This window comes from Mesoplodon densirostris, chromosome 4 (genome assembly GCF_025265405.1).
Source record: "Mesoplodon densirostris isolate mMesDen1 chromosome 4, mMesDen1 primary haplotype, whole genome shotgun sequence".
In the NCBI taxonomy this organism is placed as follows: domain Eukaryota; kingdom Metazoa; phylum Chordata; class Mammalia; order Artiodactyla; family Ziphiidae; genus Mesoplodon; species Mesoplodon densirostris.
In genome coordinates this window covers 154,618,644-154,762,822 of record NC_082664.1, presented here as the reverse complement: position 1 = coordinate 154,762,822, position 144,179 = coordinate 154,618,644, and the positions used below count along the sequence as shown (strand labels likewise).

The 144,179-nt window shown below is 42.4% G+C and overlaps 1 protein-coding gene and 1 long non-coding RNA gene across 2 annotated transcripts; one reads left to right on the top strand and one right to left on the bottom strand.

Annotated features, from left to right (window-relative positions):
* Positions 1–44,252: 44,252 nt before the first annotated feature.
* On the top strand, positions 44,253–46,078 carry LOC132487650 (ornithine decarboxylase-like). The gene is given in 3 exon segments (XM_060095396.1): positions 44,253–44,724; positions 45,096–45,567; positions 45,569–46,078. Coding segments are annotated over 3 exon segments (1,386 nt in total). The 5' UTR covers positions 44,253–44,320.
* Positions 46,079–87,308: 41,230 nt separating this feature from the next.
* On the bottom strand, positions 87,309–142,602 carry LOC132488835 (uncharacterized). Its single transcript, XR_009531815.1, has 8 exons — positions 142,371–142,602; positions 136,479–136,605; positions 135,557–135,666; positions 95,897–96,152; positions 95,080–95,184; positions 93,616–93,661; positions 90,789–90,938; positions 87,309–90,009 (listed from the first exon to the last, which is right to left on the bottom strand). It is a non-coding gene; the product is annotated as an uncharacterized LOC132488835 (long non-coding RNA).
* Positions 142,603–144,179: the final 1,577 nt, after the last annotated feature.

The window sequence follows — 144,179 nt, the reverse complement described above, 5'->3', positions numbered from 1 at the left end:
GCGTGTAGACAGCCATCTTCTCTCCGTGTCCTCACATGGTCTCCCCCTGGGTCGGTCTGTGTCCTAATCTCTTCCTGTAGGACATCAGTCCTATTGAATTAGGATCCACCCTAGTGACTGCATTTTACCTTGATCACCTCTTTAAAAACTCCATCTCCAAATATAGCCACATTCTGGGGTCCTGGGAGTTAGGGATTCAGCATGTAAATTTTGGGGGACACGACTGAGTCCACACCATCCTGCTTAGGAACTAATATGTGCCTTGGTCCCTCCTTCCCTCAAGTCACACGGGGATCATCTGATGGTTCAGGGAAAGGCCACTTGTGCAGAGTTTGTGTCCAGCTGGGGAACCCTCCTCTGCTCTCTTTGATTAGGCAGCAGCAGTGCCAGCCTCATCCTGAGGTGAGCAGTTCTGGGGTTTTGTGCTATGTCGCCTGGCCTGCTGAGGTGCTCAGTGCCAGGGGACCCAGGAGCCAGCAGCCTAGTGGGGATGTCAGGACTCTCAGAGCCTTGGCACATGTCTCTCCCACCAGACACCCCAGCAAAGTGGGGAAACATTTGGGGGATTACAGGTGGGAGAGAATCACGGTCTTGTTTATGCTTCAGAAAGACCAATTCGGGGTGGCATGTGAGGTGCACGGTGAGGGTAGGGAACTTTGTCAGGGGCTGATGGAGGAACCAGGCACAAGATCGGGCTTGGGCCGGGGCTGTCAGTGTAGAGGGGAATTAGCGGGGGAACTGGCCATAGACTCTGGAGGAGGAGCTGACAGTCACTGGGGCACAAGGAAGTGGGAGCCGGGGAGGCTCCAGTGTTACCGAACCAAACTTGGGTCCATGTGTCAGAGTGCAGTCAAGCCAGTCTACTGACACCAAGTTGTGGTGAAGAAAAGTGAAACTTTAATTGTAAAAGTGTCAATACAAGGAGGACAGGTGGCTTGTGCTCTACAACGCCAAACTCCCTGAAGGGTTTCAGCAAAGCTACTGTAAAGGTCAGGTGAGAGAGGGTGGTCACAGGGTATGTGATCAGCTGGTGCCCAATTCTCTGGTTGATGGTGAGGTAACAGAGCAGTTAACATTACAAATTATTTGCACCAGTAGCTCTGTGTTGATGATCATCAAGTAGTTAATTTCTTCCATTTGGTGGTGGTTTTAGCATCTGTAAAACAACTCAGGAAGTGTGCATCAGATACTATTATCTATGTACTTCAGAGAGGAGATACAGCAGAGGATATGGGGGGAGGGGTCTGTCCTGGGAAGGCCCCATAGGGTCCTACTCTGTTACACCAGGTGTCTGGGCTCAGCAGCCACGGAAGGTGGGGCTGCCTCCTGGGGTTTGGGGAGCAGCGGGATCACAGTCCTCTGAGGGGCCTGTTAGCCCCCAGGGTGAGATGGGGGTGCAGTGGCTGGACAGATACATCTGGCCTGGGAGAGGGGTCCAGGCTGGAAATGTCACTGGAATCATGGCAGGGAGGAAGAGGAAATGGCAGATGGGCCACAGCAGACTACAAGCAGGTGACTGCGGTCCTGTTGGAAGCAACTCAGAGCCAGAAACTCCTTTCTGTCAGGGGATCAGCTTCATTCTCTTATTGCTTTGCTTATCTGTAAATTCCCACTCCCACAGTGAGGAGTCTGGCTCCCACCATCTGCCAGTTATCAATTCATTTTGATCTCAGTGAGGCAGCGGTGAGTGGTGGCGTGAAGCGAGATCTTAATTCTCTGCCCAGGAATTGAACCTGGGTAGCCTGGATGAAGACCAGGAACCCTAGCCACCACACCCCCTCGCTCTTGCCCCCAGTGAAAATGCATTTCTCATGGAGGCAAAAACTGTAAAAACAGGTACAAATTTTATTATGAGACATAGCACAACAACACATGGGAGAGCACACAGAGAAACAGTTCGGTTAGTTAAGATAGAAGCAAGGCAGAGATGCACAGCCAGAGAGAAAGGGTGCGGGCAGCCTCCCTGATGAGGTGGAGCACAGTAAAGAGGCGATTAAGTCATTTATATGGGGCAATTCTTCCAGGTCTTTGTTTACCTTTGGCCAATTATCTGGTTTCTTTTTCCACACCTGACCTGCCCTAGGACTGTCCCTAACATGCATGCCCAACTTTTTTCCAAGATGGATTACAGCCCAGAGGCCTATGGGACGGCCTTAGCATCACATATTACGGGGTGTTGCCCCCTCCTTTTTGACCCCCAAGGAGCCTTTCTGCACATGTGCAGTGTTTCCCTTGCCCCAAGGATGGGAAATGTAGGACCTCGATCTTTTAACAGGGTTTATTTTAGCCCCTCTCTGTCCCTGCCATAAAAGTGTCCAATGTCCGGTTATCTACCCTATTCCTGTTGTTGTTTCTTTTTTTAAAAATTAATTAATTAATTATTTTTGGCTGCGTTGGGTCTTCGATGCTGTGCACGGGCTGTGTGCTGTGCACTTTTCCTAGTTGCAGCAAGTGGGGGCTACTCTTCGTTGTGGTGCGCCGGCTTCTCATTGTGGTGGCTTCTCTTGTTGTGAAGCATGGGCTCTAGGTGCATGGACTTCAGTAGTTGTGGCACACGGGCTCAATAGTTGTGGCTTGCAGGATCTAGAGCATAGGCTCAGTAGTTGTGGTGCACAGGCTTAGTTGCTCCGCAGCATATGAGATCTTCCCGGACCAGGGCTCAAACCCGTGTCCCCCCGCATTGGCAGGCAGATTCTTAACCACCGCACCACCAGGGAAGTCCTCTGTTGTTGTTTCTTATATCGAAGGGCAGATCTCGAAATATAGACAGGAGTCCGGTCATAAATACGTAGTCCAGAGCCTGTTTGTTTCTTGTCTCAGGAGATGTAAACCAGGGGCTGGTAATTAATGTCCGGGCTGGAGCCCATCTTCTTCTCGCTCCAGGAAGTGTGAACAGGAGGCCAGCTGTAAATGTCTAGCCTGGAGCCCATCTATCTCCTGCCTCAATTTCTCCTTTTCAAATTACATGTACAGTGGTTTCAGAATTGTTAGCTACTACAGCCTGGAAAGAAATTCATAAAATAAAGTCCTCTGTTTAGGTATGGTCCATTTTGCCCTTAGTCTACAGATTCCATTCATTTCCAAAGTTAACTTAGGTCAGCACCTTTTACCCCATCCCCTACAGTGAGTTTTTGCAATACATTTCCAACAGTTAGATTCTGTTGCATTATGTATTCCATCCTGTGACACTCCTACATTCTAAATAACTAAATTTGAATAGACTATGATTTACCCCTTGGGCTATACAAATCTATGGGCTTAGACAAATGCATAGTGATAAATATCCATCCTAAAGTATCACATGGAATACTTCAAACCCCCCACCCCATGATCTGCTTATCATTTATGTAGCATAGCTTTGCCTTTCTTAGAATGTCATAAATGGGGTCATACTGTGTGCAGCCTCCTGAGACTGGGTTCTTTCACTTAGCAATATATACTGAAGATTTATCTGTGTCTTTCCACAGGTTGTTGGTTCATTCCTTTCTACTGTTGAGTAGTATTCCATTGCATGTGCGTGGGAGGAAAAACAATTTTCCCTCTACCCTTCTAGGTTCTTGGTTGAGACACCCCACCCCCGTAATAAAAGATAGATTACCAGGAGAAAAACAGAAGTTTAATAACATGTATACCTGCTGTATACAGGGGAGATACCAAGGAAAACTGAGTCACTCCCTGAAATGACCAAAGCCATCACCTTAAATACCTACTTCAGCTAAAAACAGAAGAATGATGTTGGAGAAGGGGGGAAGCCAGTTATGACAGGTTATCATGCAAAGCACAGTAAACAAGGGTATGATTGTTTGCAGATTTAAGTCAGGACTCCTCCACTGATAAGAGTTACTTGAGATTTAATTATCCTTCTACTTCTGGTGCAAAGAGGGACATGACCTTATAAATGGAGATTTCTCTATTGTAAATGTCCTTCTCTACTCAGTTTTCTGAGAATTTTTTATTTTTGTTTTTAGCAGACTGAAATAATCCTTATGCCAGATAGGCATATTTTGGGGTGGCATATTCTACTCGCCTTGACATGGATGTACCCCAATTTGCTTATGCATTCATCTATTGAAGGACATTCTGATTTCTTCAAGATTTTAGCCGTTATGAGTAGAGCTGCTGTGCATAATTGCATCTTTGCCTTTGGACATAGATTTTCAAAGCAGTTGCCTAAATACTGGGAGCGTGATTGTTGGATCCCAAGGTGAGACTTGTTTACCTTTGGAAAAAACTGCCAAACTGTCTTAGAAAGTGGCTGTACATGCATCCCACCAGCAAGGAGGGAGAGTTCCTGTTGTTCCTCACCCTCTAGCTGTGGGTATTGTCATATTTTGAATTTAGCAGTCCTAATAGGTGTGCTATCTCATGATTTTAATTTGTAATTCCCTAAAGGTATATAATGTTGAGCATGTTTTTGTATGATTTTTACTATATATCTTTTTCGGCTGGGTGTCTGTTCAGATCCTTACCCTTCTTTTTTTTTTTATGGGGTTGTTTTAGAGGTCTTTGTCTATTTTGAGGCCAAATCGTTTATCAGATACAAGTTTTGCAAATATTTTTCTACCAGTTTGTGGTGTGATTTTCTGAATAAGGTCTTTCAGAGTAGAAATCTTTAATTTTATAAAGTCCACAATATTACTTTCTGCTTTTGTGGATTGGCTTTTTGTGTGTTAAAACTCAAAGCTACTATCTACAGACCAAACCCAAGGTCCTGTAGATTTTCTATGTTTATCTCTGTAATTTCGATAGTTTCGCGTTTTAACTGTCTGTTAATAAATTTCAGTGACTTTGCTGTCAGCTTTAAAGTTTGTGTCTACATTCACTTCATTCCATACTGTTTTAACTTAATTGTTCCTTAACTATTTTGGAGAAGTTACGGGATACTGGCTCTATTTCAGTTTGAATTTCCAGTTTAATGGATCTAGCAGAACCGCCCTCAAGAGGTGGGGTCTCCACTAAACTGTGAGGGCGGCTTGGTCTGCACTTTCCCATTGGCTGGCAGGGAACGCAGAGCCCGCCTCTCTGATCCCACTTGGGAACGCGTGTTCCGCCCGCGGACCTGGCTCCGCCCCGGCAGCTGACGCGAACCTGGTCTCAGAACCCACTGGGGCTTTGCCTTCTGGAACACATGGGGTTGAGTCAGTTATGACAGCGCGGGGGCTTCGGGACAGCACAGGGTCGAGTCCACGCTAATGGGAGCCGCGTCTTCTCAGGAGTTGCTGAGGCTTCGGCTTTGGGACGTCGTGGAGTCCTGTTCACGCTGACGGGAGCCGCGTCTCCTCAGGACCGGCCGGGAGTGATGCGGCTGACGGAAAAAGTGAGAAGTGAGAAGAGTGGAGAAGGTTCCTGTGTGCGGCCGACTCCTGAGGGGTGTCTGTCTTCATAGGACCCAGGACTGGAATGGCTTGTTGTGGAAAGTTGTGGGGTTTTAGTCAGGTTTTAGCCGGTGTTGTTCCTTGGCGTGTGTCGTCCATTTTCCCCAGCACCGTTTACTGAGGGAACTATCTTTTCCCAGGTGTATGTTCTCGGCTCCTTTTTTTGTGAATTAACTGACCACGTACCTGTAGGTTGCTTTCTGGGATCTCTGGTCTGTGTGCCTGTTTCTGTGCCAATTCCACACTTTTTTGGTGCCTTTAGCTTCATAATGTAGATTGAAGTCAGAGAAGGAGATGCCTCCAGCCTGTTTTCCTTTCTCAGTGTCGCTTTGGCTCTTCTGTGTCCTTTGTGGCTCCACACAAATTGTTTTTTGTTTCTGTGAAAAATGTCATTGAAATTTTGGTAGTGACTGCGTGAATGTGTATGTTGCTTTGGGTAGAATGGACATTTTAACAATATTTTCACCCATGAGCATGGGATATCTTTCCATTTTTTTCTGTCTGTTCAGTTTCTTTCATCAATGTCTTACAGTTTTCAGTGTTCAGGTCTTTCAAGTCCTTGGTTAAAGTTACTGCTAGTTTTTTGGAGGGTGCGATTGTAAATGGAATTGTTTTCTTAATTTCTCTTTCTGATAGTTCATTATTAGTGTATAGAATCACAAATGATCCTGCAGTTTTATTGAACTCATTTTTTAGTTCTGACAGTCTTTTGGTGGTTTTACGTAGAAAACTAGAATTCAGAAATCCTACTGTTCCAACTCTATCCAGGTCATCCACAGCACCCAAGACATAGTGGCTACTAATATAATATTACCACGGTGCCTCTTAATACCATGGGGACTCCTACAAGGGCAATTAGCATCACCACTTTGGTTGAATTTGGTCTGGGTAAGTCTTGGCCTCTATAGCAATGTTTGATGTCATCTCTGATTTTCTGGCATGTTACTAACATGGTTGTATTGAAGAGTAATTTATTTTCTAGTAAATTTCAAATGTTTAAACTTTAAATAGCAGTACAAAATTTTCTACATTCACACCAAACACCCTGGGTTCTCCCAGGGAACCAGCACATAGCCCCAGAATGAGGAATAATTATGGTTTCCACATTATAATCCTATCCACAGGACCACTTCAACTTTCAGCAGCTGCCCCACCTTTGTGGAAATGTCTTTTTCCATTCTAATCCAGTTTTCTTTTTCTGGAACCATCACTGGGGCTTTCCCTCATTTTGAAAACCTTCATGAATTTAAAGTGTTCAAGATGAGTATGATCTGTGTGACTTTTTCTGTATGGCTTCTTTCACTTAGGATGTTTTCAGTGTTTTTCTATGCTGTAACATATATCATTTTTTTTCATTGTGATTAAAAAATATAACATTTATCATTTAAATAATGTTAAGTATACACTTCTATAGCGTTACGTTCATTCACATTGTTGTAAAAATATCCTTACCATCCATCTCCAGAACTTTTTCATTTTCCCCAAGTGAAATTGTAACCATTAAACACTTATTCCCCTCAACTCCTGGCAACCTTATTCTGCTTTGTCTTTGAATTTGACTTATCTGGATATCTCATACTAGTGGACTCATAGAATGTCTGTCCTTTTGTGTCTGTCTTGTTTCACTTAGCATAATGACTTCAAGGTTTATCCACATTGTAGCCTGTGTGAGAATTACCTTAGTTTTAAAGGTTGAATTGCATTCTATTGTGTATATACTACATTATGTTTATCCATTCATCTGCTGAAGGACACTCCAGTTGCTTCCACCTCTTGGCTACTGTGAATAATGCTGCTATGAATATGGGGTACAAATATCTGTTCCTGTCCTTGCTTTTAAATATTTTGGGTGTATACCCTGGGGTGGAATTGAGGGATTCTACCTTAATTCTATGTTTAAGTTTTTGAGGAGCCCCCCTACTGTTTTCCACAGCTGCTTGCACCATTTTACTATATTCCTTTATATGGCAGAATAATGCATTCTATGGATCTACCCTATTTTGCTTGTCCATTCACCCATTGGTGGACATTTTAATTGTTTTTACCTTGGGCTATTGTGAATAGTGCTGCTATGAATATTGGTGTACAAGTTTTTATTTGGACACCTGTTTAAAATTCTTTGGGTATATATCTAGGAGTGGAGTTGTTGAAACATATGACAATTACATTTTTATATTTTTGAGAAAATGCCAAAATTTAGCACACATAGATTGCACCATTTTACATTTCCACAAGTAAAGAGTTCCAATTTCTCTACATTGTTGCCAACATTTGTTATTTTTATTTATTTTTAATATAACCATTCTAGTGTGTGTGAAAAGTTGTGGTTTTAATTTGCATTTCCATCATGACTACTGATGTTTGACATCTCTTCATGTGCTTACTGACCACTTGTATGCCTTGTCTGGAGAACAGTCCATTCAAGTCCTTTGTCCATTTAAAAAATTGGGTTGCTCTTTTCTTGAGTGGTAAAAGTTCTTGATAGATTCTGGATAAAGGCTCTCATCAGATATAATGTGCCAATATTTTCTTCCATTCTTTGGGCTGTCTTTTAACTTTCTGGATAGCCTCTTTTGATGTACAAAGGTTTGTAATTTTGAGGAGCTCCAGTTGATCTATTTTTTTTCTTTCATTGCTTGAGCTTTAGTTTGAGATATAAGAAACTATTGCTAAATGCAAGGTCATGAATCCCTTGGTTTATTCCAGGGTATATACCCTCGGTATCCACTAGGCTAGGGTTTAGGTCTGAGGTTTAAGTCAGTGTCAGGGTTTAGGGGTCAGGGGTCAGGGTTGGAGAGTCAGGTTAGAGGGTCTAGGGGTCTGGGCTTAGGGTGTTAGGGTTAGAGGTTAGATTTCTTTAGAGTTAGGGTTAGGTTTAAGCATAACTGGCCCCCTTTGCTCTTCCCTTCTCCTCTCTGAGGTCTCCAGGATGGACACGATTTGCCCAGGGTCACACATGAGTCAGGGAGTTGAGCTGGACCATTGTTTTTCTACCCCCCAGTCCTGGACTCTGAGAGAAGAATGAAATGTCTGTACTGTTTCTGAGTGTTTCAAATCAAACTCGATGTTAGTCAAGGGTTGTGGAAGGTGTCAAGTCACGCAGGTTTCTTCCTGCCCTCCCATCTGAGAAAGGTGGTGCTGGCTCCACTCTGCCTGGGCAGCCCCAGGTTCCAGCAGAGCCCAGACAGGAGGGCACTCAATGGACATGTGTGGATTTATGCAGGACTGGGTGTAACAACCTGCCAGCCCCCAGCCTACTTGAGGGCCGGTGGGACCCTCCTGGGACTGCAGGCATGCTTTGTCCCATCTGAGTGGGCATGAATAGACAATCAAGTCTCAGGCAGGACAGTCCTTGACCTCTGAGCATCCAGGCAGGCATCTGTGGTCCTCTAGCTCAGTCCAGCCCGGGCCCTGTCAAGACCCCATGGACAATTACTGAGCTGACCATGCTGCTGGGCAATGGAACAGCTACCTGGGCAGTATAGACATTCCTTTGAGATGTTTCAACTATCAGTGTCCATGTGGTTGAGAAAAGGTCCTCCTCTTCACAGCCTTCACAGCCTCGTAGCTTGCCAAGAGAGGTAATAACACTAAACATTTGAGTGTGTCCCTGACACAACAACCATACAGCAGACCATGGCCCTGCCATCCTTTGTCCCTTCAGTTGTTAGAATTTTTGACATTCATAGTCATTAAGAATCAAAGATATGGGAGTAACTGGACCTCCCAATGGGAGGTTCATACTGAGGCTGCATGGTCTTGGAGAGCCATATGCATCCATGTGGCCTCTGGAAAGCCTGCCAATTATGGGTTCCATGGCCTGGAATAATTCTTGAACCTCCCATTACTTCATTGCACAAGAGTTTCCTTACCACCCTAGCATTTGGTTTCTTCCCTTGGTAAAGGAGAGAGAAGAAACTGGAAAATGAGCAGCTTTGTTCTTCAGGGGTGGGTAATTAATATGGCCAGGGAGATGGCATGACTCAAGGGTTCCCACCTCTCGGGGGCAGGAATGAGGTCTCTGTGTCTTCTGAGGGCACATAGGCTATCCTGGGCCAAACCCTGAGATGTGAGGACCTGATGCCCAAGGCAGGAGGCTTGAGTTTACCACCAACAATGATCCTGCCTTTTCAGCAAGTGAAAGAACTTCTTGCAGTCTTGAGAGGGCAGTAAGAGCACACTGGATGAGTAGCTGCAGCCCCTGACCCTAAGTGAACCCCTTTTTTCCTTTTGGAAAAAGGGTGCTGTGCAGTGAGCTGTCATTGACATAGAATCTGCTGCTTTCTCTCAACCAGCATCTGTTCTCATGCCCAAGTCTAGTGCCTCAGTTTTCCTTTGGGAATTACATCTCACCTGCTTCCAGTCCAAACAGTTCCAGAAGAATGACCCCACGTTCCACCCAGCTCGAAGATGGGTTTACAACCCACATCTAGCCAGTCCCATTTTCCATCTTCTGGTTCCTGTGATGGGTCAAGGGTGAGAATGTAACCCAAGCCAGGCCAAAGGAATTTAAAACCATGACTTTTCTTGGTATCCAAGAAAAGGAGAAGCTCTTTCTAGGAAAAAGGATGGTGAGTGGTTGTCAGCCTAGAATTGCTGTTGGCCCAAGGGCAGTGAGAGAGACTGTGCCTGTGAATGGCATCACCCAAAGGCACTGAGCAGGACAGAGTTTTGGAAAGGAGCAAGACCACACCGAGATAGTATGAGTCACTGGACCTGCCAGGTCCAAACCCATTCTTAAACTTGCCACTTGCCGGTATTAATTTATTTCTACCCTTACAATAAATACTAATTTATTTTACTTCAGTAAGTGTGTCCAGTCACTGGGAATAAAAAAAAGTCCTAGTTGACACATCTGAATCAATAAATCCCTGATCCACCTCAGGTGTCCTCACTGGGTGGGGCATGGCTGGGGGAGATGAAGATACTGGGTGGGGTCAGATATTTGGGGAGCTGCCAAACAGCTCTGTGCCTGTTCCCTCCCTGTCCTGGGAGAGGGGGACCCTGAAACAGTGATAGAGGATAACCAGTAGGGGGAAGAGGTTCCTCAGTGTTTAATTAGTCTTTTTGTATTTTCCTTAATTTAGGGTCCATTTTGGTAATGTGTTTTTACAAAGAAATCACCTGTTTCCTCTAGATTTCCAGTTTGTTACAATAGGTTTCTCTTATTTGACTTTTAATTTTTCCTGTCTAATCTTCTACAGAATCATCACAAATAATGAACAAATATTGATACTTTATTATTAACTGAAGTCTATATTCATGTTCCCTTTGTTATACCTTTCCTTGTTCCAGGATCACAAAGGACATGTGGTCATAATGTCTGTTTAGTCTCTCCTGGGCCTTGACAGTTGCTCAGACTCTACTTGTTTCTATGACCTTGACAGTGTGGTGGAGGACTGGTCAGGTATTTTGTAGACTGCCCTGCACTGGGATTTTCTTGGTGTTTTTGTTGTGATTAGACTTGGCTTTTGAAAATGCAGATTACAGAGGTAAAGTGCTTCCTCTTCACTATATATCAAGAGAACAGGCTCTCAAGGGAATTCATCACTTATATTCTTAAATTTGGCCACCTAGCTGAGGTAGTGTTTGTCAAGTTTTCCCACAGTGAGGTTAATTTTTTCCCATGTCCATCCTGTGTGTCTTATTTAGGAGGAAGTCATAATGCAGAACCCACACTTGAGGAGAGGGGAGTTAGCTTCACATCCTTGATGGATAGCTGAGTGTCTATGTGAATTGTTTAGAATCTTTCTGCATAGGAGATTTCTATTTAACACCATTCATAGAAAACTGTGTAATTTTTTTTGGACATGTAAACAATTATTGTAAACTTCTGGTTATAATCCAGTATTGCATTATTAGACTGTTTAGTTCATTCTTGCCTTGGTTTTTGAGAGCCTTTTCCATTTGCTCCTGTTCTCATTTTACATAATTTTTCTTAAGTGTGTGTTTTTTTTTTGGTACTTTTTTACTTTCTGATATTTTAAGATTATCCTGCTTCACAGATTTACTGTCTCAGTCCTAGTATCAGCCCGTTCTTCAAAGAGCCCTTGTTCCTTTTATTAGAGAATAGTATTAAAAACTTACATGTGGGAGCTAAATAGGCTCAGCTGACAATGCATGGAAATATATGCACGTATCCCAGCCTATACATATACACATAATTATAAAGATTTCCATGTGGAACTATGTGTATCTCTATTAGGCTAAAGATAGTTTATACTGATGTCTCCAACCTGATCTGTTATGACATGGATATTGTAACCTTTGTCTGTAACTCCGCCACCAACAGTGAGTTTTTTTCATACATTTCTAAATCAGTTAGATTCTTTGTTATATTCTGTACTCCAGTCTTTGACACTCCCATATCCTAAGTAAATAAATTTGAATAGATTATAATTTACTTGTTGGGTTGTAAAAATCTGTGGATGTAGACAAATGCATAATGACAGGTATTCACCACTAAAGTATCATATGGACTATTTCAACCACATATTCCATGAACTGTTTACCATGTCTGTTTTGCCTTTTCTAGAACGTCATATAAATGAGGTCACACAGTGTGTAGCACTTCAGACTGGATTCTTTGACTTAGCAATGTGTTAGATTTATCCTTTTTTTTTTTTTTTTTTTGCATGGGTTGATGGTTCATTCCTTTATATCTCCGAATGCTATTGCATTGCATTTTATGAGAGGGAAAATAATTTTCCCTCTACTCTTCTATGTTCTTCATTGGGACCCCCCTTGTAATGAAAGGGAGATGAACTGGAGAAAAACAATAAGAAGTTTAATATATACCATGCATACCTCCTGTATACTTGAAAGATACCCAGGAAAACTGAGTCACTCCCTGAAATGGCCCAAGCCATTACCTTAAATGCTACCTTCAGCTGAGAACAAAAGAAAGATGTTAGGGAATGGAGGAAGCCATTTAAGGGAGATTATTAGGCAAAGCACAGTAAACAAGGGTATGGTTGTTATGCAGATTTACATCCAGGCCTATTCCATTGACAAATTTTTCTTGATATTTAGTCATCATTCAATTCCTGATCCAGAGAAGGACACACCCTTACAAATGGAGATATCCTTAGTAAATGTAAATTTACTTCATAAAAGGGCATTTTCTACTTGGTTTTCAAGGATTCTCCTGGGTCTGCTATTTTTTTAATTAATCAGTCCAAAATAATCCTTTTGTCAAATGGGCGTATTTTAGGGTGGTGTATTCTGCTCCCCTTGAGATGTATGTCCTTTAATTTGCTTATGAATTCATTTACAGAAGGACATCCTGATATCTTTAAGTTTTTAGCCATTATGAATAGAGCTGCTGTGCATTACTTAATGCTAGTTTTTGTTTGAACAGTTTTTCAAAACAGTTGTCTAAATACAAGAGGTATTCTTCTTGGATCGTAAGGTGAGACTGTTTAGATTTGGAAAAAACTGCCAAACTGTCTTCTAAAGTAGGTTGTACATTCATTCCACCAGCATCTTGAGTATATTGTTGTATGCTTATTTACTGTTTATCTTCTTTAGCCAGGTGTGTGTTTCAATCTTTACCAAGTTTTAATTGCGTACAAATCCTTAATCAGATATGTGTTTTGGAAATAGTTTCTTCCAGTTTGTGGTTTTCTGAATAAGGTCTTTCATAGAGTAGAAATTTTTAATTTTATAAAGTCTACATTATTAATTATTTTTCTTTTGTTGATAGACTTTTGGTGTTGTGTGTTTTAAAATGGATCACCAGACCCAAGGTCATGTAGATTTTCTTCTGTTCTCAGATTCTAGAATTTTTATAGTTTGGTAATTTAAATTTGTCTATGGGCAATTTTGAGTGAATTTTGGTTTAAATTGTAAAGTTTGTGTCTACATTCATTTCATTACATATGGTTTCTAATTAATTGTTCTTTAACTATCTTTTGAGAAGATACAGTGAGATACTTGGCTCCATTTCAGTTTGGATTTTCAAACTTAGTACATACAGCAGAACTGCATTTGGGATGAGGCCTCTGGGTTTGAGTGTGGTGCTCCCGGCACTTCTCTGATGTCCCACAGGGGGCGCTGAACCCACCTCTCTGACCCTGCGGGCACAGGTGCATCCTGCCCACAGACTTTGCTCCATGACAAGTGGACAAGGAGCTTTGTCTCCCGTCAGGGCTTAGGTTTCTGGACCATGGGGCAGTGTCCACACTGACAGGAGCTGGGTTTTCTCAGGACCCAATGGTGAGGAGATGCCACAAGAGGAAGAAATGAGCAAGTGGGGAGAAACTTCCAGTGCAGCTGACTGCTGGGTGGGTGGGGTGCATCTTCAGGGGACTCAGGAGAGAAAGGGTTTAATATGGAACCTTGTGGGCTTTTAGTTAGTTTTTGTGCAGTGTAGATGGTGACCAGTGTCGTTCTTTGGAGTCTGGTGTCTAGTTTTCCTGGCACTGTTTGTTGATGGCTTTGGGTAGAATAAACATTTTAATGATGGTAATTTTTCTGATGCATGAGCATGGAATATTGTTTTCTATTGTGTCTTCAATTTCTTTATCAGTGTCCTATAGTTTTCTGAGTATAGGTCTTTCATGTCCTTGGTTAAATTTATTCCTAAACTGTTCTTTCTGATGGAATTGTAAATGGGATTCTTTTCTTAATTTTTCTGATCGTTTGTTATTAGTGTATAGAAACAAAACTGATTTGTGCATATTGATTCCATACTTTGCAACTTTACTGATTTTTTTTAACATGTTTTTTGAAGTAATGTGAAAAATTGTAATGCTAAAAGGTCACTGTTTCTACTGCATCCCAGGTAATCCACAGGACCCAAAACATGGTAGCTACTAATATACCCTTCCCATGGTGCCTCTTAACATCATGTGTACAAGGGAAATAAGTATCACAACTTTGGTTGAACTTGGTCTGGGTAAGTCTTGGCCTCTATAATAAAGTTTGATGGCTGTCTTATCTGATTTTCTGGTATGGTATTGACATGGTTGTTTGGAAAAGTAATTCACTTTCCAGTAATTTAAAGTGTACGGAAAACTTTTCAGTAATGGCAAAAAGTACTCACATCTGCCACTTCACACAAAATGCTCAGTGTGTTTTACCCAGAACAGGGACATTCTCCTGAGGAACTAGCACATAACCCCTAAATGAGGAAATCATGATTTCCACATTATAATTTAATACACAGGCCCACATCAACTTTCACCTGCTGTCCCAACTGTATGAAAATGTCTTTTTCCATCCTGATCTAGTTTTCTTTTTCTAGAACCATTACTGAGTTTTTCCCTCATTTGGACAACCTTGATGGATTTAAAGCAGACAAGATAAATATGGGATCTGGGTGGCCTTTTCTGTATGGCTTTTTTCCACTAAGGATGTTTTTAATGTTCATTTATGTTGTAAAAAATATCAGCATCACGCTTTTTTTTTCATTGTTATTAAAAATACAAAACATGACATTAACATTTAATTCATTTTAAGTATACAGTTTTGTGGTATTAACTATCTTCACATAGTTGCACAAACAAGTTAAATGACATGTGTACCTCCTGTGTGCACGGGAGAGACCCAGGAAATTGAGTAACTCCCTGAAATGGCCCAAGACATCACCTTAAATACCATCCTCATCTAAAAAGAAAAAAAAGGAAGGATATAGTTGTTTCTGTCTACATTCATTTGATTGTATATGGTTTCCAGTTGATTGTCGTATAACTAGTTTTGGAGAAGTCATGGGATATTTGGCTTCATTTCAGTTTGAATTTCCATATTTAGTGGATTCTGCAGGCTTGATACAACCTTGATACAACCTTTACAACCTTGATACTGCGTCAGGACATCCCAATGGTGTAACTGGTGTTCATGGTTTTTTCAACAATTAAAGTTCTCTGTGATATGAGTTCAGACTGGAGAAATCCTGGTTTAGTTTCTGTCTATTTATACATTTGTCCCAGTATGAAAGGACAAGAGGAATAAGGCCTACTTTATACCAATTAGTTTGAAGCCACTTTTATAATCTCAACTTAATTTTTTTAAATTTATTTATTATTTATTTTTGGTTCCATTGGGTCTTTGTTGTGGTGCATGGGCTTCTCATTGAGGTGGCTTCTCTTGTTGTGGAGCACGGGCTCTAGGTGTGCAGGCTTCAGTAGTTGTGACACGCGGCTCAGTAGTTGTGGCTCACAGACTCTAGAGCACAGGCTCAGTAGTTGCGGCGCACAGGCTTAGCTGCTCCATGGCATGTGGGATCTTCCCGGACCAGGGCTCGAACCCGTGTCCCCTGCATTGGCAGGTGGGTTCTTAACCACTGCGCCACCAGGGAAGCCCTCAACTTAATTTTTTAAAAATTTATTTTATTCAAGTATAGTTGCTTTACAATGTTGTGTTAATTTCTGTTGTACAGCAAAGTGATTCAGATATATAGATATATAAATATATATACTCTTTTTCATATACTTTTCCATTATGGTTTATTACAGGATATTGAATAGAGTTCCCTATGCTATTCAGTACGAGCTTGTTGTTTATCCATCCTATATATAATAGTTTGCATCTGCTAATCCCAAACTCCCAATTGATCCCTCCCTGCTTCTTCCCCTTGGCAACCACAAGTCTGTTTTCTATATTTATGAATCTGTTTCTGTTTGGTAGATATGTTCATTTGTGTCTCATTTTAGATTCCACATATAAATGATATCATGTGGTATTTGTCTTTCTCTGTCTGACTTATTTCACTTAGTATGATAACCTCTAGGTCCATCCATGTTGCTGTAAATGGCATTATTTCACTCTTTTTTTTTATAGCTGAGTAGCATTCCATTGTGTGTGTGTATATATATATACCACATCTTCTTTATCCATTCTTCTGTTGATGGACATTCAGGTTGTTTTCATGTCTTGGCTATTGTGAATAGTGCTGCTATGAACATAGTGGTGTATATCTTTTTGAATTATAGTTTCGTCTGGATATATGCCCAGGAGTAGGATTGCTGGTTCATATGGCAACTCTATTTTTAGTTTTTTGAGGAACCTCCATATTGTTTTTCATAGTGACTGCACCATTCACATTCCCACCAACAGTGTAGGAGGGTTTTCTTTTCTCCACACCCCCTCCAGCATTTGTTATTTGTAGACGTTTTAATGATGGCCATTCTGACCAGTGTGAGGTGGTACCTCATCGTAGTTTTGATTTGCATTGCTCTGATAATTAGCGATGTGGAGCATCTTTTCATGTGCCTATTGTCCATCTGTATGTTTTCTTTGGAGAAATGTCTAATTAGAGCTTCTACCCATTTTTTGATTTTTTTTTTGAGTTGTATGAGCTGTTTGTATATTTTGGAAATTAGGCCCTTGTCCGTTGCATCATTTGCAAATATTTTCTCCCAAACCATTAGCACAGGTGCTGGGACAATGGGATACCCACATGCAAAAGAATAAAGTTGGACCCTTACCTCCTCCTGTATACAAAATCAACTCAAAATGGATCAAAGGCCTAGATGTAAGAACCAAAATTATAAAACTCGGAGAATAAAACATGAGAGTAAATCTTCATGACCTTGGATTTGGCCATGATTTCCTAGATCTGCTACCAAAAGCACAAGCAACAAAAGACAAAATAGATGAATTGGACTTCCTCAAAACGAAAAACTGCTGTGAATAAAGGGAGCAAGGAAAAAGATAATCCACCATCCAAAATTGCACAAGATGTTTGCAAATCATGTATCTGATAAAGGTCTGTAGCCCACAAGCCCAGCCCCGTGCTGGTCCAGGGGAGTGTGTGTGTGGCCCCTCCCGTCCTAGGTGATAAGGGGATTTCAGGCCCCACAGCACCCAAGGGGTGAACACTGGTCATCCTCAGCACCCTCAAGGAGTGAGTGCTGGATTGTTTTGAGCCCAGATTCCTTCCATTACTGCCCTCAAACGCTGAAGGCTTCAGCATGCCTCTGGAAGAACACAGAGTATTTGCAAGTCTTTGAGAACGAAGAGAACATCCTTTGCTTTTCTGAAAAGGGCATCTTATTTCATAGCAGTGACCACTTTCAATCTGGCTGCCAGGGGTGCCCTCTCACCTTCTTTACTTCTCTGAGAGTGGCCATGGTGGTTTGGCTGTCCCCAATCCCCACACCAGGTGACAAAGCCAGTGGGGCTTAGCTCCTGGTGGTCCTTACCTTCGTTGGAGATTAACCCAGACTCTCAGCCTGAGACTGGATGTGGACTTCCCTGCTTCTCCCCATCACCAATTCTCATCTCCTCCCCTGTCTCTTGCTTTTCAGTCTCAGATTTACCTGATGGTCACCACTCATAGTTCCTGCAGAGCCCAGAGATTTCTCCTTGAAGGAAAGGTTCTGGAAAAATGGGAGGGATAAATAAAGAATGCAGCTGATTCCTGCCTTGTGCTGATGCCCAAGAGGGTGATGAGAGTGGGTGTTTTCTCATTAGAATTTGTGTTAGTTAGGGACAGCATTATGTCATTACTTACAGACAGCCTCAGGTCGTTAGTTAGGGAAAGGTTCAGGGAGATAGTTAGGGGCAGCATCAGGACCTTATGTTCAGCATCATGCATTAATTATGGACAGCTTCAGGTCATTAGTTAGGGACAGCATCAGGGTCTGAGTTAGGGACAGCGTCAGGGTCTTAGGGACAGCAACAGGGCCTTTGGTAGGGTCAGAGTAAGGTGCTAGTTAGGACCAGCATCAGAACATTAATTAGGGACAGCATCAGGGACTTAGTTAGGAACAGTTCAGGGCATTAGTTAGGGACAGTGACAGGGTGATTGCTAGGGAAGAGCATCAGGTCGTTACCTAGGGACAGGTTCAGGGTGACAGTTAGGGACAGCGTCAGAGCCTTAAGTTAGGTTTCAGTTCTTTACTTACAGAAAACATCTGGTTTTTATTTAGGGACAGGTTCAGGGCAATAGAGACAGTGTCAGAGACTTCTTTAGGGTCAGCATCTGGCTTTAGTTCAGACCAGCATCGGGGCAATAGTTAGGGTCAGCATCAGGCTTTAGTTATGGACAGCATCAGGATGATAGTTAGGGACATTGTCGGGTGGTTAGTTAAGGGCAACATCAGGGCTAAAGCTAGGGAACAGCATCAGGACTTAGGGACAGCATCAGGTCATTACTTAGAGACAGGTTTAAAGTGCTTATTAGGGACAGAATCAGGGACATAGTCATGTCTCAGGGTTAGGGTTAGGGACAGCGTTAGGCCCTTAGGGATGTGTTCAAGGTGATAGCTAGGGGACAGCATGTGGTCTTTAGTTAGGGATACCATCAGTTCCTTACTGAGGGACATGTTCAGAGGGATAGGTAGGGAACAGCATCAGGAATTTAGTTAGGAACAGGGAAAGGTCGTTATTTAGGAACAGGTTCAGGGCAATAGTTATAGAGTGCATCAGGGACTTATGGTCAGATCAGGATGATCATTAGGGATAGCGTCAGGGCATTAGTTAGGGACATGGTAAGGCTTTAATTAGGGACAGCATCAGGGCAATAGTTAGGGACAGCTACAGGCATTATTTAGAGACAGGGTCAGGGCGAGAGCTTAGGGAACAACATCAGGAATTTAGTTAGGTACTGCCTCAAGTGTTAGGGACTTTGTCAGGTCATTATTTAGTGACAGGTTCAGGGGGACATTTAGAGACAGCATCAGGGACTTAGGGTCAGCATTGGGCTTTAGTTAGGGACAGAATCAGTGCAATAGTTAGCGACAGCATCAGGCATCGGTTAGGGACAGCATTAGGCCATTACTTAGAGACAGCCTCAGGTCATTAGTTAGAGAGAGGTTCAGGGAGATAGTTAGGAACAGCATCAGGGCTTTAGTTAATAACAGCATCAGGCCCTTACTTAGGGACAGCGTGAGGGCCTTAGGTTCACCATCAGGCATTAGTGAAGGACAGCTTCAGGTTATTAGTTAGGGAGTGTCAGGGCATTAGTAAGTGACAGTGTTAGGGTCTTAGTAAGGCACAGTCTCAGATTCTTTGTTAGGGACAGCATCAGGTCATTGCCTACAGACAGTATCAGGTTGTTAGTTAGGGACAGGTTCAGAGTGATAGTTAGGGCCAGTATCAACACTTTAGTTAGGGACAGCATCAGGGTGTTAGTTAGGGACAGTGTCAGGGCAATAGCTAGGGAAGAGCCTCAGGTCGTTACCTAGGGACAGTTTCAGGGTGATAGTTACAGACTGCATCAGGGCCTTATTTAGGGACAACATCAGTTTGTTACTTAGAGGAAGCATCAACTTGTTACTTAGGGACAGGTTCAGGGCAATAGAGACAGTGTCAGGGACTTTTAGGGTTAGCATCAGGCTCTAGTGAGGGACAGTATCAGGGCAATAGTTCACAACAATGTCGGGTGTTAGGGACAGCATCAGGTCATTACTTACAGATAACATCAGGTCATTAGTTAAGGACAGCGTCAGGGCTAGAGCTGGGGAAAAACATCAGTACTTTATTTGGGGACAGCATCAGGTCATTACTTAGAGACAGGATTAGGGCAATACTAGGGGACAGCATCAGGGACTTAGGTCAGTGTCAGGCTTTTGTTAGAGACAGCATCAGGGTGATGGTTAGGGACAGTGTCAGCTCATTACTTATAGACAGCATCAGGTCGTTAGTTAAGGACAGATTCAGGGAGATAGGGACAGCATCAGGGCCTTAGATAAGGACTGTGTTAGGGCCTTAGTTAGGGAGAGCATCAAGGTAATAGTTTGGGACAGTGTCAGGACATTAGTTAGGGACAGTCTCAGGACATTACCTTCAGGCAGCACCAGGCTATTAGTTAGGGACCAGTTCAGGGTGATAGTTAGGGGCACTGTCAGGGCCTTAGTTAGGGACAGTGTCAGGGCCTTAGTTAATGTCAGCACCAGAGTGTTAGTTAGGTATGGCATCTGAGCCTTAGGAAGAGTGTCAGTTCATTAGTTAGGGACAGAATCAGGGCGAAAGCTAGGGAAGAGCATCAGGTCGTTACCTAGGGATAGGTTGAGGACGATGAGGGACAGCTCAGGGATTTAGGCTCAGTGTCAGGGCCTCAGTTAGGGACAGCATCAAGGCCTTAGTAGGGTCAGCGTCAGTTTGTTACTTAGAGAAAACATCAGTTTGTCATTTAATTACTTAGTATATTAAGGAAAAACCAGTACACCCTTTTTGGCCAGCTGAATCATTGGTGATGTTGAGCAGCTTTTCATGTGCTTTAAAGGCGAGTCCAATCTACCTCTTGCAATCTGGTTCCTGCAATTCTGCCTTGTTTTCAAGTCCTTTTCGATTACTTACCCCAAGACGTTTGTGGAGGATAGGTGTCATTTACAACCCTGTAGGCTTTGTGAATTGTAGTGTCCCTGAGCACCGGTTTTCAACTTGTTTTGGGAACCTGCCACAGCGCAGCAGGATTGCTTCAAGCCCCATTCTGGTTACTGGGGCAACCTGAGCCTTTGGGAAAGCCCTCTTCCTGATTGGAAATTAGAGTGGCATGTGCCTGTCCAAACACCCGGAGCTTGTGTCTCATTCCTTCCCCCCTTCCCCCACTTCCCCCCCTTCCCCAGACAAATTCCAAGCCGTGCAAAACCGGCTGCTGAGGGTGCTGTCTTCCCCAGGTGAGGAGAGTTTAAGGAAAGAGGCTGGTGGGGGGGAACCCCACCACCAGGAGATGTGGAGATGAGGCGACTTTTCCAAACTCTTCCCAACCAGACAGTCCACCATCCTTGGGGTCACAGGCATGTTTGGCTGTAGGTTGGCTCCCCTGCACCTGGAGATTTGGGACCCATGGAGTGGGGACCAGGCAGTACAACTCCAATGGGGCTGCATTCGCTGGCACATCCTCATAGGTCACTCAGCCCCAGGAGTGTCCAGCCTTAGGACCCTAGCCAGCTCTGGGTCTAGATGATGTGACGCCAGGTTGGGTCACCACCCCTGAATGAATTTCGTAAGAATTTCCCTCTCTCTCTTTTTGTAATTTATCTCTATTTTTATAGTGGAGTATAGCTGACTTACAATGCTGTGTTTATTTCTGGTGTACATCCACTTGATTCACTTACAGAGAGACATCTATATATTCTTTTTCAGATTCTTACCAGTCTTATGTATTCTTTACTGGTGATTACAGTGTGTTGAGTCGAGTTCTATGTGCTATACAGTAGGTTCTTATCGATTATCTCTTTTCTCTATGGAAGTGTATGTATGCTAATTTCATTGTCCTGGTTTATGCCTCCCCCCTTCTCACCTTTCCCTTTTGGTAGCTATAAACTTGTTTTCTAAATCTGTGACTCTGTTTCTGTTTTGTAAGTTAGTTCATTTGCATCCATTTTTAGATTCCACCTAGGTGATATTATAAGTCTCTGTCTATGTCACTTAGTATGATTGTATATAGGTCCACCTGAGTTGCTGCAACTGGCCTTATTTCATTCATATCCATGGTTGTGTAATATTCCATTGTGCATAAGTACCACATCTTCTTTATCCACTCATCCTTCGATGGACACTTTCCTTGCTTCCTAGTCTAGGCTTTTGGAAACAGTGCTACAGTGAATGTTGGGGTGCATGTATCTTTTCGAAATCTGGTTTTCCCCAGTTTACACCCAGGAGTGGAATTGCTGGACCCTCTGGTAGCTCTATTTTTCGATTTTTAAGGAATCTCATACTGTTCTTCAGAGTGGCAGTTAGCAATTTACATTCTCAGCAGCAGTGTGTCATGGTTCCATATTCTCCCCGTACTCTCTAGCATTTCTTCCTTTAGACTTTTGTGCTGATGGTCGTCCTGCCTCAATGGTAATACCTCCTTATAGTGTTTTTGCATTTCCGTAGAATTTGCGATGTTGAGCAGGTTTTGGTGGGTTTTAAAAAAAAAAACTGTGAATGAAATTTACATCTTGATATCTGCTTCTCGAAATTCTGCCCTGTTTTGAAGTCATTTTCGATAACTAACCCCAAGATGCAAGTGGCATTTACAGCCTCGAGGGCCTTGTGACTATGCAGTGCCCCCAAGCACCGGTTTTCAATTTGTCGTTTTGGGAATTGGCCACAAAGAGGCAGGATTTCTTCATACCCCACTCTGGTAATTGGGGCAACCTGAGCCTTAGGGAAAGTCCTTTTCCTGATTGGAAATTAGAGTGGAATGTGCCTGTCCAAGACCCTAGGGCTTGTGTCTCATTCCTTACCCACCTTCCCCTGCATCTCCCTCCCCCGGACAAATTCCAAGCCATGCAAAACTGGCTGTTGAGGGTACTGTCTTCAGCTGGTGGGACGACTCTAAAAAAAAGGCTAGAGGTGCGAACCCCAACACCAGCAGATGGGGAGACCAGGTGACTTTTTAAATCTCTTCCAGCCCAGGGTATCCACCATCCATTGGGTGTCTGAGCCATGTTTTAGCAGTAGGGCGGCTTGCCTGGCCTTGGAGATTTTGGATCTATGTAGTGGGGTCAGCCAGTACAATTCCAGGGGCCCCTCATTTGCTGGCACTGTCTCCCCAACTCTCTCAGCCCAATGACAGTGCAGCCTTGGGACCCAAACCCGTTCTGGCTCTGGCTCCAGGGATGTGACGCCAGTTTGGGGCACTGCTCCTGAAGCAATTTAGAAACTATTTCTCTCTCTCTCTCTTTTTTTTTTTTTTTGCGGTATGTGGGCCTTTCACTGTTGTGGCGTCTCCCGTTGTGGAGCACAGGCTCCAAACGCGCAGGCCAAGCGGCCATGGCTCATGGGCCCAGCCGCTCTGCGACATGTGGGATCTTCCCGGACCGGGGCACAAACCCGTGTCCCCTGCATCAGCAGGCGGACCCTCAACCACTGCACCACCAGGGAAGCCCTCTCTCTTTTTTTTTTTTGAATTTTATTTTTATTGTATAGTGGAGTATAGCTGACTTACAAAGTTGTGTTCCTCTTTTGAGTACAGCAACTGGAATCACTTATACAAAGACATCTAGGTATTCTTTTTTGGATTCATAACATTCTTACATATTCTTTTTCAGTTATTAGAATCTGTTGAGTCATATTCCCTGTGCTATATAGTAGGTCCTTATTATCTATTTTCTCTATATAAGAATATGTATGCTATAGAGGAAAACATAGGCAGAACACTCTATGACATAAATCACAGCAAGATCCTTTTTGATCCACTTCCTAGAGAAATGGAAATAAAGACAAAAATAAACACATGGGACCTAATGAAACTTCAAAGCTTTTGCACAGCAAAGGAAACCATAAACAAGACGAAAAGACAACCCTCAGAGTGGGAGAAAATATTTGCAAATGAAGCAACTGACAAAGGATTAATCTCCAAAATTTATAAGCAGCTCATGCAGCTCAATAGCAAAAAAACAAACAACCCAATCCAAAAATGGGCAGAAGACCTAAATAGACATTTCTCCACAGAAGATATACAGACAGCCAACAAACACATGAAAGGATGCTCAACATCTTTACTCATTAGAGAAATGCAAATCAAAACTACAATGAGATATCATCTCACACCAGTCAGAATGGCCATCATCAAAAAATCTAGAAACAATAAATGCTGGAGAGGGTGTGGAAAAAAGGGAACACTCTTGCACTGCTGGTGGGAATGTGAATTGGTACAGCCACTATGGAGAACGGTATGGAGGTTCCTTAAAAAACTACAAATAGAACTACCATATGACCCAGCAATCCCACTACTGGGCATATACCCTGAGAAAACCATAATTCAAAAAGAGACATGTACCAAAATGTTCATAGCAGCCCTATTTACAATAGCCCGGAGATGGAAACAACCTAAGTGTCCATCATCGGATGAATGGATAAAGAAGATGTGGCACATATATACAATGGAATATTACTCAGCCATAAAAAGAAATGAAATTGAGCTATTTGTAATGAGGTGGATGGACCTAGAGTCTGTCATACAGAGTGAAGTAAGTCAGAAAGAGAAAGACAAATACTGTATGCTGACACATATATATGGAATTTAAGAAAAAAATGTCATCAAGAACATAGGGGTAAGACAGGAATAAAGACACAGACCTACTAGAGCATGGACTTGAGGATATGGAGGGGGAAGGGTAAGCTGTGACAAAGTGAAAGAGCGGCATGGACATATATACACTACCAAACGTAAGGTAGATAGCTAGTGGGAAGCAGCCGCATAGCACAGGGAGATCAGCTCGGTTCTTTGTGACCGCCTGGAGGGGTGGGATAGGGAGGGTGGGAGGGAGACGCAAAAGGGAGGGGATATGGGAACATATGTATATGTATAACTGATTAAATTTGTAAAATAAAATAAAAAAAAAATTAAAAAAAAAAAAAAAAGAATATGTATGCTAATTTAAGCCTCCTAATTTATCCCTCCTCCCCACCTTTCTCATTGGTAGCCATAAGTTTGTTTTCTAAATCTGTGACTCTGTTTCTGTTTTGTAAGTTAGTTCATTTGTATCAGTTTTTAGATTCTACCTCTAAGTGATATCATATGAAATTTACCTTTCTCTGTCTGATTTATGTCACTTAGTATATCAAGGTCCATCCCAGTTGCTGCAAATGACCTTATTTCATTCATTTCATAGTTGAGTAATATTCCATTGTATATATGTACAACGTGTTTTTTTATCCATTCATCCTTCAATGGACACTTTCGTTGCTTTCAAGTCTAGGGTCTTGTAAACAGTGCTACAGTGAATGTTGTGGTGCATGTGTCTTGTCGATTTCTGGTTTTCCCCAGATTTACACCGAGGAGTGGATTTGCTGGATCCTAAGGTAGCTCTATTTTTCTTTTTTTTTTTTTTTTTTTTTTTTTTTTTGTGGTATGCGGGCCTCTCACTGTTGTGGCCTCTCCTGTTGCGGAGCACAGGCTCCGGACGTGCAGGCTCAGCAGCCATGGCTCACGGGCCCAGCCACTCTGTGGCATGCGGGATCTTCCCGGACCGGGGCACGAACCCGTGTCCCCTGCATCGGCAGGCGGACTCTCAACCACTGCGCCACCAGGGAAGCCCTATTTTTCTATTTTTAAGGAACCTTCATAATGTTCTCCAGAGTGCCTGTTAGCAAATTTCATTCCCAGCAACAGTGTAACAAGGTTCCCTTTTCTTCACCTCTCTCCAGCATTTCTTTTTTTGAGACTTTGTGGTGATGGTCATTCTGACTGGTGAGAGGTGATACCTCATTCTAGGTATCCTTTTTTGCATTAGCCTACAATTAGGTATACCTTTTTTTGCATTAACCGACAATTTCCGATGTTGAGTAGCTTCTGGTGCACTTTAAAAAATATATATAAAATCACTGTGTGGGAAATTTACATCTTGATATCTGGTTCCTGAATCCTGCCTGGTTTTGAATTTGTTTTCCATAACTATCCCTGAGACACAGGTGTCATTTTCAGCCTGTCATTTACAGGCTGTCATTTACAGCCTCAAGGGCCTTATGAATATCCAGGGCCCCCAAGAACCAGTTTTCATGTTGTTGTTGTATGCCCCACTCTGGTAATTGGGGCAAACTGAGCCTTAGGGAAAGTCCTTTTCCTGATTGGAAATTAGAGTGGAATGTGCCTGGACAAACACCCAAGGGCTTGTGTCTCCTTCCTTCTCCCCTACTTTTTGTAGTTAGGATTTGCATGTCTCTAATAATTTGTGATATTGAGCATTTTGCCATGTCCTTTTTTTTTTCTCAGTGTGAGTAAAATTTATGTCTTGAAATTGTCTTCTTGAAAATTTGCCGAGTTTTGAATTTTTGTGTCCAGTTACCGACCTCAGGACATTTTTTTAAAAAATTTATTTATTTTTGGCTGCACTGGGTCTTCGTTGCTGCTTGCGGGCTTTCTCTAGTTGCGGCCAGGGGGGGCTACTCTTCGTTGAGGTGTGTGGGCTTCTCATTGCAGTGGCTTTCTTGTTGTGGAGCACGGGCTCTAGGCATGCGGGCTTCAGTAGTTGTGGTGCGTGGGCTCAGTAGTTGTGGCTCGCGGGCTCTAGAGCGCAGGCTTAGTAGTTGTGGCGCATGGGCTTACTTGCTCCGCGGCATGTGGGATCTTCCTGAACCAGGGCTCGAACCCGTGTGCCCTGGCACTGGCAGGCGGGTTCTTAACCACTGCGCCACCAGGGAAAGTCCCTCAGGGCATATTTTGAGGGCAGGTGTTATTTACAGCCCACCAGTCCTTGTGAATATGAAGTGACTATTAGCACTAGGTTTAAAGCTGCTGTTGCAGGAAATGGCCACAAGGCGGCAGGATTACTACATTCACAACTCTAGTTATGAGGGAAACAGAAGCTTTCCTGGAAGTCGTGTTCCTAGGTTGTAAATTAGAGTGGAAAGTGCCAGGACAAACCCCCAAAAGCTTATGTCTCATTACTTCTTGCTTGTTTTTTTTAAATTTAATTTTTATTTAACAGAATAAACCTCTGTGGAAATTTGTTCATTGGTATCAATTTCTAGATGACACCTATAAATGATGTCACAGGATATTTGTCTTTCTCTTTCTGACTTTTTTCACGTAGTATGATTATCTCAAGGCTCATCTATGGTGCTGCAAAGGGCAATGTTTCATTCTTTTTTCTCGCTACTATTCCACTGTGTACATGTACCACTTATTCTTTGTCCATTCATGTGTCGATGGACATTGTGGTTGTTTCCATGTCTTGGTTAGCGTATATCTTGCTGCAGTGGACTTTCAGGTGCCTGTGTCTTTTCAACTGTGGTCTTCTCGGTTGATAGGCCCACTAGTGGGTTGGTCAGATCATATGGTAACTCAATTTTTACCTTTTAACGACACCTCCATTCTTTCTCATTAGTGGCTGTTAATACACTACATCCCACCAACTGCAAAGAGGGTACGCATTTCTCCAGAACAAGTTCAGTATTTAATGTTTGTAGACTTTTTGCTGGTGGCCATTCTGTCTGATGTGAGGTGATATTTTTTTCTAGTGTAGATTTGCATGGCTCTAATTATGACTGATGTTGAGAATTTTTCCATGTCCTTTTTTTTTTTTTTAAATAGTGAGAAAAGTTTTCCTCTTGAAATTATTTTCTTGAGAGTTTTCCCTGTTTTGAAATGTTTTGTCAATTCCCGACCCCAGGACAGTTTTTGAAGGCAGGTGTCATTTACAGCCCTGCAGTCCTTTTGAATATTAAGTGACTATCAGCACTGGATTTACAGATGCTGTTGTGGGGAATGGCCACAAGGCGGACGGTTTCTACATTCCCAACTTTGGTTACTAGGGCAAGGGAGCCTTCCTGCAAATGGTGTTCATAGTTGGTGAATTGGAGTGGAATATGCCAGGGCAAACCCCCAAAAGCTTATGGCTCATTACTTCTCGTTTGTTTTTTTAATTTAATCTGAATTTTCTATCGGAGTAAATTTGATAACAGTGTTACATTTGTTCCAGGTGTACAGAATCTCTGGTTCATTTATACATATATCTATTCTTCTTCAGATCCTGTTGCCATGTAGGTTATTACAGAGTGTTGAGTAGACCTTCCTTGGTACGGTGGTCTTTGGGGATTATATATTTTACACGTATTAGTATCTGTATGTTAACTCCAGTATCCTAATCTATCCATTCCTCCCACCTTTACTTTTGGTTAACCATAAGTTTGTCTTCTAAGCCTGTGAGTGTCTTTCTCTGTGGAAATATGTTGACTGTTATCAATTTTTAGATAACATCTACAAATTATATCATAGGATATTTGTCTTTCTCTTTCTGACTTAACGTAGTAGGATTATCTCTAGGTTCATCTGTGTTGCTGCAAAGGGCAATGTTTCATTTCTTTTTCATGCTACTATTCCACCTTGTACATGTACCACTTATTCTTTGGCCATTCATGTTTTGATGGACATTTTGGTTTCTTCCATGTCTTGGCTATTGTAAGTACTGCTGCAGTGCTAGTTTGGGTTCCTCTGCCTTTTCCATTCTGGTCTTCTCAGGTTATAAGCCCAGTAGTGGGTCTGCCGGATCATATGGTAGCTCAATTTTTACCTTTTAAAGGCACCTCCATTCTGTTCTCATTAATGGCTGTTACCAGTTTACGTATCTCCAACAGCATAGGAGGGTACGCATTTCTCCACAACCCCATCAGCATTTATTGTTTGTAGCCATTTTTCTGGTGACATTATGCCTGAGTTGAGGTGGTACCTCTTTGTTGTTTGGATTTGCATGTCTCTAAGTATTTGTGACGTTTACATTTTTCCATGTCCTTTTTTTTAAAAAATAAAAAAAATAGTGAGTAGCTTTTACCCTGTGATATTTTTCCTCTTGAAAATTTGTCCCATTTTGATTTTTTTGTCAACTGTAGACCGTAGGACATTTTTAGAGGACAGGTGTCTTTTACAGCACTGTAATCTTTGTGAATATTAAGGGGCCCTTAGCACTGGTTTTAAAGCTGCTGTTGCAGGAAATGGCCACCAGGCGGCAGGATTTCTACGTTCCTAACTCTGGTTACAAGGGCAAGAGAGCCTTCCTGGAAGTTGTTCCTAGGATATCAAATAGAGCGGAATGTGCCGGGAGAAAAACACAAAAGCTTATGTCTCATTACTTCTCGGGTTTTTTTTTGCGGTACATGGGCCTCTCACTGTTGTGGCCTCTCCCGTTGCAGAGCACAGGCTCCAGATGTGCAGGCTCAGCGGCCATGGCTCACGGGCCCAGCCGCTCCACGGCATGTGGGATCCTCCCGGACCAGGGCACGAACCAGCATCCCCTGCATCGGCAGGCGGACTCTCAACCACTGCACCACCAGGGAAGCCCCCTCTCGTTTGTTTTTTAAATTTAATTTGTATTTTCTATCGGAGTAAATTTGATTACAGTGTTGTGTTTGTTCTAGGTGTACAGAATCTGGTTCATTTATACACATACATATATCTATTCATCCTCAGATCTATTTCCAATGTAGATTATTACAGCGTGTTGAGTAGACCTTCCTTGGTACACGGTGGTCTTTGTGATTATATATTTTACATGTATTAGTATATGTTTGTTAACTCCAGTATCCTAATTTATCCATTCCTCCCACCTTTCCTTTTGGTTAAACATAAGTTTGTCTTCTAACTCTGTGTCTTGTTCTGTGGAAATGTGTTCATTCATATCAATTTTTAGGTAACACCTACAAATGATATCATAGGATATTTGTCTTTCTCTTTCTGACTTACTTCACAGAGAATGATTGTCTTGGTTTCGCCTATGGTGCTGCAAAGGGCAATGTTTCATTCTTTTTTCTTGCTAATATTCCACTGTGTACATGTTCCACTTATTCTTTGTTCATTCATGTGTCGATGGTCATTCTGATTGCTTCCAGCTCTTGGCTATTGAAACTATTGCTGCAGTGCTCTTTTGGGTCCTCTGCCTTATCCATTCGGGTCTTCTTGGTTTACAGGCCCAGTAGTGGGTCTGCTGGGTCATATCGTAGCTCAATTTTTACCTTTTAAAGGCACCTCCATTCTGTTCTCGTTAGTGGTTGTTACCAGTTTTCACACCTCCAATAGCATAGGGGAGGGTATGCATTTCTCCACAACCCCATCAGGATTTATTGTTTGTAACCTTTTGGCTGATTGCTGTTCTGCATGTTGTGAGTTGATACCTCTTTTTTGTTTGGATTTGCATGGCTCTAATTATCGTGATGTTGAGCAATTAACTATGTCCCTTTTGTTTCCTTTAAAACGACAGTGAGAAAAATCTTCCTCGTGAAATTATCTTCTTGAAAGTTTGCCCTGTTTTGAAACTTTTTGTCAATTTTCGACACCAGGACATTTTTTGAGGTCAGGTGTCATTTACAGCCCTGCAGTCCTTGTGAATATTAAGTGACCATTAGCACTGGAATTAAATCTGCTTTTGTGGGAAATGTCCACAAGGCAGCAAGATTTCCCCATTCCCAACTCTGGTTACTAAGGAAACAGAACCTTCCTCGAAGTCAAGTTCCTAGGTTGTAAATTACAGTGGAATGTGCCAGGACAAACCCAAAAGCTTGTTTTCTTAATTTAATTTTTCTTTTGTATTGGAATAAATTTGATTACAATGCTGTGTTTGTTCTAGGGTTACAGAGTCTGGTTTATTTACACATATACAACTACCTATTCATCTTCGGAGCCTGTTCCCATGCAGGTTATTAGAGGGTGTTTAGTAGACCTCACTTAGTATATGGTAGGTCGTTTTGATATATATATTTTATATTTATTAGTGTATGTGTTTTAACCCCAATATCCTAATTTATCCATTCTTCCCACCTTTTCATTTGGGTAACCATAAGTTTGTTTCCTAAGTCTTTGAGTGTCTTTCTCTGTGGAAATACGTTTAGTGGTATCAATTTTCAGATAACACCTACAAACGATATCATAGGATATTTTTCTTTTTCTTTCTGACTTATTTCAGTTAGTATAATTATCTGTACTCATCTGTGGTGCTGCAAACGGCAGTCTTTCATTCTTTTTTGTGGCTAAGTTTCCATTGGTTACATGTACTACTTGTTCTTTATCCATTCATCTGTTGATGGACATTTTGTTTGCTCCATGTTTTAGCTATTGTAAATCTCCCTAAAGTGGACGTTTGGGTGCCTGTGTCTTTTTGATTCTGGCCTTCTCATGTTACATGCCCAGGAGTGGGACAGCCGGATCATACGGCAGCTCAGTATTTAACTTTCAACCAAACTCCATTCTGTTCTCATTAGTAGCTGATACCAGTCTACATCCCACCAACATCTTAAAGGGTACTCATTTCTCCACACCCCCTACAGCATTTATTGTTTGTAAAGTTTATCTCATGGCCTTTCTGACTGGTGTGAGGTGATAATTTTTTTGTACTTTGGATTTGATTGTCTCTTTTAAATTATGATGTTGAGCATTCCTTCATTTCCTTTCTTTCTTAAAAAAAAAGTGTGAGTAAAAGTGACCTCTTTAATTTATTGTCTTGAAAATTTGCCATGTTTTGTAATTTTTTGTCAGTTCCCGACCCAGGACAGTTTGGGTGGGCAGGTGTTATTTACTGCCTTGCCGTCGTTGTGAATATTAAGGGGCCCATAACACTGGTTTTAAAGCTGCTGTTGTGGGAAACGGCCACAGTTGGCATGATTTCTAAATTTCCAACTCTGGATACTAGGGCAACAGAGCCTTCCTGGAAGTCATGTTCCTAGGTTGTAAGTTAGAGTTTAATAATGCCAGGACAAATCCCCAATAGTTTATGTTTCATTACTTCTCGTTTGTATTTTTTTAAATTTAATTTGCATTTTTATCACAGTAAATTTGATGACAAAGACATGGAGACAAACAAAATGTCCACAGCCAGATTAACAGATAAAGTAGAAGTAATATAGGTACGCAACGGAATATGAGTCCTCCATGTAAAAAATGAAATAATGCCACTTGCAGGAACACAGATAAACCTAAAGATAATCATACGGAATAGAGTAAGCCAGAATGAGAGAGACTAATACCACTTATAGTTGAAATCTAAAAATACACACCATAGAACAATTATTCAAAAAAGACCGATGTACATCGGGGAGGTCTAACACTCTCTAAAAAGCTATATGGGAAAAGAAGACAAAGATGCATAGATATTTGTGTATGCATAATGGAAAAGATTATCTGTACCTACAAAATACACAGCATTGTGTATCAGTGCTACTCCAATAAAAAATAAAAATTAATCTAATTAAAAATGTGGTAATGAGACACAAAATTTGGGTGTTTGTACTGTCACATTCCACTCTAATTTAGAAGGCCCAAACGGAATTTCCCTTTAGTGTCTGGTAGCCGGGGGAACCAGTTGGGCCCGAGGAAATACTGCCGCCTAGTGGCCATTTCCGGCAGAAGGCACCTCAAAACGCTTGCTTAAGGGCACTTTGTATTCATTCACAAGGACTGCGGGGCTCTAAATGATACTTGCTCTCAAAAAATGTCCAGGCCAACTGTTCGAAAATAATTGAAAAAAGGTTAGACTTTCAAGAAGGCAATTTCAGCAGGTCAGTTCTACTCAACACTGTTTATGAAGAAGAACAGCTCATAAAAACATGCTCAACATAGCAGTTAGCAGACACATGCAAATCAAAACTCCAACGAGGGATCTGCTTGCACTGGTCTAAAACGCCATCACACAAATTTACAAGGAATACATGGTGGAGAGTGCATGGAGAAAGGAAATATTTTTATGTTGCTTGTGGGATGTAAATGGTAAGAGCCACTATAGAGAACATTACGGAAGTGTCTTTAAAAGGTAAAGAGGGATCTAACATACGATCTGGCAGTGCTACCCTTAAGGGTATATGTGGAGAAAACCAGAATTCGAAAAGACCCCTGCACCCAAGCGTGCACTGCAGCACCATTTACAATACCCAAGATGTGGAGACATACAAAATGCCCAGGGACAGATGAACAGATCAAAAAGATGTGATACATGTACAAAAGGGTATATGACTCTGACATGTAAAAGAATTAAATAATGCCATTTGCACGACCATAGAGAGAATTAAAGATAAATACACTGAGTATAGTGAGTCAGAATCACAAAGACAAATATTATACGATTTCACTTACAGTTGGAATTTAAATATACACACATTGAAATAATTTACAAAGCATAAACAGACTCAGGGACTTAAAAAGCAAATGTATGGTTCCCAAAGGGACAAAAAGGGACAAGGGATCAATTAGGAGGATGGATTAACAATTACAAGCTATTTCATATAAAACAGATATTCAGCAAGGATCTCTGTATACCAAGGAAGGGCTATCATAACTCTGTAATGACCTATAAGGGAAAAGAAGACGAACATGCATAGATATATCCATATGTATAAATGAAAATGATTTTTTATACTGGCAGTATACACAACATGGTATCAATGTTACTCCAATAAAAACTAAAAATTAATCTAATTTAAAAATTGGGGGCTTCCCTGGTGGCGCAGAGGTTGAGAGTCCGCCTGCCGATGCAGGGGACACGGGTTCGTGCTCCGGTCTGGGAGGATCCCACATGCCGCGGAGCGGCTGGGCCCGTGAGCCATGGCCGCTGAGCCTGCGCGTCCGGAGCCTGTGCTCCGCAATGGGAGAGGCCACAACAGTGAGAGGCCCGCGTACCGCAAAAAAAAAAAAAAAAAGAAAAGAAAAAAAAATTGGTAATGAGACACATGATTTGGGTGTTTTGTTCTGGCACATTCCTCTCTAATTTATAAGCCACAAAAAGTGTGTCTCCTAAGGCTCTGGATGCCGGGGCAAAGAGATGGGCCCGAGGAAACCTTGTGGCCCTGTGGCCATTTCCCCAAAGGCAACCTCCTAGGGATTGATAATGGGCACTTAATATTCACAAGAAGTGCTGGGCTCTAAATGATACGTGACCTCAAAAAATGTCCAGGCCTAAGTGTCCGTAAGCAATTGAAAGCAGGGCAGACTTTCAAGAAGGCAATTTCAACAGGTAAATTCTAGTCACACTGATTATGAAGAAAAACAGCCCATAAGGAGATTTTTAACATAGCAATTATGAGAGACATGCAAATCAGAAATACAACAAGGGGTCACCTTGCACCTGTCTCTAAGGCTTTCATGAAAAATCGACAATGAATAAAAGTGGTAGATGCATGGAGAAAGCACATCCTTTTATGGTTCTAGTGTGGTATAAATGATAATAGCTCCTATAGAGAACATTATGGAAGTGCCTTTAAAATGTCAAAAAATATCTACCATATGATCCAGTAGTCCTACCCCCAAGAGTATATGAGGAGAAAACCAGAATTGGGAAAGACACATGCACCAAAGCGTGCACAGCTGCACCATTTACAACATCCAAGATGTGGACCCATGGAAATGTCCATGGGCAGAAGAACAGATAAAAATGAAGTAATACATGTACACAATGGTATGTGACTCCACCATGTAAAAGAATGAAATAATTCCATTTGCAGGTACATAGAGAAACCTGGAGTTAACCATATGAAGTAAAGTAATCAGAAACAGAAAGGCCAGTGTTGTACAATATCACTTATAGGCAGAATCTAAAAATAAACACCATTGAAATAATTGAGAAAACATAGACTCACGGACTTAATAAGCAAACATATGTTTACATAAGGGGACTGAAGAGGTCAAGGGAATAATTAGGAAGTTGGAATTTACCAATTCAAACTATTTCATATAAAACAGATATTCAGCAAGGATCTATGTGTACCATGGAAAGGCTGTCAAAACGCTCTAATAACCTATATGGGAATAGAAGCCGAAGATGCATAGATACAGGTATACGTTTAACGGAAAAAGATTTGCTAAACCTACAACCAGCACATCCTTGTATATCAGTGTTACAGCAATAAAAAATAAAAATTAATGTAATTTAAAAACTGGTAATGAGACAGAAGATTTGGGTGTCTGTTCTGGTATACATTCCACTCTAACTTACTAGCCCCTAACAGGATTTCCCCTAAGTCTCTGGTTGCCGGGACAACCATAGTTGTGCCTGAGGAAATTCTGCTCCCTTTGGCCATTTCCCACAAAAGCAACCTCAAAATGATTCCTTATGGGCAGTTAATATTGACAAGGACTGCCGGCCTCTAAATGATACTTGCCCTCAAAAGAGGTCCAGGCCTAAGTGATCGAAAATAATTGAAAACATGGTACACTTTCCAGAAGGCAATTGCAACAGGTAAATTCTACTCAACACTGATTATGAATAAAAACAGCCCATAAGAACATGCTCTACATAGCGTTTAGCACAGATATGCAAATCCAAATGACAACGAGGCCTCACCTGACACTGGCGTGAATAATCATCATCAAAAATCCACAATGGGGCTTCCCTGGTGGCGCAGTGGTTGAGAGTCCGCCTGCTGATGCAGGGGACATGGGTTTGTGCCCCGGTCCAGGAAGATCCCACATCCCGTGGAGCAGCTAGGCCCGTGAGCCATGGCCACTGAGCCTGCGCATCTGGAGCCTGTGCTCCGCAACAGGAGAGGCCACAACAGTGAGAGGCCTGCGTACCGCAAAAAAAAAAAGAAAAAAAAAAGAATAGAGTCCAGAAGTAAGCCCACACAACTATGGCAATTAATCTTTGACAAAGGAGGCAAGAATATAAAATGGGAAAAAGTCTCTTCAGCAAGTGGTGCTGTGAAAGTTGGACAGCTGCATGTAAATCAATGAAGTTAGAACACATCCTCACACCAACAACGAAAATACAAACAACACAATCGAAAAATGGGCAGAAGATCTAAATAGACATTTCTCCAAAGAAGACATACAGATGGCCAACAAACACATGAAAAGATTCCCAACATCATTAATTATTAGAGAAATGCAAATCAAAACTATGAGGTATCACCTCACACTGGTCAGAATGGCCATCATCAAACAAATCTACAAACAATAAATGCTACAGAGGGTGTGGAGAAAAGAGAACCCTCCTACATGGTTGGTGGGAATGTACATTGATACAGCCTCTATGGAGAAGAGTATGTGAAGGTTCCTTTAAAAACTAAAAATAGAGCTACCACATGACCCAGCAATCCCACTCCTTGGTATATATCTGGAGAAAGCCATAATTTGAAAAGATACATGCACCCCAATTACATGCACTGCAATAGTTCATTGCAGCACTATTTACAGTAGCCAGGGCATGGAAGCAATGTAAATGTCCACCAGTGGAGGAATGGATAAAGAAGATGTGGTACATACATACAATGGAATATTTCTCAGCCATAAAATGAATGAAATAATGTCATTTGCAGCAACACAGATGGACCTAGAGATTGTCGTACTGAGTGAAGTAAGTCAGAGAAAGACAAATATCATATGATATCGCTTATATGTGGAAGCTAAAAAAAAAGAGTACAAATGAACTTATCTAGAAGACAGAAATAAAGTTACAGATGTAGAAACAAACTTATGGTTACCAGGGTGTAGGGGAGGAGGGATAAATTGGTAGATTGGGATTGGCATATACACACTACTATATATAAAATAGGTAACTAATAAGGACCTACTATATAGCACAGGGAACTCTACTCAATACTCTATAATGGCCTATATGGGAAAAGAATCTAAAACAGAGTAGATATATGTATATGTATAACTGATACACTTCGCTGTACACCTGCAACTAACAGAACATTGTAAATGAATTATACTCCAATAAAAATTTTACAAATGTATTATTTACCAGTCATATTTAAATGTTTTGAAAATAAACCTCAGAAAAGCTGTGCAAAGCATTATGAAGAACATTATGTTCTGGAAGACTTAAACATTAAAAAAGTAGAGAGTGATCCAAATCCATATTTACAAAAAAATGATAAATAATTCTCTCGAAAGCAATATGTGATTCCATCAGTTCCAATCAACATACCAATGGATTTTTATAGAAAATGACCAGATTGTTGGAAAAACTAACAAACATATAGGGCTAAAAATAGGAAAGAAACAACAGTATAAGGAACTTACCCTACCATATACCGTAATCTGTTGCAACAAAACGGTAATGCAAAGAAGGTGGTGACGGAATAATATTAATCCTAAAATGCATGAAACAGAATACGTAGCCCTTAAAGGGAGATTCGTATATAATGAACACTGAAATGTATGAGGTGGTTCTAGTCAGTAAGGAAATAATGGAATAGTAAATAATCATCAATGGATAAAACTTTAACATATTCCTACATTAAGTTATTTACATAAATTAATGTTAGATGAATGAAATGAACAGAACGAAATTTGAAAACCTGAAAACATTCAATGAAAATTGAAAATAAACACTTTATGATTTCCGAGCATAGGAAGGTTTATTTAGGAAGGTACAAAATACAAACTACAAAGGAGTAGATTAATACTCTGAGATTTTAAAAATAGTAAATGCTGTATCAAAATAGTTTAATCTTTGAAATGGAAGGATATATTGTAAATGTCCATCATCTGGAACAAAATAAGGTCCAGAATAGATTTTTTAAAAAACAATACAATTTTATAAACAACTGAAAATAACTCACAAATAATAGAATTATGGCTATGACCAGGCAACTTACAGAGATGTAACTTCAGGTGGTGGGCAAATACTGCACAATAAACAGCATCATTAGTAATTATCAAAGAAATGCAAATTAAGTCAATAATAACATATCATACACATATAATTAATAAATTTTGACATTAACCAGAGGAGTGGTGATGTGGGAAAATAGAGAGTCTCCTCCAGGTTAGTAGTAGTGAGATGGATTTAACCATTTTGGAAGATAGACAAACTGGTCAGATGGAGTACACCCAAAGTGCACAAAATGATGCAGCAGGAATTCCATTCCTAATATTCTATTTATAACAACAAAGAGATGTGCCCAAAGTTATTCATAGCAGTATCACTAGTGAAAAGGAAATAGTCACCACTATATCTATGTAAATAAACAATAATAAAAGCCAATGTGTGAAGATGGTAACTTTCCAGAAACAAATATTTGACTGTAAACAAAGCATTCAGATTTAAACAGATGATGTATTGACATGTGCACAAAGAGAGCATTAATTGGGGGGAAGAGTAGAAGGTTGTGGGGTGTTGTTTAGTGGTTAAGTAGTACTCTACTCCATCTCAACACCAGATGGAGAAATAAGTATATGAAGAACTTTTCCTCTGAGTCTATATGACTTCTTAATGGGAAGAACATAGATTTATATGGTATCACTTATATGTGGAATCTAAAATATGACACAAATGATCTTATCTAGCAAATTTGAATGACAGACATAGAGAACAGACTTGTGGTTGCCCCAGGGAGGAAGTGTTTTGTGTGTGTGTGTGTGTGTATACACACACAAACATATCCTTTTTTAATGTTCTTTTCCATTATGGTTTACTACACGATATTGTTTTTATTTTATTTTATTTTTGGCTGTTTTGGGTCTTCATTGCTGTGCACAGGCTTCCTCTAGTTGCGGCCAGTGGGGGCTACTCTTCGTTGTGGTGCATGGGCTTCTCATTGCAGTGGCTTCTCTTGTGGAGCACGGGCTATAGGTGTGCAGGCTCAGTAGTTGTGGCACCTGGGCTTAGTTGCCTCACGGCATGTGGGATATTCCTGGACCAGGGCTTGAACCCGTGTCCCCTGCATTGGCAGGCGGATTCTTAACCATTGAGCCACCTGGGAAGCCCTACTACATGATACTGAATATAGTTCCCTGTGCTATACATTAGGGCCTTCTTGTTTATCCATTCTATATATAATAGCTAGCATCTGCTAATCCCACCCAAACTCCCAATTCATTCCTCCCTTACTCTTCCTCCCTGGGGCAACCACAAGTCTGTTCTCTATGTCTGTCATTCTGCTTCTGTTTCATAGATAAGTTCATTTGTGTCATATTTTAGATTCCACATATAAGTGATACCATATGGTATTTTCTTTCTCTTTCTGACTTACTTCACTTGGTATGACAATCTCTAGGTCCATTCATGTAGTTGCAAAAGGCATTATTTCATTGTTTTATATGGCTGAGTAGGATTTCATTATACACACATACACACACACACACACCCCACATCTGCTTTATCCATTCATCTGTGGATGGACATTTAGGTCATTTCCACGTGTTGACTATTGTAAATAGTGTTACTATGAACATAGAGGTGCAGGTATCTTTTTGAATTAGAGTTTTGCCTGGATATGTGCTGCGGACTGGGATTGCGGCATCATATGGCAACTCTAGTTTTTTGAGGAACCTCCATACTGTTTTCTGTAGCGTCTGCACCAATTTACATTCCCACCAACAATGTAGAAGAGTTCCCCTTTCTCCACACCTTCTCCAGCATTTCTTATTTGTAGACTTTTTAATATTGGCCATTTGACCAGTATGAAGTGGTACCTCATTGTAGTTTTGATTTGTAGTTCTCTAATAATTAGCAACAATGAGCATCTTTTCATTGTTCCTATTGGCCATCTGTACGTCTTCTTTGGAGAAATGTCTATTTAGATCTTCTGCCCAAATTTTCGATTGGGTTGTTTTGTTGTTGTTATTCTATGAGCTGTTTGCATATTTTGGAAATTAATCCCTTGTCAGCACATCATTTGTAAATATTTTCTCACATTCCATAGGTTGTCTTTCAGTTGTATTTATAGTTTCCTTTGCTGCACAAAAGCTTATAACTTTGAATAGGTCCCACTTGTTTATTTTGTTTTTATTTTTATTGCCTTGGGAGACTGACTTAGGAAGACATTGGTACAATTTACGTCAGAATATTTTGCCTATGTTCTTTTCTAGGAGTTTTATGGTATTGTTTTATATTTAATACTTAAACCATTTTGAATTTATTTTTGTGTATGGTGTGAGGGTGTGTTCTAACTTCACTGATTTGCTTGCAGCTGTCCAACTTTCGCAGCACCACTTGCTGAAGAGACTGTCTTTTCCCCATGGCATACTCTTGCCTCCTTTGTTGAAGATTAATTGATTATTGTTGAAGATTAATTGATCATAGGTGTGTGGGTTTATTTTTGAACTCTCTATTATGTTCCATTGATCTATATGTCTGTATCTGTGCCAATACCACAGTGTTTTGATTACTGTAGATTTGTAGCATTTTCTGAGTTCTAGGAGCGTTATGCTTCCTGCTTTGTTCTTTTTCCTCAGCATTGCTTTGGCAATTCTGGGTCTTATGTGGTTTCATAAACATTTTAGAATTATTCTAGTTTTGTGAAAATTGTCATGGGTAAATTGATAGGGATCATATTAAATCTGTACATTGCTTTGGGTAATATGGCCATTTTAACAATATTAATTCTTCCAATCCAAGAGCATGGGATATCTTTTCATTTTTTAAATCATCTTCAATATTAATATTTTATAGTTGTTGGCATATAAGTCTTTCGTCTCCTTGGACAGGTTTATTCTTAAGTGTTTTATTATTTCTTGATACAACTTTTAAAAGGTATTGTTCTTTTATATTCCTTTTCTGATATTTCATTGTTAATGTAAAGAAATGCAACCGATTTCTGTATGTTAAACTTTTATCTTGCTACCTTGCTGAATTTATCAGTTCTAGTAGTTTTTTTTTTTGTGTGTGAAGTCATTAGAATTTTCTATATATCGTGTCATGTTATCTGCATATAATAACAATTTTACCTGTCCCTTCCTATTTGGATACATTTTATTTATTTTTTTCTTTTCTGATTGCTGTGGCTAGAACTTCCAACACTATGCTGAATCGAAGTGGTAAGAGTGGGCATCTATGTTTTGTTCTAGACTTCAGTGGGAAGTCTTTCAGTTTTTTCCTGTTGAGTATTATATTGGCTATGGTTTTATCATAAATAGGTTTTATAATTTTGAGATATGTTCTCTCTATACCCACTTTCATAAGAGTTTTATCATGAATGGATGTTTAATTGTATCAAATGCTTTTTCTATATTTATTGACATGATCATGTGGATTTTTTCTTTGTTGTTGTTGATGTGGTGTATCACACTGATTGTTTTGCATATGTTGAACCTCCTCGTGACCCTGGAATGAATCCAGCATGGTCATGGTGTATGTTTTATTTATGTGCTGTTGGATTAAGTTTGCTGATATTTGGTTGATAATTTTTGGATCTATATTTATCACAGGTATTGGCTTGTAATTTTCTTTTTTGGTAGTGTCTTTGTCTGGTTTTAGTGTCAGGGTGATGGTGGTATCATAGAATGTCTTTGGGAGTGTTCCCTCCTCTTCAGTCTTTTGGAGAAGTTTGAGAAGAATTGGTATAAGTTCTTCTTTGTATGTTTGGTAGAATTTGTCTGTGAAGTCATGTGTTCCTGGACTTTTGTTTGTAGGAAATTTTTTGTTTGTTTTTGTTGTTTTACAGGTTCTATTTCACTTCTAGTTATCAGTCTGTTCAAATTGTCTATTTCTTCTTGATTTAGTTTTGGTGGCTTTATGTTTCTAGAAACTCATCTATTCTAGGTTTTCCAAATTGTTTGGCTTGTAATTGTTCATAATATATTTTTTAAAATTTTCTGTGAGGTCCCTTGTAATTTCTCCTCTTTCATTTCTTATTTTATATGGGTCCTCTCTCTTTTCTTCTTTGTGAGCCTGGCAAGAGGTTTAGCAATTCTGTTTACCCTTTCAAAGGATCAGCTCTCAGTTTTATGGATTTTTTTTCTATTTTTAAAATCTGTTTTATTTATTTCCTCTCTGATTTTATTATTTCCTTCCTTCTGCTCACTCTAGGTTTTGTTTGTTCTTCTTTTTCTAATTCTTTTAGGCAGTGGGTTAGGTTGTTTGAGATTTCTCTTGTTTTATGAGGAAGGCATGTATTATTATGGACTCCCCTCTAAGAACTGCCTCTGCTGTATCCCATAGATTTTGTATGGTTGTGTTTTCATCGTCATTTGTCTCAAGGTATTTTTCAGTTTCCTCTTTGATTTCATCATTGACCTGTTTGTTTTTTAGAAATGTGTTGTTTATTCTCCATGTAATCATTTTTTTCTCATTTCTTCTTCTGTGGTAGATTTACAGTTTCATGCAACTAAAAGTTGGTGTTTTTAAAAATAAAGGAAATTGATGAAATTTTAGCTAGACTAACCAAGGAAAAAGAAAAAGAAGTAAAAAAATATGACAAATGAAAGAGGAGACATAAAAGAAATATAAAGGACCATAAGATCATATCATTAAGAATTATACACCAACGAATTTGATAAATTATAATAAATAAATAAAACCCCAGAACTGTGGAAACTACCAAAACTGAATCAAAAATAGAAAGTCAGAACAGACAAATAATAAATGAGGACATTGAAACAATGAACACAAACCTCCTGACAAAACCCAAGGCCAGACGGTTTCACTGGTGAATCCTACCAGACATTAAAAAAATAATTAACTCCAATCATTCTCAAACTCTTCCCAAAAAATTGAGGAGGAGTGAATCACAAGCTCCTCCTGAGGACAGAGTTACTCTGACACCAAAGCCAGATAAAGAACACTACAAGAATATAAATTTACAGGCAGATATGTCTGATGAATATAAATACAAAAGTCTAAACAAATTCAGCAGCAAGTTAACAAGATCATACACCATGATTAAATGGAATTTATTCTTGCCACAGAAGAATGGCACACTATATTATATATAATATACATATAGTATAATATACAAATCAGTTAAAATTATATATATATAAATCGATAATTGTGATATATAATGTTAATAAAGTGAAGAATAAATATATCATCCTTTCAGTATATGCAGAAAAAGACACTGACCTTCAATACCTTTTGTGACAAACACTCTCAACAAGTTGGGAACAGAAGGAGCATACCTCAAAATAAAATCGTATAATACCCACAACTAAATTTGTACACATTGGTAAAAAAACTGAAAGCTTTTTTTTGTAATCAGGAACAAGATAAGGGTATCCATGCTCACTACTCTTATTAAATACAGTACTGAAGTCCTAGCCAGAGCAATCTGAAACAAAATCAAGAAATAAAAATGCATCCAAAATGAAGAAGTAAAGCTTTCTCTCATTTTAGAAAACATGATCTTATATATGACTAACACCCAAAATGGTAGAACTAATAAATAAACTCAGTAAAGTTGGAAGATACCAAATCAACATATATAAATCTGTTGCTTTTCTGTACACTAATAACAAAATATCTGAAAGAAACAAAGAAAAGAATTCCATTTACAATGGCATGAGAAGAATACCTAGGAATAAATTTCACTAAGAGAGTGAAAGACCTGTGTCCTGAAAACTACAAGACATTACAGAAAGAAATTGAAGACAACAAAATAAATGTTAAGATAGTATTTGCTCATTAATTAAAAGAATAAATATTATTAAAATGTACATACTTCTCAAAGTAATATACAGGTGTAATGCAATCCCTATCACAATTTCTATCACATTTTTTCACAGAAATAGAAGCAACAATTCTAAAATTTGCACGGAACCACAAAAGAATCCAAATAGCAAAAGAAATCATGAGAAAGAAGAAAAAAACTGGAGGCTTCATGCTTCAAGATTTCAAATTGTATTACAAATCTATGGTCATAAAAACAGTATGGCATTGGCATAAAAAACCCCCACATAGATCAATGGAAACAATAGCACAGAAGCAAATCTAAGCATATATGGTAATTAATTTATGACACTGAAGCCAAGAATATACAATTGAGAAATATGATAATTCCTTTATTAAATGTTGTTGGGAAAACTGGGAAGCCACATGCAAAAGAATGAAACTGGACCACTATCTTACACCATACAGAAAAAATAACTTTAAAAGGGTTAAAGACTTGAATGGAAGATGGAAAACCATAAAACTAATAGAAGAACAACACATAAAGGCAGTAAGTTCCTTGACCTAGGTCTTGGATATGATATTTTGAAATGGACAAAAAAATCAAAACCAACAAAAGTGAAATAACAAAATGAAGGACATCAAACTCAGAAGCTTATGTACATCAAAGGAAACACCAACAAAATAAAAAGGCAATCTACTAAAAAATATAAATAATACCTTAATAAACCTAACTTCAGAAAAAGATTATAGCAAGATTAAGTGAATTCTACACCAAAACTCCAATGTTTTGGTTGTTAGGAAATATATTAATATAATTAATCAGCTTATAAATTTAGGAAAGGCATGTGATCAGAGTGACAGGTACAGACAAAGGAGCATGGTAGAATTCTACAGGTAATAATTATAAAATTAAAGAAGAGGTCAGTCCCCTCAGCCTCCGCTGCCGCCGCCCCTTTGCCAGCGCTCCGGCACCACCTTGGGACGGTGGTTCTCCGTGGGAGGGAGCGAGGCGGCGGGTGGCTGACGGGCAGTGGGGACAGCGGCAGGGCGGCCAGCAGTCCTGTGCGCTCGGCGGCAACGGCGTCTAATCTCCGTGGAGTCTGCCCGTGGTGCCCGACACTTTAAGGTGGACAGCAGATTGTGCGTTTGTCAGAACATTTTCACTGTTGCACCGAGGGCACACGTATCTTCAGCGGGACTTGGAATTCCGGGAGAATTCATTGCCTTTGTGAAAGCTGGCATAATTTCTTTAAATTTCATCTCTTAGTTTCCCATTTTGTTGTTTCAGAAAGATATCAAGAAACCATGAACAACTTTAGTAATGAAGAGTTTGACTGCCATTTCTTGGATGAAGGCTTTACTGCCAAGGACATTCTGGACCAAAAAATTAATGAAGTTTCTTCTTTTGATGATAAGGATGCCTTCTATGTTGCGGACCTGGGAGATATTCTAAAGAAACATCTGAGATGGTTTAAAGCTCTTCCTCGGGTCACCCCCTTTTACGTAGTCAAATGCAATGATAGCAGAACCATAGTGAAGACCCTAGCTGCCATAGGGACAGGATTTGACTATGCCAGCAAGACTGAAATCCAGTTGGTGCAGAGTCTCGGGGTGCCTCCAGAGAGGATTATCTATGCAAATCCTTGTGAACAAGTGTCTCAGATTAAATACGCTGCCAATAATGGAGTCCAGATGATGACTTTTTTGTTGTTTGTTTGTTTTTTTTTTAATTAATTAATTAATTTATGTATGTATGTGTGTATGTATTTATTTATTTTTGGCTGCATTGGGTCTTCGTTGCTGCACGCGGGCTTTCTTTTGTTGCGAGCAGGGGCTGCTCTTCATTGTGGTGCGCGGGCTTCTCATTGCAGTGACTTCCCTTGTTGTGGAGCACAGGCTCTAGGTGCCTGGGCTTCAGTAGTGTGGCATGCAGGTTCAGTAGTTGTGGCTCACAGGCTTAGTTACTCTGCAGCATGTGGGATCTTCCCGGACCAGGGCTGGAACCCATGTCCCCTGCATTGGCAGGTGGGTTCTTAACCACTGTGCCACCAGGGAAGCCCGAGATGATGACTTCTGATAGTGAAGTTGAGTTGATGAAAGTTGCCAGGGCACATCCAAAGGCCAAGTTGGTTTTGCGGATTGCCACTGATGATTCCAAAGCAGTCTGTCGCCTCAGTGTCAAATTTGGTGCCACACTCAAAACCAGCAGGCTTCTTGTGGCACGGGCGAAAGAGCTAGATATTGTTGTCATTGGTGTCAGCTTCCACGTGGCAGGTGGTTGCACTGATCCGGAGACCTTTGTGAAGGCCATCTCTGATGCCCACTGTGGCTTTGACATAGGAACTGAGGTTGGTTTCGACACGTATCTGCTTGATATTGGTGGTGGCTTTCCTGAATCTGAGGATGTAAAGCTTAAATTTGAAGAGATCACCAGTGTAATCAATCCAGCGTTGGACAAGTATTTTCCATCAGACTCTGGAGTGAGAATCATAGCTGAGCCAGGCAGATACTATGTTGCATCAGCTTTCATGCTAGCAGTTAATATCATTGCCAAAAAAACTCATCTTAAAGGAACAGACAGGCTGTGATGATGAAGATGAGTCAAGTGAACAGACATTTATGTATTATGGGAATAATGGAGAATATGGATCATTCAGCTGCATCCTCTACGAAAATGCACACATGAAGCCTCTTCTGCAGAAGAGACCCAAACCAGATGAGCAGTATTATTCATCCAGCATCTCAGGACAGACCTGTGATGGCCTGGATTGCCTGGTTGAGCACTGTAACTTGCCCAAGATGCATGTGGGCGATTGGATGCTCTTTGAAAACATGGGTGCTTACACTGTCACTGCTGCTTCCACTTTCAATGGATTCCAGAGACCGACCATCTACTATGTGATGTCAGGGCCAACATGGCAACTGATGCAGCAAATCCAGAACCACGATTTCCCACCCAGTGTAGAGGAGCAAGATGTTGGCACTGTGCCTGTGTCTTGTGCTTATAAGAGTGGAATGAAATGGCGCCCAGCAGCCTGTGCTTCAGCTCCTATTAATGTGTAGATACCATTCTTGTAGCTGTTAACTGCGAGTTTAGCTTGATTTAAGGGTTTGGGGGGGACCATTTAACTTAATTACTGTGAGTTTTGAGATGTCTATGTGAATAGAGTTGGCACAAATGCAACAATGTGGAAGACTAGGCGATGGGGTCACACTTACCTGTGTTCCTATGGAAACTATTTGAATATTTGTTTTATATGGATTTTTATTCACTTTTCAAACATGCTACTAAAGCATGCCCCTCAGCTGCTGAGCAAGCATTTGTAGCTTGTGCATTGGCAGAATGGGCCAGAAGCTTAGTGTTGTGACCTGTTTTAAAATAAAGTATCTTGAAATAAAAAAAAAAATATTCATGCATATGTACTCAAAGAAATATCGCAGACCCCCAACACTAGTTCACCTACAGATAAATAATAAATAATTTCCTCTCATTGTCAGAGAGATCACTAGGAGACATGAACACCCAACTTACTTACACTTTGAGGTATCAGTAAAAAAAAATACCATTGGAAAAGGATTAAAATCACCTCCAATTGCAGAGCATATGGATGTATATCTAGTAAGCCCAAGGAATCAATGGAAATTTGTTACAGAAAATAAGACAACAAAATATAGTAAAGAGTATAACATAAGCATATAGTACACAATTCATACAGGCACATTCCAAGCAGTTACAAAGTACATAAAAAGGAAGCCTCTAATTTTACAAGTATAAAGTCAAATAAATAAAAATAAATCTAGGAGCTTCTCTGGTGGCGCAGTGGTTGGGGGTCCTCCTGCTGATGCAGGGGACGCGGGTTCGTTCCCCAGTCCGGGAGGATCCCACATGCCGTGGAGCAGCTGGGCCCATGAGCCATGGCCGCTGAGCCTGCGCGTCCGGAGCCTGTGCTCTGCGACGGGAGAGGCCACAATGGTGAGAGGCCCGCGTACCACACACACACACAAAAACTAACAACACATGAGAAAAGCCTATATAAAAAAATTACCATGAACTCCTTATATAGATAATACAGATTTGAAGGAGAAGAAAATCAAGCTATTTCCTTAAATATAATAACAAATGTTTTATATCAATTAAAAAATTCCAATATACATATGTGTATATGTATACATATGTATATTTGTGTGTAGAGATATATATATAGAGATAGATATAGATATGTGTATATTTGTATATATTTGTATGTATATACACACAAATGTTTTTCTGGAGATTGATAATATATTGTTTACATAAAATAATGAGGAAATATATATAAAATGTACCTAAAATTGTTATTTTATAAAATTAAAGATTAGTTATTATTAACTTAAGTATACTTTATGTACATTTCATGGAAACTAAGAAAAACTCTATTGTAGTTACACAAAAGATACAGAAAAAGAGTGAATTCATACCACATCAAAAAAAAAACAAAAAAAACAAAAACAAAAACAAAGTAACTACAACAACCAACAGAAAATAATGAAAGAGTAATTGTAAGCCCTTGTCAACAATTAACATAAACTTCTTTTTAAGTTTTATTTTATATTGGAGTATAGTTGATTAACAATATTGTGTTAGTTTCAGGTGTACAGACAAGTGATTCAGTTATATATATACATGTATTTATTCTTTTTCAAATTCTTTTCCATTTAGGTTGTTGCATAATATTGAGCAGAGTTCCCTGTGCTATACTGTAGGTCCTTGTTTATTATTCATTTTAAATATAGCAGTGGGGGTCTTCCCTGGTGGCACAGTGGTTGAGAATCTGCCTGCCAATGCGGGGACACGGGTTCGAGCCCTGGTCTGGGAAGATCCCACATGCAGTGGAGCAACTAAGCCCGTGAGCCACAACTACTGAGCCTGCGCGTCTGGAGCCTGTGCTCCATAACGAGAGGCCGCGATAGTGAGAAGCCCGTGCACCGCGATGAAGAGTGGCCCCCACTTGCTGCAACTAGAGAAAGCCCTCGCACAGAAAAGGAGACCCAACATAGCCATAAATAAATAAATAAATAAATAAAAGAAACCATGTTCTCGTGTGAAAAATTAAAAAAAATTTTTTTTTTAATTTATTTATTTTTAGCTGTGTTGGGTCTTTCTCTATATTTAAAAAATTTTTTTAAATATAAATAAATAAATATTACAGTGGGTACATGTCAATCCCAAACTCCCTAACTAACCCTCCCACTCACCCATCCCTCCCAGAACCCTAAATTTGTTCTCTAAGTCTGTGAGTTTTTCTGTTTTGTAAATAATTCATTTCTATTATTATTTTAAGATTGAGCATATAAGCGATATCATACAATATTTCTCTTTCACTGTCTGACTGACTTCACTCAGTATGACAAAAACCACTTTTCTGACAGTCCAGTGGTTAAGGCTCTAAAGGGGTGTGGATTCAATTCCTGGTTGGGGAACTAAGATCTCTCATGCTGAGGACCCAGCAAAAAAACAGAAAAACTCAGACTTAGAGAACAAATTTAGGTTACTAGAGAGTGGTGATAGAACTCCCTGGTATACATAGGTCCTTTTTGATTATCTCTTTTATTGGAATACAGTGTATTTGTTAATTCTATCCTCCTAATTTATCACTTGACCCCTTCTGTCCTTTTTGGCAACCATATGTTTGTTTTCCAACTCAATGTGCCTGTTTCAGTGTTCTCTAATTAGTTCAATGTTGTGTATTTTTTTATTCCACCTATAAGCAATATGATATTAGATTTTAAAAATCTGATTTAATTTCTTTAGTATGATTATCTCTAGGTTTTCAATGTGCCTGCAAATGGCATAATATCATTTATTTAAATGTCTGAGTGTTATTGCATTGCTTACATGTGTCAGTTCTTTATCTGTTCATCCAGCCTAGACATTTGTGTGCCTACATGTTTTGGCTCGTGTAAATGGTGCTACAGTGTACACTTGGGTGCATATGTCTTTTCAAATTCTGGTTTTCTGCACATACACTCTTAGGGGTGGCAATGGCGGATCATATGGTAGCTCAAATTTTAAGTTTGAAAGTACTTCCATGTTGTTCTCTAAATTGGCTGTTAAAATTTGCAACCCGCCAGCACAGTAAAAGGGTTTGCATTTCTCCGTGCCCTCTACATTTATTCATTGTACATTTGTACATTTTCAATGATCGCCTTTCCAACCGGTGCAAGGAGATCCCTCATTGTGATTATGATTTGAATGTCTCTGCTAACTGCTATGTTGAGCATGTGCTTATGGGCTGTTTTTATTCATAATCAATGTGAGTAGAATTTACCTGTTGAAAATGTCTCCTTTGAAAGTCGGCCCTGTTTTCAATGATTTTGGAACACTTAAGCCGGGACATTTTGTAATGTCAGGTATCATTTAGAGCCCAGGAGTCCTTGGGAATATTAAGTGCTCATAAGAAATCTTTTTGAGGTTCCTTTGCGAGAAAAGTTCATGAGGCGCAGGATTTCCTGACTGAACTCTGCTTAGGCCAGCAGCCAGAGCTTTACGGGAAATCCTCTTTGGGGTTTATAAATTAGAAAGGAATGTGCAGAACAAACACTCAAATCTTGTGCCTCATTATGATAGTTTAATTAATTAGAATAATTTCTATCTTTTTTGGAATAACATTGATATACAGTATTATGTATGTTGTAGGGATACAGAACCATTTTCAGTTTTACATATACACATATGTATACATGTTTGGCTTCTTTGCCCATGTAGGTTATTAGAGAGTGTTGATAGTCGTTCCTAGGTATACATAGATTCTTGTTGATATTTAGTTATATGAAATATTTTGTATTTTTAATCCCATCATCGTAATGTATCCCTTAACCCCTTCTGTCCCATTAGGTAACCATAAGTTTGGATTTTTTTTAACTCTCTGAGACTGTTTATGTTTTTCAATTATTTCAATGCTGTGTCTTTATAGATTCCAACTATAAGTGAGCTCATATAATATTTGTCTTACTGATTCTCACTTACTTCACTTCGTATAATTATCTGTAAGTTTATCTATGTTCCTGCAATTGGCATTATTTTATTCTTTTGCATGGAGGAATTGTATACCACTGTGTACATGGATCATTTCTTTTTTATCTGTTCATCTGTCCATGGACAGTTTGTATGTCTCCACATCTTGGGTATTGTAAATGGTGCTGCTGTGCCCGCTTGGGTGCGTGTGTTTTTTTTACTTCTGGACTTGTTGGCCTGTAATTTTAGGGGAAACTCTGCAGGATCATAGGGTAGCACTCTTTTTAGCTTTTAAAGGCACATCTTTAATGTTCTCTATAGTGGCTGTTACCATTTATTTACCACCAGCTCCATAAAAGGATTTCCTTTTCTCCATGCCCTTTCCACCATTCATTCATTTTTAATTTTGGAGATGGCCTTTTACTCCGGTGCAAGGTGATCTCTCACTGTAGTTTTGATTTGCATGTCTATGCTAATTGCTGTGTTGAGTATGTTTTTTTTTTTTTTTTTTTTTTTTTTTGCGGTATGCGGGCCTCTCACTGTTGTGGCCTCCCCTGTTGCGGAGCACAGGCTCCGGACGCGCAGGCTCAGCGGCCATGGCTCACGGGCCCAGCCGCTCCGCGGCATATGGGATCCTCCCAGACCGGGGCACGAACCCGTATCCCCTGCATCGGCAGGCGGACTCTCAACCACTTGCGCCACCAGGGAGGCCCGAGTATGTTTTTATATGCTGTTTTTCTTCATATACCCGTGCGAGTAGAATTTACCTGATTCAATTGCCTTCTTGAACGTCTTCCCCTTTTCAGTGATGTTCGAACACTTTCGCATGGACATTTGTTGATGTCAGGTATCATTTAGGGCGCTGCAGTCCTTGTCAATACAAAGTGCTCCTAAGCAAGCGTTTGAGGTTGCTTTTGCGGGAAATGGCCACTAGGCTGCAGTATGTCCTCGGACCCAACTCTGGTTACCCCGGCAACCAGACACTAAGGGGAAATTCTGTTTCGGGCGTCTCACCTAGAGTGGAATGTGACAGTACAAACACCCAAATCTTGTGTCTCATTACCACATTTTTAATTAGATTAATTTTTATTTTTTCTTGAAGGAACATTGATGGACAATGTTGTGTATGTTGTAGGTATAGTGAATATTTTTCCCTTATACACAGACATATATGTATGCATCTTCAGCTTCTTTTCCCTTATAGGTTACTAGAGAGTGTTGATAGAACTGCCTGGTATACATAGGTCCTTGTTGATTATCTCTTTTATTGGAAATACTGCGTATTTGTTATTTCCATCGTCCTAATTAATCCCTTCACCCTTCCTGTCCTTTGTAGTAGCCACCTATTTGATTTCCAAGTCCCTTAGTCTGTTTCAGTGTTCTCTAATTGGTTCAATGGTGTGTGTTTTTCAATTCCAGGTAGAATTGATATCATACGATATTAGATTTTAAGATTCTGATTTACCTTATTTAGCATGATTATCTCTAGGTTTTCCGTGTTCCTGCAAATGGCAAAATTTCACTTATTTAAATGTCTGAGTCATATTGCATTGCACACATGTGTCACTTCTTTAGCTGTTCATCTGGCCATAGACATTTTGTGTGCCTCCATGTTTTGGCTTGTGTAAATTGTGCTGCAGTGCCCACATGGGTGCATATGTCTTTTCGAATTCTGGTTATCTCCGCATATACACTTAGGGTACCAATGGCGAATCTTATGGTAGCTCTAATTTTAAGTTTGAAGGCACTTCCATAATGTTCTCTAAATTGGCTGTTAGAATTTGCAACCCAACAGCACAATAAAAGGGTTTGCACTTCTCTATGCCCTCTACATCATTTATTCATTGTCGATTTTTGATGATGGCCTTCTGACAGGTGCAAGGTGACTCCTCGTGGTGAGCTTGATTTGCACGTGTCTGCAAATTACTATGTTGAGCGTGTGCTTATGGGCTGTTTTTATTCATATTCTGCGTGAGTAGAATTTACCTGTTGAAAATGCTTTCGCTGGAAGTCGGCCCTGTTTTCATTGATTATGAAACACTTAAGTCTGGACATTTTGTGATCTCAGATACCATTTAGAGCCCAGCAGTCCTTGGAAATATTAAGTGCCCAGAAGCATCTTTTTGAGGTTGCTTTTGCAGGAAACGTTCTTAAGGCGCAAGATTTCTTCCGACCCAATTCTCCTTAAGCCAGCAACCTGAGCCTTAGGGGACATCTTGTTTGGAGCTTGTAAGTTAGAGACGAATGTGCAGAACCAGCATTCAAATCTTGTATCTCATTATAACAGTTTAATTAATTAGATTAATTTCTTTTTTTGTAAATACATTCATATACAGTATTATCTATGTCAGAGGGATACAGAGCCATTTTCAGTTATACGTATACATATATCTATACATGTTCGGTTTCTTTTCCCATTTAGGTTATTAGACAGTGTTGATAGCCATTCCTAGGTGTACAGAGATTCTTATGGAAAATCCAGTTTATATGAAATATTCTGTATTTTGTTTTGTTTTTTTTTCTTTTTGCGGTATGTGGGCCTCTCACTGTTGTGGCCTCTCCCGTTGCGGAGCACAGGCTCCGGATGCGCAGGCCCAGCGGCCATGGCTCACGGGCCCAGCCGCTCCGCGGCATATGGGATCCTCCCAGACCGGGGCACGAACCCGTATCCCCTGCATCGGCAGGCGGACTCTCAACCATCGCGCCACCAGGGAGGCCCATATTCTGTATTTTGAATCCCATTGTCCGAATGTATCCCTTGACCCCATCTGTCGCATTAGGTAACCATAAGTTTAGATTTTTCTTAAGTCCCTGAGACTGTTTATGTTTTTCAATTATTTCAATGATGTATATGTATAGATTCCAGGTATAAGTGAGATCATATAATATTTGTCTTTCTGAATCTCACTTAGTTCACTTAGTATGATTATCTTTAGGTTTATCTATGATCCTGCAAGTGGCATTATTTCATGCTTTTGCATGGAGGAATTGTATACCATTGTGTACGTGTATCACTTCTATTTATTTATTTATTTATTTATTTATTTATTTATTTATTTATTTATTTATTTATGGCTGTGTTGGGTCTTCGTTTCTGTGTGAGGGCTTTCTCTAGTTGTGGCAAGTGGGGGCCACTCTGCATCGTGGTGTGTGGGCCTCTCACTGTCGCGGCCTCTCTTGTTGCGGAGCACAGACTCCAGACGCGCAGGCTCAGTAGTTGTGGCTCACGGGCCCCGTTACTCTGCGGCATGTGGGATCTTCCCAGACCAGCGCTCGAACCCGTGTCCCCTGCATTGGCAGGCAGATTCTCAACCACTGCGCCACCAGGGAAGCCCATCACTTCTATTTTATCTGTTCTTCTGTCCGTGGACATTTTGTATGTCTCCTCATCTTGGGTATTGTAAAGGGTGGTGCCGTGCACGCTTGGGTGCATGTGTGTTTTCGAATTCTGGACTTGTCGGCCTATAATCTTAGGGGAAACTCTGCAGAATCATAGGGTAGCACTCTTTTTACCTTTTAAAGGCACATCTTTAATGTTCTCTCTAGTGGCTGTTACCATTTATTTCCCACCAGGTCCATAAAAGGATTTCTTTTGCTCCATGCCCTCTCCACCATTTATTCACTGTAAAGTTTGGTGATGGCATTTTAGTGCGGTGCAAAGTGATCTCTAACTGTAGTTTTGATTTGCATGCCTCTGCTAATTGCTACGCTGAATGTGTTTTCACAGGCTCTTTTTCTTCATATACCCGTGTGAGTAGAATTTACCTGATTCAATTGCCTTCTTGAATGCCTGCCCCCTTTTCAATGATTTTCAAACACTTTCGCCTGGACATTTGTTGATGTCAGGTATCATGTTGGGCCCTGAAGTCGTTATGAATACAAAGTGCCCCTAAGCAAGCGTTTTGAGGTTGCTTTTGCGGGAAATGGCCACCAGGCGTCAGTATTTCCTCGGGACCTACTCTGGTTACTCCGGCAACCAGACACTAAGGGGAAATACCGTTTGGGGCTTCTAAATTAGAGTGGAATGTGACAGTACAAACACCCAAATCTTGTGTCTCATTGACACATTTTTAATTAGAATAATTTTTACTTTTTCTTGGTGGAACTTTGATGTACAGTGTGGAGTATGTTGTAGGTATAGTGAATCGTTTTCCCTTATACATATCCATATATTCTATGCATCTTTGGCTTCTTTTCCCATATAGGTTACTAGAGACTGTTGGTAGAACTCCCTGGTATACATAGGTCCTTGTTGATTATCTCTTTTATTGGAAAACTGCATATTTATTATTTCCATTGTCCTAATTTATCCTTTGACCCCCTTTTGTCCTTTTTGTTAACTATATGTGTGATTTCTAAGTCCATGAGTCCCTGAGTTTATGTGTTCTCTTATTTGTTCAATGGTGTGTATTTTTAGATTCCACCTATAAGTGATATCATATGGTACTAGTCTTTCTGATTCTGACTTACTTTATTTAGTATGATTATCTCTAGGTTTTCTGTGTTCCTGCAAATGGCATAATTTCATTTATTTAAATGTCTGAGGGACTTCCCTTGTTGTGCAGTTGTTAAGAATCCGCCTGCCAATGCAGGGGACACGGGTTCGAGCTCTGGTCCGGGAAGATCCCACATGCTGAGGAGCATTTAAGCCCATGTGCTACAACTATTGAGCCTGTGCTCTGGAGCCCGCGAGCCACAACTACTGAACCCAGGTGCCACAAGTATTGAAGCTTGCACACCTAGAGCCCATGCTCTGTGACAAGAGAAGCCACTGCAATGAGAAGCCTGCGCACCACAACGAAGAGTAGCCCCAGCTCATCGCAACTAGAGAGAGCTTGTGCATAGCAACGAAGACCCAATGCAGCCAAAAATAAAAATAAATAAATAAATAAATAAATAAATGTATTTTTTAAATGTCTGGGGCTTCCCTGGTGGCGCAGTGGTTAAGAATCCGCCTGCCAGTGCAGGGGACACGGGTTTGAGCCCTGGTCCAGGAAGATCCCACATGCCGTGGAGCAACTAATCCCATGCTCCACAACTACTGAGCCTGTGCTCTAGAGCCCACGAGCCACAACTACTGAAGCCCGCGCGCCTAGAGCCCGTGCTCCACAGCAAAGAGAAGCCACCGCAATGAGAAGCCCATGCACCACAACGAAGAGTAGCCCCTGCTCGTCACAACTAGAGAAAGCCTGTGCACAGCAATGAAGACCCAGTGCAGCCAAAAATAAATTAATAAAATTAATTTAAAAAAATGTCTGAGTCATATTTTATTGCGTACATATATTAGTTCTTTTTCTGTTCACCTGGCCACGGACATTTTTTATGCCTCCATGTTTTGGCTCGTGTAAATGGTGCTGCAGTGCACTGAGTGCATATGTCTTTTCGAATTCTGGTTTTCTCTGCATATACTCCTAAGGGTAGCAATGGTGTATGATATGGTATCTCTCCTTTTAGGTTTGAAGGCACTTCCATAATGTTGTCTATAGTGGCTGTTACAGTTTGTATCTCACCAGCACAATAAAAGGTTTTGCATTTCTCCATGCCCTCTACGTCATTTATTCATTTTCAATTTTTGATGATCGCCTTACCGACTGGTGAAGGTGAATCCTCATTTTGATTTAGATTTGCATGTCTCTGCTAATTGCTGTGTTGAATATGTTCTTATGGGCTATTTTAATTCATAAACAGTGTGAGTAGAATTTACCTGTTGAAATTGCCTTCTTGAAAGTCTGCCCTCTTTTCAATGATTTTTGAACACTTAGCCCTGGACATTTTGTGATGTCAGGCATCATTTAGAGTCCAGAAGTCCTTGTGAATATTAAGTGCCCGTAAGCAGTCTTTTTGAGGTTGCTTTTGTGGCAAATGGTCCTAAGGCCAGCATTTCCTCAGGCCCAACTCTGCTTATGCCAGCAACCAGAGCCTTAGGGGAAATCGTGTTTGGGGCTTGTAAAAAAAGAGGAATGTGCCAGAAGAAACACTCAAATCTTGTGTCTCATTACTACTTTTTAATAAATTAATTTCTTTTTTTTGGAGTGACATTGATATACAATGTTGTGTATATTGTAGGGTTACAGAACCATTTTCAGTTATACATATATACATATCTCTGCATGTTTGGCTTCTTTTCCCATTTAGTTTATTAGAGAGGGTTGATAGCCCTTTCTTGGTATACGTAGATCCCTGTTGAATATCTATTTTATATGAAATAATATGTATTTGTTAATTCTCCCAATTTATTCCTTGACCCCTTCTGTCCGGTTGGTAACCATATATATATATATATATATATTTTTTTTTTTTGCAATACGCTGGCCTCTCACTGCTGTGGCCTCTCCCGTTGTGGAGCACAGGCTCTGGATGCGCAGGCTCAGTGGCCATGGCTCACGGGCCCAGCCGCTCCGCGGCATGTGGGATCTTCCCGGACCAGGGCACAAACCCATGTCCCCCGCATCGGCAGGCGGACTCTCAACCACTGTGCCACCAGGGAAGCCCTGGTAACCATATATTTTTTTTCTAGGTTCCTGTGTCTGCTCATGTTTTCTCAATTATTTCAATCATGTGCATTTTTAGATTCCAGCTACACGTTGTATCATATTATATTTGTCTTTCTGATACTCACTTTACTTAGTATGATTATCTCTAGGTTTATCTACGTTCCTGCAAATGGCATTATTTCATTCTTTTACATGGCGGAGTCATATACCACTGTGTACATGTGTCACTTTTTTTTAATCTCTTCATCTGTCCATGGACATTTTTTGTCTCCACATCTTGAGTGTTGTAAACGGTGCTGCAGTGCAAGCTTGGGTTCATGTGTCTTTCGAATTCTGGTTTTCTCTGCATATACTCTTTGTGGTAGCACTGCGGATCATATGTTAGGTGTCTTTTTACCTTTTAAAGGCACTTCCATAATGTTCTCTGTAGTGGCTGTTCCACATTTACATCCTACCATCACCGTAAAAGGGTTTCCTTTTCTCAAAGCCCTCTTAACTGTTTATTCATTGTGATTTTTATGATGGCCTTTGAGACCAGTGCAATGTGTTCCCTCCTTGTTTGATTTCCATGTCTCTGCTAATTGCTGTTTTTACCGAGTCCAATTTCACTACTTTCGCCGCACAACAGGCCAATGAATCGGAGACGAGGTGTTGAGGCAAAGAATACGACTTTATTTGGAAAGCCGGCAGACCAACATGATGGCGATGGCAGACCTGTGTCTCGAAAAACCATCTTATCAGGGTTTGGATGCCAGTTTCTTTTACAGCACAGAGAGTGGGAGGAATTGAGGCAGTAAAGTAAAAAGGCCTTACATTTTGCAATATTCACTGGAATGGCCAGCCTCAGGAGGGGCTGTGTTAATTTCTTCTTTCTTGCAGCCATCCACAGGTGGACAGGGTTGTCTCCCTGTGAGCTGAACAGAGGCACTTTAGTTAACATTCAGGCAGAGGGGCAGTATTCCCTGAGGTAGGCCATTATGTATGATTATTATAACAAAAGCAACAGAAAACAAAGGTTAAAGTCAAAGAAACAAATGGAACATGGAGTCCGATTTAGCTCTTCCCTGTTACAATTCCCCACTGTCAATGTGCATGCCACAATCTTGTGGAAAAAGGGGTGACAACGTTTTAACTGTTCCGTCAGATGGATCTTTCTGGGAGTTTCTGCCAATGGTTCAATGTTCCAAATGTTGAGATTTTTCTTTTGTTCCGCTTTGGAAGTGTCTACTTTACATCTGTAGACTGAAAAATATTTACAGCCTTAAAGTTGAGATTTATCAGGAATTTTGAGGGCTTCAAGCCTGGAGACCGCATCTCAAGTTAAGGAATTTAGTGCAAGGGTCAGGGCTCAATGAAATAATTCCTTTGATATGCACCACGCCTATCTGTAGCCTGTATGCTGTATTTTCACATCCTGAGTTTCCTCAGGGCTTACCACAGGGAGTGGCTGCAGTCTTATGGCTGCTGATGGCAGGTATTCTCCCTGAGTTTTCTCAGGGTTCACTGGCTCATGTTGGAGAGCTGCAGTCGCTGATGATTGAGCCTCTCCTCTTGGACAGGAATTTGACCAATATTTGAGAGACATTTTATGATCAAATTTTGTCCCATGGTGCTGGGAGGCTCCTCCCAGGTCAGGTGCTAATTTTCGGATTAGGCCCTATTGATATTTAAAGATTCTCTGGATCCTCTGTCTAATTATGATCCAGGAGACATTTTCCCTTGTTGTTTCTTCCCATACCTAGAATCACATTATTACAATTATTTTATGCTATAAATGTGATCTATTTCTGTAAGATGTTTAGCTATAGAAGTTTTGTTGGAGACTTGGTTATACACTGGGTACTGCAAGAGACAACGATCTTATAAAATAGACAAGATATAAGTAATGTAGATAGTAACCTTGACAAAGACATAGTACAGCAGGGAGACACAAAGCACAAGCAATTTTGAAACAAAGAACAAATTAAAACAGTGGTTAACATAATATCAAGTTCACAGGAGAGTCAGCTGGAGACAACAAATTCTGACAGGATCAGGTAGAGAGAAAAAGATAAAAGTTTCCTCTCTGTTTACAAAGGCATACTTTATCAACTTGTTGTAGGTCATAGCATAAGAGAAAAGGTTTTTCCTAAAAACAAAGATTAAAGCTGTTGCAGCAATAATAGAAATGAAGTTTTCCTTCTGAGAACGAGGAAAATAAAGGTAACAGTGAACAGGCTAGAGAAGAAACATAGCCTGGCCTGAAAGAGTTAATCACTCCTACTTTTTTTTTTTTAAAACTGTTACTATCAGTAGATTTGTACTTCACAAAGCTAACCTATTACTCTTTAACACGACGTGAGTTACATCCTTCCCTCCCTTGTAGCAAATCACCCCTTGTAGTATTTGCATTTCAGAAAAAAGTCACAGGCTGATAACCCAGAGACAAACGGACCCAATTACCAGGCTGCCTGACGCCAGCTGTGACTGTTTTGAAATAATGCAGGAAGAAGAAGAATGCAAGACCTTTACTACTTTGATCCTTATCATATACCCTGGACTGCGAGCCCCACATATAAAATCTCCAATTCCCAAAGGAGCGCATGGTTCTTGGGGTGCTAGCCTGCTGTGTCTTCCCCTCTGCCTGGCAGAAAAAGCCGTCTCTCTCTTCCTCCAAAATCTGTCTCTGTATTTCTGTTCAGCATCGGTGCACAGAGAAGCCGAGATTTCAGCAACAAAGCCAGTATATTTCCCAAAGTCATAAAGTTATAAATCATATTTACCAGTTCATTCAGTCCCATGTAATTAATTCCCATTCATCTGGATGAAATTATCATGTTTCCCATTAGTTTTGTCCTTTGTTACCCAGTCCAGTGATACTTTCTAAAGGCTATCAGAAAGTTATATTTGTTAAAAAGTTCCTTTTTATCAGTCTTCTTGAAAATCTTCATTTTGTAAAAGCATCAGGACAAAACTTAAAACAGCATGGTTAAAGATTTGTGTACATGTAATTAGCAGGAAACTTGGATATACCATTTTAGAATAGCTAGTATTATGATTGATAACATATCAGGACATATCAGATGTTAGGGATCCCGTATAAATTTTGGAATATCTATATAAATGGCATTTACCCATACACTATAACCTAAGGTTCAACTCCAATCACTTGACAAAGTTTTTGAAGTAATTTTAACATACCAAATAAACTTAGTTTGACATTTCTCACTGAGATGTTCTTTCGAAGTGCCCCAGAGTCAGCTGGAGGCTAAAAAACTTTGGTCAGATTTTTGATATTTGAGAAGTTTGTTAAAAATATAAAAAATGTTTTAAAACACAACAGGATTGTAGGTCACTGTGAAAGAATACTTATTCATTTAACCGAAGTCACAAAATGATTAAAAGAAAACAAATACGGGTCACCTAAGGGCATAGAAACTTATATAATCTGTTATCAAAAGGAACACTTCTAACAGAGAGAGATCAAGTTCCAGTCTTGTATTAGCTTACTTAACAAAATCCATTTACTTAGTTAACTTCAATCTAAATTTAGTTAATCCTGACCATGTATAAAACTTTCCAGTAAAATGTAATTCCATTCTTTATACCATCTTTACTGAAAGCACACATTTTACCATACTGAAATGTTTTATTATTTTCAGTTGCTTTAATTATATATTTAAATTAGAATCCCTGACTCTTAAAAACCTTAATTTCTAGTGACAACCAAGAGGCAAGTAATAGTTACCAAAATCTGGAGAAACTATTTAGATGATTTTTAGAACATAATTATTTTTATAGTTTACCTAAAAGCTCTTATTTCATTTATGTTTAAAATTTCATCATATCAAGTTATTTTTCTTGCTGACAAATTTGCAACAGATATAACAAGATTTCATTGAAGTTTTAAAAAATCTAGGTGCAGTGAAAGTACTATACTTAATGTTGGTGGCTCTAAAGACATGTCTATATTAACTAGATCAACAAACTTAAACATTAATACCAGGCATTAATTTAATACTAAATATTTCCCAGTTCACGTGAACCTGAAACTCATTTAGCTTAATTTCTCTTGTAGTTAGAATTGTTTGGTTTGTAAGCAATTACGTTTCTTTAAGCCAGTTAAATAGAGCTCATTTACAGATTAACCCCAGCAATGTTATCCAATGACAAATACACATACAAACACACAAACAAACAGAGACATCATAGTTCTCATTTCAAACTTTCAGCCCTGAGTCAGGTATAGCCATGTAAAACCCATCAGTTTACAAAAGAGTTTGGATTAAAGTTGGGTTTCTGGCAGATGGAACAAATCAAGCTCTTGTCTAGATGGCTAAACCCTTTCTACTAATATTTATGGAAAACAAGTCAAGTTCTAAATTGCTGTACTCTCTTTTTCAAAATTTGCATTTTAAAAAGACGGCAGAGATAAGGGTTTTTGAGAAGCCGGGATAGGACATTTGTATCTCAAAGATACAGGCAAGTTTCTCCTAGGATGACTTTGTTTTCCCTTTGTTTAATATTTACAAGCCTCTTAAGATCACCCATATTTATTAGAAAATCAGTCAACTTGCTCCCCACTGTCAATGGTACCTGGGGCTCCTGTGGGGAAATCAGAATCAGACGCCTCAAGTACAAGGGAAATTGAACTTGAGTCCTGGCCTCTTCCAGGATATCGGGGCAAGGGAAATTGCTCTGCTCTAGAAGTGGCTCCCGGTCCAAATTGGGTGCCCAGTTGGGTCTTAGATGGTGATACTAAACCAGGTCCCTGTGCCCTGGGGTTTACCATAGAAACTTCTGTTTGATCCCCATGGGTAGGGGAAACAGGAGGCAGTGTATATGTTGGCGGCATGGGAGGGGAGCAGTTGGAACTACTGCCGGTGCGGCCTGCTCGGCCATTGAAGGAGCTGGATAGGCTGGAGGGGGGTGTAAGTTTTGAAGTAACATGTCCCCACTCTCATTTTTTTTTCTCTTCCTTTGTAGAACAGATTTCTCCTTGGGTTTCCCTTCAGACTGCTGCACCATAAGGTGGCAGCCCTCTGACTCCTTTTCCTCCTGATGCAATAGCATAAATGCTCCTACATATGGAATCTCATTTCTTTTCCCTGCTCTTTTTTTTTTAAACATCTTTATTGAGGTATAATTGCTTTACATTGTTGTGTTAGTTGCTGCTGTATAACAGTGAATCAGCTATACGTATACATATATCCCCATATGCCCTCCCTCTTGCGTTTCCCTCCCACCCTCCCTTTCCCACCCCTCTAGGTGGTCACAAAGCACCGAGCGGATCTCCCTGTGCTATGCGGCTGCTTCCCACTAGCTATCTATTTTACATTTGGTGGTGTATATATGTCACTGGAGAACAATATGGCGGTTCCTTAAAAAACTAAAAATAGAACTACCATATGGCCCAGCAGTCCCCCTACTGGGCATATACCCTGAAAAAACCATAATTCCCTGCTCTTTTGCAGAACATTTCTAACTGCGAGTGAGCCATTCAGAGGCCATCATTCTTCTGATCCTAAGATATACTGGGTCCACACCCTATTACAATAGTATATCTATCACGTCTTTTTTAGTCATAGATTGACCGCTATGTTTTGCCCATTTATCTAATATATTCCCCAAAGTGCTCTCCTTTGGGATAGATGGAGTGTTTTCCACTTTTTAAAGTTTGATAACACCAAGACACAAAAGACGCAAATTCCAATACAAAAGGCACAAACAAATTCTAGCATCGATGCACACAAAACCACGACAAAACCAATGAACTAGTTCCCAGATCAGGTAGACTTAACCCTACAAAACCAAAGAACTTTTTCCTAGTGAAACGATTCCCAGAATCAGGTTGAGTTCAACAACAATTGCCCCCGCCAACAGGATATTCCAACCAGATTGGCTTGTCCCATAAAGGAAAAGCCCAGACTGAGGGGGGAATATGTTCCTGGTGTGCACGCCAGAGCGACTTACCCTCCAGAATCAGAGTCTGTCGACTCATAGCCCTAAATGGAACCGAAGTTCCCCAAATGGAACCAAAGTTCCCCAAATTGGAACCGAAGTTCCAGAATCAAATCGAGTCCATCAACTCGTAGCCCCACACTGAAGTTGGTCGGTTCCTTGCCTCAACTGCCAAGCGCTGGGGTAGCTGGTGCCGCTTCAGGGAACTTTGAAGGGAAGATCCTCAGGACAAATTGTCCCGGCAGCTGCTAGGGCCTTGCCCCAGTATTCCCCGACCAGGGCGGCTAGCCATGACCAGCAAGGCTCCTGGCTGGCTAAGCCAAATTTTTTACCAAGTCCAAGCTCGCTCTGCTCGCCGCATGACAGGCCAATGAATCGGAGATGAGGTGTTAAGGCAAAGGAATACGACTTTATTCGGAAAGCCAGCAGACAGAGAAGATGGCAGATTAGTGTCTCTGAAAAACCATCTTAACTGGCGGGGCAGGGGCGGGGGGGCGGGGTTTGCATGCCAGTTTCTTTTATAGCACAGAGAGGGAGAGGAGATGAGGAAGTAAAGTGAAAAGGCCATAAGCTTTGCAAATATCCCCTGGAATGGCCAGCCTTGGGGAGGGGATGTGTTAATTTCTTCTTTCTTGCAGCCATCCACCGGTGGACAGGGTCAGATTGTCTACCTGTGAGCTGAACCGAGGCACTTTAGTTTAACATTCAGGCAGAAGGGCAGGGTTCCCTGAGGCAGGCCATTATGTATGATTATAATAACAAAAGCAACGAAAATCAAAGATTAAAGTCAAAGAAACAGATGGAACGTGGAGTCTGATTTAGCTCTTCCCTTTACAAAACCATCATTTTTACTTGCCTTTAGTCATGAAAAATCTAGTTTATGAGGTTTTTGTGGTCCAAAATTCATGACTATTGCTTTTACTATATGCTGGGGCATTTTTAGGATGGTTTTCATTCAATTTTTCATGTTCAGAAATTAAAGATGAGAGTAATTCCTCAGTGAGCATATTAAGTTGATTTTGTTTAATTAATACAGTTTATTCTCAGTTGGAGAGGAACACTAAGATGGCTTTTCTTCAGTTATTGTTTCTTCCACCTCTTATATGTAACATATCAAAGTTATTCACTTTACTGTAAAAATTAGATCAGGTGAAAATTTGGAGAATTCATAAGTCATGGGGTTGTTTAGGCATGAACAAACACACGTGACTGTGATGGATGTTTAATAGATTTTGTAAAATTAGGAGAAAAATATTCCAATTTGAGTGATGCTGTAGCATGATGTAAAAGAAAATGTACAAGATGAAGAATTGCATGATTTCACATGTGGTGAGAGGACACCTGTTCTCTGACTGCACAATTGACACACCCTGAATTTAGGAGAAAAATCTACTTGTTTCATTTCCTGATTATTTCCAGTTTGTTGTTTTTTTTTTAATCATTGTCATCCTTGCTACATATGAATCACAGTCACTGTCCTTCTTTGCTTTCATTATGGACACAGGGTTCCCACTGCTCTCCTCACCCCCAGTCATCCATGCAGGCCCTGGTAGTTTCTGATGTATACTTTCAAAATTTCGAAAGCAATGAGAAATTTAAGTGATCAATTTGAGGTCACTTATACGATTCAAATACAGCATTGTGATCACTTAATTGTGATAAGAATGGAGCAGCTTCAATGGACCAGAGTTTTAACTCAGGCAGTTAACACTAGGAGACTTGTAAAGACTGATAAAATAGGACAATGGTGTTTTTTTGTTTGTTTGTTTGGGTTTTTTTTTAGAGAGAGATACATAAGACTTGTTGAAAGTACATATGGAGAGTTCCTTGGAAATGTAGGGAGGAAAGGAATGTAGCAAGGAAGCTCCACATATTCACCCCAAGGTCTTAGGCAGCTGGTGGTGGTGTATTCGGATGTACAAATGACAGAGATGGAGACTTGGCAAGTGTGCTGGGTTTCTGAGAATCCAGGGAATCTAATTCTGTCATAGTGATTTAAAATATTTCCTGGGCAGTACTAAGGACTGGATACTATTAGTAGACAGAGATTATTACATTTTTCCAGGCTTAGATCAGTGGCAGTTTGATGGAGATGGGGTGTGGAATGAAACAATCTTTGTGAACATAGCTTGAAATGTCCCGTGGCAGACTAGATGTGGAGATGAGGAAGACTTCCGGACAGTGTAATAGGCAGGTCAGCATGGCATGTGCTGTGGTTTCACAGAAACCGAGGTGCCAGGTATATACCAGCAACATAAAATATATCTACTGTAAATGAGTGACTTTCCAGGGAAGCTGACCCACAGGTGGCAGGGAGCATCCTCACTTCCTCTCAACAGAGTGATGGCCTTGTCATGTGCTCTGGGATCTGTACCAGGTGTCGCTTAGTTGGGGGAAAAGTTTATCAGTCAGAGGCAGTGAGCATTTCTTATTCAAACAGTTTATTTGGTTTTTAGGCTAGAGGTTCTGAGTTTTTTCATAGCCCATACTGTCTTTTTACCAATCTTGCCTGGAATGGGAAGAGGACTTTTTTCAGTTGTGCTAATTGATACAATGGACTTGGGTAGCAGTTTATGCTCACTTTTAACCTTGGTATAAGTAAAATATAATCATGTGTGTTCTTCTGTAGCTAGTGGTTTGTTTTCAGTTATACCAAGAACAGACTTATGCATATGCATAGAAAAGATGTACATTTGTTGTTATGTACACAGTGCATAGGTAGATGTTCATAGCTGAAAAAATGGCTGAGAAAATTTATGACATACCTTTTCTTTTTTCACTTCTTCTGTCTGGTGTTGGCTACATGCAGGCACTTTACACATTTCTGTTCTCTCATAACCCTGGTATGGTTGCCCCACAGTCATATATATCACATTTCTTTATCTATGCTAGACACCAGGGAAGCAATAGATGGCACCTCAAATTTCTAGATGCCTAAATTAAATAAATAAATAAAATACAAATTGGGATCATCAAATTTTAGTGAGAATGAAGAGTAATTAATCTCCTGTGTTGCTGATTGGAGAATTAAAAATATATCCAGTTAGGAAAACTGATTGACTTTTGCTAATAAACATAAACCTTTACCCTATTAGGAAAAAAAAGTGAAAGTAAGCACAAAACAATGAAAAATCTCTGCACTTCTAAGATACCCTTCCATTCTGTATTCCTCCACCATCTATAGTTAGCTTCTATTGCATGCAAACGCTTTTTAAAATCAATGGTAGGGAAACAGAACAAGAGACAGAAAGGTGAGTCCCAGTATCTGCATCCTCATGGTTATTAAGTAGTGCAAGTGTAGTGCTACTAAAAACTGGTCTGGGGGAGCAGCATTGGCACAAAGAAGAAACTTGATAAAGATGCCAGTTCCTGGGCCCCACTCCAAACCTGCAGAATGACAGTTTCTTCCATGGGTCCTGGAATGCTTTGTATGCATATTTAAATTTGAGAGGCACAATTTACATAAATGCTTATCACGCTAGGCTTACAATAAAGATGACATGGTGAGTTATAATAACCAGTATCACCTGTGACCTCCTTCATAGATTCTTTTTGAAAATTAATTAGTTAATTTGATTTTTGGCTGCATTTGGGTCTTTGTTGCTGTGCGCAGGCTTTCTCTAGTTGCGGTGAGCGGGGGCTATACTTCGTTGTGGTGCGCGGGCTTCTCATTGCGGTGGCTTCTCTTGTTGCAGAGCTTGGGGTCTAGGTGCGCAGGCTTCAGTAGTTGTGGCACGTGGGCTCAGTAGTTGTGGCTCACGGGTTCTAGAGCGCAGGCTCAGTAGTTGTGGTGCATGGGCTTAGTTGCTCTGCAGCATGTGGGATCTTCCCAGACCAGGGCTCAAACCCATGTCCCCTGCATTGGCAGGCGGATTTGTAACCACTGAGCCACCTGGGAAGTCCTCTTTCACAGGTTCTGCCTGAGAGCACATTAAAAAAAGAAAAAGTATAATTGACCCACAGTATTATATTTGATTCAGGTGTACAACATAGTTTCAGGTGAACAGCATAATTTATATAGATTACAATAAATTTTTTTAAACTGCATGCTTCAGGCAATTCCAGGGTGAAACCAGAGTTAAGCAAGAGGGCTCTCAGGTCTATTTGTGGTGTGAGAGTTGAGTCCAACCTTTGGTTCAAGAAAAGGTAATAGAGTCTGTGTGGTCGGGTCAGGTCCTTGCAAACCACATTCCCCATTGCTGTAGTAGAATTAGTGGTTGACTGTGAGGTGGAAGGGCAGGTGAAAACAGGCAAGGAGAATATCACATTTTGGCCTCAAAGTCTGCAAATTAGAAATTCTTCCTATGTATTTTAAAGAGGCTGTCAGGAAATACTATTTGGTGAAATCATTTTCTATAACATATAGTGTCCTCTCTTCTCTGCTGAACACAGTACTGGATTGGAAATTGTAGAATCCCCGGGATGAGTCATGTTCCTTTTCTAAATAAACAGGTCTTGCTGTCTCTAAGCTGAACCTGGTCACCTTTTTTGAGCAAAGGAAAGAGCAGGGTTGTGAAGAAAAGGAGATAACATTCATACCCTCTGGTAGGGAATGAATAAAGCAGATGGCACAGGTGTGATGTCCAAAGGTGAAGGAGGAAGCTTGGTTTTAAAATGTGATCTGGGAAGCTCTGCTTCAATGAAAGTTATTTTGGGGGGCCTAGGTTTATGTCTTCTGGCTGTCATAAACTGTGGAACTTTGAAATATCATGCTTGTTGAAATAGATTAACTTACTGAAAATTTTCCAGTAAACACTGGAAGAATGAGCTGTAGGGTCACTACAAAGAACACAGGAAGATGTTTCAACTGGATTTTAAGGAAACAGCATGTGGGAGGCAACAAGTGATTAGAGATTTGGTGTACATGAAAAATGAGCTTTTATAATCTGCACAAAGAAGACTTTCCTCTGATACCCCCTTTATTGACAAAGAAAGAGATTTCAAGAGGAACTCCTGCATTTCTGACCTTAGAAAACACATTTATAGAGGATCTTTTCATTAAATTTGGAACAACATAGAAGGCAAAATATATGAGTCTATTTTGTTTAATAGTTTATTTTTGAAATCAAGAAAAGAGTTAAAGTGCCTTCCTTAGAAAATAAAAAAGGGTATAAACTCAGAGGTAATCAGTTAACATAACTATTTGTAATTCAATTATAAACTTTTATATAATTATAAGTCAATATTTTGTTATGAAATAATTTTAGAATTGTAGAAAAGCTTCAAAGATAATACAGAGAGGTCTCAAATATGTTTTCATCCAGTTTTCTCTATAGTTACCGTTGTACATTGCCATGCTGCATTTGTGAAAACTAGGAAATCTCCACTGGTACATTACTGTTAGCTGAATTCCAGACTTTATTTGCATCTCACCAGTTTTGACCCTATGTCATTCTTCTCTTCCAGGACCAGTCGAGAACATTAGGTACATATAGTCATCATATGTTCCCTGTCTCTTGTGCTCTATGACCCTCTCAGTCTTCCTTTATTTTTCATGACCTTCATGAGTTTGAGGAATACTGATGAGACACTGCTTAGAATATCCCTAAAGCTGAGTTTGTGTTATGTGTTCCTCATGATTAGAATAAATGAGTAATTTTCGAGAAAGATTCCGCATCTCATCATGTCATATCATTTGGTAATTGACATGGTTTATTGTTAAGGTGGTCCATCACTTGTTTAAAGTATTTGCAAGGTTTCTCCATTGTGAAGTTACTGTGTTTTTCTTTTCCATACTCTATTTTTTGTAGGGCAATCACTAAGTGCATCTCATATGCAAGGAGGGGCTGAGGGGATAAAATAATCTTCCCCACTTTAAGAGGAATAACTCCTTATTTTATTCATCATCCTTATGTACAGAATGTATTCCTTTTCTCCATTTATTTCTATAATTATATTTTTAACATTGATATGGAATCCTATGTATTTATTGAATATTTTGTTATTATCATTCAGTTCCATGCTCTTTATTTTGTTGTCCAAGTTCATCTACATTTGACCATTGGGAGCTTTTTCAGGTTGGTTCTGTTTCCCCATGATGTGCCACAAAACTTTTCTTTCTTCTTTTTTTTTCTTTCTTTCTTTCTTTCTTTCTTTATGGCTGCATTGGGGCTTCATTGCTGTGCATGGGCTTTCTCTAGTTGCGGTGAGCGGGGGCTACTCTTCATTGTGGTGCACGGGCTTCTCATTGCGGTGGTTTCTACTGTTGCGGAGCACAGGCTATAGGTGCGCAGGCTCAGTAGTTGTGGCACTGGGCTTAGCTGCCCTGTGGGATATGGGATCTTCCTGGACAAGGGCTCAAACCCATGTTCCCTGCATTGGCAGGCAGATTCTTAACCACTGCACCACCAGGGAAGCCTGCCACCAAACTTCTGATTCAAGCATTATTTATAGCCTCTATAAGATCTTTCAGACTCTTGTGTATTTCCAGTTTCCACAGCCTACTCAGTATTTCCTGCTTCTTTCGCATGAGACTCTGTCTGACTTTTACGTTTGGGATAACATAAAACAAAACAAAAAGCAGTCTCTCAAAACTCTTCAATGATCTCCTTGGAAATAACTCGTAGTTTGTAGGGGTTTTTTTGGTAATTAACTGCTGGGATAAAGTTTTTCACAAATATCCTCTGTTCCCCCAAACTGATCTCTTATTGCACCTACAAGTGAAAAGATACTTGCAGTTGTGAGGGGAGATGAGGCCAGAGAATCACAAACCTACACCTAGGTTTATGACTGCTTCCCTCCAACATGGGTACTGGCTGTCTTGACAGTCACACTGAGCCCACCACCCTGGCAGCAGAAAGGAGTCAGGTGACAATTTTTTCTTTCAGTCTGAAAGGATGACTGTCTATGGGAGGGTATCAGGTATTTAAGTAAATATTTATTCCGGAAAAAGTGATTCTTCAGGGTTTGATTCTGGTCCAGTGCCAAAGCCATACAGGAAGTTGAAATAATTCTGAAGCTTGAGCTGAACTGGTAAAGAGAGATTGGGATTATAGTTCCTCCATCAATCTGTTACGGCTTCTAATGTAATTTAGTGTAATTCACAATGACCTTGATTCTTGGTGCTGAATCCAAGTAATACTGCAGCCTGACTTTTAATATACTCTTAAGTGCAGAAACCAATCTGTTGTTCTTTTTTTTTTTTTTTTTTTTTTTTTTTTGCTGTACGCGGGCCTCTCACTGTCGTGGCCTCTCCCGTTGCGGAGCACAGGCTCCGGACGCGCAGGCTCAGCGGCCATGGCTCACGGGCCCAGCCGCTCTGCGGCATGTGGGATCTTCCCGGACCGGGGCACGAACCCATGTCCCCTGCATCGGCAGGCGGACTCTCAACCACTGTGCCACCAGGGAAGCCCCTCAATGCGCTTTTTAAAATGTGAGGAAGTATAGGGACTTCCCTGGTGGTCCAGTGGGTAAGACTCCACACTCCCAATGCAGGGGGCCCGGGTTTGATGCCTGGTGGGGGAACTAGATCCCACATGCATGCCACAACTAAGAAGCCCACATGCCGCGACTAAAAAAAAAAAAAAAAAAAAAATCCCGCATGCTGCAACTAAACATGCCACAGCAAAGATCCTGTGTGCCTCAACTAAGATCCAGTGCAGCCAAAATAAATAAATAAAAATATATAAAAAATGTGAGAAAGTATAAACACGTAAGGGGAGATGGGGAGAACAAACTGTGGCACCACAATTTATAACACACACACATAGACAAACATACAATGAATGAAAAATCTGATCTGTTAATTCAGGTATAATGTGCTTTATTACTTAACATAGATCACAACTTCCTTTGTTAATCATTAAATATGCATTCATGGCATCATTTGCACAGTCTTCTGTCCATTCCCAGCCCAAAATGTTAATCCACCCTTCATTATTGCCTTTCGTTTATTTTCAAACAGATCTGTGATGTAAACAACTTTGTGCTCTGCATCTTTTGGGTTATGGAGTCTCAGCTCACAGGTGGTCCTGCCCTGTCCCTGGGTAGTCCTGTCTGTCAAGTGGGCCCTGAGAGGAGAGGGGGCTAAAGGACCTGAGGACTAAGGGTACCTTTGGGAAGATTTCTAAGGGTGACCCCTCACACATCCCTAAACCCACCACATGATTTCCACCAACCAAGCAGCATCTACCATAGGCAACAACAAGACAACACCTATTCCAGGAGGAACTCGGCCCCTAGGAATCAGGCCCAGGGAACCTGCACTTCTGGAAATTCTCAGAAGCCTTCACACTACTCAGTGGTCTCAGGTGTGCTATGCCTGATCTCTATTTCAGTGCTACTGAATATGGGTCTGAGGGAGTAACATCTGCATGAACAAGAAAACTCATAAGAGATGTCATTTTTTGAGCCCTACAGGAGTTTCATAACTTAGAGTGGGGCCTGGTTCCCCGCAAATTTGTACGCACTTTAAAGCTTCAGAAGAAACATTTGCTGCGTGGTTCCCATGCGATTTCCCATTAGTATTACATGATGAGTATTTAGAAATAACATCACCTGTGCCCTCCCCACAGAGCCTGTCTATTGATCTGGGTGGGAGCATCTGAGTTGTTTTAACTCCAGGTGATTCTAAGGTTAGGCCCGATTTAAGCCCAAGCCCAAGGGCTACTGGTACCTGGTGATAGTTGTTTGCAGTCTTCAGTCCTTTTGCCTTTGGGGAGACATTGGTGTCTGCTCTACATGGGATTGGAAAGGGCAGGTCAGTGTAGCCAACTTACTCTGTGCTGTAGCAGAAGTTTTGGGGCATCTGTGTGAGGGGAGAGCATGTGTCGGCAGGAAAGAAAAAGCTCACAGTTTGGTCTCCATGCAGGAGCTCATTGTTCCTGAATCTCTTTTTCAGAAGGTTGCCGTTTCAGCATTTCAAGGTCCTTTAGCCTGCTGGTGTTGTGGGAAGAGGTGAAGGAGCTGTGCTGACGGCACTGAAGGCATATTTTCAAGATCCCAATGTGATTGCTCAACATCATATCGATGAGAAAACGACCCAGAGCAGGAGGAAGGAGAGGAGGAATGGCAGCTTCTCAGGTAACTGTCTTGTCCTGGGTCAGAGGCTCTGTCTGCTTTTCCTCCTGAAATATCATGGATTAAGAACCTACAAATCTTTAACTCTCTACTTCTTATGTGCCTAGCAAGGTCATTTTCAACTACTTACTTTCTTCCTTCTTGTGATAGTCAAAGTCAGCACTTTAGAATACTTCTACCCTGTGTTCCAGAGCCTTTTCCCCATTGTCTGCATCCAGGCTCCCTATAGAGCGTGGAGAATGACATTCAACTATTGAAATGATTCCCTTTGTGAAAGATATACATGGGAAGGCATTAATATCCAAAATTCCCTAAGGGATAATTTTGGATGTTGAGCTATTAGTGAAGAAGGGGGGCTTCCCTGGTGGCGCAGTGGTTGAGAGTCCGCCTGCCGATGCAGGGGACACGGGGTCGTGCCCCGGTCCGGGAAGATCCCACATGCCACAGAGCAGCTAGGCCCGTGAGCCATGGCCGCTGAGCCTGCGCGTCCGGAGCCTGTGCTCCGCAACGGGAGAGGCCACAACAGTGAGAGGCCCGCGTACTGCAAAAAAAAAAGGGGGGGGGAGTGAAATGATTAATGTATATCTGAATGCAACAACTTATCACACCAGGATTAAGCAAATGCACTTTTCTTTTTTTAAATTTTTTAAAATAAATTTATTTATTTTTGGCTGCGTTGGGTCTTCGTTGCTGCCCGTGGGCTTTCTCTAGTTGTGGTGAGTGGGGGCTACTCTTCGTTGCATTGTGTGGGCTTCTTGTTGCAGTGGCTTCTCGTTGCAGAGCACGGGCTCTAGGCACACAGGCTTCAGTAGCTGCAGCAGGCAGGCTCAGTAGTTGTGGCACACGGGCTTAGTTGCTCTGCGCATGTGGGATCTTCCCAGACCAGGGCTCAGACTCGTGTCTCCTGCATTGGCAGGTGGATTCTTAACCACTGAACCACCAGGGAAGTCCCAGAAAATGCACTTTTAAATGGGATGGCATTAGTGATCTAAATAACACAAAGTTTTGAAAAAAAAAAAGTAATTAGGAGAGACTTGCTCTCTATATTTATAAGAAAGACTTACTATTTAAATACACAATTAGAGTCAGCGAACGTGAGAAGTATATGTGGACTGAAATTTGCATAAACTTACATTTTTTTCATGATAGTTTCAGATTATGATTTTCTTATGTATTTTCACTGAGAATACCACAGCAGTGATAATGTCTTGCGTGCTTCAGTCACCTGATAATCATTTGTCCCAATACACCTGATGTTCACTGGTTTAGGTGCTTTCTGCAGATTCCTCCATGATGTTCAAATATTTCTTTTATCTTTAATAAGGGTTTTGTGTGATTCACTGAGAAATGTGCATAAACCATCACAGTAAATCTGGAAATTCCCGTCTTCTTAGTTTTCCTTTGTTTGTAGTTTGTTTTTGAAAAATGAACATTTTCACCTTGCTTTATTAAAGACATTGGCTTTACAAGTGGAAGTTGTAATCAGTCAAGCCTTGTTCTTTTAAGTTTCCATTATACTCCAACTCATGTAACAGGCATACTCTTCTTTATCACTTCTTTGTATTTTCAAAAAAGTTTATAAGAATCATATTGTTAATGTATGCTCAATTGTGTTAAATTTCTGAAATATAGCTCAACTCAAATGATAAATATTTGCTAAGAAATCAGGGATTCAGAACCAATAGCTCTACCTTATTTTATATCATTGTGTGTGTCTACTTAGTGTATTTATAAAATACAGATTTTTGCTGGGAGGTTTTTGGAACGGATTCAATCTCCTTAATAGTAATTTGGCCTGTTCAGATTGTTTTATTTCTTCATGATTCAGTCTTTTTATTTTTATTTTTTTTCTTTAGCCCATTGATTCTTTAGGATCGTGTTGTTTAATTTCCACATATTTGTAAATTTTCCAGATTCTTCTTGTTGTTCATTTCTGGTTTCTTACCATTGTAGTTGAAAAAATACTTAGTATGATATCAGTCTTCTTAAATTTGCTAAGACTTGTTTAGTGACCCATCACATGATCTGTCTGAGAGAATATTCAATGTGCACTGGAGAAGAATATGTATTCTGCCCCTGTTTGATGGACTGCTCTGTTTTTGTCTGTTAAGTCCATTTGGTCTAATGTATAATTCAAGTTCAGTACTTCCTCATTGATTTTCTTTCTGGATTCATTGTTGAAAGTTGGGTATGAAAGATCCCTACAATTTTTTTTTTTGTATTGTCTATTTCTATCTTCAAATTTGTTAGTATTTGCTTAACATATTAAAGTCCCCCACTGTTAAGGCGTATTTATTTATGACTGTATTCTTGATGAATTGACAATGTTATCATTATGTAATGACCTTATTTTTGTTGTTGTTGCAGCTTTTGGCTGATTTTTTGTTTTTGTCTTGTGTAACTGTAGCTACCTCTGCTTTCTGTTGGTTTCCACTTGTATGGAATATCTTGTTCCAATGCTTCACTTTGAGCCTATTTGTATTTTTAACATTGAAGTGAGTCTCTGATAGGCTGCTTATAGTTTGATCATGAATTTTTATCTATCTAGCCACTCCATGACTTTTGACTAAAGAATTTAATATATTTATGTTTATAGTGATTATTGGTAGGTAAGGACTAACCAATGCCATCTTATTGTTTTCTGGATGTTTTGTTGTTTCTTGTTCCTTTCTTCCTCTTCTGCTTTTTTTATGAATTAGTGATATTGTGTAGTGGTATATTATGATTTCCTTCTCTTTATTTTCTGAATCTACTCTAGGTTTTTGCTTTATGGTTCCATGAGGCTCACAGAAAACATCTTACAGATATAACACTCTATTTTATGTTAATAACAATTTAACTTCCATCACATACAAAAAAATCTACTCTTTTACTCCCCTCCATAAAATTTTGTGGCGTTTAGCTCTTTGTATATTGTTTATACATTAAAATGATTATAGCTGCAGTTATTTTAATCATCACATACTTTAACCTTTATACTAAAGTTAACTGGTTAACACACCACCATATCACACTATTTATTGAAGTATTCCTACCTTAACTCTATACTTATGTTTACAAGTCTATTGTGTATTCTCATATGTTTTCATGGTACTATTTAGTTTTATTTTAGCTTGAGAAACTCTTTTAGAATTTCTTTTAAGACAGATCTAGTGATGATGCACTCTCTCGGCTTTTTTTTTTTTTTTTTTTTGAGAGAGTTTTTAATCTCTCCATTTAAGAGGGACAATTATGATGGAGATGATTATCTTGGTTGACTTTTTTTTTTAATTGAGCAATTTGAATCTATTATCCCACTCTCTCCTGACCTGTGAGGTTTCTGTTGAGAAATCAGTGGATAACCTTATGAGGGTTCTCTTGTAAGTTATAAGTTTCTCTCCTCCTGCTGCTTTTAAAATTCTTTGTTTTTGATAGTTGACAGTTTTACTCTAATGTGTTTTGGAGAAGATATTTTTTTAAGTTGAATTTGTCTGGTGCCTATGAGCTTCATGAACTTGGATATCCAAATCTCTCCCCTGATTTGGAAAGTTCACAGCCACTATTTCTTTAAAGAAGCTTTCTGTCTCTATTTTTTCCTTCTAAGTCTCCGTAATTCACAGAATATTTCTTTTGAGTTTATCCTATATATCACATAGTTATTCTTTACTCTTTTTCTCTTTGTTCTCCTCTGAGTGGATATTTTCAACTTACTGTCTTCTAACTCACAGAAAATTTCTTCTGCTTGACCTGTTTTGATATTGATGATACTTTTTAGCATTTCTTTTCTTCCTTACAATATATTTAACATATAATATTTGAATTTAAGGTGTACAACATGGTGATTTGATACATTTACGTATTATACTATGATTGCCATTGTAGCAGTAGTTATCATTACTATTTCTTTATTGTGTTTAGCAAAATTAAGTTCTAGTCTCTTAGCAAGTTTGATGATTATAATAAAATACCACTGTCTAGATTCTCTATACTGTGCATCAGATCTTTAGGAATTATTTACTATTAGTTAAAAGTTTGTACCCTTAAATAACATCTCTGCTATTCCCCACACCCCAGCCCCTGGCAACCAACATTCTACTGGTAGTTTTTGTGAGTTTGGCTTTTTTTTTTTTTTTTTTAATTTTACAAATAGATGATATCACATAGTATTTTTCATTCTCTTTTTGACTTATCTCAACATAACTTACCCAAGGTACTCAATATTGAAAATCGTAGAATTTCTTCTTTCTAATGACTGATAATATTCATTGTGTGTATGTAAATATAGATAAATATATAAATATAAATATCACATCTGTCTTATCCATTCATCAGTTGATAGGAATTTAGGCTTATCCTAAATTGTGGATAATGCTGCAGTAAATATGGGGGTGTATATATCTTTTCAAGTTAGTGCTTTTATTTTCTTTGGATAAATACCCAGAAGTGGAATTGCTGGATCATATAGTATATGTTTTTTTTTGTTTTGTTTTGTTTTTTATGGTATGTGGGCCTCTCACTGCTCCGGACCCTCCCATTGCGGAGCAAGGCTCCGGACGTGCAGGCTCAGCAGCCATGGCCCACAGGCCCAGCCGCTCCATGGCATGTGGGATCCTCCCAGACCGGGGCACGAACCCACGCCCCCCACATCAGCAGGCGGACTCCCAACCACTGCGCCACCAGGGAAGCCCCGTATTTTTAAAGTTTTGAGAAACCTTCATATTGTTTTACATAGTTGCTGCAAAACATATATCCCCACTAACAATTCACAAGTGTTCCCTTTTGTCCACATCCTCACCAACGCTCATTATCTCTTGTTATTTAGTGATAACCATTCTAACTGGTGCAAGATAATATCGTGTTGTGTTTTTTTTTTTTTAAATTTTTTGGCTCTCATCCCTCTTTTTTTTTTTTTTTAAAGATGTTGGGGGTAGGAGTTTATAAATTAATTTATTTATTTTTGCTGTGTTGGGTTCTTTGTTTCTGTTCAAGGGCTTTCTCTAGTTGTGGCAAGCGGGGACCACTCTTCATCGCGGTGCGCGGGCCTCTCACTATCACGGCTTCTCTTGTTGTGGAGCGCAGGCTCAGTAGTTGTGGCTCAGGGGCCTAGTTGATCCGCGGCATGTGGGATCTTCCCAGACCACGGCTCGAAACCGTGTCCACTGCATTAGCAGGCGGATTCTCAACCACTGCGCCACCAGGGAAGCCCCGTGTTGTGGTTTTGATTTGCACTGTTCTTATGATTAGTCAGGATGACATTTTTATATACCTTCGGTCATCTATATGTCTTTTTGAAAAAAAAATATTTCCTTTGCCCATTCATACATTGGATTGTTTGGTTTCATGTGTATTTTATGAGGCTTTTTTAAAGGTATTTTAATTATGTGCCTTTTATCCAGTATATGGTCCACATTTTTTCCCATTTAGTAGGTTGACTTTTCATTTTGCTGATTTTTTAATTTGTTGTACAGAAGCTTTGAAGTTTGATTTATTCTCCTTTGTTGACTTCTGCCTTTGTTTTTTGTGCTTTTGGTGTCATATTCAAAAAGTCATCAAAACAAATGTAGAGGAGTATCTTATGTTTCTTTTAGGACTTTTATGGTATCAGGTCTTAGGTTCAAGTCTTTCACCCATCTTGAGTTCATTCTTTTGAGTGGTTTAAGATAGGGGTCCAGATTTACTTTTTGCTTGTGTTTATCCAGGTTTTCCAGCACCATTTATTGAAGACACTATTATTTCCCCATGGTTGTTCTTGGCTACCTTGTCAAAAATTAGTTAACCTTCTATGTGGGGGTTTAATTCTGGGCTCTTTATTCTGTCCCTCTGGTCTGGGTGTCTATTTTGATGCTAGCACCATACTGTTTTAAATAGTATAGATTGTAGTAGAGTTTGAAATTAGGAAGTGTGATGATTCTGGTTTTCTTCTTCTTTCTCAGAATTGTTTTGGCTACTCAGTTCTTTTCTGGTTTGATAGAAAGTTTAGAATTGATTTTTCTATTTCTGTAGAGAATGTCATTGGATTTTTGAGAGAGGTTTCTTTGAATCTACAGATGGTGTTGAATTAAGGACTTTTAAATCTTAGAAATTCCTCCAACCTATGAGCATAGGATATCTTCCCATCTGTTAGTGTCTTCAATTTATTTTATCAGTGCCTTGTCATGCTCAATGTAGAGACATTTCACCAACTTTGTTAAATTTATTCCTAAGTAATTTTTTTTGATGGTATTGTAAATTAGAAAGTCTTTATTTTTTCAGAGAGATGTTTCACTATTTGTGTATAGAAATACAACTGATTATGTGTGTTGATTTTATACAGTGCAATTTTACATACTTTGTTGATTAGTTACAACTTTTTGGTTGCTTCATTAGGATTTTTTATATAGAAAATTATATCTTCAAATAATGACAATTTTAGTTCTTACTTTCTTAATTGGATGCCTTTCTTTGTCTTGCCTAATTGCTCCAGCTAATACCAATACTTGCAGTACTATATGTACTGTCCATAGTAGTCTCTTATGATCCTATGTATTTCTGTAGTTATCAGTGGTAATGTCTCCTCTTTCATTTCTGATTTTGTCTTCTTTTTTCCTAGTCTAGCTAAAAGTCTGTGAATTATATATTTTTGAAAATCCAGCTTTTAGCTTGTTGATCCTATTGATTTTCTTGTATCTGTTTTATTTCCACTCTAGTCTTTATTATATTATTCCCTCTGCTAACTTAAGGATAAATTTCTTATTTTTCTAGTTCCTTGATATGTAGAGTTAGATTATTTAGGCACTTTCTAATTTCTTGCCATTTGCACTTATCGCTATACACTTTCCTTTCTGGAATGCTTTTGCAGCATCTTATAGGATTTGGTAAGTTGTGTCTCCATTATCATTTGCTTTAAAGTTTTTAAAAATTTTTCCTTTTGATTTCTTTTTTGACTCATAGACTTTTTGGAAGTGCACTGTGTAGTTTTCCCTTCTTTGTAGATTTTCCAGATATCCTCTTGTTGCTTTCTAGTTTTATGTCATTGTGTTCAGATAGTTGGTATGATTCTGATCTTCTTAAATTTGCTAAGACATTGTTTTTCATATAAACTATCCTGGAGTATGTTCCATGAGCACTTGAGAACAAGTTGCTGGATGGAATGTTCCATATATGCCTGTTCAGTCCATTTGGTGTAATGTATAGATCAGTGTATATACGCTGGTCTATATACATAAATCCTTGCTCATCCACTATATGGATGATCTATCCACTGCTGAGAGTGGAGTATTGAAGTTCCCTACTATTATTATATTGTCTGTTTCTCCCTTCAGATCTGTTAGCATTTGCTTAATATATTTAGGTGCTCTGATGTTGGGGTGTATCTATTTACAATTGTTACATCTTCTTGATATGTTGACCTTTGTATCATTATATTGAATATAATGACTTTCTTTGTGTCTTGACATTGTTCTTGTTAAAGTCTGTTTTGTCTGATATAAGTATGGCTACCCCCACATTATTTGGCTTCTACTTGCATGGAATATAATATTCCATCTCTTTATTTTGAGTATATGTGTGTCTTTTTTTTTTATAAATTTGTTTATTTATTTTTGGCTGTGTTGGGTCTTCGCTGCTGTGTACAAACTTTCTTTAGTTGTGGTGAGTGGGGGCTACTCTTTGTTGCGGTGCGCGGGCTTCTCATTGTCGAGCACGGGCTCTAGGCGTGCAGGCTTCAGTAGTTGTGGCACTTGGGCTCAGTAGTTGTGGCTTGTGGGCTCTAGAGCTCAGGCTCAGTAGTTGTGGTGCACGGGCTTAGTTGCTCCGTGGCATGTGGGATCTTCCCAGGTCAGGGCTCGAACCCATGTCCCTTGCATTGGCAGGGAGATTCTTAACCACTGCACCACCAGGGAAGCCCTATGTGTGTCTTAAAGCTGAAATGAATGTCTTATATGCAGAATATAATTGTACCTTATATATTTTTTATACATCTAGCCGCTCTGTGGCTTTGTGAATTAAATCCACTTATATTTAGAGTGAATTTTGATACATAAGGACTTATTACTGCCATATTATTAATTGCTTTCTGAATGTTTTATATCAGTGTTCCCCAACCTTTTTGGCACCAGGGACTGGTTTCATGGAAGACAATTTTTCCAGAGTGGGAGGTGGGGATGGTTTCGGGATAATTCAAGTGCATTACATTTATAGTCCACTTTATTTCTATTATTATTACATTGTAATATATAATGAAATAATTATATAACTCACCATAATGCAGCATCAGTGGGAGCCCTGAGCTTGCTTTCACTTGCCACTCACTGATAGGGTTTTTTTTTTTCTTTTTTTTGCGGTATGCAGGCCTCTCACTGTTGTGGCCTCTCCCGTTGCGGAGCACAGGCTCCGGACGCGCAGGCTCAGCGGCCATGGCTCACAGGCCCAGCTGCTCCGCGGCATGTGGGATCTTCCCAGACCGGGGCACGAACCCGTATCCCCTGCATCGGCAGGCGGACTCTCAACCACTGCGCCACCAGGGAAGCCCGTGATAGGGTTTTGATATGAGTCTGCAAGCAATTGATTTGTTATGGTCTCTGTGCAGTCAAACCTCTCTGCTAATGCTCATCTGTATTGGCAGCCGCTCCCCAGCGCTAGCATCACCGCTTCACCTCCACCTCAGATCATCAGGCATTAGATTCTCATAAGAAGCATGCAACCTAGATCCCTCACATGCCCAGTTCACAGTAGGGTTCGCGTTCCTATGGAATCTAATGCTGCTGATGATCTGAAAGGAGGCAGAGCTCAGCTGGTAATGCGAGTGATGGGGAGCTGCTGTAAATACAGATGAAGCTTCTCTTGCTTGCCCACCACTCATCTCCTGCTGTGCGGCCCAGTTCCTAACAGGCCACGGACCAGTACCAGTCCATGGTCTGGGGGTTAGGGACCCGTTTTATATTTCCACTGGTTTTTTTTCCCCTCTGGTTCTATCTACCTTTATGATGGGTGGTTTACCATGCTGGTATGCTCTGTTTCCTATTTTAGTGTTTGTGATTCTAAAAATATTTGCTTTGGGGTTACCATGAGGCATACATAAAATAACTCATAGTTAAAACAGTCCATTTTATGTGGATAGAAACTTATCTTTGTAGGCGTGTAAATGTTCCATTTTTAATTCTCCATATATATATATGTGTGTGTGTGTGTGTTTTTTTTTGTTTTTGTTTTTTGCGGTACGCAGGCCTCCCACTGCTGTGGCCTCTCCCACTGTGGAGCACAGGATCCGGAGGCGCAGGCCCAGTGGCCATGGCTCACAGGCCCAGCCACTCTGGCATGTGGGATCCTCCCAGACCGGGGCACAAACCCACGTCCCCAGCATCAGCAGGCGGACTCCCAACCACTGCGCCACCAGGGAAGCCCCTCCTTTTATATTTTTAATGTCACAATACACTTCACTGTATTCTGCATTTTTTTTTACATCTTTATTGGAGTGTAATTGCTTTACAATGGTGTGTTAGTTTCTGCTTTATAACGAAGTGAATCAGTTATACATATACATATGTTCCCATATCTCTTCCCTCTTTCGTCTCCCTCCCTCCCACCCTCCCTATCCCACCCCTCCAGGCGGTCACAGAGTGCCGAGCTGATCTCCCTGTGCTTTGCGGCTGCTTCCCACTAGTGATCTACCTTACGTTTGATAGTGTATGTATGTCCATGCCTCTCTCTAGCTTTGTCACAGCTTACCCTTCCCGCTCCCCATATCTTCAAGTCCATTCTCTAGTAGGTCTGTGTCTTTATTCCTGTCTTACCCCTAGGTACTTCATGACATTTTTTTCCTTAAATTCCATATATATGTGTTAGCATACGGTATTTGTCTTTCTCTTTCTCACTCACTTCACTCTGTGTGACAGACTCTAGGTCCATCCACCTCATTACAAATAGCTCAATTTCGTTTCTTTTTATGGCTGAATAATATTCCATTGTATATATGTGCCACATCTTTCTTTCTTTCTTTCTTTCTTTATTTATATTAGTTTCTGCTTTATAACAAAGTGAATCAGTCATACATATACATCTGTTCCCACATCCCTTCCCTCATGCATCTCCCTCCCTCCCACCCTCCCCATCCCACCCCTCCAGGCGGTCACAAAGCACCGAGCTGATCTCCCTGTGCTCTGCGGCTGCTTCCCACTATCTATCTCCCTTATGTTTGGTAGTGTATATGTGTCCATGCCTCTCTTTCACTTTGTCCCAGCTTACCCTTCCCCCTCCCCATATCCTCAAGTCCATTCTCAAGTAGGTCTGTGTCTTTATTCCCGTTTTACCCCTAGGTTCTTCATGACATTTTTTTTTTTTAATTCCGTATATATGTGTTAGCATACGGTATTTGTCTTTCTCTTTCTGACTTACTTCACTCTGTATGACAGACTCTAGGTCTATCCACCTCATTAAAAATAGCTCAGTTTCGTTTCTTTTGATGGCTGAGTAATATTCCATTGTATATATGTGCCACACCTTCTTTATCCATTCATCCGATGATGGACACTTAGGTTGTTTCCATCTCCTGGCTATTGTAAATAGAGCCACAATGAACATCTTGGTACATGACTCTTTTTGAATTATGGTTTTCTCAGGGTATATGCCCAGTAGTGGGATTGCTGGGTCATATGGTAGTTCTATTTGTAGTTTTTTAAGGAACCTCCATACTGTTCTCCATAGTGGCTGTACCAATTCACATTCCCACCAGCAGTGCAAGAGTGTTCCCTTTTCTCCACACCCTCTCCAGCATTTATTGTTTCTAGATTTTTTGATGATGGCCATCCTGACCGGTGTGAGATGATATCTCATTATAGTTTTGATTTGCATTTCTCTAATGATTAATGATGTTGACCATTCTTTCATGTGTTTGTTGGCAGTCTGTATATCTTCTTTGGAGAAATGTCTATTTAGGTCTTCTGCCCATTTTTGGATTGGGTTGTTTTTTTGTTATTGAGCTGCATGAGCTGCTCGTAAATTTTGGAGATTAATCCTTTGTCAGTTGCTTCATTTGCAAATATTTTCTCCCATTTTGAGGGTTGTCTTTTGGTCTTGTTTATGGTTTCTTTTCCTGTGCAAAAGCTTTGAAGTTTCACTAGGTCCCATTTGTTTATTTCTGTTTTTATTTCCATTTCTCTAGGAGGTGGGTCAAAAAGGATCTTGCTGTGATTTATGTCATAGAGTGTTCTGCCTATGTTTTCCTCTAAGAGTTTGATAGTTTCTGGCCTTACATTTAGGTCTTTAATCCATTTTGAGCTTATTTTTGTGTATGGTGTTAGGGAGTGGTCTAATCTCATACTTTTACATGTCCCTGTCCAGTTTTCCCAGCACCACTTATTGAAGAGGCTGTCCTTTCTCCACTGTACATTCCTGCCTCCTTTATCAAAGATAAGGTGACCATATGTGCATGGGTTTATCTCTGGGCTTTCTATCCTGTTCCATTGATCTATCTTTCTGTTTTTGTGCCAGTACCATACTGTCTTGATTACTGTAGCTTTGTACTATAGTCTGAAACCAGGGAGCCTGATTCCTCCAGCTCCATTTTTCGTTCTCAAGATTGCTTTGGCTATTCAGGGTCTTCTGTGTTTCCATACAAATTGGAAATTTTTTGTTCTAGTTCTGTGAAAAATGCCAGTGGTAGTTTGATAGGGATTGCATTGAATCTGTAGATTGCTTTGGGTAGTAGAGTCATTTTCACAATGTTGATTCTTCCAATCCAAGAACATGGTATATCTCTCCATCTATTTGTATCACCTTTAATTTCTTTCATCAGTGTCTTATAATTTTCTGCATGCAGGTCTTTTGTCTCCTTAGGTAGGTTTATTCCTAGATATTTTATTCTTTTTGTTGCAATGGTAAATGGGAGTGTTTTCTTGATTTCACTTTCAGATTTCTCATCATTAGCGTATAGGAATGCAAGAGATTTCTGTGCATTAATTTTGTATCCTGCTACTTTACCAAATTCATTGATTAGCTCTAGAAGTTTTCTGGTAGCATCTTTAGGATTCTCTATGTGTAGTATCATGTCATCTGCGAACAGTAACAGCTTTACTGTTTCTTTTCTGATTTGGATTCCTTTTATTTCCTTTTCTTCTCTGATTGCTGTGCCTAAAACTTCCAAAACTATGTTGAATAAGAGTGGTGAGAGTGGGCAAGCTTGTCTTGTTCCTGATCTTAGTGGAAATACTTTCAGTTTTTCACCATTGAGGACGATATTGGCTGTGGGCTTGTCATATATGGCCTTTATTGTGTTGAGGCAAGTTCCCTCTATGCCTATTTTCTGCAGGGTTTTTATCATAAATGGGTGTTGAATTTTGTCAAAAGCTTCCTCTGCATCTATTGAGATGATCATATGTTTTTTCTCCTTCAATTTGTTAATATGGTGTATCACATTGATTGATTTGTGTATATTGAAAAACCCTTGCATTCCTGGAATAAACCCCACTTGATCATGGTGTATGATCCTTTTAATGTGCTGTTGGATTCTGTTTGCTAGTATTTTGTTGAGGATTTTTTGCATCTATGTTCATCAGTGATATTGGCCTGTAGTTTTCTTTCTTTGTGACATCTTTGTCTGGTTTTGGTATCAAGGTGATGGTGGCCTCGTTGAATGATTTTGGGAGTGTTCCTCCCTCTGCTATATTTTGGAAGAGTTTGAGAGGGATAGGTGTTAGCTCTTCTCTAAATGTTAGATAGAATTCGCCTGTGAAGCCATCTGGTCCTCGGCTTTTGTTTGTTGGAAGATTTTTAATCACAGTTTCAATTTCAGTGCTTGTGATTGGTCTGTTCATATGTTCTATTTCTTCCTGATTCAGTCTTGGCAGGTTGTGCATTTCTAAGAATTTGTTCATTTCTTCCAGATTGTCCATTTTATTGGCATAGAGTTGCTTGTAGTAATCTCTCATGATCTTTTGTATTTCTGCACTGTCAGTTGTTTTCATTTCTAATTCTACTGATTTGAGTCTTCTCCCTTTTTTTCTTGATGAGTCTGGCTAATGGTTTATCAATTTTGTTTATCTTCTCAAAGAACCAGCTTTTAGTTTTATTGATCTTTGCTATCATTTCCTTCATTTCTTTTTCATTTATTTCTGATCTGATTTTTATGATTTCTTTCCTTCTGCTAACTTTGGGGTTTTTTTGTTCTTCTTTCTCTAATTGCTTTAGGTGCAAGGTTAGGTTGTTTATTCGAGATGTTTCCTGTTTCTTAAGGTGGGATTATATTGCTATAAACTTCCCTCTTAGGACTGCTTTTGCTGCATCCCATAGGTTTTGGGTCGTCATGTTTCCACTGTCATTTGTTTCTAGGTATTTTTTGATTTCCTCTTTGATTTCTTCAGTGATCACTTCGTTATTAGTATTGTTTAGCCTCCATGTGATTGTATTTTTTACAGATCTTTTCCTGTAATTGATATCTAGTCTCATAGCGTTGTGGCCGGAAAAGATACTTGATACAATTTCAATTTTCTTAAATTTTCCAAGGCTTGATTGGTGACCCAAGATATGATCTATCCTGGAGAATGTTTCATGAGCACTTGAGAAAAATGTGTATTCTGTTGTTTTTGGATGGAATGTCTTATAAATATAAATTAAGTCCATCTTGTTTAATGTATCATTTAAAGCTTGTGTTTCCTTATTTATTTTTATTATGGATGATCTGTCCATTGGTGAAAGTGGGATGTTAAAGTTCCCTACTATGAATGTGTTACTGTTGATTTCCCCTTTTATGGCTGTTAGTATTTGCCTTATGTATTGAGGTGCTCCTATGTTGGGTGCATAAATATTTACAATTGTTATATCTTCTTCTTGGATCGATCCCTTGATCATTATGTAGTGTCCTCTTTGTCTCTTCTAATAGTCTTTATTTTAAAGTCTATTTTGTCTGATATGAGAATTGCTACTCCAGCTTTCTTTTGGTTACCATTTGCATGGAATGTTTTTCCATCCCCTTACTTTCAGTCTGTATGTGTCTCTAGGTCTGAAGTGGGTCTCTTGTAGACAGCATATATATGGGTCCTGTTTTTGTATCCATTCAGCCAATCTGTGTCTTCTGGTGGGAGCATTTAGTCCATTTACAGTTAAGGTAATTATCGATATGTATGTTCCTATTCCCATTTTCTTAATTGTTTTGGGTTCTTTATTGTAGGTCTTTTCCTTCTCTTGTGTTTCTTGCCTAGAGAAGTTCCTTTAGCATTTGTTGTAAAGCTGGTTTGGTGGTGCTGAACTCTCTCAGCTTTTGCTTGTCTGTAAAGGTTTTAATTTCTCCATCAAATCTGAATGAGATCCTTGCTGGGGAGAGTAATCTTGATTGCAGGTTTTTCTCCTTCATCACTTTAAATATGTCCTGCCAGTCCCTTCTAGCTTGCAGAGTTTCTGCTGAAAGATCAGCTGTTAACCTTATGGGGATTCCCTTGTGTGTTATTTGTTGTTTTTCCCTTGCTGCTTTTAATATGTTTTCTTTGTATTTAATTTTGGACAGTTCGATTAATATGTGTCTTGGCATGTTTCTCCTTGGATTTATCCTGTATGGGACTCTCTGTGCTTCCTGAACTTGATTAACTATTTCCTTTCCCATATTAGGGAAATTTTCAACTATAATCTTTTCAATTATTTTCTCAGTCCCTTTCTTTTTCTCTGCTTCTGGAACCCCTATAATTCGAATGTTGGTGCGTTTAATGTTGTCCCAGAGGTCTCTGAGACTATCCTCAGTTCTCTTCATTCTTTTTTCTTTATTCTGCTCTGCAGTAGTTATTTCCACTATTTTATCTTCCACATCACTTATCAGTTCTTCTGCCTCAGTTATTCTGCTATTGATCCCATCTAGAGTATTTTTAATTTCATTTATTGTGTTGTTCATCATTGCTTGTTTCATCTTTAGTTCTTCTAGGTCCTTGTTAAATGTTTCTTGCATTTTCTCTATTTCCAAGATTTTGGATCATCTTTACTATCATTATTCTGAATTCTTTTCCAGGTAGACTGCCTATTTCCTCTTCATTTGTTAGGTCTGGTGGGTTTTTATCTTGCTCCTTCATCTGCTGTGTGTTTCTCTGTCTTCTCATTTTGCTTATCTTACTGTGTTTGGGGTCTCCTTTTTGCAGGCTGAAGGTCTGTAGTTCCTGTTGTTTTTGGTGTATGTCCCCAGGGGCTAAAGTTGGTTCAGTGGGTTGTGTAGGCTTCCTGGTGGAGGGGACTAGTGCCTGTGTTCTGGTGGATGAGGCTGGATCTTGTCTTTCTGGTCGGCAGGTCCACGTCTGGTGGTGTGTTTTGGGGTGTCTGTGGACTTATTATGATTTTAGGCAGCCTCTCTGCTAATGGGTGGCGTTGTGTTCCTGTCTTGCTAGTTGTTTGGCATAGGGTGTCCAGCACTGTAGCTTGCTGGTCGTTGAGTGAAGCTGGGTGTTGGTGTTGAGATGGAGATCTCTGGGAGATTTTCGCCATTTGATATTATGTGGAGCTGGGAGGTCTCTTGTGGACCAGTGTCCTGAAGTTGGCTCTCCCACCTCAGAGGCACAGCACTGACTCCTGGCTGCAGCACCAAGATCCTTTCATCCACACAGCTCAGAATAAAAGGGAGAAAAAAGGGGCTTCCCTGGTGGAACAGTGGTTGAGAGTCCGCCTGCCAATGCAGGGGGTGTGGGTTCGTGCCCCGGTCCAGGAAGATCCCACATGCCGCGGAGCGGCTGGGCCCGTGAGCCATGGCCGCTGAACCTGCGCGTCCGGAGCCTGTGCTCCGCAACGGGAGAGGCCACAACAGTGAGAGGCATGCGTAACGCAAAAAAAAAAAAAAGAGAAAAAGTAGAAAGAAAGAAGGAAAGAAAGAAAGAAAGGAGGGAGGGAGGAAATGAAAGAAAGGAAGGAAGGGAGGAAGGGAAAAACAGGAAAGAAAGAAAAAGGAAGGAAGGAAAGAAAGGATAAAATAAAGTTATTAAAATAAAAAATATTTATTAAGAAAAAAAATTTTATTAAAAAAAAAAGACAGACAGATAGAACCCTAGGACAAATGGGAAAAGCAAAGCTATACAAAATCTCACACAGAAGCATACACATACAAACTTACAAAAAGAGGAAAAGGGGAAAAAATAATATATCTTGCTCTCAAAATCCACCTCCTCAATTTGGGATGATTCGTTGACTATTCATGTATTCCACGGATGCAGGGTACATCAAGTTGATTGTGGAGATTTAATCCGCTGCTCCTGAGGCTGCTGGGAGAGATTTCCCTTTCTCTTCTGTGTTTACACAGCTCCCAGGGCTCAGCTTTGGATTTGGCCCTGCCTCTGCGTGTTGGTCGCCGGAGGGCGTCTGTTCTTCGCTCAGACAGGACGGGGTTAAAGGAGCAGCTGCTTCAGGGACTCTGGCTCACTCAGGCCAGGGGGAGGGAGGGGTGTGGATGCGGGGCGAGCCTGCAGCGGCAGAGGCTGGTGGGACGATGCACCAGCCTGAGGCGTGCCGTGCGTTTTCCCGGGGAAGTTGTCCCTGGATCCCGGGACCCTGGCAGTGGCGGGCTGCACAGGCTCCCCGGAAGGGAGGTGTGGATAGTGACCTGTGCTCGCACACAGGCTTCTTGGTGGCGGCAGCAGCAGCCTTAGTATCTCATGCCCGTCTCTGGGGTCCGCGCTGCTAGCCGCAGATCGCGCTCGTCTCTGGAGCTCCTTTAAGCAGCGCTCTTAATCCCCTCTCCTCGTGCACCAGGAAACAAAGAGGGAAGAAAAAGTCTCTTGCCTCTTTGGGAGGTCCAGACTCCTCCCCGGACTCCCTTCCGGCTAGCCGTGGTGCACTAACCCCCTGCAGGCTGTGTTCATGCTGCCAACCCCAGTCCTCTCCCTGCGCTCCAAGCGAAGCCCGAGCCTCAGCTCCCAGCCCCCGCCCACCCTGGTGGGTGAGCAGACAAGCTTCTCGGCACCGATCCTCTGTGCGGGAATCTCTCCGCTTTGCCCTCCACACCCATTGCTATGGTCTCCTCCGCCACCCGCAGTCTCTGCCCACGAAGGTCTTCCTAGTGTGTGGAAACCTTTCCTCCTTCACAGCTTCCTTCCACTGGTGCAGGTCCCGTCCCTATCCTTTTTCTCTGTTTATTGTTTTTTCTTTTGCCCTACCCAGGTACGTGGGGACTTTCTTGCCTTTTGGGAGGTCTGAGGTCTTCTGCCAGCATTCAGTAGGTGTTCTGTAGGAGTTGTTCCACGTGTAGATGTATTTCTGGTGTATCTGTGGGGAGGAAGTTGATCTCTGCATCTTACTCTTCCGCCATCTTCCCCTCGTCCCTCTGTCTTCACTTTTGAAGTAGCAGCCACTTACTCCAGTGTTTGCTAATTGTCTTTAGGAGAAGAATACTTCTGTTGGCCCTCTACACTTAGAGTTTCTGAAGCTTTCTCAGACCTTCTATGGATTAAAGTGTTTCATGCTTCTTATTTAATCTTTTGGTAGAATTCTTGAGCTTATATGCTGTTTTTATCTAGCAACACAATAGGCTGGGGGTTGATAGAGCCCCTTTTCTTCTCCTAAGGGTGGTGCTAATGCAGAAATTTATGGTCTGTCTCTAGCCTGCAGAACTGAGCCAGCTTCCTTTGTGTGTTCTCAAGCTGTCAGCGAAAGCCTTCCCTCACTGCCTTGGTTGTGAGCACCCATGGGAAACTAGCCACAGTGTGGATATTTGTATAATATGTTCAGAGCACTGAGGGTGCCCACTGGCCAGTTGGGAGGATCCATGGGTGAGGCATCCCTACTATTCACTCATGGATGTGCTTCTTGATAGAGTCTGTGATACAGCAGGTAGAATCTGCACCACATCAATTTCTTCTAAGAATCCTATCTGCTACCTCTTCCCACCCCATTCATCTCATAATTCAGCACTCTGAATGGGGCAAGAAGTCAATGGGCCTTTTTGGCAACATCCCACACAGTTGGAACAGCTACATGTTAATTCACGTGCTCTCACTTGCCCCTGCAGGGGAAATCATGGGCCAGGAAGAGCCCTCTTGGCCTTTAGTTGTTCAGTCTTGGGGGAGGCTTGATGTTCGTAAAGTGAAACCATTCCTTTTACTTTGTTCAATTCATGCAAACTCATACATATATCATTTTTTTTGCCCCAACATTATGCCAGTACTTCTCTACAAGAAACCTGAATATCCACAAAAGCTCTTTTGTTCTTAAGTGATAGATTAAAACAGGATTTTCCAGGTACCCCCCAGGCTGTAGCCAAGAGGGTATGGAGCCAGTTAACAGATGACTGCAATGTCCAAAGCTGGGACTGAGGTCTTTATGCCTAATACCCTGTGCACAGGTGGGTGAGATTCCTCTTGTTCTCCTTGACATATTTTGCTGGATCCCACAGCTCCCACAAAGACGCTTTGGTCTGTGAATGAAGCCAAGTTGTTATTAAAGGGGGGGGTATGATGAAACACATCTTATTCAATCATAATGCTGATGTAACTCCTCACAGAAGTGTATTCAAGTCAAAGTGAGTAACTCAACGTGAGCTTCTTTTACTTTGCTTTTATCTTTTTTCACTCGTCTTGAAACCTCAACCATGAGGCCACCTGGAGTCTCCCATTCTTCATTTATTAAGGGAAGAAGTCCTAGAGAGAGAGAGAGAGAGAGAGAGAGAGAGAGACAATTCCACGTGATAGATTCTCACATGGAAAAATGATTAGGTCCTTTGTCCCTCCTAATAGAACCCCACTCTCTATAAAACCACCCACACTTTCTTGACCCAGGTCAGAGTTTCTTCCCATGCTGTAAAAAGACAAGAAGAAATCAGGGAGCTGTTACCCTTTTTCTTCACCTCCAGGAGTTCTCTGTGCTTTACATCAGTATTACTTGGAAAACATTTAAAAATTCCCATGTCCATAACTTAAAAGCATTCAGTAAATTAGTATTTCTGGGCATCCTTACTTTTAAAAGATCACCAGCTTACTCAAAATGCTATCAAATTGAGAATAAGTCACCTGCCCTACTTCGTTAAAAAGAAAACACGTGTGAGTCACATGAAAATACTTTTAAAACACACTTTCTGACCAGGAGGCCTGAGTTATGCCTAAAAGACAGAAATCTGAACACAATTCAGGGACAGAGACTACACTGAGACTACTAAGGTCCTGTTTTACACTCAAGTAAATAAAACTTGGTGACAAGGAAAAAAATTTACTAGAGATGATTGGAAGTGAGGATATTTGTACAATATAACACATTGGGAGGATCTCATTATCATGAACTAACCAAATGTCATTTCAAGTAATATTTAATAAACAAAACATGTAAAATGAAGACAATATCCTCCATTATGGTTATCAGTACAACTTTCTCTCAGAGACAGAAATTCTAGTTTCAGTAAAGGCTCAGATTAAAAAGTACAGACCAGGCTTTCCTGGTGGCGCAGTGGTTGGGAGTCCACCTGCCGATGCAGGGGACACGGGTTCGTGCCCTGGTCCGGGAAGATCCCACATGCCACGGAGAGGCTGTGCCCATGATCCATGGCCGCTGAGCCTGCGCGTCCGGAGCCTGTGCTCTGCAACGGGAGAGGCCACAACAGTGAGAGGCCCATGTATTGCAAAAAAAAAAAAAGTACAGACCTTTTCATCCCCAGAGGTGTCTATTTTATCCAGAGTTTCCCAAATTCCAGTCACTTGCACAATGAATACAAATAATTTTTAATTATTTTCCTACTGACATAGCTCTATATTTTACAGTGCGTTGACTCAGTTTCTTATTAATTTACTAATATTTTCCTTTCAGTTTTATTGAGATATAATTGACATAATACTGTAGAAGTTGGAGCTATACAGCATAATGACTTATATACTGTGAAAGGATTAGCAAACAATTAAAAATTTTTCTAATTTACTAAATACTTTATATGACAGTTTGGTCATCTCCTTTTAAAACATAAGTTAGGGCTTCCCTGGTGGCACAGTGGTTAAGAATCCGCCTGCCAATGAAGGGGACATCGGTTCCAGCCCTGGTCTGGGAAGACACCACATGCAGCAGAGCAACTAAGCCCGTGCGCCGCGACTACTGAGCCTGCTCTCTAGAGCCCACGAGCCACAGCTACTGAGCCCACATGCCACAACTACTGAAGCCTGTGCACCTAGAGCCCATGCTCCACAACAAGAGAAGCCACCACAATGAGAAGCCCATGCACAGCAATGAAGAGTAACCCCTGCTCACCCCAACTAGAGAAAGCCTGCATCCAGCAATGAAGACCCAACGCAGCCAAAAATAAATAAATTTTTTAAAAAACATAAGTTTACATAATTCATAACATTACATGAAATTGGCTGTGAGACCCTCAATATTATTTGGTGTTCTGAAATCCTTACATATACCACAGCTGGGGGAGTGCTGATTCATGAGACACTGATTCAAGAGCAGCTGATTCTGCTTTTTTCTTCTTTCTCCTACTCCCGTTGTCACCTCCTAGACCTGTTAGATTGGAGGCTGAAGCTTCTCTGCCTTGCGGGCGGGGAGAGTCACTCTCCTCAGAAGATATCAGAAGGTCCTCATGGAGAACATGGACTTGGACATGGATCAGTATCACTCAGATTACTCCAAGATGTGAAACATATGACTTTTAGGAGTAGACATCTCAGGCAGATGAAATGCAAGTGTTGTTCTGAATCTAGACCCAACCTCCCCCCATCCCGTGTCCCATCTCATGAAGACAATTCTGAAGAGTTGGTCTGGAACATGCATAGATGGTGGGGGTTGGAGGACAATGCAGGCCTGGATTGTGCTCAGGTGAGGTGAGTTCAGTAGAGGCTGGGGGTCAATGCTTAGCATTGGGCCAGATTTCCTCATGGTCATTTGGTGTGCCTGTCTGTGTCCAAGTCCAGTTGTACTGGGAAGAGGATGGAGACTGTGGACAACTCGACAGGTCAGGTCTCTGAGTATCCTCAGAGGATAAAAAGGACCTGAGTCTTACTTTTTTGGGGAGTACGGTCGGGGGTAGCTTCTAGCAAGTCTGGATGGAGAACTGGGCAGATCTCTTGCCCAGTGCCCGAGTTTGGAGTCCTGGCCAAGTTTATGTTTGACAAGCTATGGTCTGGGCATTGAGTCTACTTCAAGACACTTGAGTTGTGCCTTGTGGTTGAGGACACGGTTCAGACCAAATGTCTTGGTGGCAAGCTGAGAAACTACAACCGATACTGCAGAAATAACAATTTAAAATATATATATATATAGGAATACAATGAACAATTATGACAACAAATTGGACAACCTAGAAGAAATGGGTAAGTTTCTAGAAACAGAGAGCCCACCAAAACTGAATCAAGAAGAAACAGACAATTTGAACAGACCTATCAATGGAAGTGAAATAGAATCTGTAAATTAAAAAATTCCCTACCAACAAAAGTCCAGGACCAGATGGCTTCACAGGCAAATTCTACCAAACAACATACAAAAAAGAACTTATACCAATTGTTTTCAGCCTCTTCCGAAAGGTTGAACAGGAAGGAATACTCCCAAAGACATTCTATGAAGCCACCATCACTCTGATCCCAAAACCAGACAAAGATGCTACCAAAAAAAAAAAATTACAGGCCAATATCTCTGATGAATATAGATGCAAAAACTATCAATAAAATATTAGCAAACTGAATCAACACAGAAAAAATCATATACCATGACCACATTAGATTTATCTAAGGGTCAAAAGGATGATTCAACATACACAAATCAATGTGATAAACCATATCAACAACAACAAAAAAAGACAAGATCCACATGATCATCTAAAGAGATGCAGAAAAAGCATTTCCTAAAATTCAACATCCATTCTTCATAAAAACCCTTGCAAAAGTGGGCATAGGGCTTCCCTTGTGGCCCAGTGGTTGAGAATCTGCCTGCCAATACGGAGGACACGGGTTCGCGCCCTGGTCTGGGAAGATCCCACATGCCGCGGAGCAGCTGGGCCCGTGAGCCACAGCTACTGAGCCTGCGCTCCGCAACAAGAGAGTCCGCAACAGTGAGAGGCCCGCGCACCATGATGAAGAGTGGCACCCGCTCACCGCAACTAGAGAAAGCCCTTGCACAGAAATGAAGACCCAACAGAGCCAAATAAATAAATAAATTTACTTAAAAAAAAAAAGTGGGCATAAAGGGAACATATCCCAACATAATAAAAGCTATTTCTGACAAACCCTCAGCCAATATACTACTCAATAGTAAAAAGCAGAAAGACTTACCACTAAAATCTGGAACAAGACAAGGATGCCCAGTCTCACCACTTCTCTTCAACATAGTCCCAGCCACAGCAATAAGACAAGAAAAAGAAAAGGTATCCAGATTGGAAGAGAAGAGGTAAAATTTTCATTATATGCAGATGACATAGTACTATATATAGAAAACTCCATAGACTCCATAAAAAAACTACTAGAACTGATAAACAAATTTAGGAATGTAGCAGGATACAAGATTAACATACAGAAATTGGTTTCATTTGTTTACATTTACAATGAAATATCAAAAAAGGAATGCAAACAAACAATTCCTTTTAAAATCACATCAAAAAAAAATACTTAGGAGTAAACCTCACCAAGTAAGTGAAAGACTTATATGCTGAGAAATACAAAATATTAATAAAGGAAATTGAACATGATTCAAAGAAAGGGATATTCCATGCTCTTGGATTGGAAGAATTAATATTGTTAAAATGGCCATAATACCCAAAGCAACCTACAGACATAATGTGATCCCTATCAAATTATCTTTGACATTTTTTACAGAACAAGAACAAGTAATCCTAAAATTTATACAGAACCATAAAAGACCGAGAGCTGACAAAGCAACCTGAGGAAAAAGAACAAAGCAGGAACCATAAATCCTTCCAGACTTCAGATAGTACTAAAAAGCTACAGGAATCAAAACAATGTGATATAGGAGCAGAGTCAAGATGGCAGGGTAGGAGGACACAGAGTTCATGTCTCCCAACAATTAGGGCACCTACCAAGCACTGGTGGGGAACCACAGACACCTAATGGGATGGGAGGAACCCCGGAGTGACCAGGTAGGACAAGTGGGGGAGGGAGGGGAAAGGAGAAGTGGAGGCAGGATGGGACCAGCACTCATGAAGGGAAGTTGGGGGAGGGGAGGGGTACCCATACCTGGAGGGGCCCACCCACAGTGAGGGGAGCAACGGAGACAGGGAGAGACCCTCAGGAGATCGGAGGAATGAAAGGGAAAGCAGCTAGCATGTTCCCCACCCACTTGGGCCCTGGGGAGCCTGCTGAGGTCCTGGGCCTTATCCTCTGCCTTCCTAGGCCCCCTCTGGTCACATGGGTCCTGAGGGCATGGGGGGGGACCAGTGCCCCTGAGGGGTAGCTGGGGGAGGGGAGGGATGGAGATTTCCCAGGAGACCCCAAAGGGAACAGCAGCAGCAATGAAAGGAAGTGACAGAATCCTGCAACTCTGTGAGGGTGAGTCCCTCCTGGTTCCTACACTCTTTCCCTCCTGGGTAACCCTGATTGGTCTCCCCATCCCCTTTTGTGTGAGGAAATTGTTCCCATTCCCTTCTGACCAATGGGGTCATTTAGTGGACCTTTCAGATGCCATTTTCCTCCATTTCTTTCATTTTGCATTCTTCCTTGCCTCTCTGGGAAGAATAGAGTATGTTGGCAGGGGAAATGAAAGTCATTTTAGCCATACCGTACCATAAGCTGAATCCTTGAAGTTATCTAGAGCCAGTTTTCAATTGCGAGGCATCCTCCAAAATTGGCCATCAAAACTCATTTCCCCATCACAGGGCCTGCAAGACACTAAGCGGTGTACAGTCCCAAGAAGAGTGTATAAAAACCTTGTCTCCATTAGTTGAACAGACACTGATTACATTCTTCCTCTTTTTCAAGCTGATGTTTAAAATGTATCAACAGGATATGGCTGCTTGGTTTTTGGTGACCACCCCAGAGGTTGAGTAACTCATTACATTTAAGTTGACTCCTCATCTGTCTTTTACTGTAAAATTTAATATAGGAGATGTTGTTTGGTTAATTTTAATTTTTACGGGACAATGAGGAAATTCTAATATATTGTCTTTCTCTTTTTGGTGCTCTCCTACAGCCTCCACAACGGTCAATGCTCATCCAGGCATCCAAGAGGAAATCTGTCCTGGAAATGGATCGCCCGATTAGCTCACTGATTGGGAATGATGACCTGAAATCCACCTGGCCCTCAGGGCATCCCATCAAGAGAAGTTTGGTCCAGGACTCCATAAGCAGCATCCAGGCACCAGGCAAGAGATCTGCTCAGATCTCCACCCTGGCTTGTCTGAACCCAACAAAGAAACTCAGACTGAGTGCCATCCAATTTCCCAAGAAGAGAACCCTGAGACCAGATCTAGGGGTTTTCCAGAATCTGCAGCCTCCACCCAGTAACACCAGACCTGGGCCAACCGTGGCACCCCAAGTGACCAGGAAGACACCTGCCCAGGTGCAAAGCATTAACCTCCAGCCTCCACGAAACACATCTTACCTGAATACTCTCCAGGCCTACACCAGAGTCCAGCCTCCACCCATCAAACATGTTCCAGGCCAGCCTCTCAGGATGCGCTTCAGGAGAGTAGGCAAAGCCTGGTGGAGCTGCACATACATGACATCTCCCTCTTTGTCTCCTGCTGAGAAGCCAACCCCTCCTGCTCAGAGCCCACCCAGGGGCAAGAAGTCTGAGGAGCACTGTGCCCCAGGCCCCTGGAGTGTCCTCTATGACGACCTTCAGATTTCTTCTTCCTCTGAAGAGAGTGAGAGAGAGGGAGACACCAATGAACACTAAGACATGTCCTTCAGCCCCAGGTACCCTGGAGGTGACTGTGGAACAGAGGAGGGGAAGTCCCAAGGAGTGGCCTGCCCCTGGGGAATCAGTGATTCTTCACCTCTGGGGTGTGGGTGGGTGAAACAATAGTGGAAACCCAGGTTTTGCTTAGGGACACACATGTGGAAAGTACGGCATTTTCTCCTGATGGAATTAGAGTCAACATGGAAATGGTGCTTATCAAACTGGAATGTCAGTTCTTTTGCAAACTCAATCCTTTGTAGACAACTTTGAGACAATTCCACGAGAAAGTTTTAACTGCGGTGTAAATAGAAAGCTGTGGTGAGAATCTGGAATTGGTGGCAAATGTCTGAAAATATTGCAGCTGGCTAAAGGGCCTAACTCTGCTTTACAGAATGACAGCAGGGCCCTGAGTTAAGATGAGATTTGTGGATTCTGTGGACTTCTTTCCATGTAAATCATACAGGGGACTGCTCCCGTGGCTTTGTTCATTATTATTATTATTATTATTTTCTTAGTAAACATTATTCTAAAGCTTTGTTTAAAATTTTTCGTTCAATACCAATAAAATTCTAGGCAAGACAAGTCATGGCTTTTTATTTTTCATCTTCAAAGCTTATGGGACTGGGAGGACAGAGGAGCTTGGAAGGACTGAGGCTGTTCAGAAACACAGACACTCAGGCACCCCTGCCCCCAAGACCATGCACTGGCCACAGTGTATGCACACACAGTGTGCCCTTGTCAATATCAGGCATGGAGAATGTGATAAGCACTGTAAGCTGACTTGTTCTCACTGAGGCCCACATGCCACTCTGAAGGTGAATTTTAATAGCTACATATGCCTCAATCTTACTTCAAAGGATCCCACGTTTTGTTTGTCTGTTTTGAGCCTGGGTATTGGGATTTCAGCTGCTCTCCAGATGAGTGGATTAGGCGGCAATGTTTGAGAACCACTGGAGGTGGTGTGCCAGGATATCCCCAAGTCCCATGTCATCTCCTTTCTCTAACATAGGACACAGTCTGACTAGGACCAAGGAATACTATGTAGCTTTATAGAGGGAACTTACTGGGAGGAGCCAATGGCTGCTCCCTCCATCCTAGAGAACACCTGTTTGGGGAGTACGTCTTCCTTCTGCAGAACTCTGTACTCCAGGACAGAAAAAGCACTGTGGTTGGAGGAAACCAAAAGGTCTTTTAAATATGTAGGGAATAAAGAGGCTCCCCTTCGTGCTACACCCAGAGCCTGCTACAACTGTGGATATGAACCTGTCTCCAGTGACCTACGTCACTGTTTATGCCTTCTCCTCCCTGTCTTCTGACCAAATCTGGCCCTTTTACTGAATGATGGACTCTGACAAAACCCAAATGGCGAAGAGAGGCAGGAAGATGGTGGAAGAGTAAAACGCGGAGATCACCTTCCTCCCCACAGATACACCAGAAATATAACTACATGTGGAACAACTCCTACAGAACACCTACTGAACACTGGCAGAAGACCTCAGACCTCCCAAAAGGCAAAGTCCCCACGTACCTGGGTAGGGCAAAAGAAAAAAGAATAAACAGAGACAAAAGGATAGGGATGGGACCTGCACCAGTGGGAGGGAGCTGTGAAGGAGGAAAGGTTTCCACACACTAGGAAGCCCCTTCCTAGGCGGAGACGGCGGGTGGCGGAGGCGGGAAACCGGAGCCGCGGAGGAGAGCGCAGCAACAGGGGTGCGGAGGGCAAAGTGGAGGGATTCCCGCACAGAGGATCGGTGCCGACCAGCACTCACCAGCCCGAGAGGCTTGTCTGCTCACCCACCGGGGTGGGTGGGGGCTGGGAGCTGAGGCTCGGGCTTCACTCGGAGTGCAGGGAGAGGACTGGGGTTGGCGTGAACACTGCCTGCAGGGGGTTAGTGCACCACGGCTAGCCGGAGGAAGGGAGTCTGGGGAGGAGTCTGGACCTCACGAAGAGGCAAGAGACTTTTTCTTCCCTCTGCGAGGAGAGGGGATTAAGAGCGCGACCTGTGACTAGCAGCGCGGACCCCAGAGACGGGCATGAGATGCTAAGGCTGCTGCTGCCGCCACCAAGAAGCCTGTGTGCGAGCACAGGTCACTATCCACACCTCCCTTCCGGGGAGCCTTTGCAGCCCGCCACTGCCAGGGTCCCGGGATCCAGGGACAACTTCCCCGGGAAAACGCACGGCACGCCTCAGGCTGGTGCATCGTCCCACCAGCCTCTGCCACTGCAGGCTCGCCCCGCATCCACACCCCTCCCTCCCCCCGGCCTGAGTGAGGCAAGAGTCCCCGAAGCAGCTGCTCCTTTAACCCCGTCCTGTCTGAGCAAAGAACAGACGCCCTCCGGCGACCTACACGCAGAGGCAGGGCCAAATCCAAAGCTGAGCCCTGGGAGCTGTGCAAACACAGAAGAGAAAGGGAAATCTCTCCCAGCAGCCTCAGAAACAGCAGATTAAAGCTCCACAATCAACTTGATGTACCCTGCATCTGTGGAATACATGAATAGGCAACGAATCATCACAAATTGAGGAGGTGGATTTTGAGAGCAAGATATATTATTTTTTCCCCTTTTCCTCTTTTTGTAAGTTTGTATGTGTATGCTTCTGTGTGAGATTTTGTATAGCTTTGTTTGCTTTCCCCATTTGTCCTAGGGTTCTATCCGTCCGTCTTTTTTTTTTTTTAATAAAATTTTTTTTCTTAATAATTATTTTTTATTTTAATAACTTTATTTTATTTTATCCTCTTTCCTTCCTTCCTTTTTCTTTCTTTCCTGTTTTTCCCTTCCTCCCTTCCTTCCTTTCTTTCATTTCCTCCCTCCCTCCTTTCTTTCTTTCTTTCCTTCTTTCTTTCTACTTTTTCTCTTTTTTTTTTTTTTGCGTTACGCATGCCTCTCACTGTTGTGGCCTCTCCCGTTGCGGAGCACAGGCTCCGGACGTGCAGGTTCAGCGGCCATGGCTCACGGGCCCAGCCGCTCCGCGGCATGTGGGATCTTCCTGGACCGGGGCACGAACCCACCCCCCCTGCATTGGCAGGCGGACTCTCAACCACTGTGCCAGCAGGGAAGCCCCTTTTTTCTCCCTTTTATTCTGAGCCATGTGGATGAAAGGATCTTGGTGCTGCAGCCAGGAGTCAGTGCTGTGCCTCTGAGGTGGGAGAGCCAACTTCAGGACACTGGTCCACAAGAGACCTCCCAGCTCCACATAATATCAAATGGCGAAAATCTCCCAGAGGTCTCCACCTCAACACCAACACCCAGCTTCACTCAACGACCAGCAAGCTACAGTGCTGGACACCCTATGCCAAACAACTAGCAAGACAGGAACACAATGCCACCCATTAGCCGAGAGGCTGCCTAAAATCATAAGTCCACAGACACCCCAAAACACACCACCAGATGTGGACCTGCCCACCAGAAAGACAAGATCCAGCCTCATCCACCAGAACACAGGCACTAGTCCCCTCCACCAGGAAGCCTACACAACCCACTGAACCAACTTTAGCCACTGGGGACATACACCAAAAACAACAGGAACTACAAACCTGCAGCCTGCAAAAAGGAGACCCCAAACACAGTAAGATAAGCAAAATGAGAAGACAGAGAAACACACAGCAGATGAAGGAGCAAGATAAAAACCCACCAGACCTAACAAATGAAGAGGAAATAGGCAGTCTACCTGGAAAAGAATTCAGAATAATGATAGTAAAGATGATCCAAAATCTTGGAAATAGAATAGAGAAAATGCAAGAAACATTTAACAAGGACCTAGAAGAACTAAAGATGAAACAAGCAATGATGAACAACACAATAAATGAAATTAAAAATACTCTAGATGGGATCAATAGCAGAATAACTGAGGCAGAAGAACTGATAAGTGACGTGGAAGATAAAATAGTGGAAATAACTACTGCAGAGCAGAATAAAGAAAAAAGAATGAAGAGAACTGAGGACAGTCTCAGAGACCTCTGGGACAACATAAAACACACCAACATTCAAATTATAGGGGTTCCAGAAGAAGAAGAGAAAAAGAAAGGGACTGAGAAAATACTTGAAGAGATTATAGTTGAAAACTTCCCTAATATGGGAAAGGAAATAGTTAATCAAGTCCAGGAAGCACAGAAAGTCCCATACAGGATAAATCCAAGGAGAAACATGCCAAGACACATATTAATCAAACTGTCCAAAATTAAATACAAAGAAAACATATTAAAAGCAGCAAGGGAAAAACAACAAATAACACACAAGGGAATCCCCATAAGGTTAACAGCTGATCTTTCAGCAGAAACTCTGCAAGCTAGAAGGGACTGGCAGGACATATTTAAAGTGATGAAGGAGAAAAACCTGCAATCAAGATTACTCTCCCCAGCAAGGATCTCATTCAGATTTGATGGAGAAATTAAAACCTTTACAGACAAGCAAAAGCTGAGAGAGTTCAGCACCACCAAACCAGCTTTACAACAAATGCTAAAGGAACTTCTCTAGGCAAGAAACACAAGAGAAGGAAAAGACCTACAATAAAGAACCCAAAACAATTAAGAAAATGGGAATAGGAACATACATATCAATAATTACCTTAACTGTAAATGGACTAAATGCTCCCACCAAAAGACACAGATTGGCTGAATGGATACAAAAACAGGACCCATATATATGCTGTCTACAAGAGACCCACTTCAGACCTAGGGACACATACAAACTGAAAGTAAGGGGATGGAAAAACATTCCATGCAAATGGTAACCAAAAGAAAGCTGGAGTAGCAATTCTCATATCAGACAAAATAGACTTCAAAATAAAGACTATTAGAAGAGACAAAGAAGGACACTACATAATGATCAAGGGATCGATCCAAGACGCACATATAACAATTGTAAATATTTATGCACCCAACACAGGAGCACCTCAATACATAACGCAAATACTAACAGCCATAAAAGGGGAAATCGACAGTAACACATTCATAGTAGGGGACGTTAACACCCCACTTTCACCAATACAGATCATCCAAAATGAAAATAAATAAGGAAAGACAAGCTTTAAATGATACATTAAACAAGATGGACTTAATTTATATTTATAGGACATTCTGTCCCAAAACAACAGAATACATATTTTTCTCAAGTGCACATGAAACATTCTCCAGGATAGATCATATCTTGGGTCACAAATCAAGCCTTGGTAAATTTAAGAAAATTGAAATGGTATCAAGTACCTTTTCCGACCACAGTGCTATGAGAGTAAATATCCATTACAGGAGAAGATCTGTAAAAAATAAAAACACATGGAGGCTAAACAATACACTACTTAATAACGAAGCGATCACTGAAGAAATCAAAGAGGAAATCAAAAAATACCTAGAAACAAATGACAATGGAGACACGATGACCCAAAACCTATGGGATGCAGCAAAAGCAGTTCTAAGAGGGAAGTTTATAGCAATACAATCCCACCTTAAGAAACAGAAAACATCTCGAATAAACAACCTAACCTTGCACCTAAAGCAATTAGAGAAAGAAGAACAAAAAAACCCCAAAGTTAGCAGAAGGAAAGAAATCATAAAAATCAGATCAGAAATAAATGAAAAAGAAATGAAGGAAATGATAGCAAAGATCAATAAAACTAAAAGCTGGTTCTTTGAGAAGATAAACAAAATTGATAAACCATTAGCCAGACTCATCAAGAAAAAAAGGGAGAAGACTCAAATCAATAGAATTAGAAATGAAAAAGGAGAAGTTACAACTGACACTGCAGAAATGCAAAGGATCATGAGAGATTACTACAAGCCACTCTATGCCAATAAAATGGACAACCTGGAAGAAATGGACAAATTCTTAGAAATGCACAACCTGCCAAGACTGAATCAGGAAGAAATAGACAATATGAACAGACCAATCACAAGCACTGAAATTAAAACTGTAATTAAAAATCTTCCAACAAACAAAAGCCCAGGACCAGATGGCTTCACAGGCAAATTCTATCAAACATTTAGAGAAGAGCTAACACTTATCCTTCTCAAACTCTTCGAAAATATAGCAGAGGGAGGAACACTCCCAAACTCATTCTACGAGGCCACCATCACCCTGATACCAAAACCAGACAAGGATGTCACAAAGAAAGAAAACTACAGGCCAATATCACTGATGAACATAGATGCAAAAATCCTCAACAAAATACTAGCAAACAGAATCCAACAGCACATTAAAAGGATCATACACCATGATCAAGTGGGGTTTATTCCAGGAATACAAGGATTCTTCAATATACGCAAATCAATCAACGTGATACACCACATTAACAAATTGAAGGAGAAAAACCATATGATCATCTCAATAGATGCAGAGGAAGCTTTTGACAAAATTCAACACCCATTTATGATAAAAAACCTGCAGAAAGTAGGCATAGAGGGAACTTTCCTCAACATAATAAAGGCCATATATGACAAACCCACAGCCAACATCGTCCTCAATGGTGAAAAACTGAAACCATTTCCACTAAGATCAGGAACAAGACAAGGTTGCCCACTCTCACCACTCTTATTCAACATAGTTTTGGAAGTTTTAGCCACAGCAGAGAAGAAAAGGAAGTAAAAGGAATCCAAATCAGAAAAGAAGAAGTAAAGCTGTCAGTGTTTGCAGATGACATGATACTATACATACAGAATCCTAAAGATGCTACCAGAAAACTACTAGAGCTAATCAATGAATTTGGTAAAGTAGCAGGATACAAAATTAATGCACAGAAATCTCTGGCATTCCTATACACTGATGATGAAAAATCTGAAAGTGAAATCAGGAAAACACTCCCATTTACCATTGCAACAAAAAGAATAAAGTATCTAGGAATAAACATACCTAAGGAGACAAGAGACCTGTGTGCAGAAAATTGTAAGACACTGATGAAAGAAATTAAAGGTGATACAAATAGATGGAGAGATATACCATGTTCTTTGATTGGCAGAATCAACATTGTGAAAATGACTCTACTACCCAAAGCAATCTACAGATTCAATGCAATCCCTATCAAACTACCACTGGCATTTTTCACAGAACTAGAACAAAAAATTTCACAATTTGTATGGAAACACAAAAGACCCCGAATAGCCAAAGCAATCTTGAGAACGAAAAACGGAGCTGGAGGAATCAGGCGCCCTGGTTTCAGACTATAGTACAAAGCTACAGTAATCAAGACAGTATGGTACTGGCACAAAAACAGAAAGATAGATCAATGGAACAGGACAGAAAGCCCATAGATAAACCCACGCACCTATGGTCAACTAATCTATGACAAAGAAGTCAAGGATATACAATGGAGAAAAGACAGTCTCTTCAATAAGTGGTGCTTGGAAAACTGGATAGGTACATGTAAAAGTATTAGATTAGATCACTCCCTAACACCATACACAAAAATAAACTCAAAATGGATTAACCTAAATGTAAGACCAGAAACTATCAAACTCTTAGAGGAAAACATAGGCAGAACACTATGACATAAATAACAGCAAGATCCTTTTTGACCCACCTCCTAGAGAAATGGAAATAAAACCAAAAATAAACAAATGGGATCTAATGAAACTTCAAAGCTTTTGCACAGCAAAGGACACCGTAAACAAGACCAAAAGACAACCCTCAGAATGGGAGAAAATATTTGCAAATGAAGAAACTGACAAAGGATTAATCTCCAAAATTTACAAGCAGCTCATGCAGCTCAATAACAAAAAAACAACCCAATCCAAAAAAGGGCAGAAGACCTAAATAGACATTTCTCCAAAGAAGATATACAGACTGCCAACAAACACATGAAAGAATGCTCAACATCATTAATCATTAGAGAAATGCAAATCAAAACTACAACGAGGTATCACCTCACACCGGTCAGAATGGCCATCATCAAAAAATCTAGAAACAATAAATGCTGGGGAGGGTGTGGAGAAAAGGGAACACTCTTGCACTGCTGGTGGGAATGTGAATTGGTACAGCCACTATGGAGAACAGTATGGAGGTTCCTTAAAAAACTACAAATAGAACTACCATATGATCCAGCAATCCCACTACTGGGCATATACCCTGAGAAAACCATAATTCAAAAGGAGTCATGTACCAAGATGTTCATTGCAGCTCTATTTACAACAGCCAGGAGATGGAAACAACCTAAGTGTCCATCATTGGATGAATGGATAAAGAAGATGTGGCACATATATACAATGGAATATTACTCAGCCATAAAAAGAAACGAAATTGAGCTATTTGTAATGAGGTGGATGGACCTAGAGTCTGTCATACAGAGTGAAGTAAGTCAGAAAGGGAAAGACAAATACCGTATGCTAACACATATATATGGAATTTAAGAAAAAAAATGTCATGAAGTACCTAGGGGTAAGACAGGAATAAAGACACAGACCTACTAGAGAATGGACCTGAGGATATGAGGAGGGGGAAGGGTAAGCTGGGACAAAGTGAGAGAGTGGCATGGACATATATACACTACCAAACGTAAAATAGATAGCTAGTGGGAAGCAGCCGCATAGCACAGGGAGATCAGCTGGGTGCTTTGTGACCACCTGAAGGGGTGGGAGGGGGGGAGATGCAAGAGGGAAGAGATATGGGAACATATGTATATGTATAACTGATTCACTTTGCTATAAAGCAGAAACTAACACACCATTGTAAAGCAATTATACTCCAATAAAGATGTAAACAAACAAACAAAAAACCAAATAGCTCTATTCTTTCCTTCTATCATTGCATAGGGTTTGAGTAGGCACTGACTCTACTTTCCAGAATCTTCTAAGCTTCACTGAAGTAAAGAATAGGCGTCTGTTAGAGAAGCCATTTGAGATTGGAATGAAGGCATGGGTGCAAGAACTTTGACCTGCCAACACAGGGAGCATGGTCCCAGGACACATGAATGTTACGTTTTAGTAATTCAGCATTGATGTGTGAGGCTCACTGAAATCAAGTGATGTCAGTTAAGGCAAGGTATTTTTTGTTTGTTTGTTTGTTTGTTTAATCTACCCAGGGCAAGTCAGGAAACTCTGTCTTCATACTTGATAGAAAATTCCCAGACAGAGTAAGAAAAAATTGGTTAACCTATTTTTTAAATTAATTTTTATTGGAGTATGGTTGCTTTACTGGCTAACCTATTTTTGAAATGATATTTCAAACAGCCCAATGAACAAAGATACTGGAAAATGAAATTTCAAGATATTTAGAAACTATGAAAAATGATGGGGCGCTATTTGACTGAATCACAAATTTATTTGTAACTTATATGGTTTCTAAAGGGGAGTGAAATAGAACCCATGAATTGTAGGGAATGAGAAAAAGAAATTTGGTAGGTCAATAGAGAGATGTATAGATACAAAGATAGATAGAAACATTCATACTTACATACATATATTCATACAAAGATGACTGATATTAGATGGATATTTTACAATGTGTTATTTTAAAGCAATTTCTCTCCCCATCTCCCCCCATTTTTCTGCCAAGGTCATGGTCCTATGAAATGCAAGGAACTTAGCTCAGAGATGAGTCTCTGCCTCCCAAAGAATGGGGAATAGAAATGATAAATAACATCTGAGGTCTTAAGGGGGGAAATTGCACATTTTGTCTAGGCATTATCCATTCTTCATGACCCAGTGTTCCACGGGTTAGGAATGATATGAAGCATTGTATAGCCTGTCTTTTCCTCTAGAAATAGTAAAATTTTTAATTCTGTATTCCACTCATGGCATTTCTTGAGTTGAGTTTGGGTTAGCATGCCAGATTGCAATTGAGAGATCCTTTATAAGAAATTCTGAAACAGACTGATAAATCATTCTGCATGCCATATATTTCATGCAGATGGCCATGCAATCACATGGACATAACCACTGGGATTCATAAAATCCCAATGCAAGTGCTGTGAAGCAAAGTGGTAGCTATCTTTCTATAGGCTTGAATAGGCCAAATCATTATTCGTTCCTTCCTACCTGAAACCTCTTCATTTGACCGTATGATAAAGAAAATGCAACCCCACACCAAGATAAAAGCTAAAAGAAAAGAGTTCAAATACCCAGCTATGAAGCTACCAGTCTACTGGATCAGAAAAGATTCCCCAGGTAAACCTGTAAACAAAGGTAGACTCATCTTTTGTCATATGGGAAAGGCTATTTTTTAAAAGTAGGCACACTTGCTTTGATGTTCAAATGCCTGTATGAAAGTATTAAATGAAGGCATCCCATGTTTGTATGATTGCCATTTTACTGAATAAAAATTCTATTTCATTTTCTCTTCTCTATGGAGAGTATGTGTGGCCGTTAGAGCTTAGTACCTCGGTGATGTTGCTGTTTGCACTAATATACGAAGATAAGGGAGGCCCTAGGAAATACATTCCAAGTGATATTTAAATAGTAAATATTATGTTCTCTATATTTTACCATGATAAGCGTTGTGGAATTTAGGAAAACATAGGCATCCTAAAAAAAAAATAAATTAGTTGTTCTTGCTAAAAATAGACACAAATGTCCAGATAAGCCTAAAATGCATGAAAACACTACAGCACAACTTGCAGTCACACCCTTTGATGTAAGGTGTGAAAAAAGGTGAGATAAAATTCCTTGGGTGAGAAAGCCTCAAGGAGATCACGTGACCTTAAAGCCCTATATAAGTCAGCGAGGCAGGGATATTCCCCACTGAAACTGTGGAATTCGGCAATGTGACTGTTCCACTGTCACAACCACACTCTGACAAGGAGATTGGGGATCTGCAACTTAACCTGCTTTGTTTTGCAGGTAAGAAGAGCAGCAGGGGCCTCCCTGGTGGCGCAGTGGTTAAGAGTCCGCCTGCCGATGCAGGGGATACGGGTTCGTGCCCCGGTCTGGGAGGATCCCATATGCCGCGGAGCGGCTGGGCCCGTGAGCCATGGCTGCTGGGCCTGCGCATCCGGAGCCTGTGCTCCGCAACGGGAGAGGCCACAACAGTGAGAGGCCCGCATACCGCAAAAAAAAAAAAAAAAAAAAAAAAAAAGAGGAGCAGCAGAGGAAGCTACTCCCTTGCTCAGGAGGGGCCCACCCACAGTGAGGGGATCAGTAGGGAAGGGGAGAAACCCTTGGGGGACTGGAGGATCAGAAGGGAACTAGGCCAGCATTTCCCCTGCCCACTCGGGCCCCCAAGAGCCTGCTGAGGTCCTGGGCCAGATTCTCTGCCCTCCGAGTGACCCTCCACCTGTGCTGGACCTAAGCCCTACCTCTGCACCCCCGCCTAGGGCCTGACCTCTGCACTGCACACTCTGAGACACTCTCCAGCCATGCTGCCTTTTCCAGGCTGTGTGGGTACTGAGCCTAGGCCTCGCCCCCACCCTAAACCGCACCGCCACCTCAGCCCCACCTCCCACAGCCAGGGACTTTTCTGGCCCTTTTTTTTACTATTTTTTTCTTTTTTTGAGGTGGTGGTTCTGTTTTACCTCATTGTTATTGTTGTTTCATTTATATTTTAATTTTTTCTAATAAATTTTTAATTTTTCTAATTTTATTTTATTTTTTATTCTTTGTTATTGTTCTGCTCCTTTTGGTTTGTCCCCCCTGCCCTTTTTTTTTTTTTTTGGCTGTTGTGATTCTGTTTTACCTTTTTGTTGTTGTTTCACTTATATTTTTATTTTTTCTCATGAATTTTTAATTTTTCTAATTTTATTATTCTTTGTTATTGTACTGTTCCTTTGTTTTTCTTTTGGCGTGCCATGTGGCTCGCGGGATCTTGGTTCCCAGGCCGGGGGTCAGGTCTGACTCATGTGATGAGAGTGCCAAGTCCAAACCACTGGACTAACAGAGAAACTCAGACCACAGGGAATATTCATCAGAGTGAGGTCTCCCAGAGATCCTCATCTCAGCACCAAGACTCGGCTCTATCCAACTGCCTGCAAACTCCACTGCTGGAAGCCTCAGGGCAAACAATCAGGAAGACAGGAACACAGCCTCACCCATCAAAAAAAAAAAAAATGAGATGACCAAAAAAATTGTTACAGATGACAGAGCAAGGTAAAAACCTACAAGATCAAATAAATGAAGAGGAAATAGGCAACCTACCTGAAAAAGAATTCAGAGTAATGATAGTAAAGATGATACAAACTTTCAGAAATAGAATGGAGGTAGGGATCGTGAAAATATAAAAAATGTTTAACAAAGACCTAGAAGAGAACTAAAGAGCAAACAGTGATGAACAACACAATAACTAAAATGAAAAATACCCTAGAAGGAATCAATAGCAGAATAACTGAGGCAGAAGAACAAATAAGTGAGCTGGAAGTTAGAATGGTGGAAATAACTGCTGTGGAACAGAATAAAGAAAAAAGGATGAAAAGAATTGAGGACAGTCTCAGAGACCTCTGGGACAACATTAAATGCACCAACATTCGAATTATAGGGGTCTCAGAAGAAGAAAAGAAAGAGAAAGGGTCTGAGAAAATATTTGAAAAGGTTATATTTCAAAGTTCCCTAACATGGGAATGGAAATAGCCACCCAAGTCCAGGAAGCGCAGAGAGTCCCATACAGGATAAACCCTAGGAGAAACATGCCAAGACACATATTAATCAAACCAACAAAAATTAAATTCAAAGAAAAAATGTTAAAAGCAGCAAAGGAAAAGCAGCAAATAACATACTAGGGAATCCCCATAAGGTTATCAGCTGATTTTTCAACAGAAACTCTGCAAGCTAGAAGGGACTGGCAGGACATATTTAAAGTGATGAAAGGGAAAAACCGACAACCAAGATTACTCTATCCAGCAAGGATCTCATTCAGATTTGATGGAGAAATTAAAACCTTTACAGACAAGCAAAGGCTAAGAGAATTCAGCACCACCAAACCAGCTTTACAACAAATGCTAAAGGAACTTCTCTAGGCAGGAAACACAAGATAAGAAAAAGACCAACAAAAACAAGCCCAAACAATTAAGAAAATGGTAATAGGAACATACATGTTGATAATTACCTTGAATGTAAATGGATTAAATGCTCCAACCAAAAGACACAGACTGGTTGAATGGATACAAAAACAAGACCCTTATATATGCTGTCTACAAGAGACCCACTTCAGACCTAGGGACACAAACAGACTGAAAGTGAAGGGTTGGAAAAAGTTATTCTATACAAATGTAAATCACAAGAAAGCTGAAGTAGCAATACTCATTTCAGATAAAATAGACTTTGAAATAAAGATTGTTACAAGAGATAAAGAAGGACATTATATAATGATCAGGGAATCAATGCAAGAAGAAAATATAACAGTTATAAATATTTAGGCACCCCACATAGGAGCACCTCAATATATAAGGCAAAGGCTAACAGCCATAAAATGGGAAATCAACAATAACACAATTATAGTGGGGGACTTTAACACCCCATTTACACTAATGGACAGATCATCCAGACAGAAAATAAATAAGGAAACACAAGCTTTAAATGACCCAATAAATCAGATAGATTTAATTGACATTTACAGGACATTCCACCCGAAAGCGGCAGAATACACTTTCTTCTCAAGTGTACAGGGAACTTCTCCAGGATAGATCACACCTTAGGTCACAAATCAAGCATTGGAAAATTTAAGAAAATTGAAATTGTATCAAGCATCTTTTCTGACCACAATGCTATGAGATTGGAAATCAATTACAGGGGGAAAAAAAACTGTAAAAAACACAAATACATGGAAGCTAAACAGTGCACTGCTAAATAACCAAGAGATCACTGAAGAAATCAAAGAGGAAATAAAAAAATACATAGAAACAAATGACAATGAAAACATGATGAGCCAAAACCTATGGGACACATAAAAGCAGTTCTAAGAGGGAAGTTTATAGCAATTCAATCTCACATCAAGAAACAAGTAAAATCTCAAATAAACAAGCTAAGTTTACACCTAAAGCAACTAGAGAAAGAAAACCCAAAGTTAGTTGAAGAAAAGAAATCATAAGGATCAGAGCAGAAATAAATGAAATAGAAATGAAGAAAAGAATAACAAAGATCAATAAAACTAAAAGGTGGTTCTTTGAGAAGATAAACAAAATTGATAAACCTTTAGCCAGACTCATCAAGAAAAAGAGGGAGAGGACTCAAATCAATAAAACTAGAAGTGAAAAAGGAGAAATTACAACTGACACTGAAGAAATACAAAGGATCATAAGACACTACTACAAGCAACTATATGCCAGTAAATGGACAACCCTGAAGAAATGGACAAATTCTTGGAAAGGTACAACTTTCCAAGATTAAAACAGGAAGAATTAGAAAATATAAACAGACTAATCACAAGCAATGAAATTGAAACTGAAATTAAAGATCTTCCAACAAACAGAAGTCCAGGACCAGATGGCTTCACATGTGAATTCTATCAAACATTGAGAGAAGAGCTAAAACCTATCCTTCTCAAACTCTTCCAAAAAAATGCAGAGGATGGAACAATCCCAAACTCATTCTATGAGGCCACTATCACCCAATACCAAAACCACACAAAGATATCACACACAAAAAAAAAGAAAGAAAAAATTACAGGTCAATTTCTCTGATGAACATAGACGCAAAAATCCTCAACAAAACGTTAGCAAACAGAATCCAGCAACAGGTTAAAAGGATCATACACCATGAGCAAGTGGGATTTATCCCAGGAATGCAAGGATTCTTCAAGATATGCAAGTCAACCAATGTGATACACCATATTAACAAATTAAAGAATAAAAACCATATGATCATCTAAATAGATGCAGAAAGCTTTTGACAAAATTCAACACCCATTTATGATAAAAATTCTCCAGAAAGTAAGCATAGAGGGAACCCACCTCAACACAATAAAGGCCATATACAACAAACCCACAGCAAACATCAGTCTCAACGGTGAAAAACTGAAAGCATTTCCTCTAAGGTCAGGCACAAGACAAGGATATCCATCTCACCACTCTTATTCAACATAGTTTTGGAAGTCCTAACCAAGGCAATCAGAGAAGAAAAAGAAATAAAAGGACTACAAATTGGAAAAGGAGAAGTAAAATTGTCACTGTTTGCAAATGACGTGATACTATACATAGAAAATCCTAAAGATGCTACCAGAAAACTACTGGAATTAATCAATGAATTTGGTAAAGTTGCAGGATACAAAAGTACTGCACAGAAATCTCTTGCATTCCTATAAACTAACAATGAAAGATCAGAAGGAGAAATTAAGGAAATTATCCCATTTACCATCACAACAAAAAGAATAAACTACCTAGGAATAAGCCTACCTAAGGAGGCAAAAGACATGTACTCAGAAAACTATAAAACACTGATGAAAGAAATCAAAGATGACACAGACAGATGGAGAAATATACCATGTTCTTAGATTGGAAGAATCAATCTTGTGAAAATGACTACACTACCCAAAGCAATCTACAGATTCAGTGCAATCCCCATCGACTTACCAATGGCATTTTTCACAAAATTAGAACAAAAAACTTTACAGTTTGTATGGAAACACAGAAGACCCTCAATAGCCAAAGCAACATTGAGAAAGAAAAACAGAGCTAGAGGAATCAGGCTCCCTTACTTCAGACTATAATACTAAGTTACAATAATCAAGACAGTATGGTACTGGCACAAAAACAGAAATATAGATCAGTGGTACAGGATAGAAAGCCCAGAGATAAACCCACACACCTACAGTCACCTAATCTATGACAAAGGAGGCAAGAATATACAATTGAGAAAAGATAGCCTCTTCAATAAGTGGTGCTGGGAAAACAGGACAGCTACATGTGAAAGAATGAAATTAGAACACTTCCTAACACCATACACAAAAATAAACTCAAAATAGGTTAAAGACCTAAATGTAAGGCCGGACACTATAAAACTCTTAGAGGAAAACACAGGCAGAACACACTTTGACATATAATTGCAGCAAGATCTTTTTTGACCCACGTCCTCGAGTAATGAAAATAAAATAGTAACGGGACCTAATTAAACTTAAAAGCTTTTGCACAGCAAAGGAAACCCTAAACAAGACGTAAAGACAGCCCTCTGATGGGAGAAAATATTTGCAAGTGAAGCAACGGACAATAGATTAATCTCCAAAATACACAAACAGCTCATGCAGCTCAATATCAAAAAAACAAACAACCTAATCAAATAATGGGAAGAAGACCTAAATAGACATTTCTCTAAAGAAGACATACAGATGGCCATGAGGCACATGAAAAGATGCTCAACATCAATAATTATTAGAGAAATGCAAATCAAAACTACAATGAGGTGTCACCTCCCACTGGTCAGAATGGCCATCATCAAAAATTCTACAGACAATAAATTCTGGAGAGGGTGTGGAGAAAAGGGAACCCTCTTGCACTGTTGGTGGGAATATACATTGATACAGCCACTATGGAGAACTGTATGGGTGTTCCTTAAACACCTAAAAACAGAACTACCATATGACCCAGCAATCCCACTACTGGGCATATACCCTGAGAAAACCATAATTCAAAAAGAAGCATGTACTACAAAGTTCATTGCAGCACTATTTATACAATAGCCAGGATATGGAAGCAACCTAAGTGTCCATCGATAGAGGAATGGATAAAGAAGATGTGGTACATATATACAATGGAATATTACTCAGCCATAAAAAGGAATGAAATTGGGTCATTCGTAGAGACGTGGAGGGACCTAGAGACTGTCATACAGAGTGGAGTAAGTCAGGAAGAAAAAAAACAAATACCATATGCTAACACATATATATGGAATCTAAAAAAAAATGGTTCTGATGAACCTAGGGGCAGGACAGGAATAAAGACACATATGTAGAGAATGGATTTGAGGACTCGGGGAGGGGGAAGGGTAAGCTGGGATGAAGTGAGAGAGTTGCATGGACATATATACACTACCAAATGTAAAACAGATAGCTAGTGGGAAGCAGCTGCATAGCACAGGGAGATCAGCTCGGTGTCTTGTGACCACTGAGAGGGGTGGGATAGGGAGGGTGGAAGGGAGACGCAAGAGGGAGGGGATATGGGGATATATGTATGCATATAGCTGATTCACTTTGTTATACAGCAGAAACAAACACAACATTGTAAAGCAATTATACTCCAATAAAGATGTTAAAAAAAAACAAAGGTGGGCTTCCCTGGTGGCGCAGTGGTTGAGAGTCCGCCTGCCGATGCAGGGGACACGGGTTCATGCCCCGGAGCGGGAAGATCCCACATGCCATGGAGCGGCTGGGCCCATGAGCCATGGCCGCTGAGCCTGCACGTCCGGAGCCTGTGCTCCGCAACAGGAGAGGCCACAACAGTGAGAGGTCCGTGTACCGCAAAAAAAAAAAAAAAAAAAAAAAGGTGTTGTCCATAGTACATTAAAGTAAAATACAGGTCCCATGACTGACTTTATAATCAATCTGTTCTTAAATAAAATTCCCTATGAATATAGCAATGATTCTTTCATTCATTATTTCAGATAATGTCTTAACAAAAGTTTATTATATACCCGGGTTCCACTAGGCCTAGATGGAGTTTAGCAAGTGAAAGTTACATGGACCCAATCCTTGTGGAATTGAAACCCATCTCATAGGGGTTAACAGAAACTGGTAACTAATAGATATTCTTGAGTTTGTCTCACAGAACAGCAGATAAGGGAACAACTTGTTTAAAACCCTCCTCTTGTAACATGCCTTCACCGTCAAGCTCGCATTCATTTTTCCTTCGAATTGCATACCCTGAAAGCTTCCCATAGCTTAGACAATATGTTACAAGACTCCTTTAACCACCGCCTGTAGATAACTCCTCTGACAGATGGGTCACTATAGTAATGGTTGGTTAAGTTGTTTTTTTTAGGTCCTGAATCTAGTCTTGCTCTGTTCAAACCAGACAAGACCATCAAACATTCAATTGGGTCTGTGCGAGTGCACAGTGGATGACCATTTGAAATGAGGGGGCCAAAAGCTCCATCCTTAGCTCATGCTAATGCCACCACATTCTGAACATGCACCCCATGAACTAGCATGTAACAGAGATATGCCTGCACAGAAGAGCGATAACCTCACATTTTTCCTGCCTTCAATCACCTTTCCCTTCACCTCCAACCTCCCTCTACTCTTCACCCCTAAATATCCCTGCTCCCTTCCCTTTGAAGTGATAGATCTCTAACTTGTTCTCCTGTCTCCTCCCTTGATTCCCTTGTAAATAAACCCTTTCTCTGCAGCAAACCTTGGAATCTTGGCATTTGCCTTGCTGATCATCGGGCAAATGAACCTGGATTGGTAAGAGAATGATGTAATTCATATTTGTGAGCATCTTAGATCAACATGCTGAGATCTCCAGAAGGTGACCATTAAGATGAAAGCAACAGTGATCATAAAGTTCTGTGAATTTCCTTTATATTTCCACTCACCTTTTCTGTATTTTATTGAACATTTTCTATTATCAGATCCTTTACATGACCAGTGATGAACATAAGGGCATCATCATTTTTGAAAATCAAGAGCCAACGTACAGTGAATTGGAAATAAAGAGACAGAGTATATAAAGAAGCTTCCACTGAAGAAAGAAAAAGAGGAGCTGAGTTTTTTAGATTCCACTTGTAAGTGAGAACATACACTAACTTTCTCTGACATACTTAACTTAGCATCATGCCCTCAAAGGCCTTTCTTTTTGTGGAATATGGTAGAAATTTTTTCTTTGTATGGCAGATATATACACATTTCTATATACAGAGATAAATAGATGATAGATAAATAGATTGATTGGTTTCTATATAGATATATCACATTTTCTCCACCCACTGAGGGACACTTAGATTGTTTCCATATCTTGGCTATTGCAAATAATGCTGCAGTGAAATTGGGGCTGCAGATATCTTTTTTTTTTTTTTTTTGCGGTACGCGGGCCTCTCACCGCTGTGGCCTCTCCCGCTGCAGAGCACAGGCTCCGGACGCACAGGCCCAGCGGCCACGGCCCACGGGCCCAGCCACTCCGCGGTACGTGAGACCCTCCCGGACCGGGGCACGAACCCGCATCCCCTGCGTCGGCAGGCGGACTCTCAACCACTGCGCCACCAGGAAAGCCCTGCAGATATCTTTTTGAGAACGTGATTTCATTTCCTTCAATATATACCTAGAATGGAATTGTTGGATCTTATGATAGTTCTATTTTTAATCTTTGGAGGAACCTCCATACTCTTTTGCACAGTGGCTGCACCAACTTACATTCCCAGCAACAGTGGCCAAGGTCTCCCTTTTCTCCACACCCTCCCCAATACTTGTTATCTCTTGCCCTTTTGATGACGTTTATTCTAAAAGGTGTGAAGTGATACCTCCTTGTGGTTTTGATTTGCATTTCCCTGATTAGTGATGCTGAGCATCTTTTCAGTACCTGTTGGCCATCTGCATGACTGTTTTGCCAAAAAGATATTTAATATGAATCCTGAGGTCAAAAACATGCAACCCCCTGCAAACAGGCAGAGTGTAGAGAAATACAGGGTGCTGGTAAACCTAAAGTATGTTTTCTTTCAAAAGTCACAGGGATCTTGGGAAGTAACTGAGGCCCCCTGAACTTCTGAATAGAAGCACAAGTCCTCATCTCTTTAAGTGGAATTTCCTCCCCAGCAGCCCTGGTCCTCACTGTGCACAGCCACTAAAGCCACCTTCAAACTCTTCCCACCTATGTTCTCAGGGCACAACTCTTCAGACCTTGGAAAAGCACAGGCTCCGGACGCGCAGGCTCAGCAGCCATGGCTTACGGGCCCAGCCACTCCGCGGCATGTGGGATCTTCCCGGACCGGGGCACGAACCCGTGTCCCCTGCATCAGCAGGCAGACTCTCAACCACTGCGCCACCAGGGAAGCCCCAGGCATCTTTAAATAGTGATATATCCTCCAAAATTGTCTATCAAACTTATTTCACCATCACAGTGCCTGCAAGATACTAAACTGTGTACAATCCATAAAAGTGTGTATGAAAAAGCTTCTTTCCATTTGTTGAACAAGAGATATTTATTACAGTCTCTTTTTCTCTCTGATGTATAAGTGTATCAAGGCAATATGGTAATTTTTTTCGTGACCACCACTGAGGTTGAGTAACTCGTCCTATTTAAATTGATTCCTCGTATCTCCTGATGTTAAATTTAATGTTAAGAGATGCCGTTGAGTTAATTTTACCTTTTATCTGATGGTGTGAAAATTCTAACGTATCATCTTTCTGGTTTTTGCTCTTCTACTGCATCCACGCAGGCTGATGCTCCTCCAGACATCCAAGAGGAAATCTGTCCTGGAAACGGATCTCTCAGTTAGCTCACTTATCGGGAAACATGACCTGAAATCCACCTGGCCTTCAGTGTCTCCCATCAAGAGAAGTTTGGTCCAGGACTCCAAAAGCAGCATCCAGGCACCAAGTGAGAGATCTGCCCAGATCTCCATTCAAGCTTGACTGAACCCCCCGCAAAAAAACCCAGACTCAGTCCCATCCAGACTCCCCAGAAGAGGACTCAGAGACCAGATCTGGGTCGGGGTGGGGGGTGTTCCAGAATCTCCATCCTTCACCCAGAACAACTGGACATCGACCAACAAGGGCACCCCAAGGGCCAGGAGGACACCTGCCCTGGTGCAAAGCATTGACCTCCAACCTCCACTCAACAGATCTCACCCCAATACTGTTCAAGCCTGCACTAGACCCCATCCTCCACCAATTAACCATGTTCCAGGTCAGCCCCTCAGGATGGCCTTCACAAGATTAAGCAAAGGCTGGTGGAGCTGCAGGTCCATGACATCTCCCTCTTTCCATCCTGTGGCAGAAATCCAACCCTCCTGGTCAGAACTCTCCCTCTGCAAGAAGTCTGAGGAGCACCGTGGCTCTGGTCCCTGAAGTGTCCTCTATGATGACCTTCAGCTTTCCTCTTCCTCTGAAGATAGTGAGTGGGAGGGAGACACTGAGGGCAACTAAGACTTGTCTTCCACTTTCAGGTAACTTGGAGGCTGTTGAAGTGAGGAGGGGAAGTCACAAGGAGCAGCCTGTCCCTGGGAAATCAGTGATCTTTCACCTCTGGTGGGTGACACAATGGTGGAAACCCAGACCATGCTTGGGGACACACACATGCAAGCCCTGCACTGTCTCATGATGGTATTAGAGTCCTATGTCAAACGGTACTTAGCAAACTGACATGTCAAGTTGTTCGTCAATCTAAATCCATTTTAAGTAACTGAGTAACTATGGTGTAAATAGGAAGCTACGGTATTTATCAGACTTTGGTGGCAAGTGTCTGAATTTTTTGAGCTTGGCTAAAGGGCCCAACTCTGTCACTGCAAAATTTCAGCAGTGCCCGGTCCTGAGATGAGAGTTTTGGACTCTGTGGAGTTTTTCCCATGTAAATCATAGTGGTGAATATTCCCATGGCTTTGCTTATTAATTAACTTTAACCTGCATTGTTGGTGGGAACATAAAGTGGTACATCCAATGTGAAGAACAGTATGAAGATTCTTTAAAAAACTAAAAATAGAGCTGCCATATGATCCAGCAATCCCACTCCTGGGCATGTAACCATAGAAAACCATAATTCAAAACGACACATGCACCCCAAAGTTCATAGCAGCACTGTTTACAATAGCCAGGACATGGAAGCAACCTAAATGTTCATCAACAGAGGAATGGATAAAGATGATATAGTTCGTATATACAATGGAACACTGCTCAGCCATAAAAGAGAATGAAATAACGCCATTTGCAGCAACATGGAAGGACCTAGAGATTGTCATACTGAGTGAAGTCTGACAGAGAAAGACAAATATCATGATATCGCTTATGTGTGGAATCTTAAAAAAAAAAACACAAATGCCAACCTTTTGAAAAACAGAGATTCAGGAACAATAAGCTCTTGCATGGACAACAAGCTGTGAGCTTTTTCTTTCCTGTCTATACATGCTCTCCCCTCACACAGATGTCCAAAAATTCTGCTACAGCACAGAGTAAGTGGGCTAGAATGCCCTGCCCCTTTCAATCCCATGTAGAGCAGACACTGATGCCTCCCCAAAGGCAAAAGGACTAAAGACTGGAAACAACTGTCACCAGGTACCAGTAGCCCTTGGGCTTAAACCAGGCCTAACCTTAGAATCAACTGGAGTTAAAACAACTCGGATGCTCCCACCGAGATCAACAGACAGACTCTGTGGGGAGGGCACAGGTGATGTTATTTCTAAATACTCATCATGTAATACTAATGGGAAACTGCATGGGAACCACGTAGCAAATGTTTCTTCTGAAGCTTTAAAGTGAGTACAAGTTTGCGGGGGAATCAGGACCCACTCTAAGTTATGATCCTCCTGTGGGGCTCATGAAATGACATCTTTGACAAGTTTTTGTTGAAGCAGATGTTCCTCCCTCAGACCCGTATTCAGTAGCACTGAGCTAGAGATGTCAGGCACAGCACACCTGAGACTGCTGAGTAGTGTGACGGTTTGGGTAACAACTTCCAGAAGTGCAGCTTCCCTGGGCCTGATTCCTAGGGGCTGAGTTCCTCCTGGAATAGCTGTGGCCTTGTTGTTGCTTAGGGTAGATGCTGCTGGCTTGGTGGAAATTGCAGGTGGGTTTAGGCTTGTGTAAGGGGTCACCCTTAGAAATCTACCCAAAGGTACCCTTAGTCCAAGTACTAGAATGCCACAGGCCAAGCAACTAACTGAGCAGGGACACAGCCCCATCCACCAGCACTCAGGCTCCTTTAAGACCCTCTCAAGCCCACAGCTGCCCCTGGACTTGGACCCCGACCACCAGAAGCCCCGGGACCAGGCTCCAAGCACCAGTGTACAGGAATTAGATCCAGGGCCCCATAGGACCCTCCAACCAGAGACCCTGGTTCCCAACTCCACCCACAGGTAGGCAGGCAGCAGCACCAGAATCCCAGCCCCCTCCCACCAGTGAGACTGCTCTAGCCTCAGGACCAGCCTCACAAAGCAACAGGCGGGCACCAGTCCTGCTGCCCAGCAGCCTGTGGAACCCGACCATTCACTAGCAGGCCAGAACCAGCCCTAAGACTGGCTGGGCCCTGGTGCCAACTGCCACTGAGGCTGCTCGAGCTTCACAACCAGCCCCACCTACCAGTGGACGGATAGCAGCCCTAGGACTACCTAGGACAGCCCAGCAGCCTAGGACCCAGCCCAAACACGAGCAGGCAAGGACCGTCTATGGACTCGGCTGGGTCCTGCCCTGCACAGCAGAACGCCAACACAAGATTCAGGACACCCCAGATCCTGCAGCCAGCTGTGTCCAGAACAGTGGTGTGATACCAGCTCTGGTTCTCCTGGGCCCTGCAACCAGAACCCAGGGCCTGGCTCTGCCTGCCAGTAAGCCAGCAGAGCCCCAGGACTTGGCTTTATACACCAGTGGTTGGGCACCAGCCCTGGTATCTCCTGGACCCCAACTCCACCCACCAGTGACCCCGCTATCGCGATGTCACCCATGGCTGTGCAGCCGCTGCCTCATTCTCCCCCTCCAAGCAGCACTGACGCCTCCATACGAGGCAGAGCCTGGCAAACAGCCAGACTGGTGGCAGCCAAGCCCACCAGACCACCCGCAGTAGTCAGCCCGCCACAATAGAAGGACCCAAGCAGCCCACATAAGGGGTACACCTAGAGCATATAGTTCTCGTGACCAGGGGAGAGCGGGCTGCTGGGAACACAGAACATCTCCTACAAAAGGCCACTTCTCCAAGGTCAGGAAATGCAACTAACGTACCAGATACATAGCAATAAAAACAGCAAGTTAAGAAAAATGAGGTGTATGGACACCAAGGGGGCAAAGTGAGGGCAGGGGTGGTGGTGGTGGGATGAATTGGGAGAGTGGGATTGACATATATACACTAATATGTATAAAATAGATAACTAATAAGAACCTGCTGTATAAAAAAGTAATAAAAGAAAATACAAGAGAAAAAGAAAAATGAGGTGACACAGAAACACGATCCAAATGAAGGAACAAGAAAACCCACAAGAAGGGCCTCCCTGGTGGCGCAGTGGTTAAGAGTCCGCCTGCCGATGCAGGGGATACGGGTTCGTGCCCCGGTCTGGGAGGATCCCATATGCCGCGGAGCGGCTGGGCCCGTGAGCCATGGCCGCTGGGCCTGCGCATCCGGAGCCTGTGCTCCGCAACGGGAGAGGCCACAACAGTGAGAGGCCCACATACCGCAAAAAGAAAAAAAAAAAAAAAAAAAAAGAAAACCCACAAGAAGATCTAAGTGACGTGGAAATGGCCAATCTACTCAAGACAGAGTTCAAGGTAATGACTGTAAAGATAATCAAAGAACTCAGGAGAAAAATGGACAACCAGAGGGAGAAGTTAGAAGTTTGGGGTTTTTTTTTTTAAGTCTTTTATTGAATTTGTTACAATACCACTTCTGTTTTATGTTTTGGTTTTTTTGTCCTCGAGGCATGTGGGATCTCAGCTCCCTGACCAGGGACTGAATCCTCACTCCCTGCATTGGAAGGTGAAGTCTTAACCACTGGACTGCCAGGGAAGTCCCTTAGAAGTTTTTTAAAAAGATGATCTTAACGAACAATCAAACAGAGATGAGGAATACAATAACTGAAATGGAAATACACTAAAAGGAAACAACTGTAGATAAAATGATACAGAGGAACAAATCAGAAAACTGGAGGAACAGAGTACTGGAAATCACTGAAGATGAACAGAAAACAACAGGATAAAAAGAAATGAGGACACTTTAACAGACCTCTGAAACAACATCAGGTGCACTAACATTTGCAGTCCCAGCAGGAAAAGGGAAAGAGAAAGGTGCAGAGAACAGACTTAAAGACATAAAAGCTGAAAACTTCCCTAACCTGGCAAAGAAAACAGACATCCAAGTCCAGTAAACACAGTAAGCCCCAAACAGGATCAAACCAAAGAGGACCACACCAAGACTCACTGTAATTAAAATGGCAAAAAAAAGTAAAGACTATTAAAAGGTACAAAGGAAAAGCAATAAGTTACATCATGGGAACTCGCATAAGGTAAGCACCTGACTTTTCAGGATAAATTCTGCAGGCCAGAAGTAATGGCATGGTATATTTAAAGTGATAAAAGGGAAAATCCTATAACCAAATTTACTCTACCCAGCAAGGCTCTCATTCAGATTTGATGGAGAGATCTAAAGTTTTACAGAGAAGCAAAACTGCTGCCAGTAGTCCCAGACCCGGCCCTGCCTACCAGTGGTCAGCAGGCTGGAGGCTGAGTCCCCACTGTCCTTGGAGGACTCAGCTAGAGAAGATGGGAAGAAGAAAGTGCCCAACTTTATTTTATTTTAATTTTTTGCAAAATGTGATTTGGACAGGAAGGATGTGTCCTACCCACAGACGCGGCTTCTATAAAGTGCATCCTGCACGTGAACTAATGCGGGGTGGGGTCTGCATCCCTGCCCGGGTTCTGGAGAAGTGAAGACACGTTTCATGCTCTCCTCCAGGAGGTGGTTGCCCTCAGGTCTCCTCCCAGAAGCCTCTCTCAGTGTTCCCCTAAACCTTTGCCCTGGGACACGTGCCCCCACCTGTGTCCCCTCCAGGAGCCTCTCAAGCACACCCAGCCCTGAGCAGGTGGCTCCCTGCTGAGTTTTGTCAACACCCATCCCAGGACCAGATAGCAAGCTGGGCTTTTCAGATGCTTCCAGTGAAGTAACCGACGACAACAGACAGAAGCACCTGTGGCGAAATGGAGCTACTTTACTTATGAAACACAGTCCGCATTCAACTGACGGGCACTGACTGGCCAGGAGGTGGGCGGTGCTCTCGTGGGTCACTGGGTGGATGGCTAGGGAGCTTCTCATGGGCTTCTCCCCTTCTGAAGGCTGGGACCCCCGAGCACTGGCCAGGGAGAAGCAAGAGGATTTGGTTTTATGTTTAAGATGAAGCAGAGGACCTTGAAAGAGGCACGTAAGCATTTCACAGAAGGGGTCTCCGTAGATGTCGTTTGCATAACAAGTGCCTAAATCATCAGATATAGGGAAGAAACTGCACGTGAGGACAAGCAGAGATACCCTAGAAGCAAAGGCCTTTCAGTACCTATTTCAAGTTTATGACAACGCCCTTGAGTTTGGGGTTCTTGAAAGGTGATGGGGAAGGAAGTGGGAAACAGCCTTGGGTCAGTTGGGGGCTGGGTCTGATCCACACCTTGTGGATCTACGTAGTTTTGGGTGGTGTTTTTTAAGAAAAAGAACCCAGAATTATGTTGGGATTTAAGGAGGGGCTGAACAACTGAGGGCCCTGCAGTTTCAGCCTCCATAGCTTCCCAGGAAACCTGCCTCTGGTGATGAGTCAAACCCGGGGTTTTAGTAAGAAAATCTTTGCCCGCATGTCCGCTCTGGTCACCTTGCACTGGTCACCTCTCCCCCAGATGGTGCACTGGACACACTGGGCTGTGCGACCTTGACCCGGCCACCTGTCCTCTCTGCATTACCCCTCCACATCCCCCCAGGATGGTGCATTTGAAGCCCCTGTACATGCATAAGAAAAAGTGACAGCATTCAGGACTTCCTTTCCAGGAAGAGATGAAAGGTGCACGGTTGTTTAGAGGCTATACCAGATCTAAATGCTGTTTTTTTTTTTTTTTTTTTTTTTCTTTTTGCGGTATGTGGGCCTCTCACTGTTGTGGCCTCTCCCGTTGCGGAGCACAGGCTCCGGATGCGCAGGCCCAGCGGCCATGGCTCACGGGCCCAGCCGCTCCGCGGCATATGGGATCCTCCCAGACCGGGGCACGAACCCGTATCCCCTGCATCGGCAGGCGGACTCTTAACCACTGCGCCACCAGGGAGGCCCCTAAATGCTGTTTTGACTTACACTTACATTAGGCTACTTCTTACCCATCCAATTTGTCTCTTATTTTTGTTTCAAAGCTCACTGTGTATCATGCAAAGACGCCAGTAACGTGGGAAAACCTCCCATCTGACAGGAGCAGCCATCCTCTCTGTTGGCGGCAGTCCCCCCACCCCCACCATGATCCCCACTATTCTGGCCTGGACTGTGTGTGCCCACGTGCCTGTGGGTACATGTGTGTGTACAGGGCAGGCTCACTTTTGAGGTTTTTCTTTCTGGAGCCCTCTGCCCTCCTTAGTTTGTGCTGAACACACTGACACACACAAGCCTCAGTGCCCAAGCTGGTGTCTTGCTGTGATGATGATTTTGGTCCTAGCTCCACTATAGCCCAACCCCACTGAAATCAAGTCAGCTTCAGGTCCAGCTTGACCCAGGGCCTCAAATTATGACATCAGGAGTTACCTTATCTCTGGTTTCCATGTTGGCCTTACTCTCTGGTCAGTTAGCTTATGTAGTGGCCCTGGCAGCCCCCCAGACGGGGGAGAGCTTCTCATTCACAATAGTTCTGTTGTAAGTCCTGGCACAGATTTCCTGGGACCAGGTCACATGTCCACCCTCAAACAGATTACTGAAAGCAAGGAGATGAAATCTATTGATTGGCCAGATCTAGGTTATAGGCTCACCTTTAGATTCTGGTATTATAGAAGGTTAACTTCCCCCAAACCACATGGACCAGGAAACGCTGGGGGTCGGGGAGGGTCTTCTCAGAAAAAAACAGATATTATTGTCATATGATGAGGAAGCAGAGGACTGGAAGGAAAGGTAGTCACAGATGTCCACTACCCCACCCAGGGCAGTGGTGCATCCTGGAATCTGAAGGGTTAAGTTCAACCCACACCTCGTGGAAAACAACTCAGAACCCCTAAGAACCACACATACATCAGGGGTCATGGAGCCTGGAGCTGACAGCCAAATGGAGACAGGGCCTGAGCCAAGCAGAGCAGAAACGAGCACAGGCTTTCCTGCTGGGGCTGCTGGCCTGGCAGGCTGAGGTCTGGGCAGTGGCACAGGTGCCCAGGGGCTGTGTTAATATGGAGCCCAGACACTGACAGGAAAGAGCAGGCAGGATGAGAGCCTCTGGGGGAATCCTCCAGGAAGCTTGTTAGAAATGCAGCATCTCAGGTCCCACTCCAGATCTCCTGTATCAGAATCTGAATTTTAATCAGATCCCCAGGTGATCCACGTGCACTGCTCATCTAAAGACTCATCTCTTGGGACTTCCCTGGTGGTGCAGTGGTTAAGAATCTGCCTGCCAATGCAGGGGACACAGGTTCGAGCCCTGGTCCAGGAAGATCCCACGTGCCGCGGAGCAACTAAGCCTGTGAGCCACAACTACTGAGCCTGCACTCTAGAGCCTGCAAGCCACAACTACCGAGCCCACGTGTCACAACTACTGAAGCCCGCGTGCCTAGAGCTATGCTCCACCACAATGAGAAGCCCATGCACTGCAATGAAGAGTAGCCCCTGCTCGCCACAACTAGAGAAAGCCCACATGCAGCAACAAAAACCCAACACAGCCATAAACAAACAAACAAACAAACAAATAAATAAATACTTGTCTCTTGTCTCATAGCCCTCACATTCAGGGGTGGTGAGACTTATGTTAGGTCTTCAGTCAGACTTCCTGGAGTGCAGTGTGTGGCCATGGTTATGAAGGAGACTTAAACATACTCATGCTCTATCATGAAGCCAATATTTCTACTTCTGAGATATTACTGAACAAAATCACCAGAGGCAGGGACAAAGAATGTTATGCATGGAGATGTTCATTGTAGTATTATTTATAATCAGAAATTATTGCATATACACAAATAGAAAAGGGTGAAGTCAAGTATGGCACTTTATACATTGATTGTTATGTTGCCGTTTGAAATATTCTTTTAAAAGAAATGTACAGGGAATGGGCAGGGAATATAGTGATAAACAAGACAGATACAGTGTCTGCCCTCTTGGAGTTGACATTCTATGGGGGAAGACAGACAATAAGCAAGTGGACAAATGTGACAAGTATACAGAAGGAAGAAGGGGTAATGTGGTAGAGAACCATGGGAGGGTTGGGGAGGTTTCTTAGATGGGGAAACAGGGAAACCCTACTCTAGGAGCTGGCATTTAAAATGAAGTCCAAAAGTTGAGAAGGAGCCAGCCAAAGAAACAGCCAGGAAAAGATCTTCCAGGCAAGGGGAACAGGAATTACCAAGATGCTGGGGTCAGGGAGCTTGGCTGTGAGAGGGAAGTAATGGAAGATGTGTGGCTGGAGCGGGATAAGCCAAAGGAAGCTGGAAGCTGAGGAAGGTGGAGAAGTGAGTAGGGCCAGATCCCTCAGACCTTGTAGGCTGTGAGTGAAGTTTGAGTTTTGTTCTAAGGGCCAAGTGTTACAAGAGTACATGGAGAGAGGGAGTCATATTGGTAAGATGGCAGAATAGGAGGATCCAGCCCTCATTCCCCCATATAAACACTGATGATTTGACAACCATCTACAGGCAAAAATTCCTTTGTGAGAGCTCTGGAGTCCAGTTGAGAGGTTCCAGCACCCCAGTGGACCACAAAATGCAAGATCAGCCACACTGGAAGGGTAGAAAGAGCAGTGTCACTTTGCTTGCATCACCTCTCCCCCAGGCTGACAAAACTCAGAACCAAGAGAGATCGCCTAGCCCACGATTTCTGCCACAGGTTAATGAGAGAACAGGTGAGGGTCTCACTCCCCAGCCTTTGGGGCAATGTCTAAAAGCTCTGCTTATCTTGATGCATCCAGAACACAGAAGAAATCAGCATGGCTGGATTGTTTGGGAGCAGAACAAAGAAAAGGGTGGAGGCCCATAGCAACCAACATATACACCCCCAAAGCAACAATTCCCCAAAGATGGTGCCCCACAGACATCCACAGATGGTACATGAACCTCAGCAGCCAGTGAAGATCTCAGCAACCAACTTGACTCTGCAGGATTGGGGGAAGGTACACAACCCTGAGACTGCTCCTTCAGGAGGGAGGGACAGAGTGGGATTGAGCTCTTTGTCCTAGCAACTCAGTGCACTGCCCTATGGAAAATGGGTGGGTGATGCCTGGCACTCGACATGGCTCTGTGGGGTAGGGAGAAGGCACAAAATTCTAAGATATACCTTTCAGAAGGGAGGGATGGAAGTGGTGCTTGCAACCAGTGCCCTGGCCTAGCCGAGCACACCCTAGAGAAAAAGAATAGGCAGCTCTCAGCACCTTACACAGCTCTATGGGATCAGGAGAAGGCACACAATCCTAAAACTAGCCCCCCAAGGAGGGATGAGAAGAGTAGAGTGGGCACATCTATACAAAAGGTTTAAAAGATTCCCAGAATCTCTAGCCAGATGAAGGTCTTTCCCTTCCCAAGCCAGTACATAAGGACTGGAAGGGGTGACTACTCCTTCAAATGTGCAGACATCAGCACAGGATAAAATGATCACAAAGAATCAGGAAAATGTGACATCACCAAAGGAACAAAACAAAGTTCCAGTAACTGACCTCAAAGAAATGGAGATCTACGAATTGCTGACAAAGAATTCAAAATAATCATCTTAGCTCATTGAGCTATAAGAGAATGCAGACAGACAACTAGACAAAGTCAGAAAAAGCAATACATGATCACAAGTTCAACAAAGAGATAGAAACCATAAAAAAAGAACCAAAACATAAATTCTGGAGCATAGAATACAATGATTGCACTGAAAAATTCAATAGAGAGCTTCAATAGCAGACTTGATCAGGCAGAAGAAAGAATCAGTGAACTTGAAGACAGGTTACTTGAAATGCTCTACTCAGAGGAGCAAAAGTAAAAGGGAATGAAAAAGAGTGAATAAAGCCCACAGGACTCACAGGACACAGTCAAGAAAAACAATATAACATAATGGGAGTTCCAGGAGAAGAACATAAAGGAGAAGAAAGCTTATTTAAAGAAATAATGGCTAAAATTTTCCAAAATCTGGGAAAGGAAAAGAACCTCTAGATTCATAAAGCCCAAAAGACCCCAAATAGGTTGAACCTAAAAAAGGTCTACCCTGAGGCACATTAAAATTAAATAGTCAAAAGTTAAAGAGAGAATGTTGAAAACAGCAAAAGAAAAATGTCTCATCACATAAAATGAAACTCCATTAAGATTATAAGCAGAATTATTGGCAGAAAGCTTGAAGGCCAGGAGAGAGTAGGATGATATACTCAAAGTGCTGGAAAAACAAATCTGCCAACCAAGAATACTATGCCTGGCAAAACTGTCCTTTAAAAATGAAGGAGAGAGAGACTTTCCCAGACAAACAAAAATTGAGGGAGTTTGTTACCACTAGACCTGCCTTACAAGGAGTGCTAAAGGGAGTTTGTCATGTTGAAACAAAAGGACACTAAACAACCACACAGAAGCATAAGAAAGTATACATTTTACTGGTAAATATATAGACAAATAAAGAACAGTGCAATACTGCAATGGTGGTGCACAAATCACTTTTAACCCTAGTTGAAAAGTTAAAAGAATTTAAATGGATTATACTCACTAATGAAAAGTGACTGAATGGATAAAATAACAAGCTACAACTATACGCTGTGTACGAGAGACTCACTATAGCTTTAAGAACACTCAAAGGTGGAAAGTAAAGGGATAGAAAAAGATATTACATACAAATGGTAACCAAAAGAAAGCAGGAATGTATATATACTTATATGAGACAAAATAGACTTTGAACCAAAAACTGCTACACAAGATAAAGAAGATGATTATATAATGATAAAAAGGTTTACTCAACAGGAAGATATAACAATTATCTATGTACCCATTCCACTCCTGGGTATATATCCAAAAAAAGCAAAAACACTAATTCAAAAAGATACATGCACCTCAATGTTCATAGCAGCATTATTTACAACTGTCAAGATATAGTAGCAATCTAAGTGTCCATCAACAGATGAATGGATAAAGAAGGTGTGGTGTATAGATATATATACATATACACACAATGGAATACTACTCAGCCATAAAAAAGAATGAAATATTGCCATTTGCAGCAACATGGATGAACTTGCAGGGCATTATGCTAAGTGAAATAAGTCAGACAGAGAAAGACAAATACTGTATGAAATCACGTATATGTGGAATCTATAAAATACAACAAACTAGTGAATATAACAAAAAAGAAGCAGGCTCAGAGACATAGAAAACAAATTAGTAGTTACCAGTTGGGGGGAGGGGCAATATTGGCGTGGGAGAGTGGGAGGTACAAGCTATTGGTTGTCAGATAGGCTCAAGGATGTATTGTACAATATGGGGAAATAGCCAATATTTTGTAATAACTAAAAATGGAAAGTAACCTTTATAAATGTTTTAAAGTAAAAAAATTTTAATACAAATAAATAAGTTTGGGATTAACATATACACAGTACTATATATAAAATAGATAAACAACAAGGACTTACTCTATAGCACAGGGAACTATATTCAATATCTTGTAATAACCTATAATGGAGAAGAATCTGAAAAAGTATATATATATGCATTTATATACATATACATATATGTATCACTTTACTGTAGACCTGAAATTAACACAACATTGTAAACTAACTATACTTCAATTTTTAAAATGGTTATAAAATAAATAAATAATAAAAATAAATATATATGCATCCTACATCAGATCTCCTAAGTATATAAAGCAAACATCTACAGATCTAAAGGGAGAAATAGATGGCCATACAATTATAGTAGGAGACTCGAATACTCCACTTTCAAAAATGGATGGAACATCCAGACAAAAATCAGTAAGGAAACAGCAGAGTTGAACATCACTATAAACCAATGGACCAAACAGATATATAGTGAACATCCAGCAGCAGCAGAATGCACCTTCTTCTCAAGCACACATGGATTCTCCAGGATAAATCACATTATAGATCACAAAACAAGTCTTAACAAATTTAAGGAGATTGAAATCATCCCAAATGTATTTTCTGACCACAATGAAATGAAATTACAAATCAATAACAGAGGGAAAATGGGGACATTTATAAACACACAGAAATTAAAGAACACCCTCTTGAATAACACTGAATCAAAGAAGAAACTTAAAGGGAAATTAGAAATATTTTGAGTCAAATGGAAAGTACCAAGAGATACCAATAAATACCTACCTCACAAAAGAAAGATCTCAAATAACCTAAATTTACACCTCAAGGAACTAGAAAAAGAGCAAACTACGATCCAAGTTAGCAGCAGGAAAGAAAAAACTGAAGATCAGAGCATAAATAAATAAAATTAGAAAATAGAAAAACAAAAAATAGATGAAAATAAGAGGTGGTTTTTGAAAAGATAAAACAATATTGACAAACCCTTAGCAAGATTAAGAAATAAAAAAGAAAGACTCAACTAAATAAAATCACAAATAATAGAGAAGACATTACAACATGTCACAGAAATAAAAAAATATTAGAAACTATTATGAACAATTATATGCCAATAAATTGGACAACTGAGAAAAAATGGATAAATTCCTAGAAACATACAATCTACCAAGACGGAACCGCGAAGAAATTGAAAGCTTGAACAGACCAATAATAAATAAGGAGGGGGCCTCCCTGGTGGCGCAAGTGGTTGAGAGTCCGCCTGCCGATGCAGGGGATACGGGTTCGTGCCCCGGTCTGGGAGGATCCCATATGCCGCGGAGCGGCTGGGCCCGTGGGCCATGGCCGCTGAGCCTGCGCATCCGGAGCCTGCGCGTCCGGAGCCTGTGCTCCGTGACGGGGGAGGCCACAACAGTGAGAGGCCCGCATACCGAAAAAAAAAAAATAAATAAATAAAATAAAAAAATAAATAAGGAGGTTGAATCAGTAACCAAACACCTCTCAGCAAAGAAAAACTCAGGGCCAGGTCTTCACAAGCAATTCTACCCAACATTTGAAGAATTAATACCAATCCTTCTTAAACTCTTCCAAAAATGGAAGAAAGAACACTTCCAAACTCATTTTCTGAAGCCAGCATGATCCTGACACCAAAGCCAGACAAAAAATTAGAAATAGAGCTACCAGATGACCCAGCAATGCCACTTCTGTGCATACACACAAAGGAACTGAAGTCAGGATCTGAAAGAGGTATCTGCACTCCGTGCTCACTGCAGCATTGTTCACAATAGCCAAAACATGGAAGCAACCTAAATGTGCATTGCCTGATGAACGGCTAAAGAAAATGTGGTATATACACAGAATGGGATATTATTCAGCCTTTAAAGAAAGAAGGAAATCCTGCCATTTGCAACAATATGGATGAACAATATGGATGAACATGGAGGACATTATGCTAAGAGAAGCCAGACACAGAAGGACAAATACTACATAGTACCACTTATATGAGGAATCTAAGACGGCCAAACCCTTAGAAGAGAGTAGAAGGGTGGTTGCTCGGGGCTGGGGAGGGGGGAAACGGGGAGGTGATGGTCAAAGGGTACAAAGTGTCAGGTACCCAAGATGAGTAAGTTCCACAGATCTGCACGGCACGGTGCCTGTGGTTCTTAATGCCATGTTATATACTTAGAGCTTGGCTAAGAGGGTAGGTCTCCCGTTAAGTGTTCTTATCACAATAATAAATAGCGAGGGTGGAGGAAACTTGGACCTGATGGATGTACTTATGGCATAGACTGGTGATGGCTTCACAGATGCATGCTTATCTCCAAAGTCATCGAGTTGTATACATTAAATAGTTACAGCTTTTTCTATGTCAATTGTACACCAATATGGTGGTTTAAAAAAAGTGAATAGAACCTGATTTGGTCTAGGGAGCTGAAGGCCACATGAACAAAGCTACTGGGACACATTTATAATCCACATTAAGTGAGCAAAGCTGGCAGAGAATAATATAAACTGTGTAATTTTGACTATAGAAAAAAACAGGAAACATGCAAAAATATTACAGCAATTACCTACAGATGGTGGGATTACAGATGATTTTTACTTGTTTTTCTTAAGTTTCCTGTATTTCTTCGCACAGGAAGAAAAATGGAGGTGACTGCAGAATCTGAATTTGTGTCGGTCACAGTAATTCGTTACAGATGACAGAATCCACTTTTTGTGGTTTGAGCAGAGGGGGCTTATTCCTGGGTGTTAAGACTGAGATTCCAGGACTACCAGGGAACCAAGAGTGGAGGCCCCACAGCCAGGTACAACACAGCCTAGACAATCCCCTGACTCCACCCAAGACTGTTGCTATGGAAACCCCAATGTCTGTGATGCTGCTGCTGTGGGAGAACCAGACCCCTCTGTTCCCTGCCACCCAGGAGCCCCACCCTTCCACCACCCTGTGTTGCTCACTTCCGCTTTTTAGGTCTCAGGCAGGTATCTGTCCAGAGGAGCTGAGGCCACCTGCAGAACCCTAGTTGCACGGGTGTCTGGGAAATACAGATTTCAGGTTTTCCAGCGACAAAAGGCATGGAAGGAGGGGGTGGCACACAGGTTGAATGACTCAGTCTGCAGGATCCACTACAGAAGGCAAGGCAAGGGTGACAAGATGATCAAGTGTACCCCTGACCTTCTGAAGTCCACACGGTGGGCCAGTTATCCACGGTCTTATGATAAGGACAGCAGGAAGCTCTCTCTCAGTCCAGGCAGTGCTGGCTGCCAGAGCCCCTCGCCCTGGCCTCCTCTCACTTCCAAATGCCAGCACCTCTCTGCTTGGCGACTTCTGCTGCTGGAGACCCCTCGGCCTCCTTGAGGCAGGCTGCAGTGTGAAGGCTTAGCGTCCCAAGGAGCAGACTCAGCCAGGACCCCAGCCGCCTCTCTGCACTGGCTCCCAGGCTCCCTAGTGGGCCAATTCCTGTTGCCCACAGTGGGGGGATCCTGCAGTGGGGGGATCCTCTAGTGGGGGCTCCGCAGCGGCGGGCAGCTTGATAACAGCCATAGTTAGTCACCTTCTCTTCCTCTTCTCACTTCCCTACAACCTTGCCTTCACCTCCAAATAAACTCCTTGTGCCAGAATCTGTATCTCCAGGTGTGGCTAGGGCAGCCCAAACTAAGGCATCTCTGGCCTGAGCACGTGCACATGTAAAGCCTCAACCTGGTTCTTTAAGACCTTCTGGGGACAGGGCCCTGGGGGTGGGTTAAGGGCTATGAGGCTGCTTCTGTGACCTTGCATCCATTCACACCAGTTTGGAAAGTCATCTTGTTCTTGGTTCTCATCCTCCTGGGCAGGAAACTAGAGGGCTCCGGGATGCTTCCTCCGCCGGCTGCCCTGCCCACACTGATGCCACCCCCGCCCACACAGGTGCCACCACCGGAGTTCTGTCCACCCCTCTCTGCGTCATGCGTTACTCCTCTGCCGTAGGACCAGCAAGCATGTCCTCTGAATGCACCGTCCTTGGTTTAAATGTGACTCTGCTATTAGCATGTGAGGTTGGGCCAACTCCGTCGTGGGTGCAGGCAGCAAACATTTCCCTGGAGCCTGCCCGGTGTCAGGCCCTGCATCACCCACCACAGAAGTCACCCTTCCCTCCAGCCCCGCAGAGTTGCCCACGAGCACCGCCCAGTGGCAGGGAGCTCACATCCTCGGTTACACCTTCAGGCAGCTGGTGAGAGAAGCAGCTTTATCCATCAACCCCTCCGGGCCGGGTGTCTGACTTGTCTCCTTCCACATTCTTGGGGTAACTGTTCCTGTCACCCTTCATCCACAGATGAGGCTCCTGGAGGTTGAGTGACATTCTGGGGTCGCTTGGCAGGCAGTAAGGGGAGGGACTGGGCAGCGACCAGGAAGGCCTGCTCAGGGTCCTTTCCTGTTCCCTGGTGCGTCCTGGCCGCTCAGACACAGGACGTCCCAGGACACGGGGCTCCTGGCACTGCTGCGTCACCGCCCCTCAGCCGTTTAGCTGGGAGCCTCTGCCAGTCTTAGCACCGGGGACCCTGCGGTGCGCCTAACACACTCCTACTCCTCGTGGAGGAAGACAGAGCAGTAAGCAGACGAAGACAAGGTTGCTCCCAGGGCCCTGAGGGGTGGGGAGGCTGGAGGAGGAACCGCGCATCCCCCGTCCCGAGAACTGTCCTGAGGACGGCTGTGGAGAGTCTCCAGCTGACAGGGGGCTGAGCTGGCCTTGTCGCTGGCCCGCGGCAGGCAGAGAGCACATGGTCTGCAGGCCATCCTGGTCTTCATCACCTGCCAGCGTCCAGGCACTGAGGCCCTGCTGGTGCGTGCTGATGTCCACTTGGAATTGCTGGGCAGGGAGTCCAGGGTCCTTCTGGAAAAGGGGTTTACACTCAGGCAACTGGGAGCTACCTGCTGGTCACTCACTTGCTACCAGTGAGGTCGGGGAGCGGGGTGCTGCCAGGGAGCCCAGGTTTGCCCACCTGTGACAAGGGGCCTGGGTGTTTGAGGAGCATCTGGGGGCTCTGTACCCCTTTTAAAAGTAACAACTCACCATTTGGCTGAACAATTGTTCATTTTTTCCATTAAACCTTGATGTACACACAGGAGACATACAAAGCTGCCTGGGAGACTCTCCCTGCTGCCCGGGGTGGTCTGGCTCCAGCATTCCCATGGCCACTCAGTGTCCCTCGTGTGGACGGGCCACATGCATCCATTCTGATGAGACACGCAAGGCCTGTTCTAGCCCGGGGCCTGGGGACACACCGCCCAGCCATGCCCCACGTTTCACTGGCATTTACACTCAGGAGCTGAACATCTGGGTCAAAGGGTGCCCTTACCTTCCCGGTCAAGGCCAGCGTCTTTTCTAAAGATGGCGCACATATGTGTGCCAGGCCCCGTGCAGACCTGGGAGGAGGGGGAACATCCATCAAACCATTATTTAAAGAAATCGAAGCTGCAGCTGCAGACTGACCCGTGCTGGGCGGTGGAGGGAGCAGCTTTGAGAGGGGTGAACAGGGAGGGAGGCCTGGCGGATGCCTCCCACCTCCCCCCTGCTCCCCGACTTAGGAACACAGCTGCTGAGAGTGGCCCTAGCCAGGAGGTGTGAGCTGCGGGAAGCATCCAGGCAGGTGGGAGGGTGTGTGCAGAGGCTTCGAGGCTCGAGGGTGTATGATGAATGTGCAGCAGCTGCCACGACAGGCTGGGCGGCTTGAACAACAGAAGTGTGTCTTCCCACAGCTCTGGAGGCCGGAAGTCCCAGATCACAGTCTGGCGGGTGGGTGTCTGGTGTGGACTCTCCTCCTCACGGGGTCCTCACGTGGTGGGGGGAGCCCTGGAGCCCCTTCCTCCTATGTCAGGACCCCGGCCCTACTGGGTTACGCCCCACCCTTAGGACCACGTTCAATCTTTGTGCCTCCTTACAGGCTCCGTCTCCAAGCACGGCCACGCTGGGGGGCTGGGACCCCAACGTATGAATTGGGGGGACAGGAACACTCTGTCTGTAACAGGGGTGAGTGGAAGTGGAAGGCCTGGAGCAGGCATGGGGGGAGGGCGAGGGGCGGCAGCGTTTCAGGACCTGCTGCTATGAAACCAACACCCCTAAACGCAGTGGTTTAAAACAGTCATCATTTATTCCTGCGGGACTTCACGCTTCGGGCAGGGCCCGGGGGGACGGCTCATCTCTGCTGCGTGTGTGACTTCAGCTGAGGCCTCCCTCACAGTGGCTGCCACCCGGGGTTCAGCTGGGCTGGTGGCTGGCCTCGTCCTCCTCCATGTGGCTGCCGGGCTTCTTCACAGCCTGGGGGCTGGTTTCCAAGAGCGAGGAAGCAAACGCCGCCCGTCCCTTTGCAGGGCCTGATCCTGGCAGGAGTGTCATTTCTGCCACTGTTGAAGTCACAGCGTCCGGGTACAGCTGCTGGCCGCTCACGTCACAGAGCTCGTTTTTGATAAAAATTGTATGAATTTCAGGTGTACAACATGACGTTTTGGTGTCTGTGTACACAGTGGAGCTCCAGGCGAGCTAACTAACATGTCCATCTGCTCAGGTAACCATCACTTTTTGGTTGTGGCCTGTGCACCTCAAGTCTGCTCCCCTGGCAAGTCTCCCCGACACGACGCAGTGTCGTTAACTGCACTCATCCTGCCATGCACTGCATCTCTAGACTCACTCGGCAGGCAGAGCTGTAACTTTTACCCTTTGACCAACCTCTCCCCGTTTCTCCCACCCCATGTGACTTGATTATTGCTGGAAAGATGAGTTTAGAACCGACAATTTCCCTGCTAAGCTGACAAGCGTAAAAGCTTAACTTGAGAACAAACCAAATTGCACTCAAAGTGCGAAGGCAGAGACTGGGACTTGGTCAAGCCTGGGCCTGAGCCCTCAGTTTGGGGAGACGGATAGTTAGGACCTCACAGGGGTCTGGTCCTGTCCACGTGATTTTTATACACCCTCCACCCTGATGGAGCCTGTGATTTTATGGGAAAATGAGTTCTAAAAATTAAATTATTAAACTTGACGATATTGTAAAAAGGTGTACAGTTCACTTATCCTTCATTTGTTTACTGTAAGTGTCTGCAAAGTGTCTCGTAGGCTGGTTTAAAATAGAATGTTTAGTAGAAAATTTGAGGTTCAGTAAGGCCAGCAGATCAGGAGACAACTGCCACTGAAAAGAGAGTTTCTACTCACAGTCTCGGAGGAGGGGGAGGACGCACCATGCAGGGAGCGTGCGGAGGGCAGGAGGCAGAGGAGCCCGGAGCCGTGGACAGACAGACGGATGGGAGCCTTCATCGCAGCTTCTGTGGAGGGAACGGCAAGCAGGGTGAACAGGCTGAAGACCGGCCAGGCTGAGCAGCTTCATGGGCTCTGGGCTGTAGGGGCCCCCAGCGGCCTGGAACCTGACCCTGGGGGAGCAGGGCAGGTGGACAGTGGCTCAGAGCATGAGTCCAACAGAGGAGGTGCTTGGTTTGTATTTGAAAAGTGGGTGCTGGGGGACTTCCCTGGCAGTCCAGTGGTTAGGACTTGGCACTCTCACTGCCAAGGGCCTGGGTTTGATCCCTGGTTGGGGAACTAAGATCCTGCAAGCCGCGAGATGCAGCCAAAAAAACCCCCCAAAAAACTGGGCCCTAAAAGGACTCCTCCTGCGGGTGGGCGGGGGGCTGACAAGGGGGCAGGAGGCCAAGTCAAGGTGACACAGAACAGGGGGTGTCCTGCAAAAACAAAGCACCAAGTTTACAGAAGGTAGAAACACGGTCTGTTCAGGCTCAGCTCGAATGTCACCTCCTCAGAGGAGCCGTCCTGCCTGCACAGTTTACAGGGACAGCCTCCCCAGCCCTCAGCCACTTCATTCCTGCACAGCGCTCAGGGCTGGCCCCTGGCTGCGCACCCAGAAGGGTCCTCGCAGGGGCCACAGGCCCCACACGACCTGGTCTCCCACCTCTCTTCCCCCCACCCTGCCCTCCTGACTTCCCCGAGTCCTGCATGTCCCCACAGCACGTGGCCTTCTAACAGGCCGTGGGCTCACTGTGCGCCTCCGTCAGTGCCGGGCCCGCTGCCCAGGTCAGTGCAGGCACACAGGGGGCTCAGCAAGCAGTGAATCAACGGCTCTTACCATCACTGCCTGGAACGTTCTCGTCCGTGGCCTCAGCGTCCACACACCCAGTGCACGTTCACTGAGGCCCTACTGTGTGCCGGGCGGGCTCCAGACACCTGGTCTCCATTCTCATGCAGCAGACAGCCTGGGGGCATGAGACAGAGAAAAATAAGTAAAATATAGGCAAAGTCAGGCAGTGAGATGTTCCATGGTGAAAAACAAAGTCAGGCAGGACGTTGGAGCGAACTCCTGGAGGTGTTTAGGGAGCGAGCGATGCAGAGGGAGAGACTTCCCGGCTGAGGCTACAGCCAGTTCAAAGGGCCTGAGGCCACAGTGGGCTGCAGGTCCAGAGTCTTAGCTATCCATGTGGATTCTTAGTTTTCTCTCCAGTCTGTTTGTTGCTTTTATTTATAATCCTTGGTTTCACCTTTCTTGCTAATTAACCTGAGTCTGGGTCACCATCTGTTGAGTTTAGCAAATTCTATCCCAGTGATTTAAAGTGGAAACAGGTGAATCCGGGTCAAGTCAGCGCGTGTTTACTGAGTGGCCTCCCTGGGCCCAGCTGTGTCTGGCACCAGGCGGCTGTGAAGTGAGCATGACGGTCTCCGCCCTGAGGACCCCAGTTAGTGAACATCCAGACGCCCTCAGGCCCCGTCTGCTGCCCCCCTGCCCCGCTTCATCTGGGTCTCAAGCTCCCGCGCTGACCTCAGTTGCACCTTCCTCCCCCACCTCCTTCAATTTTAATTTTTTTTTAACTTGGAAGCCGTGTCACGACAGTGCCCCTCAGTAGTGAGAAACTCATCACCACTTCAGCAGTGGGATCTACCTGTTACGTCTGAGCTGAGACTGGACAGGATGGAAACACAGGACGCGGAGGAAGAGATGGCTCAGGGGCTGGCCCTCGGGGCAGGCAGAGGGGAGGCGGAGAGAGAGGAGGAGGTCACGGCAGGAGGAGGGGAGTCCAGGGGCTCCCAGGGTCACCTCCTGTCACTTCCTGCTGCTCCCGCCTCAACACGGGAGCCTGAATCCCATGCTGCATCACACCTGCAGGCCCTCACATGGCCGGGCCTCCAGCAGGAGCCCCTCTCCTCTACTCACCAGCAGCAACGCCCTCACCCTTCAAGACCCTGCTCTTCTGAGGGCTTGTCCCTGACCCTGCCTGCCCGGGGCATCCGTCCCACTGTGACCCATTCACCCGTTCTGCATTCACCTCTCCTGGTTGTCACGGCCTGAGGATGACCTGACGCCTTGGGACATGGTCTGCTTCTCAGGACCAGCTGAGAGACCAGCAGACCTCAGTTATAAGCTCTAAGTCTGTGTGATCCTGGGCGAGTCCCTTATCCCCTGGGAGGCTCCATCTTCTCACTGTAAAGGGGTCTGGCAGTGGCCACCCCACAGCGACAGTCAGCTGCTGGACCTGCCAGAGGAGGAGCAGGGCTGGGGGCCTGTGGCTGTGACCCTCAGGGCTGACCCTGGAAGCGGGCCTCGGCATGGCCAGGGTTTGCAGAAAGCATGGGTGCAGCAATGCATGAAGGGGTGGGAAAAGGGCAGAGGTTAGGGGGCAGCTTTGGAGCCAGAAGACAGGGCATCCAGGGGACACTTTCCAGAGCCCCTGGCCCTGGGCCTCTCCCACTCCCACCCCTTCGTGGCTGCCTTCAGAGGACATGCGAGGAACCCCTCTTTTGAAGGCTACACTCTCAGCCCATTTATCCCACCCGCCCAGCGTTCAGGGCAGGCTCCACACGACTGTGGCCCTCATGTGCCTTGTGAAGCAGTGAGGGCTACAGGGAGGACTGCAAACTCAGATGTCTCCAGGGGCCAGGCAAGGAGAGGCTGGGGGAGGGCCTGGGCCCGGGGGAATCTTAGGGGGCGGTGGGGACTGTGATGATCTGGGGACACAAGCTCCATCCAGAGAGGGCTCCCACTCAGCCCCAGAAGAGCTTTGCCCAGAGGGAACGTCACCCAGGATGCCAGAACTTCTCACTTCATATCAAAACTAACAAACTAACAAAGCTAGAAGCCTGGGTTTTTGCCTGAAATCGTCTAGTTTTTAAGTGTTAGAATTAATTTTAAAAATCTAGACTTGCCCCTGAGCCCTAGTTCGAGGCCCTTAGTTTAAGACCAAGGGTGGGCTGGGCAGCCACCCTGAGGCAGGGTCCAGGCTGGATGCCCTGTCACTGCACAGCCCCTGTGCCCACGTCCCCACCCCTGCCCACTGCCTCCTCATGGGTGTTCAGGGGACAGCTTCATTCCCAGGAACCAGCCCCCAGGTCAGGGTATGGAGGGAACAGGGCTCTTCTGGGATTGCCCTTTCCTTCAGCAGATCTTCGGCAGCTGGAGCTTTGAGATCACTCGTACACACACACACACACACACACACACACACACACGCACACGCACACGCACACACACACACACACACACTCTGATCCAGCCCTCTTCGGCAGCTGGAGCTTTAAGACCACTCGTACGTACACGTACACACACACACTCGCTCTCTCTGATCCAGCCCTCTACCTACCAGACTAGGCTTGCCCTTCGTGCTGGAGCTGACCTCCCCCAGAGGAGCATCCTTGTGCAGGGGAGTGAGTGAGCCTTCCCTGCAGCCCTAAACCTGTATTGAGCACCTGCTGGGTACTTGGTCCTGGCATGGGAGCTTGGGGCATGGGGGGAGCCTGGGCACCTGACCACAAGGGACCAAATAAACCAGATGAGAAGGCAGTGATGTCAAGGGCTTCAAGGAGAAAGGAGAATACATTTGATGGGGAGGGGAGGTCAGGTGACTGGGGTGGCCTTGGAGCATCACCACCATGTGATCTGGGGGAACAGGGGACAGGTGTGCTTGGTGGAACAGCATGCACAATGGCTCAGAAGGTGTGGGGAGCAGAGGGAGGTAATCCTGTACCTGCAGCAGGCCTCCTTCCCCCTTCCTCTGTAATGATGGGGCAGCTGATGAGAGCAGCTCTCAGTGAGCCCTCCTGGGGCCCTGTTACTAGTTCTCTATCATAGATGAGGACACTGAGGCACAGAGAGGGCAGGGGCCACCAAAGGTCACACAGCAGGATTTAGGGAGCCTTTCTGGGGTGCCTGTTACCTCTCCTTTAATACAGATGAGGACACTGAGCCAGAGAGAGGGACGGGGCCACCCAAGATCACAAAGCAGGACCGTAGTGAGTCCTGCTGCAGCCCAGTTACAAGTTCTTTATTATACATGAGGTCTCTGAGGCACAGAGAGGGCAGTGGCTGCCCAAGGTCACAAAGCAGGGTCTTTGTGAGTTTTCCTGGAGGCCGTGTTACTAGTACTCTGTTACAGCCAAGGACACTGAGGCACAGAGAGGGAGCAGGGAAGCCCCACGGCCTGTGTCCTTCACGACCCGCTTTATGCTGCCAGCAGGGCTGCAGGCCTGCAGTGGACGTGGAAGGCAGCTCACTGCAGCATTAGTTACAATAACCAAGATATGGATGTAACCGAGCAGGACCCTATGGGGCCTTCCCGGGACAGACCCCTCCCCCCTATTCTCTGCTGTAGCTCCTCTCTGAAGTAGCCAGATAATAGTATCTCACACATGTTTCCTGAGTTTTTCAGATGCTAAAAACCCCCACCAAGTGGAAAAAATTAACTACTTGATGATCATGAGCCCCCAGACCTACTGGCACCTAAGGACTGATAAAGTTAACCCCTGTGACACCTCACCATCGACCAATCAGAGAATCGTGTACAAGCTGATCACACACCCTGTGGCCCCCCCTCCCTCACCTGAAACCCTTTGGGGAGTTCGGGATTTGGGGGGCATGAGCCACCCCTCTCCTTGCTGGCCCTACAATAAACCTTTCTCTGCTTCACACTCTGGTGTTTGTTTGGCTTCACTGTGCATCGGGCACATGGACTTGTGTTCAGTAACATGGAAACAACCTAGGTGTCCATCGACACATGAATGGGTGAAGAAAATGTGACATATATATATATATATATAAATTATATATATAATGGAATCTTACTCAGCCATAAAAAAAAAGGAAATCTTGCCATTTGCAACATGGATGGACCTTGAGGGCATTATGCTAAGTGAAATAAGTCAGACAGAGAAAGATATAACCTCACTTATGGAGTTGAAAAAATAAACCAAACTCACAGAAACAGAGAACAGGATGGTGACTACCAGAGGCGGGGTGTTGAGGGGGCTGGTGAAATGGGCAAAGAGGGTCAAAAGGCACAAACTTCCAGCTGTAAGATACACAAGCCCTGGGGATGTATGTACAGCAAAGTGACTGTGGTCAACATCACTGTGTTGTGTATATGAAAGTTGCTAAGAGAGAAGATCTTCAAAGTTCTCATCACAAGAAAAATAATCTGTACCTGTGTGTGGTGGTGATGGTAACTAAACTTACTGTGGTGATCATTACACAATATGTACATATATCAAGTCATGATGCCTAAAACTAACAGTGTTATGTGACAATCATACCCAATATCTATATCTCAGCAATCAGGGGTGAGAGCGTGGACAACCTGTTGCCGAAGCTGCATTTGCTCTACAACAGCAGAGTGCTGGGAAATAATTTTTGGGAAAAGCGTGCCGACCCTGGCCCAGAAGACAGTGGTTTAGCAGCAACAACAGCATGCCTAGGTGGACGCTCAGCCCAGCCAGCCCCTGTGCTCTACCTGTCATCCCATTTAATCCCCTCCCCACCCTAAGAGGGAGAGACTTCAATATTCCCATTTTACAGATGAGAAAACGGAGGCCCAAGTGTTGGAGCCAGCTTTGAACCCGTGTTGTGATTTCAAAGTCACATCTCAACCCAGATTTCTAGAAGGTGGGGGTCCAGGCACTGGGGATCCTCCCTCTTCCACACTTACAGTTGTGCTCCAGGGCCCACCATCCCAGAGGCTGCTGGATGAACACATTTAATCCACTAATTCTGCACCCACTCAGCGCTTGGCTGCGGCTCTCCTGCTGCTGCTGACACTTCAGCCGGCTGAGGTTGTACAGGTGACTCATCACCACCTGCCCACCCTGCCCTCCTGTGGGGCAGGGCCCTCCTTGCCTCGTTATTCTAAATCCTTAGCTCAAAAAATCTGCAGAACTGCATTAAAAGAGCCCTGCTCACCTGTGTGGAGGCCTTGACAAGGGAAGGGAGGGGAAGTTTTGGGGTGGACTCTTATACTGAAGGGACATGAAAGGGACACTATTTATGTCCCTAATGGGACTCAATGTGAGGCTAAGAGCTTTGTCCCATAGAGAAATAAAAGACCCCCAACCTTCACCTGTGAAAGCAGCTCAGGCGCTATGGTACCCTGTCTGCCTGTCTGGCCCGTCCATATTTGGTCTGTGAACACCTCCGGGGCAGGCCTCTGCCTTCTCCTCTCTGTGCCCCCTGAGCCTGCACACCGTGGGCCTTCAGAGCCTCAGGGACATCGCCCCACCCCGACCATGGCCAGAAGCCTCCAGCCATCAAAATGCCTGTGGAGTCACTTTGGCCCAAGCACTGCTGGGTACCTTAGTCCCGTCTAAAGAACAAGCCATACCATGTGGCTTCCCCAGAGTTCAAGCAGCAGGATCTGGGGGTTCTGTCTGGCTCCACACTTCCTCACTGTAGCCCAGTTACCTCCCTTCTCTGAGCCCCAGTCTTGTCCTCTAAACGGGGACATGGATTGCTACCTTAATGGGACTAATCCTGTGAGGACTAATTTGGGTGATCCTAGAATTTACAGCTGGCACCAATAGATACCGCTTGAATCCATTCGGATATCCAGATTAAACTGGAGTCTCCAGTGTTATCTGGAAGTTCTTCCGTGAAGCTAGACGAAACCCACACAGTTGCGATTCCAGGGTCTCCACTTAGCCAGCTGGACAGAAAACCCAAAGTGGCTCAAACAGGCTAACAAACAAGCAGGAGAGAATGACTTACGTAACTAAGTCCACAGGTGGACGGCTTACAGCCAGGCTGCACCTGGAGCTCAGGGGCGTCAGCAGGAACCGTCTCTCCCCGCCTGTGGGTTCTGCTTACTGGTGTCATGCTCACGCAGGCGGCTGTACCTTGATGGGAGCAAGACGGCCACCAACTGCCACAGGCTGAAGTCAAGTCCCCTCCAACTGCCCCGGGCTAGCCTCTGTCCCCGCCACTCCCGAGAGAAACATGGCTTCTCTTCCTCAGGATTCCAGCACAAGGCCCCACCCTGGGCCCTGATTGGTCACTAGCCCACCCCTGAGCCAATCACGGTGGCCAGGGAGGATGGAACATGCTGACTGGCCAGGTCGAGGTCATGTGACCATCCTCTCCGGGAAACTTGCGAGCTGTTCACCTTTTTTTTTTTTTTTTTTTTTTTTTTTTTGCGGTACGCGGGCCTCTCACTGTTGTGTAGGCTCCGGACGTGCAGGCTCAGCGGCCGTGGCTCACGAGACCAGCCGCTCTACGGCATGTGGGATCTTCCCGGACCACGGCACGAACCCGTTTCCCCTCCATCGGCAGGCGGACTCTCAACCACTGCGCCAGCAGGGAAGCCCTGTTCACCCTTTGTGTGGGGTGGGAGACAGGGTGATACGGAGAGAGCAGGGGTGAGGGACCAGCTGCTGCGTCCTCTGTGCTCAGTTTCCTGGGAGGTACCTGCTCACATCCTCCTCCCACATCCCTTTGTCCTCTGTTTACAAAAGAATTCATGATGCATTTCTTCTCTTCCCAAGCCCCGTTTCATCCACCAACACCAAAAAGGAGCAAGACTTCCTGTTTGAAGACAGGATTGGGGATCTCCTTCCAGCCTCAAGGATTGCTTTTTGTGTCCCTTTACAATCATTTATTCAGTCAACAAACATCCACTGAGCACCTACTACATGCTGCTATGGGTTCTCAGGACTGTTAGTTGTTCTGAGTAGTGGGTATCACCCAGGACCCTCCAAAAGGGAACAAGTTTTGTCTGATGAAGCATCTGGAGGTGAGTTTCCAGTCCCATTCTGCCACCCACCGTGTGGCCCTGAGGAATTCCTCCTCCTCTCTGGGCTTCTGCTTTCTCATCTGAGGAGGCACTGGGGAAAATGAGGTCCTGGAGCCCCCTCAGCTCTGACATGTTGTGGTTGGGTCTTAGAACATGTCTCTCCAGCTGAGTCAGCCGATGAGCACTGTGGAAAATAGCCACAACTCTCCCACGGCAGAGCTGGGCTGAGGTGAGTCCACAATCACACAGCTGTGCATCTAAATCCTTCCCCTTCATGGATGCTGAGAGGACCCAGGGCAGAGGAGGATCAGTGCTTTCCGTGCCTGTGAAGACCCCCAGCTCTAGGTCCCTATGAGCTTGCCCAATGCTGCTGCTGCCCCAGAAGATCCTTTGGGGCATTTGTGATTCCCAAGTTCTCCCTCTTGAAGTCAAGTTTGGGGCTCTCAAAGGGAAATAGAGGGAGGCCACATGGAGGGGAGGAGAGAATGGTGTGGAGGTTCCATGGAGTCCATCCATCATCCACCTCCCTCTCTGCTTCCCTTTCTTTGTCACAGATGAAATTGGTCATGGCTCCCTGGAAGAACAGAGACCCCTGATGTGTTGGTGGGGAAGGGAGGGATCCCTGTGAGGCAGGCTCAGCGGGGAGACTGTTTTCTTCTGGACGAGTCTAGTTTCTCTTCACTCTGAACATTTGGGGATGTGAATTAATACCCCTGGTCATTCTGTCACTTATTGTCAGGTCACCCTATTAATCCATTTGTTCCCTCCTTTATTTAGCTCATGCTTTT